At 41.5% G+C, this 141,099-nt stretch overlaps 5 protein-coding genes across 13 annotated transcripts; 4 read left to right on the top strand and 1 right to left on the bottom strand.

Moving 5' to 3' along the window:
- Positions 1–729: 729 nt before the first annotated feature.
- QARS1 (glutaminyl-tRNA synthetase 1) lies at positions 730–15,729 on the top strand. 2 transcript variants are annotated; one of them, XM_031959477.1, is made up of 24 exons: positions 730–886; positions 1,910–2,057; positions 3,280–3,389; positions 3,909–3,984; positions 4,837–4,901; positions 6,186–6,242; positions 6,392–6,452; positions 7,714–7,785; positions 8,139–8,224; positions 8,503–8,589; positions 9,803–9,902; positions 10,044–10,122; positions 10,318–10,426; positions 10,502–10,632; positions 10,730–10,822; positions 11,045–11,182; positions 12,263–12,350; positions 12,473–12,616; positions 13,037–13,141; positions 13,538–13,630; positions 13,980–14,107; positions 14,263–14,329; positions 14,605–14,730; positions 15,536–15,729. In XM_031959477.1, exons 1-24 carry the CDS (start codon positions 773–775, stop codon positions 15,584–15,586), a joined length of 2,328 nt encoding a protein of 775 aa, XP_031815337.1. In that variant the 5' UTR covers positions 730–772; the 3' UTR covers positions 15,587–15,729. The 2 variants fall into 2 exon arrangements, with proteins under 2 accessions (XP_031815337.1, XP_031815342.1); XM_031959482.1 differs by having other exon boundaries at positions 6,186–6,239.
- Positions 15,730–17,196: 1,467 nt separating this feature from the next.
- QRICH1 (glutamine rich 1) lies at positions 17,197–89,366 on the top strand. Of its 2 annotated transcripts, none has more exons than XM_031959459.1 (10): positions 17,197–17,372; positions 57,665–57,994; positions 64,390–65,418; positions 81,253–81,430; positions 82,756–82,910; positions 84,898–85,012; positions 86,646–86,754; positions 87,163–87,314; positions 87,761–87,851; positions 88,406–89,366. In XM_031959459.1, exons 2-10 carry the CDS (start codon positions 57,686–57,688, stop codon positions 88,596–88,598), a joined length of 2,331 nt encoding a protein of 776 aa, XP_031815319.1. In that variant the 5' UTR covers positions 17,197–17,372; positions 57,665–57,685; the 3' UTR covers positions 88,599–89,366. The 2 variants fall into 2 exon arrangements, with proteins under 2 accessions (XP_031815319.1, XP_031815325.1); XM_031959465.1 differs by lacking the exon at positions 17,197–17,372 and adding an exon at positions 17,805–18,347.
- Positions 89,367–91,399: 2,033 nt separating this feature from the next.
- IMPDH2 (inosine monophosphate dehydrogenase 2) lies at positions 91,400–96,920 on the top strand. Of its 2 annotated transcripts, XM_031959486.1 has the most exons (15): positions 91,512–91,609; positions 91,991–92,039; positions 92,182–92,283; positions 92,367–92,441; positions 92,686–92,892; positions 93,300–93,387; positions 93,471–93,670; positions 93,773–93,863; positions 94,104–94,199; positions 94,567–94,638; positions 95,509–95,652; positions 95,947–96,091; positions 96,390–96,533; positions 96,647–96,730; positions 96,818–96,920. In XM_031959486.1, exons 1-15 carry the CDS (start codon positions 91,512–91,514, stop codon positions 96,837–96,839), a joined length of 1,617 nt encoding a protein of 538 aa, XP_031815346.1. In that variant the 3' UTR covers positions 96,840–96,920. The 2 variants fall into 2 exon arrangements, with proteins under 2 accessions (XP_003762327.2, XP_031815346.1); XM_003762279.4 differs by lacking the exon at positions 94,567–94,638 and having other exon boundaries at positions 91,400–91,609; positions 96,818–96,866.
- Positions 96,921–100,113: 3,193 nt separating this feature from the next.
- NDUFAF3 (NADH:ubiquinone oxidoreductase complex assembly factor 3) lies at positions 100,114–114,778 on the bottom strand. The gene is made up of 5 exons (XM_003762244.4): positions 114,588–114,778; positions 102,872–103,064; positions 101,070–101,136; positions 100,430–100,530; positions 100,114–100,316 (listed from the first exon to the last, which is right to left on the bottom strand). Exons 1-5 carry the CDS (start codon positions 114,659–114,661, stop codon positions 100,200–100,202), a joined length of 552 nt encoding a protein of 183 aa, XP_003762292.1. The 5' UTR covers positions 114,662–114,778; the 3' UTR covers positions 100,114–100,199.
- Positions 114,779–119,855: 5,077 nt separating this feature from the next.
- DALRD3 (DALR anticodon binding domain containing 3) lies at positions 119,856–137,976 on the top strand. Of its 6 annotated transcripts, none has more exons than XM_031959532.1 (16): positions 119,856–123,281; positions 123,590–123,760; positions 127,808–127,991; positions 128,404–128,834; positions 129,120–129,424; positions 130,550–130,812; positions 130,961–131,046; positions 132,745–132,870; positions 133,987–134,057; positions 134,227–134,288; positions 134,664–134,746; positions 135,243–135,366; positions 135,534–135,592; positions 135,965–136,078; positions 136,669–136,737; positions 136,854–137,976. In XM_031959532.1, exons 4-16 carry the CDS (start codon positions 128,412–128,414, stop codon positions 136,971–136,973), a joined length of 1,905 nt encoding a protein of 634 aa, XP_031815392.1. In that variant the 5' UTR covers positions 119,856–123,281; positions 123,590–123,760; positions 127,808–127,991; positions 128,404–128,411; the 3' UTR covers positions 136,974–137,976. The 6 variants fall into 6 exon arrangements, with proteins under 6 accessions (XP_031815392.1, XP_031815403.1, XP_031815415.1 ...); XM_031959543.1 differs by having other exon boundaries at positions 119,856–122,544; positions 122,981–123,760; XM_031959555.1 differs by having other exon boundaries at positions 119,856–122,544.
- Positions 137,977–141,099: the final 3,123 nt, after the last annotated feature.

The raw sequence follows: 141,099 nt of genomic DNA on the forward strand, positions 1-141,099 counted from the left end.
CTGACACAACAGTGTCGCCGCGTGCGACCGCTGGCTCTGCTTATCTCACTCACTGTGCGTGCTACCAAAGCTTCAGCCTCCTCCCACCGCCTCGCCGGGAGCCGAGCTCCAGGACTAGCGGCCGGCCGGCCTCCCGGGCAGCCGCTCCCCGAGCTCCAGGACTAGCGGCCGGCCGGCCTCCCGGGCAGCCGCTCCCCGAGCTCCAGGACTAGCGGCCGGCCGGCCTCCCGGGCAGCCGCTCCCCGAGCTCCAGGACTAGCGGCCGGCTTCCCGGGCAGCCGCTCCCCGAGCTCCAGGACTAGCGGCCGGCCTCCCGGGCAGCCGCTCCCCGGCCAGGATCGCGGCCGGCCCGCACATTTCCGCCCGTCAGAGGAATGGGCGCGCATGCCCGAGGGTTGTACCATCCCCCGCGTTCTTGGCAACTACGCAGGCGCCCGGCCTCACAGCCGAGGGGCCGTTCCGGAAAGAAAGAGCCATTTGGCTTCTTCCTTAGGGGAATCTGGGGGAGCCCGGCGGCCCCCGCCCCGCCACGCCCCTCGGCTACGCCAACACTTAACATGGCCGCTTCCGGAAGCGAAGGAAGCGGGTCGGACCAGTTCTTCCGCCTGAGGGGCTTTAATTGCGTCCAAAAGCCGCCCAGCCCCGCCCCCGCGCGCTAGCCCATTGGTCCTTCTCCCGACACGCTCAGCTTCTCGCCTTTCCATTGGTTGGGAGCGGCCGAAGCGGCTTCAATTAGAGGGGAGCGTTTCTTCCGGACGCGAGCGGCTCCAGCATGGCGACCGATTCGCTGTCTCTGTTCACTGGCCTCGGCTTGAGCGAACACAAGGCGCGCGAGACGCTGAAGAACGAGGCGCTGAGCGCGCAGCTCCAGGCGGCGGCGGCGCAGGTAGCGAGCAGAAGCTGGCCCGGGCCCGCCCCCTCCCGCGTGCCCCAGCTGGGCTCGGCGTCCTGAGCCAACCCTCGCCCCTTCCCTGCTCCGCCTCCCTGCCGGAACCCCGCTGCTCCCTCGCCCGTGACCCCGGGGTGCCTCTCCCCACCCCCCCCTCCGCCTCCACAGCCCCTCCTTGAAGTCGGGCGTCCTCCCGCAGTGGCGCCCCCCACAACACCCTGTCTAGCCCCCGGGACTTGCCCCTCCCCCCCTCCACAGCCCCTCCTTGAAGTCGGGCGTCCTCCCGCAGTGGCGCCCCCCACAACACCCTGTCTAGCCCCCGGGACTTGCCCCTCCCCCCCTCCACAGCCCCTCCTTGAAGTCGGGCGTCCTCCCGCAGTGGCGCCCCCCACAACACCCTGTCTAGCCCCCGGGACTTGCCCCTCCCCCCCTCCACAGCCCCTCCTTGAAGTCGGGCGTCCTCCCGCAGTGGCGCCCCCCACAACACCCTGTCTAGCCCCCGGGACTTGCCCCTCCCCCCCTCCACAGCCCCTCCTTGAAGTCGGGCGTCCTCCCGCAGTGGCGCCCCCCACAACACCCTGTCTAGCCCCCGGGACTTGCCCCTCCCCCCCTCCACAGCCCCTCCTTGAAGTCGGGCGTCCTCCCGCAGTGGCGCCCCCCACAACACCCTGTCTAGCCCCCGGGACTTGCCCCTCCCCCCCTCCACAGCCCCTCCTTGAAGTCGGGCGTCCTCCCGCAGTGGCGCCCCCCATAACACCCTGTCTGGCCCCCGGGACTTGCCCCCCCCCCCCTCCAGGCTCTTCACCCAGTTTGTGCCCCAAGATGCGGATCCCTTGGGTCACGCCGCCTCCAACGTAGCCCTGGGCAGATGGGCTGCTCGCAGTAATGCCGCAGGTTAAGAGCGCCCGTCCCTTTGGAGAATCCCCTTCAGTGACCTGCCCCAAGCGCTGGCCTTTGCAGCGGGGGCCGGATGAGTAACAGACCTGTGAGTGGTGGGGCGCTGTCCGCTTCCTTCGGCAGGCTCAGCAGGCCCTGGGTCCCAGCATTGACAAGTCTACAGGAACGCTTCTGTACAACGTGGCCTCGCGCCTTAAGGACCCCCGAAGGCTGCCCTTCCTGGTGGGCTACGTCACCAGCAAGAAGATCCTCACGGACCTGCAGCTCAGCGGTGGGTAGGCCGGCCACTTCCCCCGATTCCGGAACAGCCCTACCACTTTATCCCATGCACCTGTAGCTCCTTGATGGCTGTTCTGCCTTGGCTTGCCCGCACCACTCAGGCTCTCCACGGAGCTCGTTAGCCCGCAGTGACTCATTCCTCAGCTCTTCCCCCAACCGTTCACCGCCCTGTATCCCTAAGCATAGGCGAGCTCCTCCTGCCCTAATCTGCTTAATTCGAGGCTGTCCTCCCTTCCTCTGCTGCTCCCCAGTCTCCTGGGTCTGTGATATCTGCAGACACCCGATCTGCTTGGCCCTGTGCTAGAACGGAAGGATGGCGCTTGTTCCCAGCATTACCGTCTTGTAGCTCAGTGGTGGTCCTAGAGCTTCCATCCCTGTAACTCTCACTGTGTCTGTATCTCCTCACCTCCATCATGCTCTTGTTTTCTCGACTTTGGGCCCATCCTGTCCTCCCATGGTTTTAGACCTCCTGCAGCTCAGTAGTGATGATGGGGCTCTTCCCCTTAGTTCTCAATGAATATTAGTGCCAATGGGAGCAAGGCATTGGGTATGCCAGCATGTCTCTATCTTCAAGGTGCGTATGCTCTAATGGAGAGGATAAGGGAGATACACAAGCATAAAATGAGGTGAAATACAAAGAGGCAATGGCTTCTATGAGTGTGTAGAGGCAGGACAGTGAGGGTTGCTATGGAAGACAGCAAGTAATTTGATTTTCATATAGGATATATTATAGAAATGAATATTGTAAAATATACCGTCCCATCCTTCACCTTACGTGTGTGTAGCTCATTGCTAAGTATTGGGCCTCTCGTTCTCATTCCTTTTAATTCCCAGACTCTGGTCTTTTATCTTCCTCTAAAAATACATTTTGGCTTAGATATAATATAATAGGCTTTACATTGAGTGAATATCCCAGCAAGACTAGTCCTGTCCTTCCCTAGGTTTTCTGGTGTAGAATTCAATCTCTTGTAACCAAAGTCTTGGCCATTTGAAATACTATTGGCAGCTCCAAGGCTGAAGATGTCTGGCTAATATTTGAAACTGCCCCTTTCCTGGTGTTGCTTTGTGTCTCAGCCTAAATTTTGGGTTAAATGTTAGGTGAATTTACCTCTGTATCCAGGCTTGCTTGTACTTTAGCATTAGCATGGCCCAGACTATCTCAGATTTAAGTGCATGAGAGTGTTTGATTGCATCCTGGCTGGTTCTTTTCTCAGCTGCCCTGGAATACCTTCGGAGCCACCCCTTGGACCCTATCAACACTACAGAATTTGAGCAGGAATGTGGTGTGGGGGTCACAGTGACCCCGGAGCAGATTGAAGAGGCTGTGAGTCCAAAGGAGAGGGATGATTTTGGGACTAGCCCCAGCTGGGGACTGGGGAATGCATGTTGGGGTCAAAGATTAGGGAGAGCAGTTTTGTTTGAGCCTGGTAGCATAGTGGAGTGCACCAGGTATAGTCCCTGGCACAGAAGCAATCTGGATGTTGGAAATGGCTGTGATTGTTGATTTCACCATTTTTGAGCCAGCTTGGGGTATTTTTCCATCCTTTATCCACCACCCTATCACTCTTTGAGAAAGCAATATATTATAATATTTTGGTATTAGGAGATGTGGATTTAACTCTTGAATCTTCTCTGACTCATATGTTGACTGTGTGACTTTGGATATGTCTGTTAACTCCTTTCACTCCCTGTCTTCTTTAAGATCAGATGGTTGGAGTAATTTAAGGTTCTTTTCTTATTTAAAATCCTGTGACCCTATTTTGTGTTGGTGTCCTTCTCTTTTGATGAGAAACTATCCTTGAGAGGCCGATGTAAATCTTTGTGTTTTCTCATCTCCCTGTAGGTTGAAACTGTAATTGGTCGGCACCGTGAACAACTTCTAAAAGAACGATATCATTTCAGCATGGGGGTGCTAATGGGTAAGTGTAGGATCCTCCTGGCCTGACTATCAGGCCACCTGATTAATAGGAAAAATGAGGATGCTGCTGACAATCTGCACTGAGCATTGGTTTTAGCCTCCCTCTTTTGAGATAGGTGGATCCTGATGGGGAAGTTGAGTTGAAGCTACAATGACATGCTGAAGGTCACAGAATCATAAAGTGGATCACAGAATGCGTTTCCAGACTTAAGTCTTCTGAGTCACAGTTTTCCTTACGCATCTGGCTGCTAGTAAAGGCTTCTAAACATAGTAGGCCTTTAGTAAAAGGTTTTAGAATTGAATTTACCGTTTTTGTTTTTGTTACTGTTGCCCTAGACCTTTTGGAAGGGATGGAAGAACTGAATATGTGGCCTTGGTTCTTGTAACTTAATGGGCTCTGAGACCAAGCACAGGCATCTTGTCTGCTTTTGGTTTGGCTCTAAAGCTAGATGAAAGGCCAGCTTTATCCATGAATTATTATTTTTTAAAATAATAGCTTTTTACTTTTCCAAATATACGCAGAGATAGTTTTCAAAATTCACCCTTGCAAAACCTTGTTCTAATTTTTTCCCCTCCCTCTCTCCTTCCCCCTAGACAGCAAGCAATCCAATATAAGTTTAAGATGTGTAATTCTTCTAAGTGTATTTCCACATTTATCATGCTGCATAAAAAAATTTAGATCAATAGAGGGGAAAAAAAAGCAAGTAAGCAATCATTCCTGAATTTTTTGGTTTTGACGCTAATACAATGCTGTAAAACAAATTATAAATTTCATGAATTAGGGCTGGATTTCCATGTTACTTTCTTACCAGGTTCTTCCAGGTTCTCAGCTTCCTAGTGTCTCCTCTTTCAGGTGAGGCGAGGACAGCGCTTAAGTGGGCAGATGGCAAGACCATTAAGAATGAGGTTGATATGCAGGTGGGTTTGTGTTTGTTAACATTTTAATTATGGTGGCCACTTTGGAACTTATCAGTCAGTCAGTTGATAAGCCATAGCACTAAGACTTAGCTTGGGCTGTGTGCCTATAGGCCAGTAAGTGTAGAGATGGAAGGAACTTAATTTTTTTCCTCTGAGGCAGTTGGGGTAATTGACTTGCCCAAGGTCACACAGCTAGGCAGTGCTAAGTGTCTGAAGTCAAATTTGAACTTGGGTCCTCCTGACTTCAGGGCTGGTGCTCTATCCACTGCGCCACCTAGCTGCCCCTGAAGGAACTTTAGATGTCTCCAAGACCAACCTTATTTTTGTTGAAGTATATAATGACCTCCTGGTCCTACTCATTTCACTCAGGATCAGTTCATGTAAGTCTCTCCAGGCCTTCTGAAATCCTCCTGCTGATCATTTCTTACCGAACAATAACATTCCATAATATTCATATACCACAATTTATTCAGCCATTCTCCAATTGATGGGCAGCCACTCAGTTTCCAGTTTCTGGCCACTACAAACAGGGCCGCCACAAATATTTTTGCACATACAGGCCCCTTTCCCTCCTTTAAGATCTCTTTGGGATATAAGCCCAGTAGAAACACTGCTAGATTAAAGGGTATGCACAGTTTGATAACTTTTTGAGCATAATTCCAGATTGCTCTCCAGAACTGGATGTGTTCACAATTCCACCAACAATCAATGTCCTAGTTTCCCACACCCCCTCCAACATTCTGCATTATCTTTCCCTGTCATTCTAGCCAATCTGACAGGTGTGTAGGGGTACCTCAGAGTTGTTTTAATTTGCATTTCTCTGATTAATAATGACTTCCAACCTTATTTTTTACAGAAAAGGAAACTGAGACCCTGAATGGTCAAGTGCCTTGTTCAAAATTATACAAGCAGTAACTGATGGTAGAAATGGGCTTAAAGCCAGGTCCTTTCCCCCTAAATCCTTTGTGTCCTTTCCCCTGATACATTACCTCCATTGATATACTGCCTCTTCAGCTGTCTGTAGGGTTCAGATCTGGCCTCAAATATTCAATAGCCGGGTGAACCTGTGCAAGTAATTTCACCCTGATTGCCTCCTTCTCTGTCCCTCCAAAAAGAAAAAAGATGACATTAAAGACTTGATAGAGGCCTTCTATCCCAGGAGCCCAGCAACCAAGAGGAAGGGATTGAGGGGGCAGTGGGTGCAAGGAAGGTTAGCACATAGCGTTGTGCTCATCACCCCTGAATCAGACCCGGCCTCAGCTTTGTTGTCCTGTCTTTGTTCAGGTTCTCCATCTTCTGGGCCCAAAGACAGAAGCCGATTTGGAGAAGAAGCCCAAGGTAGTGAGTAGCTACAGCTGCTGCACGTGTCTGGGACAAGCTGAGGGCATACAGGCTGGGTCAGGACCAGGACCTTTCTTCCTGGTTGCTCTGGGTTTGGGTTGTGCCCCAAAGGAAGCCAAGTCAGGCTGTTTGCTGCTTTCATTCTCTAGGCTGCCAAGATCCGACAGGAAGAGAAGGACTTGAAGGCATCGAGGACCACAGTGTCGAATGGTATGAATTAAGCTAGTTCCTAGTTTAATATCTGCCCCATGACCCCTCCAGTGACAATCCTCTTTTCTCTGTTCTTATTCCCTCTCTTTGTGGTGTGGTTGGTGCTGGGCCAGAGACTTCAGAACAAAACTACTTTTCTTGCCATATACAGTCCCAGCAAACCTTCCCACCCGACCCCCCCCAATGCATGGCCACCACAAGCCATCCCTTCCCCCTGAGTCCCATTATGCTTTCCAGGTATGTGAGAGTTTGATTTTAGCCTCCTTAGGGGTTAGCGGATCCTCTGATAGCATCCTGGGTCCAGGTAGCTCAGCACCTGTCCTGCTCTAGTACCTGTGAGATCACCAAGGGCCTTTATTGATCTCAGGATTGGGAGTGGTTCTGGAGGCTAGTTTCTATGGGACTGTCCTTTAGAATGCCAGGTCTCGTGTTTGTGACTACTTCTGCATCCCTCCTGGGTCTGGCCCCTGCCATAGCTCCTGCCCTTGGGAGGTTCATCTGAGGGAGTTTCTATCTTGGCCTGCTTCTCTCAGGCTCATCCTGGATGCCATGACTGGCTCTGAGGAAGGTTCCCTTCACCTGTCCCTCAGCAGTCAGGTGTATCGGGGTGCAGAGAACACTAGCACCTTTGCGGTGAGAGCTTGCTGGGCCCTTCTCAGGACTGCTCTTCTGCCATTGGTGTCCACTTGTAGCCACACTCAGGAAGGTGTTTTGGCAGACCGACTAAATCAGGTGGAGAGTAACTGACCAGCCTCAAACTCGCATGAGAACAGCTTGTTCCAGTGGCTGTGAAGGTGATGGAAGCAGGCTCTCTGGAGTGCCACCTGCATCCCAGGCCATCACCAGTCACTTTGACTTTTATCTTGCCAGTGGGCTTCACTTACTCGAAGAGAAAGTTGGGCTGATAGCTGTGCCAGTCTGCCTCGCTTCAGTCTGTTTCACTCAGAAGTCTAGATCTCACCCAGTGACAAGGAAATGAAAATGCAGGACTAACAAAAGGACCACACCTGCTCTGTGCACTGAAACTTCCCCTGCAGATGACAGCCCTTTCCCCCTCAGTTCTAGGACTTTTTAATGATCTTTTCATTTGAGTTCAGTTTTCTTCAGATCTAGGGAAAGCGTGGGTTTAACTTGCTGGGAGGAGGAGGTTACTTTCATTTCTGGCTGGAGTTGTCAGCCACCAGGTTCTTGGTGCTGCTTCTGAGCCTAATGGGCAGGTGTGTGCTCTGGAGGTTCCTGCAATGTATTCTGGCTTCTGTAGGTGAGGAATCTGTGTCATCTCTGTCTCTGATGGAACAGCTCAGGGGAGAAGCACTGAGATTCCACAAACCAGGTGAGCTTTGTGTGATCCAGTTGGGGGCTGGAGCAGAGAGCCAGGCCATCCTGGGTCTGGGAGATGAGATTAGTAGGCGTGGTGAAGCATCATGTGATCCTGAACTATTAAAGTATCTGACCACAGCGCCCATCACTCCCTAGCTCCCTGGGGAGGCTTCTTTGTGAAGTAGGGCTTCCTGTTGTGTCACTCTCTTGTGTGTTTGTCAAAAGCAGCTTTGGTAGGAGCCTCCTCCATGCTCCCCTTTCTCCTGCCTTTCTGACAATGTGGTATAGGCTCCAGCCCTAAGAAATTTGCTACTTTTTCCTGCCACCCTCTTCTAAGGAAACTCCTCCTCTATTTGATTTTTGCAGGGGAAAACTACAAAACCCCTGGCTATGTGGTCACACCCAATACCATGCCTCTGTTGCAGCAGCACTTGGAAATCACAGGGGGCCAGGTGCCTGGCCCTCCTTCATTTGGTGATGGGGGGTGGTAGGAGGGTTGCCCTGAGAACCACAGCCCAAGAGACCAGGGTTCTGGTGGGTAGGAGTGGCCACTGTCACCCTTGAAGCTGGGAAAGGAAGCACTTTGTGGGCATATAAGAGAAGCCTCCCTGGTGTTTCTGCTGGGGCCCAGATTCCCAATGTGGCCATGGAGAAAAGATTTAGGGGACTGCCTTTGATCTTGAGCGTCACACAGCCAAGTGACTCTAGGTCTTCTGAACCTTTTTCTCAGGTGCGAACACGATTCCCACCTGAGCCCAATGGAATTTTGCATATTGGACACGCCAAGGCCATCAACTTCAACTTTGGCTATGCCAAGGTAGGAGGCTGACCTGCTCTAGCCCTGTATTCTCACCGGTCTCAAGCTGGAAGGGGCTTGGGAGGCCATGGAATACAGCTCCCTCATTTTATAGAAGATGTAACAGGGCCCCCACAGAGTTTACATCTCGAGCTTAGGTCACCCAAGTACTGAATAGAGGAGAGAGTATTTGAACCCAAGTCCTTTGACTCCAAAGCTGGAATCTTTTCATTATACATGCTTCTTCCCCGTGGGATAGAGGGGGAGTCTTTCCTACTGTTATTGTGGAGAGCATTATGAACCACTGTGACCCAAAGACACAGTGGACATTTTCTGATTGTGATAGCTTTGGGGAGTAACCTAGTGAATGTGGCTGGTGACCTGGAACAGGATGATTTGCTCTCTGGTGATATGTTTGGGCCCAGTTTTCTCATCTGAAAAATGTGGGTCTGAGCCTAGATGACCTTTAAGGATCTTAAAATTTTAGTTTTATGCTTCAGTGAAGCTAGGGAGCAAGGTGACTCTGGTAACTCTGGCATAGGCACTTTTCCTTTGACTCTGGGAAAAGGCAGGACCTCACAGTGAGGGCAGTCGCTCTATGAGTGAGGGTGTACTCTGATCCAGCTGTTCCCTGTCTGCTGATTGGGAGATAGGCAAGTCACTCCTCAGGACCCTTTCAAACTATTGGTAGTTTGAGGGCAGAGAGATTGCTTGATGTTAATTCTTGTATGTCCAGAGGAGCATAAAGGTCACTCAGTGCCCAAAGTGAGTAGTTTCCCTCCAACCCCAGTTCCCCCTGCAAATAGGCTACACTTCTTGGGGCACAGCTGGCTCGAGCTTTGCCCAGGCAATTGAAAACTTTTCTCAGAATAGTGAACTGTTCTATTCCACTGACATCTGTGGAAGGGACTTGATGATAGTTGGTCTCTAACATGTTTTGGTTTTTAAAGCCCCTGTTATACATGTGAAATCGAACTATTAATTTATGACATATATGTATGTAACCTGGATAACTTAGAGTTTTGCTGGTAAGATTATTGTGGTTAGTGCTTTTAGAAACAAAGCTTTTTGCTGAAAAGTATTTTCCGATTTGAGAGAGAATTCAAATTCCTTTCTTGAATCTTAAAATACTTTTTTTCTATATGAGGCTTTAAATCTGCAAGTAAATAAAAGATAATTTTAACGGGGATACTCATCAAGTACTGGGGTCTATGAAAATGCCTGGTTTCTCTAGGCCAACAATGGAATCTGTTTTCTGCGTTATGATGACACAAATCCTGAGAAGGAAGAGGAAAAATACTTTACTGGAATCAGGGACATGGTAGAATGGCTGGGTATGGAGTCTGGGCCAAGATGGGCTAACAGGAGGTGGGGAGGAATGGGGTGGGGAGGAATGGGAGGATGAGTTTGGGTAAATGGGCTTGGGGGAATTTTTCTCACTCAGGGACTGACTGTCTGGGTCTCTGGTGTGGCAGGTTACAAGCCCTACAAAGTGACTCATGCCTCAGACTACTTTGACCAGCTGTATGCCTGGGCCGTAGAGCTCATCCATAGGTAATACAGGGGTCTCCTTGGAGGAGGGTGGGGGCTACAAGGAGAAGGGAAGTCTTCAGTTCTTTGGGAGACAACTGGGCTCCGTGGAGAGCGGAAGGAGCTGGCAGGGCTCCTGGCGTTTCTGTGGGCAGAGCAGATGGCTCCTGGGTGCTGCTTACCACCAGCAAGGAGCTGATGTTCCTTCTGCTCCCGCAGGGGTCTTGCCTATGTCTGCCACCAGCAGGGAGAAGAGATTAAAGGCCACAATCCTCCACCCTCCCCATGGCGAGATCGGCCGGTGGAAGAATCTTTATTGCTTTTTGAGGTGAGTTGACCTTTGACCCTAACTTGGAGGGGTTTCCTGGGGCCAGATTGTGAGTGGTTGTCTGCTTTTGCTCAGGGAATGAAGAAGGGTAAGTTTGCTGAAGGAGAGGCCACGCTGAGGATGAAACTTGTGATGGAAGATGGGAAGATGGACCCGGTGGCCTATCGAATCAAGTACACGCCTCATCATCGAACTGGCGACAAGTGGTGGGTGGCTCCCCCGGGCTCTCGGAGGGGCCAGGTTCGGGGCCAGTCAGGTGCCGTCCTCTGCTCATGGGCCTCTGTCCTTGGTCTCTCGCTGCAGGTGCATCTACCCTACCTATGACTACACACACTGTCTGTGCGACTCCATTGAGCACATCACTCACTCCCTTTGCACCAAAGAGTTCCAGGCCAGGTAAGTACCTAGCCAGGGTCTTTAAGCTTTTTTAGGTAGGCTCATTTTTCTCCTTCATGGTAGGGCTAGAGAGTGACTGGGGTACAGATGTGGGGAAGAACCTGATTGGGTGGAGGTGGGGCATGGGGTGGGGGAAAGGGTTCTTGAAAGCCTGGGCTGGGCTTAGCCATGTTACCCAGCCGGACTCTTGAGAGACCATCCTGGAGTACCTGTCGTCCTCAGGCGCTCCTCCTATTTCTGGCTTTGCAATGCGCTCGACGTCTACTGCCCAGTTCAGTGGGAGTATGGACGCCTCAATCTGCATTACACGGTTGTCTCCAAGCGGAAGATCATTCAGTTGGTGGAGGCTGGTGTGGTCAGGTGAGAGGCCTGTGAGAGTGAGTAGCAGTGACACAGTACAACTGTGGTCCTGAAAAGGCTTGGATGGTGGTGAGGTGGGGCATTTTCCAAGATGGCAGAGGGAAGAATACCAGATTTTGAATCTGAAAATCAGGGTTCACATCCTGACTGTGATCCTAGACAAAATCCTTCTTTGTGGGACTATTTCCTCATTTACAAAATTATAAGTGAAGGTTGGGTTCAAGATGGTTTGGTCTCAAGAAGGGTAGAGTACTGGTAAAGCCACAATGAGGAAAAAAAAAGAGAGCCAGGGCCTGGGCCTTCACCCACACCTAGAATACTGATTGTGTGATGAATTCTACTTTCCTCTGCTTGGAGGGTTGGATCTCCTCTCTCAGATCACATAGGTGGTCTGTGTGCATCGAGCCCTACCGTCAGGGTGTCAATGGCAAGGATCCTGCATTGAAATCCTGGCTCTCCACTTACTGAGTGAATGAGGAAAAGACTTCAGTTTTTCATGGCCACAGTTTCTTCCACTGTAAACTGAGACATTTGGACTAGAGATCTTTCAGGAAAATCTATTTTTACTATATAGTAGAAAAAACTCTGGATTCATGGTCAGAAAACCTTGGGCAAGTTACTTCACCTATCTTTTAAGTTCTCAGCATCTGAGGCTACTCCTCTTTGCCTCATTGGTATTTGTGTGGAAAGCACTTTGAAAAAATTAATTTTTTTTTACTCAGTAATTAATATCCTCACAGTTAAGGGAAGCTCCCTTATAAATCTGCATCGTATAAGCCAGAGACAGCTTGATTTGGAGTCATTTATTCTTTGTGTGATAGGAAAAGCCACAAGAGTAGAAATGGAGCTTTTGCTCCCTCATTTGTAAAATGGGGACGGCATGCCTGGGATTTTTACCTCACAGTGGGGAGATGAAGTACCTAAAACTCAGCATGCCTTAGAATGTTCCATGAAAGTCAGTTCCACACCTCAAACTCTTGATTCCCATGATTTTTAAGGCTCTTTGGTGATGATTGCACACAGTTCAGGGTTGTGCGTACAGGAGCCCCATCTCAGGCAGGTATTCGTTCTGTGTTGCAGGGACTGGGATGATCCTCGGCTCTTCACACTCACAGCACTCCGACGTCGAGGCTTCCCTCCTGAGGCGATCAATAACTTTTGTGCCCGGGTAGGTATGGGAATGCCCAGGGACCTACTAATCCTGTGCCTAGGAGCCTTTGTGTGGCTTGAGACCCAGTCTGGGGCTGGTTGGCCACTGACTGACTTTTTTCTGGCTTTTTTTCCTGGCAGGTGGGTGTGACTGTTGCACAGACAATAATGGAGCCTCATCTGCTAGAAGCCTGTGTTCGAGAAGTGCTGAATGATGGGGCCCCTAGGGCCATGGCTGTACTCAAGCCACTTCGGGTCACCATTACCAATTTTCCAGGCAGCAAGGTTAAGGGCAGGCAGAGGGAATCAATCTGGGGAATGAAGCTAGAGACAAGTACTACTGGGGTTTCCTGGAATTCAACTGTATCTACTCTGTTTCCTTGTCCCATAATCCCTTGCTCTTCTCTGTCTGGTGGTGATTTTCATCCACGTACAACTTTGTATTTTGCTATTCCTACTATGGAGGAAGGTTTTGGACGAGAAGCAGCATGAAAGGCCTTTGGATTTAGAAGTTCTAAACTTAAATTCCAGTTCTACTACTGGTATCCTATATGATCTTAGGCATATTATTTAATGTCTGGAAATGAATGCTATGCTTCCTTACCTATAAAACCAATTGGTACAACCAGATAAGTTGTTAATCTCCCTTCCAGCCTTAAATCATGTGTGATCCTCTATCTCCCTGTGCTTTCTTCTCTGCTACAGGCAATTGATGTCATTGTACCCAACTTTCCTGCTGATGAGACCAAAGGTTTTCACCAGGTCCCCTTTTCACCCACAATCTACATCGAGCACACAGACTTTAAAGAGGTTAGGGGTGGGGTAGGGTTTGGTTTCTTGTCCTGGATTTCTGCTTCTTCATGGTTCTCTTGGACCTAAGGGGAGAAGGGTGGGATGGGAAAGAAGGCTTGATCACTTTCTCCAAGCCTTTTAACAGGTTTGAACTCTATGGCTGGTACCCATGAGTACAGGCCCAATAAAATAGAACTTTAGTACCATGTCAGAATTTTGGTAACTTCTAGGCTGTCTCCAAACCTTCTAATAGGCCAGTTACCTTGAATGTGCCTTTCCCAGAGTCATCTTGTGTCTCAGTTGCTTGATTCTTAACTACTCTCTTGGGACGAGGTATCTCATGAGGCAAGAATTGGGCATCTAAGAAAGCTACTAGTATTTTTTTCCTTGGTGTTGACGCAACTTTCTTTGCAGGAGCCAGAAAAGGGTTACAAACGTCTTGCACCAGGCCAGCCAGTAGGTCTGAGACACGCGGGTTACATTATTGATGTACAGAATATCATTAAGGTGAGAGGTGTCCACCTCCCAAGACACATAGTTCTGGAATTGGGCTTACCTATTCTGTTGGCAATAATCTGATTTTCCTCAATTACTCCAAGTGATTCGGGAGAAATCAAGGATAGAGCCCTTCCAGAGTGAATTGCCATTCATTCTTTCATCTCTTGCTCCCCCCAACACAATATTTTATAGCAGGCAGAATAGGGGAAATCTTGTCAACAGGATGACCAAAGAAGGACTTCTGGTACCCCAAAGGTTCTAGGAGGTCTGGAAATCAGACAGTAAAGAACAGCCATTCTAGAGAACTTAGTGACTTGATTTCTCCTTTTTTTTTTTTTTTTTTTCTTTTAAAATAAAGAATGCTAGTGGGCAAGTTACTGAGCTGGAAGTGACATGCAGCAAGTCAGATGCTTCTGAGAAGCCCAAAGCTTTTATACACTGGGTTTCTGAGCCCCTGAAGTGTGAGGTCCGAATCTACGAGAGGCTGTGAGTCTGGGGATCAGAAACTGGGAAAAGAGTAATTTATTTTGGGCTTAGGGTTAGCCTTAGAGAATTCAATTATCAATTATTGGGAAGATATAAGAGAGAACTGGGTTTCTGACCAGCAATCATGGAGCCTCATAAAATGAATATGATTGCAGATTCCAACATAAAAACCCTGAGGATCCTTCTGAAGTGCCTGGTGGATTCTTAAGTGACTTGAACCCGGTGAGTATACACTGGGGAGTAAGGAAGTAGCCATTGGATTTTGGGTGATTTTTCCTCCCATGAAAGGGCTATGAGTGGAAGCATTGTAGGATCCTTCTATATATATCCAGAAAATAGTGTCTGGGGGAATGAGCCCCCCTCCCCCCCCCAACTTCTCTAAATCTTGCACAAAATAATCTAATACATGTGTGTCCTACAGGATTCTCTGTGTGTGATTGAAGATGCCTTGGTGGATTGCTCTGCACAAAATAATCTAATACATGTGTGTCCTACAGGATTCTCTGTGTGTGATTGAAGATGCCTTGGTGGATTGCTCAGTCAGTGGTGCAAAACCTTTCGATAAATTCCAGTTTGAACGCCTGGGCTACTTCTCTGTGGATCCAGACAGTTCAGAAGGAAAGGTCAGCCAATACTTTCCCTTCCTTTCCTCCCTGCCCAATCTAGCCCAGGGCACCTGCTTTCATCCAAATTCTTACTTAAAGAGTAGGCACTGAGGGCTTAGCCACTCAGCTATTTATCCCTTTCTCTCAGCCAAAGTTCAGGAAATATCAGCACATCATTACAGTGCCAGGGATCAAGCAGAAATTCACTGTGTTTTCAGAGGAAACAATACCATGTGAAAAATCTTCTCTTTACTGTCAGCAAGGGGCAGGAACTTGGGTGTCAATAGACATGGATTCTAGGTCCTGCTCTAACACTTACCTTGGGCAGCCCCCTTTCCCTTTCTTGATTTATCTAAATTAATGATTTATCTAAATCAGTGTTTTAATCACTTAGGGTGCCTTTCTCTGACATACATTTCAGCCCTTCCATGCTCTTACTAGACATTTTCTGGAATAACTGACTCAAATTCATCACTGTGCTCAGTACCCTGTTGCTGAGCTCCCCCAGACTGAACTAGGCTAGGCTTCAGAGACTATCGATACATCTCTGAAGCCTTCCCAGTTTGTTAGGAGCTTTCAGAATTTGTTGTTGAGATTGGCTAGGTCTCAAGAATAGAGTATTATCTTCACACCATGAAGAGCTCTGCCTATGACAAGAGTATATCTCACTGGATAGTGAAGTGATTTATAATGAGATCAGACTTTTGAAGGCTAGAGGGAATGTTCATTTCTTGGGACTTCATGTTTGGCCAATCTAAATTTTGCCTAAAGGCTCTGTGCCCCTGTGTATGTGGCCTAATTCCTCTTTTCTCTCACTCTCTAGCTTGTTTTTAACAGAACAGTCACTCTGAAGGAGGACCCTGGAAAAATGTGAATGCCTTGAGTCCAGGATGATGTTATCAATCTGGAGGAAAGGAGAAGACACATCTACCTTTGCCTTATCAGGGCCAGACTTGGCCATGCTAATCTGCAGTGCCATCTCAGGATGACCAATAAAGAATAGCAGTTTTTCTTGGAGTCTGTCCTAAGTGAATTGGGGCAGGGGATGGTGGTGAACACTATTCATACATAGGCTTTTTGGTCTGAGAAGATGGATCAGAGAAATCTTTTCGACTTGGAGCTAGTGGCCGCTGTATTTATAAACTAGGCTTTGCTTTGGTTTCCTTCTATCTAGCAATCCTTTTCCCTTTCTCTCTGTGGATTTTGAATTAATGAGCCAGAAATGTGGCTTAAACCCACTTTGGCTCCTTTGGGCAGAGCCAAGCACTTACTTTTGGTCATCTTCTCTTTAATCTTCCTATCTGCTTCTACAGCACTGATGAGCAGCCGGGGAGAAAGAGAGCAGATTAATTTTCCCACTTTTTCCACCTTGGCTCAGGATTGTTTTTCTCTTCCTCTTTGCTCCCAGTGGGAGAGGAGGGACAGGTAGTGGAGGAGGCTATTAGGGCACTGTGGCCCAAAGCCAAGAAAATGCCTTTTGATGACCCAGTCAGGGACAGTAAATGGTCTTGGATGAGATCATAGTTACGGGATTGAATTACTCATTTAGCATTTATTAGAAATATACTGTATTGCTATACAGTGGTAGGTGCTAGAAATACAAATACAACGGAAATGATTCCCCCTCAAAGAATTTTAATGGGAGTAGTCCAGAAACACCTTTTTGGTCCCTTAAATAATTTCATCGCCATAAAATAGTTTCCTTGAGATCAGAGGTGCTTGTTTTGGGTTGTGCCATGTATCCTCTGAATAAATGTTCAGGTGGAACTTGAGAGGCTAATTCAACCCCTGTTTTATAAAAGAAGGAACGAGCCCAGACAAAAAAGTGTAATAGCAGCAGTCAATGGCAGCACCAGCATGCGAGTCCAGCTCCTTTTCCAGGGCATCCCTGTCCAGTGCTCCAAGACCAGATCATTAAGGAATGCCATGTTCAGGACTCAGTCGAGACTAAGGGACAAAAGAGTTTGGACACAGGCTCTGCTAGTTTGTCCTAAGGGATCAGCTGTCTGCACCATTCAGAGGAAAGAAGTTCTCTAGGATCTGCTCCATCAGCAGGCAGAAGCAGAAGTGCATGCCCTGGCTGACATTCTGGCCTCACCCTCTCTGCCCTTCTTGGGAGCAGGCTCATGCTCTGCCTTCCTTGGGGTCCTTTCCCCGAGTCCTGCAGTCCCTATTCTAAAGGCCGGGAGTGTGTCTGCAGCTTTAACATCCTCCACATTTCCCACTGTATACAAACACCAAAGTCACCCAGGGTCTGGTTTAAGGTGGACTGCGTGGAGCTGTGGGCTTGCTGCCCCCTGCTCCGAAGGGGCCTGCACCGCTCCCCCGGGACTCTTTCCCAAGAGGATCGGGCCCTCCCTCTCCCGGGAAAGCTAATCATTTAACCAGTGCCGAGGTGGCGGCTCTGGAGCCGCCGGGCCCTGGAGTCACCGAGGACCCCGGAGCCTGCAGGGCATCAGTTCCGGGCCACCTTAAGCAGGGATGCTGGTGCAGCCGAGTAGGAGGTTGTTTCGCTGAGTATGGGAAGAGAGGGGGTAGAAAGGGCTCGAGTCTCCCGCCACGATGGCCTGTAGTGAAACCTCCCAGGACTGGGGCCAGGGCAGTGTGGGGTCTGGGCTGGACAGCCCTGGCAGCTGGTGCTGGGAACCAGGGCCCGCCAGGTGAGGGGCAAGGGTATAGTAGACCCAGGGAATGGTGGAGGATGGGCTTCAGCCCCAGGCACGGTCGTCTTGCTTTTCTTTCACAGCATGGGAGGAGAAAGTCGGCCCCTCCTCCTCGGGGTCCATGCCTGCGATCCCGTTTGGCCTGCTGTGCCTTCCCGGTGACCTGCACTGCAGGCTCAGGCCCGCTCGCCGATCTCTTCCAAGGGTGGTGCAAAACAATCCTTTGGATGCCTTCCCTGGGGAGCCTTCCTCCTTCCGAGGCCTCCAATTTGGGACTGATCCAGGCGCCTATCCCAATCCAAGCTTTCCTTGGGGTCGCTGGCCCCTCCCCTCCTTCAGGCTCCCCATTCCGCGGCGGCTCCCTCCCCTCCCTGCTCGGCGGGTGGCTCCTAGAATTGCCCACTCCCCCACTCCGCCTCCCGCCCCCGCCGTCCCAGAGGAGGAACGGCCTCGGTTGTCTCGAGGGGGTCCATTCTGAACGCCTGCTCTAGTGAATTGGCCATAGGGACACCCGGGCCGAGCTCTTGCAGCCTCAAGGCCTGTCAGACGAGGACCGGGGAGGGAAACTGAGGCCGAGAGCTGTTCGCAGTTCTGACCTGCTGGGAGCAGCATTGGGGAATAGCGGAGATGTTCTATAGATGATCTATAGATTAAAGGAAGAAAAAAGGGTGGGAAAAAGAAATCCACTGATTCGTTTCTGCTGTCTTGAATGTCTAAGGACGCTCGGGGGCTGCAGCAGAACGCTTTCCCTTTAAGGCGGGCCGGGAGGCCCCTGTTAGTTCTCGCGGGATTTGCCTTTTCTGATCTCGCGAGAGAGGAGCTCGGCGCCCATTGGCTATCGGGGTTGAATGTAAGATGGCGCCCAGGGAGCTGTGAGGGGAAAATCCTGTCGGTCTCGAAGCGGCGACGGTAGAGCAGGGGCCCGAGGCGGCACGGAGGGGCCCGTGGGCGGAGCGGCGGCGGCGGCACTCGGTAAGAGCTGTGGCGCGGGTGAGGAGGGTGCCGGGGGCGCCACGGCGCGAGTGAGTGAGCGAGAGGGTGCCGCCGCCGCTACCACTACACAACGGCGGAGGGAGCTGAGGGGAGCGGGCCGAGTCTACTGGGCCCTGGAGGGTGCGGGGCGGCTCCGGTCAGTCGAGTATAGCACTGTTCTCTCGCGCGACCCCGCTGCCCAACCCTCTTCCTCTGGGTTAGCTGGAGAGGTGCTGGTGGTGAGGGCTGCGTTTGTGAGCTCGGGCCTGGCCTCGGAGGTGGGGTGGGGGGGAGGGAGGAGGAGGGCAGGCGGGTGCGCGCGCGCAAAGCGGGTTCTCTCCCGCTGGCGCGCGCCGCCGTTCTAAGTGAGCGCGGGCCTGGGCCTGGGGAAATTGGTGGGGGGTGATAGGTGGGTGGGAAATCTGGTCTATTTCTTTGCCAGGCGTGGGGGCGCGCCCGGATGGAGGGGGCGGGGCGCCCCGCGGGCACTGGGCTGTGGCTCTCGGGCCGACGGGGAGGGGCGCGCCCGGGGCCTGCCTTCACTGCACCTCTGAAGAGCCTGCCACCGTCTTCCCAACCTCCCTCCCTCCCCGCCCCCGATGGTTCAGTTGTTGTAGGGGCGAACCTCGCTTGCTGTTTGGCCGAGGCAGGCGCGAGCTCCGGCTTGGGAGGGAGCCTCGCCCCGGTTGCGCAGGGAAAGGGGGGGGGGGGAGCGGGCACGCGCTGCTTGCTCAGGCGCGGCGCCGTCCTCACCCCCGCCCCCTCCCGCTTACCGACGTTCCCCTGGGCCCGGCCCGGCTGTGGTCACCGTGACGTTTGGATGGGGCTCAGCTCTTTTTCAGCAGGGGACAGGGTGGGGGATGGGGGGCCCTTGGGCAGGGTTGGCCCTTTATCCTCGACTGGGATCCAGTGACCGGAGGGCTGAGGAACCGGGGCGTGAGCTTACTGGAGAACCGGGAGCTACGGCTCTCTGGCCCTTCGGAGGAGGGAGACCAAAGCACTGCCTGGAGCCTTTCTCCATATCTGCTGCTTGTTCTGTCGCTTTTTATGTCGATGGGGTAATTTCCTTATAAAAGAATTCCTTCGATTCATACTTGTCTCCTAAAAATTGATTCTTCTGTAAGCACACCACGCAGTGCATTTCCACTGTACTCTTATTGCCCAGAACTGGGAAGAATCACTGGGGGAACTACCTCTGTAATTTTCGACCTGTCATCTTACCTCCTGGGTTTTATTTGTTGGTCTAAGGGCCAGAGGTTGCTCCTAGAAAGTTAAGAATGACAAAACAAAAAAGATCCTTTCTTTTGTCTTCTCACAGAATCTGTAGAAATCTAGAGGAAAAAATGATAAAGGAATTTTTAAAAACTCATTTTCAGAAGAACTTGCCGCTTTAAGGGTTGCAGAATTATACAGGCCACATTTGGATTTATTTCCACATTTTCACAGATTTGAGTCCTATCTTCCTTTGTATATTGTGTTATACATGACCTGCAATGATCTACCTGAATTTTAGATAAAATGACTCCAAATCTGTTTGGACTTAAGCTTTGTGGAGGAAATAAGGGGATGTTAGCAAAAATTGGGGAAAAACTTAGGAGTTTGGTAATAATGGAAAACTTGAATTTCCATATTATCCATTAAAAGTCAGAATATAAAGAGGATGGAAAGAACTTATTTGCTGTTCAGAATGTTACATTAAGAGCTCAGGGCAACCATCAGAATACATAAAACATATTGAGTGAAGGTTCACATCCTAGAAGTATTTGTGCCTATTAAATTTAACATTGCTTTTTTTTTTTTTTTTTTTTTTTTTTTTTAAAGTTCTGCATACTATCCTGAATATTTTCTGGAGTCAAGTTCTGCATACTATCCTGAATATTTTCTGGAGCCATTAACGAGAACTTTGCATTAGCCTTAAGGTTGAAATGTCTTTATATTCAGCAACAGGTTATGTTTCTTTCTAAATGTAAGAATATTGGTGAATGTGCCAAATTTCAGGATTAGGATTCAGGATTTCTACAAACTATAACTAATTAATTAGATTGAATTTAAACTATTGAATTGGCCAAAAGAGAACTGTCATAATTATGTTAAATTTTACTCTATGATTATGTTACTTGATATAAAAAATATCAACCTTAGCTTTAATCACATAAGGGCTACTTTGTTCCCCTTCCTAAATATGGAATAGGATTAGTTCAGTACAACAACCTCTTATTTCCTGTATGATTTCAAATAACAGATTAGAGAGACATTATGGTGTAGTGGAGTGTTGGGCTTTGAATTAGGAGACTTGAGTTCAAATTCCAGCTCTACATCTCGACAAATGGACAAATCTTTTAATTTGTTCCCTCAGCATAATAGATGCACTTCTGCCTCATAGGAGTTTGATAAAAGAGAAAGCTGAAGCTTAGAAAAAGTTTATTTTCCCTGCTTTCAGCTTCAACACTAGGGGTACAAACTTTTAAATCAAAAGATTTCCTTAAGTCTGCGAATTGCATTTGCAATATGTTGGAAATTTACCTGTTGTCTTCCTATGCCCAAATGATGCTTTTTCTATTACTTTGGCTCTTCACCCAGCAAAGTATATTTAGAGCATAATATTCATAGTATTTTTATATGACTAGGCTTCTTGTTATTAACTTTTCCTTTCTCTTTTTCTAATATGTTTACACTGGAGCCTGCTTCCTTTTTTTTTTTTTTTTTTTTTTTTGCTTTATGAATCAAGTTGGAAGAGAAAATAAGTGCAAAAGGGAAAAACTATGGGAGTGATTAAAAAAAAAAACAGAAAAGAAGTGAACATAACATGTGTTGATTTACATTCAGTCTCCTTAGTTCATTTTCTGGATGCAAATGGCATTAAGCCCAAAGTCTATTGGGATTGCTTTGAATCACTGAACCACTGAGAAGAACAAAGTCTTTCATAATTGCTCATTGCACATTCATGCTATTATTTTGTATAATGTATTGCGGTTCTGCTTGTTTTGTTCAGCATCAGTTTATGTAAATCTTTCCAAGCCTTTCTAAAATCAGCTTGTTCATCATTTTTTATAGAAGAATAATATTCCATTACCTTCATATACCACAACTTAGTCAGCTATTCCCCAATTGATGGGCATCTACTCATTTTCCAATTCTTTGCTATCACAAAAAGTATTGCTACAAACATTTTTGCACATGTGGGTCATTTTCCCTCTTCATGATCTCTTTGGCTTACAGACCCAATTATGGCACTGCACAGTTTGATAGCCCTTTGGGCATAGTTCCAGATTACTCTTCAGAGTAGTTGGATCATTTTCACAATTCCACCAACAGTGCATTAGTGTTTGAGTTTTCATACATTCTCTCCAACATTTATCATTATCTTTTCCTGTCATCTTAGCCATTCTGAGAGGTGTGAAGTGGTGTTTAAGTTGTTTTAATTTGCATTCTCTAATCAGCAGTGATTTAGAGAATTTTTTCATGTGATATAGTTGACTTTTAATTTCATCTTCATCATCTGAAAATTGTTCGTATCCTTTGACCATTTATCAATTGGGGAATTTTATTTCCTTTTTCTAAAATGGAAAGATTGTATTGTGATTTGTAAGCATGAGATTAAATGACTGTTTGCATTGTTTAAACTGGAATTACATAATTGTAAGTAGAGCTAATGGATTCTGTTAGGAAACCAAATTTTAAAATCCTAACTTGAAAATTTTTTTTTTCCCAAAATAAATTTAGAATGTAAATGTTCCCGAATCAGTGACTCACTCTGCTAATGTTTGAGAATAAATGACTTAGTGGATTATTTTCATCACAGATACAAGTATATATGTCCTAACAGTTATTTTGCTGTACAAAAAGAATCAGATTTTGAAATAGTGTACTGTTAGCCTGCATCACAGACTCTTAATAGTGTTCATGTCTTAAAGAGTAGGGCTATGCCCCTTTTGAGAAAGTTATCACTTAGAAAAGGTAGAACAAATGTATTACTTGCTAAAATGAAACTGAATTTTGATGCATTTCTCTAAAGAAAAGTTAATTTTGAAATTTCTCAAGTTACGTTATAGGTCCTAAGTTGAACTGCTACAGTGAACCCCAAAGTATGTTTGCTGTACTTGTGAAAAGCCTTTCTAAATAACAAATTGAGGAGGTATATGTGGGTCTCATCAGAAAATAGACTATACACGAAACCTTTTGTTCAGTCATTATGAAGTGCCCATTGTGGTAAGTCCTGTATTTGCAGCTCAGAAGGGAATATTTAGAGATATAAAAGATCTTGTGAAGGACTAGAGTAGTATAATTAGAAAGGACAGATACATACATACTTTGTAAGAAGTCTTAGAAAGAACCTGAAATAAAAGATAAAAGTATTTGTTAACCTAAAAAAAAAAATTAGCTCATTTTTTAGTTTGAGATCAGTAAGTGGCCATTGGCAGATTTTTAAATTCTAATTGGTCACAGTAGCAGATGGATAAAAGAGAAAGAAGGTAAGTATGAGCAGCACCGCTAAGAAGATTGTAGACTCAGTCATATTTCTCTTTTTACAAAACTGACCATTAGGTAAATTTGCTGTTTCAAATCACTTGGAAGCAGAGAAATAATAGGAGAAATTTCTTGGCACAGCAGTGATGGACAAGAAGTGCTGAGTGTGACATACATTTTCAGACATGGAAAAAAATGTTTATTTCGCTTGGTTGTGGTTATTTGTTATAATGAAGGTTTCTGTTGCTGTTGAAGTAATTAGTGAATTGTAATAGAGATACATTTTAAAATAGAAGGGGCAAGCAAATGGCAATTTTGTTAGTATCTTCTGAAATTTAATGTGTACTTTTTGATACAAAGTAAGCTCCTTAAGAGAAGGGATTATTATTTTTTTCTCTTTGTATCTCTAGTGCCTAGCAAAATGCCTGATGTTATTAAATAGTACTTAATAAAATATCATGTTGTTGCTTTTAAAACTATGTAACAAAGGTTCACAATTTTGTAATTTTTTTTTTTGTTCTTTGTCAAAGTTTATTTTCATGAATAATTGCTTTCATAAAAAAAAAATAATAGGGGTCAGTTAGGTGGCTCAGTGGATAGAGCAGCAGTCCTGAAGTCAGAAGGACCTGAGTTCAAATCTGGCTTCAGACACTTTTAACACTTCTTGGCTGTATGATCCTGGGCTAGTCACTTAACCCCAGTTGCCTCAGAGAGGTAAAAGAAATAATAGGAAGAAATCTTCATTTCTTGTATATTAGGAATAATAATCTACATTTAGAAAATGAACTGATTATTTATCTTTGGTGCAGTTAACTTTGGCAGTAGTTAAATATTACAGGGAATGAGATTAACATATAATCTTAGGATCAAAAATTGACAACCTTTGTGGAAAGAAGTCAGGATAATAGAGCTTGTGGATCCTATTGTAGAATTTGTGAGTCATAGTAAATGTACCATAAATGTAAGTTTTATAATAAAATTATAGAATTTCAGAGTTTGAAGAGCCTTCATCAGAGATTTAGGCTAACTCACACCTCTCAAAAGAATACCTACTACAGCATAGCTGACAAAGCAATGCATTCTCTGAATACCTCCATTGAGAAATAATACACCAATCTGGGGCAGCCCATTGGGGTTAGCTTTAATTGTTAAGACCATTTATTCTTCCCCCAAATCCAGCTTTTGCTCTAGGTTCTTATGCTACTAAGCATAGGTAATTTTAATCCCTCTTCCCACAGGGTTGTTCTTCAAATATTTGAAGACAATATGGTGTCCCCCATGAGTTTTTCCCCTTGTCTTTCACTATTCTAAATCTATTTCACTCAGCTCTCATATAATGGGATTTCAAGACCTTTTTACATTCTAGTTTTCCTCCTTTGAATATTTCCTAAATGGTAGTGCTAAATACTAAAACCAATATCAGGACAAAGTTCAGTATCACTAGCACTTGATTTTTTTCTGGAAGCCATTCCTTTCTATAGTCCAATTTCATATGGGTTCTTTAGCTGCCAAGTCACACTGTTGACCTATTATCAGCTTTCCATCCCCTAAAATCCCAGATCTTTTTCATATAAATTGCTATCTAGCCATATATTCTTTCTTTTATACCTGTAAAGTTGATTTTTTGAGCCTTTACATTTGTCCTTATTGTAGTTTATTTCATTAGATTCAGTCCAATTGTTCTAACCAATGAAGGTTTTTTGGGAGGTGGAGGGAGGGAGAGGGTATCCTGATTCATGTGTTAGATAGCCAACTCGTATTTGAGTCATCTGGAGGTTTGATAATTATGCCATTTATATCAAGGGTTGGCAAACTATGGTTTGTGGGTCAAGTCCAATCTGCTGCCAGTTTTTATATGGTCTACCATCTAAAAATGGTTTTTACATTTTTAAAGTGGTATTGGAACACAGCCATATACATTCATTTATATATTGTCTGTGACTGTTTTCCTGGTGCCATGGCAAAATTGAGTAGTGACAGAGACTACATATGGTATTCCCATCCCTTCAAACTGCTGCTTGGTGCACTAAGTCTGTTGCAAAGCATATACCTGTACTGTATCATTTTATTAATTACTACTAGTTACATATCCATCATAACAAAGAAGAAAAAATATTTATGTGCGTAATGTGTATACACTGTTTTTTTAAAGTTCAGGGCAAAATGTTAAAATTTTTCTGAGGCTAACTGTTCTCATCCACTATTAATTGAACCCTGAAAGGCTTTTAGCTTTTGCTGCAACTTATAAGCAAAACTTACATTGTGGTAAAATAAATTTGAGGACAAGGTTGCTTAAATCTTCTTTAACACTTCCTAGCTTATGAGAAATTAAAACAGGAAATGAGGTTTCCATTCCAAATGGATTTGAAGTAGTTAAAAAAAAACCAACTACAGTTCTTGCAGTATTTTTTGGATTTAAATACAAAATGCCAAAGAAAAGGCAGTGTTTCAAAACTGATTTAACTATGCAGTTGAGGAATTTTTTTATATAATTTCATTTGGAAATAATCTGTGATATAATGACATGCTAATACTAAAACATTAAGAAAAGAATCTAATAGAATTCTGTAAATTTTTCCTAAGTGATAAATATTCTCAATTAAAACCATTTTTTCATGAATTGATATCACTATTGTACAGTACCTATGTGAAAAAGCATTTTCAAAGTTGAAATAAGTAACATCTCCCTAAAAATCAACATTAACAGATTGCAATTAATTTAGGTAATAGAGAATACTAACTTTATTTTTCCCTCACTTAGTATTTTGTTTTTCCAATTACATGTAAAGATAGTTTTCAACATTCATTTTTGAAAGATTTTGGATCCAAATTTTTCTCTTGTCACCCGTCCCTAAGCAAGTCATCTGATACAGGTATACATGTGCAGTCATGTTACACATATTTCTAGTCATGTTGTGAAAGAATCAGAATAAAAGGGAAAAATCATGCAAAAGGGGGAGGAAATTAAATTAGTATGCATTGAGCTGCATTCAGACTCTATAGTTCTATCTCCGAATGCATTTAGAATTTTCTATCATCATTCTTTTAGAATTATCTTAGTTCTCTGTATTGTTCTTCTAGTTGATCACGCTATAGTATTGCTATTAATTTGAAAAATATTCTCCTGATTCTGTCTACTTCACTCAAGCATCAGTTTATATATCTTTTCCACATTTTTCTGAAATCTGCCTGCTCATCAATTTTTTTACAGTACATATACTTTGTTTTTTAATAGAATATTATTATTATGCACCAGTTACATTGCCAAGAAAAATTTTATCATTCATTTTTACAAGATTTTTCCAAATTTTTTCTCCCTCTCCTCTTCCAAAGATACAGGTTGCTGTACTATTATGTACAACATTTCTGTATTAGTCACAATTTTGAAAGAAGAATCAGATCAAGAAAGATTAAAGCAAATTTTAAAAATATGTTTTGATCTGTATTCAGTCCATTGGTTTTTTATCTGGTCACAGATAGCATTTTATTTCTTGAATCCTTTGTATTTCTCTTCTATCATTGTATTGCTGAAAAGAGCTGAGTCTATCATAGTTGATTATCACATAATGTTGCTGAGACTGGGTATAGCACTTTCTTGCTTCTGCTCATTTCATTTTTGCATCAGTCTTTATAATTTATAAGTTTTTCCAGTTTTTTAAAAAATCTCCCTGTTCCTCATTTCTTATTGTACAATAGTATTCTTTTACATTCCTATAATACAACTCGTTTGGTCATTCTCCAATTTTTCTTTTTCTTTTTTTTTTTTTTTTTTTCCTGAGGCAATTGGGGGTAAGTGATTTGCCCAGGATCACACAGCTAGGAAATGTTAAGTGTCTGAGGTCAAATTTGAACTCGGGTCCTCCTGACTTCAGGGCTGTTGCTCTATCCATTGCACCACCTAACTGCCCCCATTAGGCATCTGCAATTTTCAATTCTTTGCCACCACAAAAAGAGCTGCTATAAATATTTTTGTACATGTGTGTCCTTTCTCCACTTTTGTGCTTTCTTTGGGAGACAGACCTAGTAGTGGCATTGTTGAATCAAAGGGTAAACACAGTTTTAAACCCTTTGGACATACTTCCAAGTTCTCCAGAATGGTTAATTCAGTTCAAAATTCCACTAATAACGCATTAGTGTTCCATTTGGAAGTACTAACTTTAAACCTGTTAAGCAAACAATAATCATGCCCCACTGCAAAAAAAAAAAAAAAAGTTCCATTCTCATTTTTAGACCTGTCTTGCAAAAAAAAAAAAAAAAGGTACTCAAATAATTATTTTAAATAGTATCAAATCAATAAAGAAATTTGTGGAAATTTTTTTTTCCTGTATGGTTTATTTGCATAAAAATAGCTTTGATTTTTCCTCTTGATCTATAAAGTCTAAAATACTTACTGTCTGAGTTTTGACAGGAAAAGTTTGCTAACCTCTGATCTATGCCTTTTAAATCACTGTCCAAAAAAAATGTTAAGGAGAAGGGGAACAGCCAAGATAGTGGAGTAGAAAAAAGTAATATAGTTGAACTCTCCCACAGTTATTTCCCCCAAACCTAGAAAATTACTCAGACCAAATCCTGAACAGGAAATTTAGGGGGAAAAATCATAAGGAATCATTTAAAAAAAAAATTTGAAGTTTATTTGGTGTGTATATATGTAATCTATGTATACATATTTTAAAAAATATTTCCCCAGTTACATGTTAAAACCTTTTTTTTTTTTTTTTTGTTATATGTGTATAGTTGTTGTGTGTGTATGCATTTCTTTATGAGTCATGTTGAGAGAGAAAAATCAGTACAAAAGCGAAAAATCATTAGAGGAAAAAAAGTGAACATTGCATGTGTTAATTTACATTCAGTCTCCATAGTTCTCCCTCTGTGATGTTTTCCATCCAAAGTTTATGGGAATTGTCTGCAATCACTGAGTTTGTCATAGTTGGATCACCAAGTCTGTTAATCATCCCACAATCTTACTGTTACTATGTATAATGTATTTGCTTCTGCTTCTTTCTCAGCATGAGTTCATGTAAATCTTTCCAGGCCTTTCTAAAATGATCCTGTTCATCATTTTTTATAGAATAATAATATTCCATCACCTTCATATATAATAATTTATTCAGCTATTTCCCAATTGATGGGCATCTACTCATTTTGCATTTCTTTGCCACTACAAAAAGAGCTGTTATAAACATTTTTACACATGTGAGACCTTTTCTCTCTTAAGATTTTTTGAGATACAGATTCATTCAGAAGTGGCACTGCTATATCAAAGGATATGTACAATTTTAGAGCCCTTTGGGCATAGTTCTAAGTTGCTCTCCAGAATGGTTGCAAGGAATCAATTTTCCATCTCAAGTCAGCATAGAAAGAAGGATAAATCCCTGGAGATTTGGGACACAGACTTAATGAGGACCTACTTGTATGTTTTATATCGCAGAAAGTTTTTTGATTTGACACAGAGGGGCTTGACTTTATGCCTAGTAGCAGCCCTGTCACTCATTACCCAATTTGGACTAAGTGGGGGAGGGAGGGTTGACATTCATATGAGGATGGCAGTCCAGGGCAAGGATCATCTCAGGCCACAAGCTGTGTTCTGAAAGAAGAGCAAGTATGGAAGCAAGCTATAATGAGGTGATCCTGATCACAGGAGTAAAGTCTCCATTTCAATTTCTAGCCCAGACTGAGGTCTAAAGCTGAATAATTAGGGCCTGAAACCAAAAGAAAGCCTGTAGTTGAGTTACTCTGAACCAGCAGAACTTTTGTAGCTGGGTGATGATGGCCGAGTTCAGAACTGTTTTTAAAACTCTAAAAAGGTCAGACGCATGTGTTGATGTTCAGAACTCCCTTAGGAATTTTCATTGCCTGGACTGGGGTTAGGGAAAGCAAATGCCATGTGTCAGACTCCTCTGGGTGCACTGAAAACTTGAAGATCTCCAGCTTAACCTGCATCTAAGATCCTGGATTAACGTAACACTCAATACCCTGTGAAAGCTGCAGCAGGAGTCTAGAGGGCACAGAAGAAAATAAAAAAACAGACCTAAACATTTCTTTCTAGAAGTGCCTTGACTTAACAGAAGTCCAAAGTAGGGCTAGAAGAATGAGTAAACAAACAGAACCCCAGTATAAAGGACAGTTAAAGTGACAGAGATGCTCAAGACACACAAACTAGAAAAGAATGATTAAAGCATTTATAAGCAAAGCTTTAAATCAAAACATGGCTCTGGCACAGATTCAAATAGAATTCCTAGATGGGATAAGTCAGAAGTTTGTTGTATTTGTTTAAGAGGAAGAAAGAATTCATAAGTGAAATGAATTGAAAAGAAATGAGAATTGTGGAAAAAAAAATTGGGAGAACTGAAATGAACAGTTTTGTACAAAATTAACTGAAGCCACAGGCTCCTTGAAAATTAGAATCGACTAAAAAGATATTGACTCCATGAGACAACAAGAAATATTAAAGTCCAAAAGAATACAGAACCAAAAAAAAAAAAAAAAACTTTGAAAGATATATTTCTATTATTTTATTTTTTAAAAAGAAAAAAAAAACTTTCCTGGGACACTGATTACAGAGAGAGAATTTAAGAATCATTAGACTACATGAGTGTTATCAGTTATTTTAATTGCGTCTTTGTGAAATCCTTGTGAAGTTTTCTTGACAAAGATACTGGAGTGGTTTGCTATTTCTATATGAAAACTCTGACCAAAAAAGAGCTTCAAGAAAACATAGGAGAACACATCTCTTCTTAGAAGTGTAAATAGAGAGAACCCACTTGTCATTTTCTGGAAGAAAAAAAAAAAGTCTTATGCTAACAATTTTTAGGAACACCACAAATAAAATTAAGAACTTTCAGGCCTACAAGCAAACAAAGAAAGAATTCAGGTACTGAGGAGCTACATATAAGATTTCACAGCCACCACCTTTAAAGATCAGAGATCTTGGAATGTAATATTTTGGAAGGCTAAAGGTTGGTGTATAACCAAAAATATCTTAGCCAGCAAAACTGAATATGATTCTGAAAAGGATAATTTTTTTTTTTTTGGTATCTTTAATTAAAACTACAGTTTCCAAGCATGAAACCAGCTTGCTGCATAGAAACTTTGAAATATAAACACAGTTTAAATGAGTGAGCAACCATAAGGGACTAAACAAAGATGAATTCTTTACATTCTAATAAGAGGAGATGATATACTAGTCAGGAACCATATAAGGAATATAATAAAAAGACTTGGGTAAGGGACAGGAAGAGGGGGAGAGAGAGAGGGAGAAAATGAGAATTTTGATCGTCTTAGAAAGTAAGGTAGAAAAGAAAATACAGACACAAGAGAAATGGGAAAAATTATCTCAACTAATTTGAGTGTGCAAATGGAAGATTATACGAACAAGGAAATGAGAGTAGACAACACTTAACAGTACTGTCATTCATTTAAATTGGTGCAAGGAAGGAATCTTTGGATACAGACCCAGTAGAAACACTGCTGCATCAAAGGATATGCACAGTTTGATAACCTTTTGGGCATAGTTTCAAATTGTTCTCTAGAATGGTTAGATCAATTTGTAACTCAACAATGTATTAGTGTCCTAGTTTTCCCACATCCCCCCAACATCATTTTCTTTTCCTGTCATTTTAGCAAAAGGTGTGAAATGGTAACTCAGAATTGTCTTAATTTGCATTTCTCTACTAATGATTTAGAGAGCACTTTTTTCATTAAATAGTTTTAATTTCTTCATGTGAAAATTGCCTGTTTATATTTGACCATTTATCAGTTGGGGAATGCCTTGTATTTTTTTTTTTCTCTGAGACAATTGGGATTAAGTGACTTACCCAGGGTCACACAGCTGGGAAGTGTTAAGTGTCTGAGCCAAATTTGAATTCAAGTCCTTCTGACTTCAAAGCTGGTGCTCTTATCTAATGCGCCACCTAATTGCCCCTACTTTTTAAATTTTATATAATCAAAATTATCCATTTTGCATTTTATAATGTTCTCTAGTTCCTTCTCCACAGATCCTTGTTCTCCTAATTTGCTTATATTATCACCCTTTATGTCTAAATCATGAACCCATTACTTTATCTTGGTATAGGATGTTAGATGTCAGTCAGTACCTAGTTTTAGCCTTCCTATTTTCCAGTTTTCCCAGTGATTTTTGTGAAATAGTGAGTTCTTATCTGAGAAACTGGAATCTTTGAGTTTATCAAACACTAGATTGCTATAGTCATTGACTATTGTCTTGTGAACCTAACTTATTCCACTGATCCATTTGAGTAGGCATTTTTCGAAGGAAAAGATATCCAAACTGTAACTAGCTGAATGAAAAACATAACTCCAAATCACAAGTAGAGAAATGCAAATGAAAATAATTCTGAAATTCTGCCTCCCACCTCTCAGATTGAATATATTAATGCACTGTTATGAGAAATGTGAATTGGTCCAGCCATTCTGAAAAGCAGAACTGTTCATATCCTTTGACATTGTTATCATACCTTCACAAATCAAAGAGGGGGGAAAGACCTCTATATGCAAAAATGTTTATACCAATTGTTTTTGTAGTAGCAAACAACTGCAAACTAAAGGGAGGATATTTATCAACTGGGAAATGGCTGAACAAATTATTTGAATGTAATGAAACTTCAGTAGGAGTAAGAAATGACAAAAGGTATGAGTTCAGAAAAACCTGGCTGATATGAAATAAAGTGAACAGAATTACAAAAGCCCTGTATAATAATAAAAATTCTAACATAATAGAGACTAATAACTTTGGTGTTCAGTGACTGACTACTGATGAAGTATGCTACCTATCTCCTGCTAGAGGTGAAGGATTCATATCAAATAAGATATATCTTTTTTACAGTCAGTGATATTTGTTTTGTATGGTTATGATTATTTCCTTCACTGTTGTTTTTTCCCCAGTGAGGAACTGGTAAAAAAAAAAAAAAAAAAAAAGGAAAGCAAATAATTTTTAAAAATTATTATTAAATTGGAAAAATCTTAAAACAGTCCAGGACCAAGCATAAGCCTATGGAATACTTTTCTAGACACTTTCTTCCAAGTTAAGATAAAATCTTTAATGACCACTTTTTGGAATACAATCATTCAACTGATTCAAAATCCATCTAATTGTATTAGTATCTAGCCTATTTCTCTAAATCTAACCAGCAACACTGGTTAATATAAACCACTACAAGCTTAGTAGTAACCCTGTGGATAAAGATTAACCAATCTGTCATGATATGTTCTTGATACAGCTATACTGTTTTTTTTTTTTTTTTTTTTTTGCAGTCTCCACTTCCTTTTGTTGTTTAGAGACAATCTTTTTAGTATCCTCTAGAATTTTGCCAGGAATCACAACTTCCTTGATTTATACTTTTCAGATTGTTCCTTAACTTTTTAATTGAGGAGGCATATGCCTTTTTCTAGGTTTGTGGTAACACTTCTGTTTTCCACAGTCTTTACAATATCATGTACAGTGATGCTATAATTATATCTGCCAGTCATTCTGATATTTAAGGGTGTAATTCATCTGGATAGGGGAAAGACCCTATTTATCATATAATACATTGAAATTCCTTGAGTATAGTTCTGGGTACCTAGTTAAAATTTTCAGTAACCTGGTTGCTTTTCCCTTTTTTGCAAAGAAAATAAGTAGAGCTTTTATAAGCAGTATTCTTGGAAATGATTATCATTTGTTCTTAGTTTATTCTTTTGGACAAATCAGTTTTAATATGAGGCATCTATGTCTTCCACCAATGGAGTACAAAAAAAGTGCCCTTGGAATTAAGTTGTTTGTATTGTTTATTGGTGTTTAGGACCTTTAGGAATACCTTCCATACCTGAACCCTGTATGGTTACTGTGGATAAGCTTAGCCTGAAGAAAAGATATGAAAATACCTGCTCTCTTTGCACTGGTGAGGAGCTTTGAGTGTGATCACTGCTTATGTTGTTGAACTTAATTGATATGTTGGTTACTTTTGCTGAATTTTTAAAAGAGCTTTTTATTTTTCCAAATACATGCAAAGATAGTTTTCAACACTAAACTTTGCAAAACCTTGTTTTTCAAATTTTTCTCCCTTCCTAACCCTACTCCCTCATATAGACAGCAAGCAATCCAACATAGGTTAAACATGGACAATTCTTCTAAAAATATTTCCATATTCATCATGCTGCACAAGAAAAGTCACATCAAAAGATGAAAGAAAAAAAAAAGAAAACAACAAAATGAAAATATTATGCTTTGATTCACATTCAGTCTCCATAGTTCTTTCTCTGGATGCAGGTGGTTCTTTCCATCCCACGTCTTTTTTTTTTTTTTTTTTTTTTTTTTAATAGTTTTTTATTTACAAGTTATATGCATGGATAGTTTTACAGCATTGACAATGGCCAAACCTTTTGTCCCAATTTTTTCCCTCCTTCCCCCCACCCCGTCCCCTAGATGGCAGGATGACCAATACATGTTAAATATATTAGAGTATAAATTAAATACAAAATAAGTATACATGTCCAAACCATTATTTTCTGTACAAAAAGAATCGGACTCCAAAATATTGTACAAATAGCCTGTGAAGGAAATAAAAAATGCAGGCGGGTAAAAATAAAGGGATTGGGAATTCTATGTAATGGTTCTTAGTCATTTCCCAGGGTTCTTTTGCTGGATGTAGCTGGAGCTGGTTCAGTTCGTTACTACTACATTAAAACTGATTTGGTTCATCTCATTGCTGAAGATGGCCAAGTCCATCAGAATTGATCATCATATAGTATTGTTGTTGAAGAATATAATGATCTCCTGGTCCTGCATCCCAAGTCTTAATTGACTTCAATCACCTTATTGCATGAGTGCATGCAGAAGAGTCAAGTCCATCAGAGTTGATCACCACATAATCTTGTTATTGCTGTGTGCAGTGTTCCCTTGGTTCTGTTCATTTCACTTAGCATCAGTTCACGTAAATTTTTCAGGCTTTTCTGAAATTTGCCTGCTCATTATTTCTTATAGAACAATAATATTTCATTATCTTCATATACCATAACTTATTCAACCATTCCTCAATTAATAGGTATCTACTCATTTTCCAAATCTTTGCCACCAAAAAAGAGGTACTACAAATATTTTTGCACATGTGGGTCCTTTATGATATCTTTGGGGTACAGACTCAGTAGTGGCACTGCTAGATCAGAGGGTATACACAGTTTGAAGCCCTTTGGGCTTAGTTTAAAATTGTTGGATCAGTTCACAACTCTACCAACAATGCATTAGTGTCCCAATTTCCCCACATTCCTTCCAGCATTTATCATTATCTTTTCCTGTCATCTTAGCCAATCTGAGAGGTATGTAGTTGTATCTCAGAGTTGTTTTAATGAGCATTTCTCCATCAATAGTGATTTAGAGTATTTTTTTCTTATGACTGGATGGTTTTAATTTATCTGAAAATTATCTGTTCTTATTTTTGACTATCTTTGGGGAATAATTTGTATTCTTACACATTTGACTCGGCTTTTTGTTTTTTAGAAATAAGTTCTACTATGCTCAAAAAGTTATCAAACTGTGCATACCCTTTGATCCAGCAGTGTTACTACTGGGATTATATCCCAAAGAGATTATAAAGAAGGGAAAGGGACCTGTATGTGCGAATGTTTGTGGCAGCCCTTTTTGTAGTGGCTAGAAACTGGAAACTGAATGGATGTCCATCAGTTGGAGAATGGCTGAATAAATTGTGGTATATGAAAATTATGGAATATTACTGTTCTGTAAGAAATGACCAACAGGATGATTTCAGAAAGGCCTGGAGAGACTTACACGAACTGATGCTGAGTGAAATGAGCAGGACCAGGAGATAATTATATACGTCAACAACAATACTATATGATGACCAGTTCTGATGGACCTGGCCATCCTCAGCAACGAGATCAACCAAATCATTTCCAATGGAGCAGTAATGAACTGAACCAGCTATGCCCAGAGAAAGAACTCTGGGAGATGACTAAAAATCATTACATTGAATTCCCAATCCCTATATTTATGCACACCTGCATTTTTGATTTCCTTCACAAGCTAATTGTACAATATTTCAGAGTCTGATTCTTTTTGTACAGCAAAATAACGTTTTGGTCATGTATACTTATTGTGTATCTAATTTATATTTTAATGTACTTAACATCTACTGGTCATCCTGCCATCTGGGGGAGGGGGTGGGGAGTAAAAGGTGAAAAATTGGAACAAGAGGTTTGGCAGTTGTTAATGATGTAAAGTTACCCATGCATATATCCTGTAAATAAAAGGCTATTAAATAAATTAAAAAAAAAAAAAAAAAGGAAAAGGAAGTTCTATTAGAAACACTGGTTGTAAAAAGAATTTTGCCAGCTTTCAGCTTTCCTTCTAATCTTGATTATGTTCCAGGGTCATAAATACTGGTGTAAAAAGAGAGAAGCAGCAGCAATTAAATAAATCCAAGCAATACATTAAAAAAAAATCTGAGGTTATATGCTATGTTCTATATTTAGGAAACATTAGTTATTGGAAGAGATGTTTTCTCATATCTTCAAATTTTATATTTGTCCTTTTTGGGATTAGATTAGTTACTATAGTTTATTACAGCATTCAGTATTCAACATGCTCTAACATAAATCAGTTTATAAGTATGTTTTCCCATACTTCTTTGAATTCTTCACATATATTATTTCTTATAATTCCTTTGCACTTATGTACTATGATTTGTTTAGTTATCCCTCAGTTTGATAGGCATCTCTGGTTGCTATTACAAGAAAGTATTGCCTATTAATATTTTGGCATATATGGGGCCTTTTTTTTTTTTTTTTTTCATTCATCTCTTTGGGGTTTATACTTAATGGAATCTCTGGGCTAAATTATATGAACATTCCCTGGTTAAAATTTCAAGTTTGTCTTGTTTTCAGATCTGATTGAATTTATAAATTTTCTAGAGGTAGAAAAGAAAGGATTTTTCTATATATTCTGAGAAATATCTTCTCATAATGTGTCTTCTAGTCCTCTTATTAGTTCTTCTCACAGGCCACAATTTTAGAAGTGATTATACTCTTTATTTTCCAATTTAAAAAACTAAGTCGGCTTAAATGTCTGTGTTCCAGGCACTGTGCTGTGCTGAAAGACAGCCCCAGTTCTCCAGAAGCTCACAATCTAATGGATAACTGTTTACAAATAGGCTATTTAGAGGATAAACTGGAAATAAATTACAGGGAGAAGGTACCAGAATTAAGAAGAATCAGGAAAGATTTCCTGTAGAAGGTGATTTGGGAAGAAGGGAAGCTATGAAGTAAAATGATGAGATGAGAGAATATTCCAGATATGGGGGACAGCCAGTGAAAAGATATGGAATTGGAAGATGAATGTTTTGTTTAAGGTATATCAAGCAGATACTGTGTCAACTGGATTGACTTGAGTGGGCTGAGAAAGAAGAAATGAATAGTTTTGTTGTTTGCTGTGTTGGGGATAAGTGACTTGCCCAGGATCACACAGCTAAGACATGTTAAGTATCTGAGGTCAAATTTGAACTTGGGTCCCCTTGACTTCAGGGCTGGTGCTCTATCTATCTACTGTGCTACCTAGCTGCCCCAAGAATTGAATAGTTGTAGCTGGGTATCTAGCAGGTGATAGGTAACTAGGCAGTATTTTTGGCCACCTGGTACTAAAAATAAAAATGAATATTATATATGGTTGATTAGGGCATTTTGCTTTTTTCTTTTTATTACTGGAGTCTGGCACATGAAAGGAATTTAGGAAATTTATTGATCAATTGATTGACCTGGTAATCTGGATATAGCTAGCTGTAATCTTCCTTGCTATTAAATTATATTGGCAGAAAAGATAGTTGTGTTCTTCCATTCCCTTTCCTTATCAGCAGAGGGGATTCACTTTCATTCTAACTCCATGTATATATCTTGTAAATAAAAAGTTATAATAAAAAAAAATAAAAAAGAATGAGTTGAGAAGTCTTCAAATAAGAGGAGGGATTGAATGGGATAAACTCAGTGAAGCCCTCTCATAAGAATATGGCTTTGACCTATACCAATCTATGCTGAATACTGCTTCTCTATCCTTGAGTGGGCTAGTCTGCTAACAAATCCAGTGCCTTTATCATCTGGTTAGTAATTATTACTGGTGTTTAATAAGCCTATTCAGCATACAAATTGAGGTTCTGTATCCCCACCTCCCATCTGGAGCCATCTATCATCACCATCCATTTTTGTCCCCAGTAATTAGAGGCGATAAGCCTTCCTATCACAAAAGTCAGGATCAACAGAATTGTTAAAAGAAACAGACATAGGCATCTAGCAACAGATAGAAGACTAGACCAAATACTCACCTACTTATTTAGGATATAATGAGCACATATTTTCATATAGGAAATGGCAAAATCTTATAAACTTGAATTGTGTTCGTAGCTTCTGCTGATTAGAAGCCATGATTATAGAAATTTGCTGTAAGGGGAAAAAACAGGGACATGATTATAATAAAAAATTTGTCCTTCAGGCCTCAGCCTGAGAGCACATGACAGGATAAAGTATTCTTGGCTTAGTTTGACTTTTAGGTAATTGTTTACAATAACAATTCCGCCTTATAACCAGTCTCGGGAATAATGAAGTAGATTTTTACCCAAGGGAATACCATTGGTAAAGTGAGTTAGAACGATTCCACTTTCAGAGGAGGCCAAGGTTGTCCTCCCAACTCTTGCCCATATACTAACTCCCATCTATAACAATTCAGGATCATATTTCTCCCAATAGTTTAGGGCAGGGGTCCTCAAACTACGCCTCTGGGCCAGATGCGGCAGCTGAGGACATTTATCCCCCTCACCCAGGGCTATGAAGTTTCTTTATTTTTAAAGGCCCACAAAACAAACTTTTTGTTTTAACTATTGTCTGGCCCTCCAACAGTCTGAGGGACAGTGAACTGACCCCCTATTTAAAAAGTTTGAGGACCCCTCAATATGCCCTAAACTTTAGTGCATATTCCTTTCAGATGGTAGATTACTGGCTTGACCTGAATTCATAATTCCAAATAATATCAGCTACAGTCCCAAGAGATTTTATCTCATATAGCAAGACTTATTACTCAAAGCTTCAGGTGAAAATTAGCTTTCAAGGATCACATGAATATAATCTTGATAACAGTAAGAGATTCATCCTAGAAAGTTCACATCATATCTTCATATCTAAGTAGATGGGTTTTAAATTCATCATTAGAAATCATTTTATTTCAAGATATTCAATAACTAGTCTGTAACAAAACATGTTCAGCTATTAACCATGTTCAGAGGGACAAAGACATAGACCATTGTTCTCAGAATCTCCTTCAACAATGGGAACAGCTTTAATAAAAATGACTGAAAACAACCAATTAAAACTTACATAGAATATAGCACATACTGTCCAAATTTTTCCTTAGAGAACCCTATCAGAATTAACATTAATAATTTCTTCATCCTAAAAAATGTTAATTCAACTTCTTCCAAACAAGAAGTACTTCTAAACATTTCTGGAAATATAAATAACAGATAGGACACCAATACTGTTAAAATTCCTCTAAGCACAATTAATCTTCCCTCCCACCAAAGCATTCCTAATTGCTCTAATGCAAAGTCAATTTTAGAAGTTATAAATTGTCCTTAATAGTCCATTCTTGAGTCTCCTCCCAGGTCCTTTAACTCTGGTATTTTCAGCCTCCCTACTGAAGTGTCAGTCATCTGTAATTTCTAATAAGTCCTTCTCACTCTGCTCCTTGTGGGACTTAGTAAGCACTCACTCTCCTGGAACCATAAACTCTAAAAGTGTTTTCTAGGCCATTAATCCTTGCATCCTAAGGGCTGAAAAAGAATGAGAACACAGCCGGTATATAATTCCTCAGAAAGTTATCCTTTGTTTCAGAAAGTTGGCATTTCCCTTTCTCCTCCCAAATAAAAGTAAATCAAACAGCATCTCATATGGGGAAAGTTCTAAATCACTTCTGGGGAGAGATCTAATTCTTTAACAAAACAAGACAAACATTTGATCCTAGGCAATTTAGTCTCTACCATCAATTTAGTGATTAATTTCTTAAGAATCTGATTCATTGTTTCTACTTTCCCTGATGGGGGCAGATACCCAGATGCATGGAATTGTCACTCAATTTGCAATCCCTCCCCATTACTTCCTAGAAAATCTTAGAAGTAATTTCTATTAACAGAATCATTGGTCTCTACCAATTCATACTTAGTTACAATTTGTTCCAATGTTATTCCACTAAGCCCTCTTAAGACAGCAGAGCTCAGAGGAAAGTTTCTACCTATCCTATCAAATTTCAATAAACCTAACTTGAATCTTATTTATCTTTACATATATTATACACCTTTCAGATACAATTTATTTTGCTAGTATACATACTCCTCTACATCAAATTTTCTTATTTCCTTGCTAAAGAGAGAAAGTAAAATCAACTTTAAAATACAGAATATAGGTAATGTCTAAATAATTTTGGACCAGATTTCACAAAATTTATACCACTTATCTAGCTGGATTGAGAAAATTTTAAAGCTCGGCTCATATAATTTTTACAAATTATCCAGTGTGCAATTTAGCTAGCAACATGGTGGCTTAAATATATTTCATCTAATTAGGAGAAACATGTAACCTTTTTAGGTAAATTACCAGAGAATAAAAATTTTTTAAAACTTAAAAGCAAATCAAATACAGATTTAAATGTCTAGTAACAATACTTCAGTATCAATGCATACATATTTCTAAAATCTTAGAATAAACGAGTTCACAATTTTAGCACTCACTAGTTTATAGTAATTATCTAATACAATTTCAGAATCAGAATTCCAATTTAAACACACACAGTCCCAACATTTAAGGTGACAAAAAACTGCTCTTTCAGGTGCTTTTAAAAAATTAGAGGACCTTAGGACCCTGGGGAGAGGGTTGGAGAAATTTGGATCCAGATGTCCAGCTGCAGGTCTGTGGCTCCGTGACAAGCCCCTCCTCCATGCCAGAAATGGGAGGGATATGTTGAAGATGTTGGGGCACCAGTCTCAGAAGAATCCAGACCATCAAGTATCGCCAGCCTAGCCAGGACTGATTCTACAAGCCTTTCCAAGGGAGAGAAGCATGGAAAATCCCAGAGAGAGAAGTATTTTATTCATTTTGTAGTTTTTCTATAAGCCCCAGGTTTAGGCCCTCAGAAGGCTTTTGGCTGGGTAAATTAGACCTACTTAAAAATAGAGTAGACTAAACTCAATAGATCAACTATTTCTGCAGACCCAAATTGGCCAGTTGTAGGTCCACAGAAACAAGTCAGTTTTTTTTTTCTTTTTTGATGTAGCAGTTAAAAACTATCCCTATCTCAGAACTAGTCCTTTCTTTCTCTAGCTAAAGCTATTTACGCAAGTCTAATTATGTACAAAAGAAGCACGTTCTAAATTTACTAGCAATTCTATGATCCCACACATTAGTGAATGATTATTTTACATTTGTATACTATATGTTCTAAGAAAAAATATATTGTGTAGAATTTTATATGTGGATGCTTGTTCCAAAGAAATTAAACAGCAGAAAAATAAGACTTGGCAGAATAAAGTTTGGGTACATATACAGTATTTGCATAATTAATATTATTAATCTTCTCGAATAGATATGTCCTTTTCATTCAGCCAGTTATTTCATCTTTAAGTACAATTTTTGATTTTTCTTCAACCCTATAATTAGTATCATTTTTTAGGTTTCATCAACAGCATCTCCCTTGAGTCTTTCTGCCACCTCCTTTGAAATCAGCATTAGAGTTTTCTTGTGTCTGGTCAGCAACAATCAGACTGCTTTTGATTATGCAGTTCTGTGGTTCATTGGTTTATCCTTTAGAGTAGTTTTTTTTTTTTAAAGCCATTTAAAACATATAACTGGCTTGTAGATTATTTAGATGCTTTGCTTCTTCATCCTTGTCTCATGTCATTGTCATTAACATATTTACATTATCAGCTGCCTATCACTGATGTCCCATAAACATCTCATTCATTTTGCCCAAAAGAAACTCAATAATTTTTCCCAAAAATCTTTCTTCCTTTCCATCTTCTTTGTTACCATCCTGTCATACCTTGTGTTCCAAATCCTCTTCCTTTCCCTCCCTTCCCCTAAAATGGCAAGTTTTCCAATATATCAGCATTCATTTTTATAAGATTTTGAGTTACAAATTTTTCTCCCTCCCCACACAAGCAATATGCTATAGATTATACATATACAATCATGTTAAACATTTTCAAATTACTCATGTGAAAGAAGAATCAGAAGGGAAAAGCTATGAGAAAGAAAGAAAAAAACCAAACAAAATAGTGTGCTTTGATCTGTATTCATAGACTTCATAGTTCTTTCTCTGGATGTGGATAGCATTTTCCATGAGTTTTTTGGAATTGCCCGAGATCATTGCTGAGAAGAGCAAAATCTGTAATACTGGATCATTGCACATGGATGCCGTTACTGTGTACAATGTTCTCCTGGTTCTGTTCATTTCATTCAACATCAGTTCGTATAAGTCTTGCCAGTTCTTTTAAAATAGCTTGCTCATCATATCTTATAGAACAATAATATTCCATTACTTTCATATACTATAACTTATTCAGCCAATCCCCAATTGCTGATGGGCATCCACTCAATTTCCAGTGTTTTACCATTACAAAAAGAGCTGCTACAACCCTTTTTCCACATGTGGATCTGAAAGGGGAACCCTGAAACTGTCCTCCCTGACTTTGGGGGGGAACCCATGGGGGTGAATTCTTAAGAAACTCTTCTCTGGGAGAGGCTGTCTCAGGGAATCAAGATAAAGTGACTTAATTCTGTTATCTTTGTGGTGACTAGCTGCACCCTCTATTGAGTTGAGAATTAGTACAGAACCACTCCTACTTAGCTTGCTGGAGATCTGGACCCTGCTATAACTTAAGTGGTCTCATTCAACTGGAAATCTAGGTCTGGGGGCAGTATTGGCATTGAAGGAATCTTATTCAATTGGTCTCTTATAAAAAAGGCAATTTTAAACTCATCTCTTTGCAGAATGTCCAAAGTAGGATTGTGCCTTGTCAAGGAACCTCTCCTGGGCATAGCCAGGTCTCCTACCTGCGGTGAAGAGATCCTCTTCTCGGTGAAAACTTTTTGTTATTTTTCTGCCAGGACCTTGTCACTAAGAAGTCAATCTTCCTAGCAAAGCTGGTTTCTCAGTGCCAATAAAACTTCCCTTTTGCCAGTCAAACTTTTTGGGTTTGGGAATTCTTTCACATTGAACCTGCACCGACCAGAAGGGGATTCTTCCCCTTCTCTCTGCACTGCTACTAACTGTTAGTATCAGATCCTTTTCTTTTATGTTGTCTTTGGAATACAGACCCAGTAGTAAGACTGCTGGATCAAAGAGTATTCAGTTTGGTAGCCCTTTCTGTATAATTCCAAATTGTCCAGAATGATTGTATTATTTTACAACTCCACCAACAATGTGTAAGTGTTCCAGTTTTCCCATATTCCCTCCAACATTTATTACTATATTTTCCTGGCATCTTAGCCAATTTGAGAAGTGGAAAATGCTATCTTGTCTTCATTTGCATTTCTTTACTCAATAGCGAATTCGAGCATTTTTTCATATGACTAGAAATAGTTTTAATTTCTTTGAAAACTACCTGTTCATATCCTTTGACCATGCATCAATTGAGAATGACTTGTTTTCTTGTAAATTTGACTCACTTTCCTAAATATTTGAGAAATGCGGCCTTTATCAGAAATACTGACTGTAAAAAAACTGTTTCCCAACTTTCTGCTCTCTTTGTAATCTTAGTTGCATTGGTTTTATGTGGGAAGGCTACTAGACCTCCTTATCCAAATTAACTATTCAGAAATATCTTCAGGTACAAAGAGAAAACATTAATTTAGTCCCTGCAGGAAGAGGCCCAAGGACATCTGGGAAGGCATCTCAGCTGCCAACATGTGCTTGACCTGGCAAGCCGGAAATAGTAAAACTGGTTAAATAGTAAAAGACCCAAGTATTTTTCATTGTGTAGACTATAAAGGAAGTAACCATTATTGAGCAATGGTAACCCATGTTGTCTGCTTCCTGTGGGTCACAGCTCTTCCTAAAGCTTTGACTTAGGTTTTGACCTTTCTTACCCTAGAGACCTCTAGACCTTGAGATCATGTGACTTCCTGCAACTTGGGCCTAAGGCCGGCCTTTCAGATTCTGGGATTAGGCATTTGTATGGAATATGTGCTAGACCCTCTTTCCCAAATTACCTAATCAGAGACATCTTCAGGTACAAAGAAAAAACATTTATTTAGTCCCTGCAGGGAGAAGCCCAGACACATACATACCTTGGAGCCATCCCAACCCACAATGTACTCATGGAACCTGACCAGCCAGAAATAGAACACCTGGTTGGTTAAATAGGAAAAGACCCAGGCCTTTTCTTTCTTTTTTTTTAATTATAGTAACTTTTTATTGACAGAATCCATGCCAGGGTAATTTTTTACAACATTATCCCTTGCACTCACTTCTTTCTGATTTTCCCTCCCACCCTCCACCTCCTCCCCTAGATGGAAGCAGTCCATATATGTTGAATGTGTCCTAGTATATCCTAGATACAATGTATGTGTGCAGATCCAAACAGTTTTCTTGTTGCACAGGGAGAATTGGATTCAGAAGGTAGAAATAACCCGGGAAGAAAAACAAAAATGCAAACAGTTTACATTCTTTTCCCAGTGTTTTTTTCATTGGGTGTATAGCTGCTTCTGTCCATCATTGATCAACTGAAACTGAATTAGGTCTCTGTCAAAGAAATCCACTTCCATCAGATTACATCATCATACAGTATCATTGTTGACGTATATAATGATCTCTTGGTTCTGCTCATTTCACTTAGCATCAGTTCATGTAATTCTCTCCAAGCTTCTCTGTATTCATCTTGCTGGTTTTTACGAACAATAATTTCCTAATATTCATATACCACAATTTCCCAACCATTCTCCAATTGTGGGCATCCATTCAGTTTCCAGCTTCTAGCCACAAAACAGGGCTCCACAAACATTTTGGCAAATACTGGTCCTTTCCTTCTTTAGTCTCCCTTGGGGTATAAGCCCAGTAGCACTGTTGGATCAAAGGTATGCACAGTTTATAACTTTTTTGGGCATAATTCCAGATTGCTCTCCAGAATGGTTGGATTGTACGCCCACCAACAATGTATCAGTGTCCCAGTTTTCCCACATCCCCTCCAACACTCATTATTTTTTCCTGTCATCTTAGCCAATCTGACAGGTGTGTAGTGGTGTCTCAGAGTTGTCTTAATTTGCAGACCCAGGCCTTTTCATTGGATAGACTAAAAGGACAACCATTCTTTACCAAGTCACCAAAGTTGTCTGCTTCTGTCACTTCCTAAGGGTCTGACCTTTAGAGACCATGGGATTTCCTGCAACTCAGAGTTCAGCACCTGATCTTCCAGCTCTGGGAATAGGGATCATATGACTTAGTCTCAAGCTGAGAAAACTTCATCGAATCAGTCCCAATCAGGATCATATGATTTAGTCCTACGGGCTGACCTACTCCCATCTCATGGAGTTTTTGAGAAAATGTCATCTGTTCTCATTCAGTTTTGTTATGCAAAACCTTTTTAATTTAATGTGATCAAAATTTTCCATTTTATAATGTTCTTTATCTCTTGTTTGGTTGTAAATTCTTCCCTTCTCCATAGATTTGACAGGTAAACTTTATTTCTTGTTTTCCTAATTTGCTTATGGTATCAGTCTTTTTTTTTTTTTTTTTTTTTTTAAATAGCCTTTTATTTACAGGATATATACATGGGTAACTTTACAGCATTAACAATTGCCAAACCTCTTGTTACAATTTTTCACCTCTTCCCCCCAGTCCCTCCCTAAATGGCGGATGACCAGTAGATTTAAATATATTAAAATATCTTAGATAAAATTTAAGTATACATGACCAAAACATTATTTTTTACAAAAGAATCAGACTCTGAATTATTGTACAATTAGCTTGTGGGAAAAAAAAATCGGTGTGCATAAATATAGGGATTGGGAATTCAATGTAATGGTTTTAGTCATCTCCCAAGGTTTTTTCTGGGTTATAGTTCAGTTCATTACTGCTCCATTAGAAATGATTTGGTTGATCTGTTTTGAGGATGGCCTGGTCCATCAGAACGTCATCATCTAGTATTGTTGTTGAAGTATTAAATGATCTCCTGGTCCTGCTCATTTCCTCCCAAATCATTTTGTAAAGTCTCTCCAGGCCTTTCTGAAATCATCCTGTTGGTCATTTCTTACAGAACAGTAATATTCCATAATTTTCATATACCACAATTTATTCAGCCATTCTCCAACTATGGACATCCATTCAGTTTCCAGTTTCTAGCCACTACAAAAGGGCCCCAAACTTGGCACATACAGGTCCCTTTCCCTTCTTTTTATAATCTCTTTTGGGATATAATCCCAGTAGTAACACTGCTGGATCAAAGGGTATGCCAGTTTTCTTTTTAATAGTTCCAAACTACTTCCAAAATGGTTGGATTTTCACAACTCCACCAACAATGAATCAAGTCCCAGTTTTCCCACATCCTCCAACAATCATCATTATTTTTCCTGTCATCTTAGCCAATCTGACGGTGTGTAAAATCTTAGAGTTGTCTTAATTTGCATTTCTCTGATTAATAATGACTTGGGGCATCTTTTCATATGACTGAAATGTTTCAATTTTTCATCTGAGAATTGTCTGTTCATATCCTGACCATTTTTCAATTGGAGAATGGCTTGATTTTTTATAAATTAGGAATTTCTTATTTTTGGAAATGAGGCCTTTATAGAACCTTTTGACTGTAAAAAATATTTTTCCCAGTTTTTCTTCCTTCTAATCTTGTCTGCATTAGTTTTGTTTGTACAAAAACTTTTCAGTTTGGTATAATCGAAATTTTCTATTTTGTGATCAGTAATGATCTCTAGTTCTGCTTTGGTCATAAAGATATGGTATCAGTCTTAATGTCTAAAACATATACCTATTTTGACCTTATCTTGGGCTTGGGTTGAGATGTTGATCTATGTCTAGGTTCTGCCATACTATAGTCATTTACTATTTGTCTTTTGTACCTAACCTATTCAACTGATCCACCAATCTGTTTCTTAACAGCACAAAATAGTTTTGATGATTGCTGCTTTATAATATAGTTTTAGATCTGGTATAGCTAGACCAGCTTCCATTGCATTTTTTTTCATTAGTTGATATTCTTGACCCTTTGTTCATCAAGATGAATTCATTATTTTTTCTAGCTTTATAAAATAATTTTTTACAGTTAGATCATATTCAACTCTTCCCCACTCTTTAACTAATTAACTAATGTTAATCTTATACATGGTTTATATTTCCACATATAAAACATAAACAGTTTGTCCTTATTGAGTCTATTGAAATGTCAGATTTTATATTGAATTCAGGCTTATTTCAGACAAAATCCTGAAAAGCTGAGTGTCTTTTTTTTGGAGTTTAATATTATACTTAATTTTGCGGAACATAATCTTTCCCCCTGCAGTCCTGGTTCTTTTGATTGATGATACATGATATTCCTGAACCTGTGGTCTTTTTATTGTAGCTGCTGATTAAGTCCTGTATAATTCTAATTGTAGCTCCAATATATTTAAATTTTTTGTTCCTCAGTCACTCATTTGATTTTTAAAGTCTCTTTTGAGTTCTATAAATTCTTTCTGGGCAGGTAGCCATTTAACATTACTCTTTGGCTTTTATTAAATATATTAAAATATATAGAAATGCTGATGGATTTATATGAGATTATTTTCAGAAGTCCAAGTGTGAGTGTAGCAAAAAGTTTCTTTCTCATGAGAAAGGGTGTGTAATCTCTGACACATGAAGGTTTGGTGTATCCAAGGCAAAGAGCATTCCCTTTTTTTATTCCCCAACTGGAGCTCCCCTCCCCAGTCTCCCTGGCTAATTTCCCCTTTGGCTGGAATTTCAGAAGTGCAGTTTCTAAAGATGAAGTAAAAAAGCCTAAGACTATCAAAGGTTTAACTGAGTAGGGTGTTTCCCACTAAATCTAGTCCCTGCCCCAGGATGCCCCAGGGAGCATCCAGTCTAGAAGATTACTGTGGAAAACTAGGAGCAAAGAATAAAAGAATTCTTTTTCAAATCTCAATTCTCATATAACAAAACCCAGTCCCTGCCCCTAAGGAGCTTATTACTCTTACTTATATTATTTTGGGAGAGGTAACCTCTAAACCTTCCCACCTTCCCTCCTTCCCCCATTTCTGTGTGTTTCAGTTTTCGGACTTAGCTTTAGAAATAAGTGAATAAACTTTACATTTCTAGTATTAGTTTTAGCACCGTGATTGTGTTATAAAAGGAATTTGGTAAGATGCCTTCTTTGCTTATTTTTCCATGTAGTTTATGGAAATTATTTGTTCATTGAGTGTTTGGTAGAATTCACTTGTAAATTCATCTGGCCCTGGAGATTTTTTCTAAGGGACGTCATTGATGACTTGTTCAATTTATTTTTTCAAATGGAGTTAAATACTTTACTTTTAATCTGATCAATTTATATTGATTACATCAATATTATATATTAATATTCATTTCACTGAGATTGTCAGATTTATTGACATATAGTTGGGTAAAATAACTCCTAATTATTGCTTTAATTTCCTTGTCATTGGTGATGAATCCCACCCTTTTTATTTTTGATACTGGTTGTTTGAGTCTCTTTCCTTTTTAAACTTATATTGACCAAAGGTTTATCTATTTTATTGGATTTTTTTTTCATAAAACCAGATCTTAATTTTATTAGTAGTTCATTAGTTTTCTTACTTTCCATTTTATTCGTTTCTCCTTTGATTTTCAGAATTTCTAATTTGGTATTATAAGAACAAAATATCTTAACCAAGAACTCTCCTGACTCACTGAATTCAGGAAAGAATTACTTTACATTCCTGCAAGAATGGGTACCTAGGTTAGTAGACACATTTTTGAAACTGCAAAGGCAGGGTTTTATTTCCTGTCCTGAAGAGCAAGTCCCTTTCTAATATCCCTTCTTTCCCCTTTTTAACAGCCCCTCTTGTCTTTCTTTATACAGTAAGGTAAATTTCAACACCCAACTGAGTTATTCACTTTTTGAACCAAATTTGAGGAGTAAGGGTCAGAGAATGCTCAACCCCTCCTTTCTTCCCCTCTTCTGTAATAGTTTTTAATGCCTCTTCATGAGATATAATTTACCCTATTCTGCCTCCTCCCTTTACTCGTCTCCCATTAGAATCCTTTTTTTAATTGCTTAATTTTTTTTATTATCACATCGAAGTCATCATTCTATGCATATGTATATTCTATGTATATTCTAACTTCCTTAACAGATACAGTTCTCAAGAGTATCAACTTCCTATCTAAGGACAGAAGAAGTATAGCTTTATTGAATAATGTGTTTACTGTTTATCTCTCTGTGCTTCTTTTGATGCTTGTATTTGAAGGTAAAATTTTCAGTTCATTTCTGGTCTTTTCATCAGGAAAGTTTGAAAGTTACTCGATTTCATTTCAACTCTCATTCCTGAATCTTCCCTGAAAGATTATGTATGCCCAGTTTTGCTGCATAGTTGTTTCTTGGTTTTAATCCAAGTTCCTTTGCTGTCTAAAATAACATATCCCAAGATGTAGAAACTGCAAAATCTTGTGTAATCCTGGATGTAGCTCATTGATATTTGAATTTTCTTTCTGGTTCCTTCAAGTTCTTGACTTGATAATTCTGGAATGAAGCTGCAATACTTCTTGGAGTTTTCATTTTGAGATCTCTTTCATTAAGTGATTGGTGAATTTTTGCAATAAATATTTACCATCTGATTCTAGGATACCAGGGCAATTTTCCTTCACAATTTCTTGAAAGATGCTGTAAGAAACAAAATAGCTTACGAAGAACTTCACCTTTCTCACTGATGATTGCAGGAAATATTTATTTTATATTCTTGTAAGAATGAGTGCATAGTTTTGAAACTTCAAACTCCAAAGGCAGCATTTTATTTTCTATCCTGAAGCACAAGTCCCTCCCCTGATTTACTGAATTACAAGACATTAATCTCCACCCTTCTTTTGGGTGGAGATTTTTGGGCAGTCCCTGCCCCAAAAGATCTTTCTTCTGCTCTTCCTCCTCCTTCTTCCCAGTTCAAGAAAGTTTATGTATTTATATATAATAGAAGAAATTATATTTATGAGTGTTCATATTTTCTTGTAAATTGTTCTTTTATTCTCTGCTGTGTACCTTTTTTTACTTCATTCTTTTTTTCATCTTTTCATCCCCCTTCCCCCAGTCTATAGTTAAGAAAGGATATATTTATGTATACATATGTAGATATATATATATATATATATATATATATATATACACACACACATATACACACACACATAACCCCCTTCCCCTATTCACACACATATCTTTCCTATTCCTGCTGATTCTGCTTTAATTCTACTCCTTAATTTGCTTCCCTATTACTTCCCTTCCCTGTCTTCTTTCCCCATCTACCCATCCATACCTCCTTATTTATAAATTTTGAAGGGTACTGTGGTATTTTTGTAGAGTTGCCTATTTAACCCATTCCAGATCTGAGTAGATTTTCAGAACCATGAGCCCTTCTTTCCCCCAATGCCACTGTCTATTTTTCCTCTGCACTTCATTTGTATAATTACCATTTTTACTTTAATCCTGCCCCAATCTTTCTTTTGAGCTACTAGTTGCTGTCAGTCTTAAAACATACAATATATATTTCCCATGTAAAAAACATAAACAATTTTGTCTATATTATGTTCCTTGAGGTTGATCTTTGATATTGATTCTTAAATGTTTTCTATTGAGTTTGGGGTTGGTTGAGTTCTGCAGTTCGTTGAATGTTCCTTTTTTCTCATTCAATATTATGGATAATTTTCCTGGATATGTTATTTTTGGCCACAGGCCTAGGTTTTTCTTTTTTTTTTTTTTTTTTTTAGATAATAGCTTTTTATTTTTCAAAATTCATGTAAAGATAGTTTTCAACATCCACCCTTGCAAAACCTTGTGTTCCAATTTTTCTCCCTCCTCTACATCTCCCCCCACCCCCAGACTGCAAGTATTCTGATATAGGTTAAAACATGTTCATTTCTATTTATTTCCACATTTATCATGCTGCACAAGAAAAACTAGATCAAAAAGGAGAAAAAAATGAGAGAAAAACAACAAAATTTTTCTTAAAAAGATGAAAATTCTAGATTGTGATCCACATTTAGGCCCCATGGTCCTGTGTCTGGATGCAGATTGCTCTCTCCATCACAAGTCTATTAGAATTGGCTCAAATACCCTCATTGTTGAAAAATGCCAAGTCATTCGCAATTGATCAGCACTTAATCTTGTTGTTGCTCTATACTTCTGCTCACTTCACTTAGCATTAGTTCATGTAAGTCTCTCCAGGCTTTTCTGAAATCATCCTGCTGATCATTTCTTATAGAACAATAATATTCCTTAATATGCCATGACTTCATTCAGTCATTCCCCAACTAATGGGCATCCCAATCAGTTTTCAGTTCTTTGTGCAGGCCTAATTCTTTTGATTGCCAGTATAGATGATTCCAGCACCTGCGGTCTTTTACTATGACTGCTGAGAAGTCCTGTACAATTCTAATTATAGTCCTAGGTCATTTGAATGGTATTTTTTCTTGTTTCTTACAAAATTTTCTCTTTGATTTGTGGATTTTGAAATTTGGTCGTAATATTCCTATGTGTTTTCCACAAAAGATCTCTGAGGTGTTGATCAGTGAGTTTTTCCTTTTTCTACTTTTCTCTCGTGATTTATCACTCCAGGATAAATTTCTTGGATTATTTTCTTCCATTATTGTGTCAAGGTCGTCTTCTGGTCACCACTTGCAGGTAATCCAATTTTTATATTTTCTCTTCTTGATCTATTCTCTAAATTTGTTGTTTTTCTTATTCTGTTTCATCTTTTCATTCTTTATAATCTCTTTTGCTATCTTTTGGTCTCTTAATAGTTTTACTGGCTACCCCTTGCCCATACCCCTTTCTAATTTTCTTTCTTGATTCTGTATCTCCTTTTCTATTTATTTTATGTTTTTCCTCAGTGTCTCTAGTTGATTTAAATTCTTTTTTGACTTCTAAAAAATTCTCTGAACAGATAGCCATTTCACGTTTTTCTTTAGGGTAAAAGGCTTTTTTACTTCAGTATCTTTCTCTGAAGATGAACCCTGGTCTTTCCTATTACCATAATAAGTTTCTATGGCCGGTTCATTTTTTTTAAATGAGAAGTATTCGTATAAGCACCTCTAATTCTGGGATGGAGGAATGGCTTCACTTTCAATCCTTTGACCAGGAACCAAAAGCTCTACCCTTCTGCAAGTGTCCAAAGTCAATAGTGTCTCTGCCCCACTGCCTCTTTGCTCACAAGTTATACTGAGTCCTTTTCACCCAGGGACTGGTCTTTGTAGCATAGTTGGGGTTCACTCAGTGTTCCTGAACTCTTAACAGGATTTCTTACTCTGTCAGGGAGGTGAAAGTTTCTGTAATTCCTTTTGAGGCTCCAGCCAAACTACCCCCAGGGATTCCTATTTGGTATTTCCATGTTACCCTGGAGCTGTTTGCCTTTACAATGGTGAGTCCCCAACCTATAGTTTTTCTTCTGGTGTTCTCATATTGAGGAGGAGTCCTCTTCTGCCCCAAGTTGTCTTGATTTTTCATCAGTCTATGTTGCTTCTGAGGCTCAAATTTGTTCTAGTTGGGGAGAGGGAGGATCTTGAGAGCTTGAAATTTGCTAACCTGCTCCACCATCTACAGAATCCTCTTTCCTTCCCCCCCTCCTTTAATTTTTTAAGGAATTATTTTCTTCAGTTAACTTTTGTACTTCCTTTTCTATTTGGCCAATTCTATTTTTAAGGAGTTGTTCAGTGGATTCCTTCTCCCCGTCCCCCCCTCCACCCCCCCCAATTTGGCCAATTGTATTTTTAAAGAAATTCTTTCTCAAACTATAGATTCTCTATTGCAAAACTCTCATTTCTTTTCCTGGTTTTTCTTGCTTGATTTTTAAAATCCTGATTTGTCTTCCTCTTTGAGGCTTTCACTGTAGTCATTTTGACATTTTTGTGCTTCTGATCTTATGTTTTAATCTAACCTGTTGCAGTAATAGCTTTCTGTGGTTCCTACTCTTTTTTTTTTTTTTTTTTTAAATCATTTTTTAGCTTATTTTGTAAACTTTAAAATGACTTCTGCTCCTACAGTACAAGGGACTCCATCTCAAGCTTCTTGTACTTGGCACCAGGGAGCCTGCCTGGTCACTGGCTTTCCTGTGCGAAGGCTGTGGGTTCTTGCCCCCCTGCATCAATGTAACCTACATGGCCTAATTCTGCCTATTGTGCTAGGGATTCCTGGTTGGGATTTTTCCTTCTGTGCTAATGCTGAGCCTTGCTTGTTGATTTATGCTCCGGCTAAGAACCTCCTGTCTTAGTTGGACAGCTCTCCTTGGTTGAGTCCCCTTTTATGAATTAAATGAGACAGACCTTTCCTGAAGGCCTTTTAAGTTAGGTTGTTGTTGTTTTGGGGTTTTTTTTTTGTTGTTGAGGCAATTGGGATTAAGTGATTTGCTCAGGGTCACACAGCTAGGAAGTGTTAAGTGTCTAAGGTCAAATTTGAACTCTGGTTCTCCTGATTTCGGAGCGGGTGCTCTATCCACTGCGCCACCTGGCTGATGGAAAATTATTTCACTCCATCTTTTTGTAGGTTCTGTCACTCCAAAAGCTGTTTAGAGGTTTGATTTACCATTGTTTCTGAGGGAAATTGGGGCAAACTCGGGCAACTTTCTGGTTTTTCTCTGCCATCTTGGCTCCCTTTAGTGCCATTCTTGACTTTTAACTCATTTTCTATATCCATTCAGTTACCAAGTATTTTAATTTCTACCTTTATGTGTTTCTCTACTCATATAGTCACCACTCTGGTGCAGGCCCTCATTTTATCCCAGAGAGATGCATTTTATTATTGCAGTAATGATGTAATAGCTGTTATTGCAGTAGTCTTCTGATTAATTTTTATGCCTTAAATTCCTCTTCCCCAATCCCAATAATTCTTCACGCAGCTGCAAAATTCATATTCCTAAAGTGCATGTGTAACTAACTATGTTACTTCCCTACTCAAACTTTGTGGCTTCTCATCACCTCCAGGATTAAATATAAAGTCTCCTGTTTGATTTTTAAAGCCCTTGCTTCCCGTTTTCTATTTTTCCAGTCTTTTATACATTATTTTCCTCCATATATTCTATCATCTATTAATACTGTTCTTTTTACTAGTCCTTACTTGTTTTTTTTAATTTATTTTTTTTAAATTTTTAATAGCTTTTTTATTTATAAGTTTATATGCATGGATAATTTTACAGCATTGACAATTGCCAAACCTCTTTTTTTTTTTTATTTTTGTTTGTTTTTATTTTAATTTTTATTATTATTATTATAGCTTTTTTTATTTACAAAATATATGCATGGATAATTTTTCAACATTGACCCTTGCAAAAACCTTCTGTTCCAACTTTTCTCCTTTTTCCCCCCACCCTCTCCCCCTAAATGGCAGGTAATCCAATACATGTTAAATATGTTAAGGTATATGTTTTTTTTTTTTTTTAAATTTAATAGCCTTTTATTTACAGGATATATACATGGGTAACTTTACAGCATTAACAATTGCCAAACCTCTTGTTCCAATTTTTCCCCTCCTTCCCACCATCCCCTCCCCTAGATGGCAGGATGACCAATACATGTTAAATATATTAAACTATAAATTAAATACAAAATAAGTATACATGTCCAAACCATTATTTTGCTGTACAAAAAGAATTAGACTCTGAAATATTGTACAATTAGCCTGTGCAGGAAATCAAATATTCTGGCGGGCAAAAATATAGGGATTGGGAATTCTATGTAATGGTTCTTAGTCTTCTCCCAGAGTTCTTTCCCTGGATGTAGCTGATTCAGTTCATTACTGCTCCATTGGAACTGATTTGGTTCATCTCATTGCTAAAGATGGCCAGGTCCATCACAATTTGTCATCATATAGTATTGTTGTTGAAGTATATATTGATCTCCTGCTCCTGCTTGTTTCACTCAGCATCAGTTCATGTAAGTCTCTCTAGGCCTCTCTGAAATCATCCTGTTGGTCATTTCTTACCAAACAATAATATTGTGTAATATTCATATATCACAATTTATTCAGCCATTCTCCAATTAATGGGCATCTACTCAGTTTCCAATTTCTGGCCACTACAAAGAGGGATGCCACAAACATTCTTGCACATACAGGTCCCTTTCCCTTCTTTAAGATCTCTTTGGGATATAAGTCCAGTAGTAACACAGCTGGATCAAAGGGTATGCACAGTTTGATAACTTTTTGAGCATAGTTCCAAATTGCTCTCCAGAATGGCTAGATGTGTTCACAGTTCCATCAGCAATGTATTAGTGTCCCTGTTTTCCCACATCCCCTCCAACATTCCGCATTATCTTTTCCTGTCATTCTAGCTAGTCTGACAGGTGTGTAGTGGTATCTTAGTGGTATCTTGGGAGTTTGGAAATCTTAAGTCACAGTCTCATCTTTGTGACTATAGATAAATCATTTGCTTCTGCCTCTACGGGTTTTGGTCTCCTTTGTCACAAATGGAGACTGGATAGGATAGGGGAAAGGTTTAGACAAAGTGCTTTATTTATATAGGAAAATTTGGACAGATCAAATTTCCATTTGGGGGAATTTGAGGAAAAGAAAGAATCTGAGCTGAGCCTTAAAGGAAGAAAGTAGATGAGGGCATTCCAGTCGTGGCAGATTGGCCTGTGAATTCAAAAGAGGGGGAAAATGGCAAAATGAGATTTCTGGCCTTTTAAGAAAATATTTCCTTCCTGTCTCACACTAGTTCTTAGGATTGAATGGTTGGGATAGTACAAATGAAATAATATTAATAGCTATAGTGATGCTATTATTTGTTAGGATAAACAGAATTATGTGAAGTCAGGTTTTGAAAGTAAGTGAAAAGCTTGCTTTTAACAGATTGGATGTTTTTAAAAGATGGAATGTAAAAGCTATTACATTGCTTTCTCTGTGTTCTTGACTTACAGATGAGACAAGTTTCCACTATATTCAAAGGGACACTGGATTTTTGTGAATGTAAATGAAATGACTGGGAGTATTCTAAGGAATGGTGCTTAAGCACAAATGTACATAGGAATTATAAGAAGATTGTTTTTGACCAAGGAAACGATTTCCTAGTCCTCAAGCTTAAATACTTTGAAATTTTTATAACCATATTTACACATTTATCCCTTCATATGTTTTAACTCGTTCATGGTTTTGAGAAGACCCAGAAAATATTTTACCATTTAATTTCCTCTTGAACTCCTTTTTTGGAAACAACAGTCACTAAAAAGATTTGGTACAGTTTGTGAATTGTATATAGAAAAATTACCTTAGAAGGAGACTTTATTATTATTATTATTTTTTATTTAATAGCCTTTTATTTACAGGTTATATGTATGGGTAACTTTACAGCATTAACAATTGCCAAACCTCTTGTTCCAATTTTTCACCTCTTACCCCTTACCTCCTCCCCCAGATGGCAGGATGACCAGTAGATGTTAAATGTATTAAAATATAAATTAAATACACAATAAGTATACATGACCAAACCGTTATTTTGCTGTACAAAAAGAATCAGACTCTGAAATATTGTACAACTAGCTTTGAAGGAAATCAAAAATGCAGGTGGATAGGTGATGATTCCAAAGTCAGAGTATATCAGGTCTCAGGATTCTTATCCTTTATTCTTTTTTAAGAGTGAATCTCCCAGAAGAAAAGAAGGGATAAATATGTATAAAAGTAATATTGGGCTTTTAAAGTATATAATAGATTAAGTGTGCTTGATGAATCAAGTTTTAAGGAAAGAAAAACTGTAGGAGAAGCTGTTTTTAAGATCAAGGGGGCGAAGTTTTTTGTATAAGAAATCTGTAAGAACAGATTTGTCAGGGACAGTTAGATGGTGCAATGGGTAGAGCACCAGCCTGGGGGTCAGGAGGACCTGAATTCAAATCTGTCCTCAGACACTTTACTATCTGAGCAACTTTGGGTAAGTCATTTTACCCCATTGTCTCTCCCTCCCCCCCCCCCCCCCCCCCCCCCCCAAAAAAAAAAAAATTGGACCAGAAACATTTATTTCTGCAGTAGATGTGCACTTTGGTCACATATTATACAGCACCAAGTCAAACATGTTAGATTTGTAATAGAAAAGTCTAGATTATTGCTTTAATGTTACTATGAAGTGTACGTAACCTAAATAAACTTCATTTTTTTTTTAAGTTCAAGATTAGATAGATCTCTAGCTGGAAAACGTGTGTGTGTGTGTGTGTGTGTGTGTGTGTGTGTGTGTGTAAAATGAGGTGGTTGGACCAAGATCCCTTATAATTCTCCATCTTCTATAAGTTCAAGATGATGACTTCTGAGGTCCCTTTTAGCAGTAGACCAATGATCTCATTAATCCTATGAGATAACAAGAAGACTCATAGAGTCACACAACTAGCTAATAGTACCTAGTGTGTGTTCATTAACTTAAGGGAATTTTTATCCCTTTGTGGCCTGGGAAATCTGTACTTGGGGTAAAATAAAGACTTAAATTAATTCTTTGTCTCATAGAAATTCTTTTTTTTTTTTTTTTTTAATGGAAACTTTAGTGCTTAGTCTGCTATGTTGAAGAGCTCCTGGACAAAGGTTTGCATTTAGTAACCTTCTTACTAGTATTTAAAAAACACACACACACACAATTCTTTCTCACTTGTACATGCCAGTGGAGATTTTACTGTTTAAAATAAACGTGTTTGTACTAGTCCTGCATTATGCAGGGTTGAGGCTACAAGGTATAAGGTTGATTTTTAACCATTTAGAAATGTCTTCAGATAATTCTGTTGGTACTAAGTTTTAGCCTGGGCAAGTGTGTTAAATTTTGTTTCCCACTATACTGTTTTCTTGTCATACTCAAGATAAAATGAAGATTATTTTGATGAAAAAGTTTAGTTTAGGTTTTTGCTCTCTTCCTTGCCCCTTTCCTTGTTTTCTCTAATATTGATTCACTGATTAGCAATATCTACATGTACAGAAGTCCCGGTGAAGTAGCAAGAAATGGGATCAGTGGGGATCAATTATCTCCATAATTTTTTTCTTCATATACCCATTCAATAAAAAAAATTAAGACACATGCCACCAATACCATATATTGCTGAACTAATTATGTATATTATAATTCTTACTTCAAAATAGAAATTAGTAAAGAATGAAATAATTGATCCTAGGATCAATAGGAAGCCATCATAACTTCTTTTTAGTAAAATTGCTTTGACACCTATGTGAGGGAGAGATTAAGAGGAGAAAGTAAGAATTAAGTTGTCATTGTAGCAGTATAGGCAAAAAATAGTGAAGAAATAAACTAGAGTAATGGGTGTGTGAGGAGAGATGATATGCAAAACAAAAATAAGATTTGGCAAGTAGTTGGATTGTGTGAGATGGAGAATCAAATGTGACAAAGATGGTGCCAAGATTGTGAACCTTAGTGACTAAAAATGTGGTGGTGCCTTCAATAATAATGGGAAATTTTGGAAATGGGGTGTGTTTAGAGAAAATGATTATTTTTTTTTTAAATAAGAATTTTTGTCTTAATTTTTTACAACAAAAGGAGAAGAAAAAAGTTCAATGAAATATGTCAAACAAAGATTGTTAATGGTTCTGCTCTTATCAGGAGCTTAAAAAAAAAGAAAAAGAAATGATCCTTGCCTTCTCTTTTATTATTTTTAGGGATTCTAAAGATTTTGCAATATGAATAATTCTTTGGAAAACACCATTTCCTTTGAAGAATACATCCGAGTAAAAGCACGATCAATCCCACAACACAGGATGAAGGAGTTCCTGGACTCCTTAGCATCCAAGGGACCTGAAGCACTTCAGGAGTTCCAACAGACAGCTACTACTACTATGGTGTATCAACAGGGTGGAAACTGCATTTACACAGATAGCACTGAAGTGGCAGGATCCTTACTTGAACTTGCCTGTCCTGTAACCACCAGTGTTCAGCAGCAGACCCAGCAAGAACAACAGATTCAGGTCCAGCAGCCACAGCAGGTTCAGGTAACAAGGATATGCTAGATTATTTCTTGTGATAAATTAATGTTTTATGTTATATGAAATGTATTTTGCTCATCTGTTACAATTTGGTCATCTGCTTATGATTTTGACCTTGTGACTTATTTTATTTTTATTTTATAGAGTATTAACACTGTACTCAGAATTTGGTTTATTAAGCTTCCATTGCATAGAATTAGTACCATGGCGGAGAGCCATTATGTGGTTTGAGAAATACAGCTACAGTGGCTATTAACTAAAAAAATCCCATAAATCACACTGGCTCTTTCAGAGCTTGAAGGAATCTCTGTGACATTATCTAGTTGAACTTATTATACCTTATTAGGAAGTCATTAAACAATATTCTGGACATCGGTTCAAATGATATGTGATGGAGAAGCCTGCATTCTTTCCCCCATCCTCTTTTTATCTCCATCCTCCCTTCCCCCTACTCCCTTTCCCCCTTCACTACCTAGGATAGGATCACCAGCACTTTCAATATTAGAACTAACTGTTTTACCTGAGTTTTGAGACTGCTTTTGATAAAGATTACATTGAAGGAAGACTGGTCGATTTTGAAGGTCTTGATTGTATAATTCTAAAAATTGTTATCTTTCCCATCCTTTTACATTTGTTCCTTTGAGGCCTTCTGTGTATGAGCTTCCTAGTCATCTTTTGGAAAATTGTGACATGACAATAGAATTATATATAAATAAAGAAGATAGAATCTCATTATCTCTTCTAACTTTAGATCAAGATCCATCTTAGGATCCTTGAGGTTCTTTGGCTTTGAATCAAGGTTTTGAACAGTATTTTATCAAAAGGTTCAAAGAGGAAGGATAATAATAAATCTGACTAAACTACTTCCTGGGTTATATATTAACTTCAGAGCCTGTAATACCTTCTTTGAAAATCACTTAGAATGTAACTGTCATTTGAAAATCATTTTGGATTTTTGGAAATAACTAGAAGTAAGTTGGAGCCAAGTCTAATAAATTAAATGCATAGTTGACCTGGGAAATAGTTTTTATTTTTATTTTTTTATTTTTTGCAGAGGCATTTGGGTTAAGTGAATTGGCCAAGGTCACATAGCTAGGAAGTATTGTCTTGAGGCCAGATTTGAAATCAGGTCCTTTTGACTTCAGAGTGCTCTATCTACAGTGCCACCTAGCTGCCCCATAGTTTTTAGTTTTAAAAAAAATGAGGTTGCAGCATTGATAGTGCAAATATCCTCATTTTATAGTTCTGAAAAATGAGTTGCAGAGAGGGGAAATAACTTGCTCATGTTTCAAGGATTTCAGGCAAAATTTAAATAAATGACTTTCAACTCCATCCAAGTTTAGTCTTCTTTCTTTTATTGCCATTGTTTTTCCTTGACTTTTGGAGGAGAATCTGGAAACTTAACCACATCATATAACATTTTAACAAGTAAACTGTTTTAGTTTTCAAATAGCTAACTTAAAATGTACTTTGAAACACAGCCTATTTACAAGTTAGGTACTCTACATGTTAAGTACTTGTAGCTATTGGAGGAATTACCAGGCTAGAATTTTTTCTCTTCCTTAACCCTTCCATTATTGCTAAGAGAACAACTCCCTAGGCTTATTCTTTGCACTTTCTGTATTTAGCCCAAATTTTGAAATTTGCATAATGTCATTTCCCTGATAGAGATTTGGTAATTGTTAAGAGTAGCAGTTTGATAAGTACATTTTAGAATGTCTGGTATACTACAATTTCTATAATTTTATGAGCCATTATAAATAGTGCCTTGAATTCAATTCCTGTTCTAAATTCCTAGTGTTCTCTAGTGACCCCTTCTGGCAAAGAGAGCAACCTTCATCTTCTTTCTCATAAGAGGCAAAGCCTTTGGACAAATTCCAGCTCCAAGAATCTTGTCTGATTCCTTTGCCTATACAAATAAGAAGATAACCCAGAGGAAGTATTGCTGTACAAGGAGTAATTTGGGAATCTTGAGAAAGCAAGTCCATGTACCTACACAAAAGTCTCCTTTATTTAAGGTTTGGATATTTATCCTTAAAGTGGCAGAAAGTAAGCAGGAATCTTTTGTTTGGTAGTTGTTTTTATACAGTTTCCATTATTCTTTGCCATATTGGATCCTAATAGAAATCCCTCATATTATGGACTGCTTGAAATTCATTTTCCTGAGTGGGTGGACTTAGTAAATGGTAGGAAATGTAGATTATGTATCACCTCATCTTTCTATCAGAAGTTTTTATTTGTACTTAGAATTTTGTATTTTAGCAGCTATGTGTTTCATTAATTTTCCTATGAAAAAATAGCTACTATGATCCAGAAAAAAATTAAGACTAAAAGAAATATAATGTAATCTTATTCTTAAAATCTGTTCTGTTTCACACTCATAGAATACTTTAATATTTACAAAGTGAGATGACTAGCACATGTAGTAATATCTGACTTCAAAGTTGAGGACAGTGAGCCATGGCGAAATTAGAAAGCTTGTTCAGAGTTATTCAGACTTAGACATTATAATGTGGTAAAACAGCAAAATAAAGGCAGGGTAAAAGTTTTCTAGGGAACAGAATGCAGAGTTGAAAGAGTTTATCTAATTCAGTCTCTAATTTTACAGAGGAGACTGAAGATACTCAAAAGAGAAAAGGAGACTTGCCCAATGAAAAGACAAGAATCTTGATTCACATCCTTTGTCTTCTGATGTTAAATTTCATGTTCTTTCTACTATCTCGGGCTGTGTTCTACAAAAGGATGAGTTCATAGATATAGTATGTGAAATCCTGATTTTGCTGCTGCATTCCTTATTGCTTGCTGTTTGTTTTTACTCTGCTAGACCTAGAATAGGAAAAGTTGATTTTTAAAAAAATTTTTTTTTTAGCTCTCTTCAGGGAATGAGAACTTAGTTCCATCTTTGTTAGACTCTTTCCCTTTCAGAAAATTTTGAGAATATTGACATAGCCTGCTTAATGTCGGTAATTGGTTTCTTGAATAAATGAATTTTTGTTTAAGCCAAATAATTTTATAGAAAGCAGTTAGCTTCAAAGGTTTCACAATGGCTGTGTGATATTATGATGGTGAGTTTTTATTATAATTTTTGTTATTTAGTTGTTTTTGGTAGCGTCTGACTATTTGTGATCCCATTTGGGCTCCTTTTGGCAGAGATATTGGAGTGGCTTCCCTTTCCTCCAGTTCATTTTACAAATGAGGAAACTGAGGCAAACAAGTTTAAGTGTCTTGCCCAGGGTCATACAAATACTAAGTGTAAGACTGAATTTGAACTCAGGTATTCCTGGCTCAAGACCTGACACTTTATCTGCCACACCAACTAGTTGCCCGTAGTTATGATGCTTTGATGCTATTGCAGCAAATTTAGGCTTTGCGTCAGAAATAACTTCCAAAAAATCACAACGTAATTTCACATTAGTGGAATAGATTGTCCTAGGAGTTAACAATGGGTTTCTTCTTACTGAGATATTAAAAACAGACTACATGACTACTTCTGTTGGGGCAATCTTTTCAAGTAAAGAGAGAACTTGGTACCTTGAATTCTATACTATTTTGTAATTCTTTGTGAAATTTTCTAGTCCTCATCATAGAACTAAGTGTCTAGGTGACATTTAGTAGCAGCAGCAGCAGCATTCTGCAGTTAAAACAAATTGTATAAATGTCTATAGAGACAGTAGAATAGTACTGTCAGATAGATGCTTTGTCAAAATGGTCAACCATATAGCATCATGGATACTTTCAGCTTTAATGCTTTGTTAAAAGTTACTTTTATATGATTGTTAATGATGTGCAAATCTTTTGAATATTATTAATATTCTTTTGAATGGCTTTTGAACTTAATATTGGGAACTTAAAATTCTCTATATGAATATGAAAAATTTGATAGAATTTTTTTTTTTTTTTAATTAAGGGACATCAGAGAGGGATAATCATTGTTTGTGGATTTACTTTTTCTATATTGTAAGCTTCAGATTTTTCGCAATTGAGAATTTATCTTAGTAATTTTACTGATCAGTTTTTACTTTTCTCAACATGATGTTCATATTTTATTGTTGACTCTGAAGGTCTTCATAAATCACTCCTCAGAATGAGTCAATGAAGCCATGTAGCCTTTGATGTAGGATTTAAAAAACATAGCTGGCTGGTAAGAAAGTAGCAAAAGGAATTGATTAATTATTGTTTTTAACTCTTAATTTTTGCTGATTATTGTCTTTGGCAATCTCTGCATGCTTTTATTTCCATGGCATAAAAAATGAAGCAATATATTTTACATTTCAATGTCTCCCATTACCAAATACATGTACATTTCCCAAATCCCACCTATCCCTTTGGCTAATTGTTTTTTTTTGCAGTGTCACCTTTAAAGATCTTCATTCAGGTTATTTCAGTATGCACCATCTATTTTCCAGACAAAGTTTATTACATGAAATATAGACTTATAGAATTTTCAGGAGCTGATGCCCAGAATTCAGTGACCTAAAGTAAAATGTTAGATTTTTTTTCTTCATTATATAATTTAGAGATTTATTTTTTTTTATTCTCCTTTTAATTAGTAATTACTAATAAATTGTTACTCTAAGCAAATTCTGTAGTCCTAAGCCAGGTATTGTAGCAATTAAGCAAAATTCTTGTCCGAGGAAAAATTTCAGTATAATTTCAGCAGTTTTCTGGTACAATATTTGCTTTGGTTCCCCATTTGATAATTGGAAGTTTGTGAAGTTTCTTGCTTTCATTATGTATAAGAGACATTTTTTCCTCTTTACTTTGATAATGATGATGATGATGATGATGATGAATACGACGACAATGATGATAATAGCTTAATATTTATATAGCACCTTCTGTGTATGAGCATTTAATCCTTGAAATATTCCTGGAAGTAGTGCTATTTTCCTTTCTTCCTTCCTCCCTCCCTTCCTCCTTCCCTTCCTTCTTCCCTTCCTTCTTCCCCTCTTTCCTCATTCCTTCCTTACTTCCTAACTTCCTTTCCTTCCTTCCCTTCCTTCTTCCATTTCTTTGTTTCTCTTCCTTGCTTTTTATTTTTCAAAATACATGCAAAACTTGTTTTCATCATTTGTCCCTACAAAACCTTGTGTTCCAAATTTTTCTCACTCGCTCTTTACCTGTCCCTTCTCTAAACAGCAAGCAATCCAATATAGTTTAAATATGTGCAATTCAGAACCTATTTTCACATTTATTATGCTGTGAAAGAAAAAGATAACCAAGCAAGCAACAATAAAAAAAGAAAATGAAAATGCTATGTTGTGATCCATATTCAGTTCCCAAAATCTTCCCTCTGGGTGGAAATGGCTCTCTTCATTACAAGTGTATTGTAATTGACCTGAATCACCTTGTTGAAAAAAACCACGTCCATCACAGTTGATCACCACATAATTTTGTTACTGTGTACAATGATCTTCTGGTTCTACTCACTTCACTTAGCATCTATTCATGTACGTCTCACCGGGCCTTTCTGAAATCATCCTGTTGGTCATTTCTTATAGGACAATAATATTCCATAATATTCATATACCATAACTTAGTCGACCATTCTCCAACTGATGGGCATCCACTGCAAAAAGAGCTGCTACAAACATTTTTGCACATGTGGGTCCCTTTCCCTCCTTTATGATGTCTTTGGAATACTGGGCCAATAGAGACACTGTTGAGTCAAAGGTTATACCCAGTAGGATATCCCTTTGGGAATAGTAACAAATTGCTCTCCAAAATGGTTGGATTAGTTCACAGCTTAACCAATAATCTACTAATGCTCCAGTTTTCCCACATTACTTCCAACATTTATCATGATCTTTTCCTATCCTCTTAGCCAATCTGAGGGATGCTATTTTCATCAATTTCATCAATTCCTCCTGATTCTAACCTGTATAACTATTGTTATACTTGGAATGTATTGCTCCTTATCCTACCCTAAATTCTTCTTTTTGAAGTTTTCCTCTTTTCCAGACCCAATTCAGGTACTGCTTTCTTGTTATTTGGTTTATGCGCTCTCCTTCTAATCCCAAAAAAAGGGATATTTTCCTCACATTTCTAATTTAGATTTTCTGGAACTCTTAATTTGCACTTAACGCATTTTACCTTGTTTCTTGTGGTACTTTTGCTGCATGTCTAAACAAAGAACATGAGTTTCCTAACTAGAAAGCATTTGAGAAATTTATCTATTCAGAGCCTCTCATTTTACAAATGAAGAAATTGAAGCCAGGAGTGGTATGACACTGGTATTAGGAAAACCTGGATGTTATATCCTTTCCATTACTTTACAAGCTTCTTCAGGACTGGGGCAGTTCTGTGTCTTTGTATATTTCTTGGCACCCATTACAATACCTTAAAGGTACTACCTGTAAATACTGAACTGAATTAACTGACATGAATTTTTATTACTTCAGGTCCAGGTCCAAGTGCAGCAGTCTCCTCAGCAGGTCTCAGCCCAGCAGCTTTCTCCTCAGCTCACTGTCCATCAAGCCACAGAGCAGCCCATTCAGGTCCAGGTGCAGATCCAAGGGCAAGCCCAGCAACAAGCATCACAGGCAATACAAAGTCAGACTCTGCAAAGCCCGAGTCCCTCTCAGCTTCAGGCTGCCCAGATCCAGGTGCAGCATATGCAGACTGCCCAGCAAATCCAGGCCACAGAGATCCAGGAAGAGCACATACAACACCAGCAGATTCAAGCCCAGTTAGTTGCAGGACAAGCTATTGCTGGTGGCCAGCAGATTCAGATCCAGACGGTTGGTGCACTTTCCCCACCACCTTCCCAACAGGGTTCACCTCGGGAAGGAGAACGGCGGATCAGCACTGCTAGTGTCCTTCAGCCTGTGAAGAAACGTAAAGTAGATATGCCTATAACTGTGTCGTATGCTATTTCTGGGCAACCAGTTGCTACTGTGCTGGCCATTCCACAGGGCCAGCAACAAAGTTATGTGTCCTTGCGGCCAGACTTGTTGACAGTGGACAGTGCTCACCTGTATAGTGCCACTGGGACCATTACCAGCCCAACTGGAGAGACTTGGACCATCCCTGTTTACTCAGCTCAACCTCGGGGTGACCTTCAGCAACAGAACATTACCCATATTGCTATTCCTCAGGAGGCCTATAATGCTGTCCATGTCAGTGGCTCTCCAACAGCCCTGACAACTGTAAAACTGGAGGATGATAAAGATAAAATGGTGGGCACTACATCAGTAGTGAAAAACTCCCATGAGGAAGTTGTGCAGACCCTTGCAAACTCTCTCTTTCCAGCACAGTTCATGAATGGCAACATCCACATTCCGGTGGCCGTGCAGGCTGTAGCAGGAGCTTATCAGAATGCAGCGCAGACTGTTCACATTTGGGACCCTCAGCAACAGCAGCAGACAACACCAGAGCAGACACAGCAGCAGCAACAGCAGCAGCAGCAGCAATTGCAAGTCACCTGTTCAGTAAGTCCCACTTGTCAGATTTACCCTACACTTAGTATCATAGTTGTATTCATTATTCTTTTTGAATCCATATAGTAATAACAAAGTTCCTTGAGAATAGGGATTGTTTAATTCTTTGAATTAGTATCTCATTAACCCAAAGTGAAGGTTTAACTGGGACAGAACTTAAAACTTGAAAGGATCATAGAAAGTCAACTTTTAGGTATGAGGAAACATACTCAAAGAGTAAGAAGATTTTCTTCAAGTTATCTCTCCCTAACATGCAAATAGATGGCCTCTAGGGTGTCTTTGAAGTAATTAGAAACTCTTTTAATGAAGAAGATTTTTAGTGTTTCTGCAGTGGGGAAGGGCGGGTAATTAGGTTGCACACATTTTCTAAATGCTTATTAAGTGCTAGGTACTGTGCTAATTGTTTGTGTATACAATATAATCAAAAAGAAACTCCCTGAATCAAGGATCTTAAGATCTATTGGGTCATGGCAACACATAAAAGGAGTCTGAAAAGAAGTAGTGAAAGGGGTACAAGAAGGTTCACCTTCTAAGCCTTGGGGGTAAAATCCAGAGAGTTGGAAACATTACCAGGAGAGGAATGAAGCTTGGCTGGCCATCTCCACTATAAAGTGGAGAACCCAAAAAGAATTTGCCAGTGGGAGAAGGGTGCCAGCTTAGGTAAGGGATATTGCAGGGTAAGAAAGCTCCAGACACTTATGGTGTCCAGACATTTAGGACCTTGTGGGTACTGATTTGGAAATCTCTTTGGTGATGCTGTTATCTCACACCTGAAATAGACCATAGAATTCTTAAAGGTCATCTATTATATAGGTTTTCACCAAAAAGTCTTGGTGAAAATTTTAGCTTTAATAGGGACACATTATATACAACAAATAAAACAAATAAAAGAAGTAAAGTGACAGGCTCTGGATTATACAAGGTAGTAATAGAATAGAGATTTCAGCCTCAGGTAGGAAAGTTTGCAGAGATGCAGGGAAAGGCAAGGAATTCACTGTATAGAGGAGAGGAATGGAAATCTCAGTGTAAAAGGTTTGAGCAGCCACATTTTCCGCTTTGAGACATCAGATCTTCATTTGCTATATATTATATGCTAGTTCTTACTATATACAAAGGTGAGACTTCTGAGTTGATTCCAAATAGTTCCAGCATTCAAAAACAGTGACACAACAGAGAACCCAATTTCTCCATTTGTTTGGAAAAATGAGATTATTTTTCTCCTCCATCTTATATTCTTTCTAGACAATTTTTTGACATTCACATGTGGAAGGTGTTTTAAATGTTTCTGAGTAGGAGCTATTGACTTGCCCTAGCATATCTTTGTGGTTTGAGGCCTTCATGATCTATGTAATCTTTTAGTGGGATACACTGTCCAAAAATTACAATTATATTTTTATTATTTACAAATAATAATTTGTGTTGGCTTACATAAAATTGCAGTCATCTATCAAGATAATGATAAAATTGCTTGAATAAAGACATTTTTCTCTCTTCCTTTTATATTATCTACATAAGATTTATGATCAGTATATTTCATAGAACTCACATTTGAGAATTCTCAGATGGTGGTTATTAACTTTTTATCTTTGTATTTGCATATTTATACTGGGAAGAAATTTATTTTTTAGTCACTTTTTCAGTTGTATCAGATTCTTCATGACCCCTTGTGGGGTTTTCTTAACAAAGATAGTAGAGTGTTTTGACATTTGCTTCTCTGGTTCATTTTACAAAAGAGGGAACTGAGGCAAATAGGGTTGATTTGCTCAGGGTTATATAGCTACTAAATCCAGATTTTCAACTTAGGAAAATGATCCTGACTCCAGGATCAGGACTTTATCCATTGTATCACCTTGCTGCCTTTAGAAGGAAAAGAATCTTAGAATCTATTTATGAGACAAATTATACATATTAACTTAGTAACTTAAGATTCTCAAGTAGTATATTATATAGTGCAAAATTCAAAGGGATTGTAGATTGGGAGTAGTTAAATGTTTTGTGGAAGAAGGGGGGAGATATGTATATATAAATTTTTAAAATGTATAGACATACATGCACACACACATTCATTTTTTACTTATTTTTATATGAGTCATGTTGGGAGAGAAAAATCAAACCAAAAGGGGGGGAAAAACATGAGATAGGAAAAGCAAGCAAACAAAAAAATAGCATGCTTCGATCCATATTCAGTCTGTATAGTTCCCTCTCTGGATATAGATGGCATTTTCCATCCCAAGTCTATCAGAATTGTCTTGCATCACTATATTGCTGAGAAGAGCTAAGTCCATCAGAGTTGATCATTGTATGTAATCTTGCTGTTAATATTTACAATGTTCCCTTGGTTCTGTTTGTTTCACTCAGCATCAGTTCCTGTAAGTCTCCCTAGGCCTTTCTGAAGTCAGCCTGTTCATCGTTTCTTACAGAACAATAATATCCCATAACATTATATGCCATAATTTATTCAGCCATTTCCTAACTGATGAACATCCACTCAATTTTTAGTTCCTTGACACCACCACCACCAACAACAAAAATGGTGCTGCACATGCATTTTTGATTTCCTTCACAAGCTAATTGTACAATAATTCAGAGTCTGATTCTTTTTGTACAGCAAAATAATTTTTGGTCATGTATACTTATTGTGTATCTAAGTTATATTTTAATATATTTAACATCTACTGGTCATCCTGCCATCTAGGGGAGGGGGTGGGGGGGGTAAGAGGTGAAAAATTGGAACAAGAGGTTTGGCAATTGTTAATGCTGTAAAGTTACCCATGTATAAATCCTGTAAATAAAAGGCTATTAAATTAAAAAAAAAAAAAAAAAAAAAATGGTGCTGCAAACATTTTTGCACATGGGAGTTCTTTTGCCTCATTTATGATCTCTTTGTATCTTTAGGATATATATCCAATAGAGACACTGCTGGATCAAAGATATGCACAGTTAAGTAGCCCTTTGGGCATAGTTCTAAATTGTTCTCCATAATGCTTAAATTAGTTCAAACTCGTGAACGAATCCAACCATTTTGGAGAGTAGTTTGGAACTATGCTCAAAAAGTTATCAAACTGTGCATACCCTTTGATCCAGCAGTGTTACTACTGGGCTTATATCCCAAAGAGATTATAAAGAAGGGAAAGGGACCTGTATGTGCACGAATGTTTGTGGCAGCCCTTTTTGTGGTGGCTAGAAACTGGAAACTGAATGGATGTCCATCAATTGGAGAATGGCTGAATAAATTGTATATGAATATTATGGAATATTACTGTTGTGTAAGAAATGACCAACAGGATGATTTCAGAAAGGCCTGGAGAGACTTACATGAACTGATGCTGAGTGAAACGAGCAGGACCAGGAGATCATTATATACTTCCAACAACAATACTATATATATGATGACCAGTTCTGATGGACCTGGCCATCCTCAGCAACGAGATCAACCAAATCATTTCCAATGGAGCAGTCATGAACTGAACCAACTATGCCCAGAGAAAGAACTTTGGGAGATAACTAAAAACCATTACATTGAATTCCCAATCCCTATATTTATGGCCACCTGCATTTTTGATTTCCTTCACAAGCTAATTGTACAATATTTCAGAGTCTGATTCTTTTTATACAGCAAAATAATGTTTTGGTCATGTATACTTATTGTGTATCTAATTTATATTTTAATGTATTTATCATCTACTGGTCATCCTGCCATTTAGGGAAGGGGGGTGGGGGGTAAGAGGTGAAAAATTGGAACAAGAGGTGTGGCAATTGTTAACGCTGTAAAGTTATCCATGCATATAACCTGTAAATAAAAGGCTATTAAATTAAAAAAAAAAAAAGATTAGTTCACAACTCCATCAATACCTACTCAATCTCTTCTGTTTCATCCATCTTCCATCCTCCAGGTTACTCTCCCTCTTTTTTCAAGTTTAATATCTTGCTCACAGTATTCCTTGATATCACAAACCCTGTCCTCACATTTAAAAAAAAATCAACGTAATTTTATTCATACTTTGGGAAGAGAAATCGATTATTCAGTAAAAATATGTCTCCTTTGCCCTCATCAATGTATTCACATTGATGTACCTCAAACATCCTAAAAATTAATTTTATTAATTTCTGCAACACTCATAATGGACTATATCTTTATTGCAGCCACCTGCAAGGATGGTTACATCTTGGACTTCATTGCCACTCAAAGTTTTATAATTATGATTTTAAAACTTTGAAATTTTGTCACTAATCAAAATTATCTGTATTTCCATCTCAGTCTCACTTCTTTTAAATCTGTTTGTTCTGACATAAATCTCCAGTCCTTTTATCTCTTCTTCTCCCACTCTATCATCTTTCCTCAGTCTCAATTTTTTTTTTTCTTTCATAATCATGACTTTTACGTTTAACAGGTTCACCAATTTAGTTTGCTCTATCCTAGTCTGGTAAACCCTGGGTCATCCCACTGCCTTCTCCACTGTTACTCCAGAATAGATAATCTTAGACATTGCTAAACGAAGTCATGGGCCTAGAAATATTTTGTAATAATCACCTGGGTCCTAACAACTGAAGGGCAATCCTTATAGTAAACCTTTACCAAACTACTACTTCCCTCCCTCCCGTTCCCCAGTTTATTGAAAAAATCAGTCATCTGTTATATTCCTTAATCCACACCTCATAACCCTTCTATGTTTTCTTTTTTTTCTCTTCTTTTTTATTATTATAGTTTTTTATTTACAATATATATGCGTGGGTAATTTTTCAGCATTGACAGTTGCAAATCCTTTTGTTCCAACTTTTTCCCTCCTTCCCCCAGATGGCAAGTTGACCAATACATGTCAAATATATTAAAGTAGAAGTTAAATACAACATATGTATACTTGTCCAAACAGTTATTTTGCTGTATAAAAAGAGTTGGACTTTGAAATAGTGTACAATTAGCTTGTGAAGGAAATCAAAAATGCAGGCAGACAAAAAGAGAGGGATCATCTTCCAGAGTTCTTTCACTGGGTGTAGCTGGTTCAGTTCATTACTGCTCCATTGGAACTAATTTCGTTCATCTCATTGCTGAAGATGGCAAGGTCCATCAGAATTGATCATCAATGTAGTATTGTTGTTGAAGTATATAATGATCTTCTGGTTTTGCTCATTTCACTCAGCATCAGTTCCTGTAAGCCTCTCCAGAACTTTCTGAAATCATCCTGCTGGTCATTTCTTACCAAACAATAATATTCCATTATATTCATATACCACAATTTATTCAGCCATTCTCCATTTGATGGGCATTCACTCAGTTTCTAGTTTTGGGCCACTACAAAGAGGGCTGCACAAACATTCTTGCACAAACAGGTCCCTTTCCCTTCTTTAAAATTCTTAGGGATATAAGCCCAGTAGTAACACTGTTGGGTCAAAGGGTACGCACAGTTTTATAGCTTTTTGAGCATAGTTCCAAATTGCTCTCCAGAATGGCTAACCCTTCTATATTTTCAACACTTTCTTTTGCTTTGATATATGAAGATGAGATGGCCCTTCTCATAGCTACTCTTTTATTTCTGCCACTCTGCTAAAACTGTTTTCATAGTTTACAATTAATCTTACCTGCTAAATTTTCTATCAGGTCTGAATGTTCAAGAAAGCTCTGTTTTGAGTTCTCACCTCTGACTTATAGTCTCCCTTGGTGATCTTAGCTTTCTCAGGTTCATATATCTTTTGTCTACAGATAATTGGAATCCACATATGCCATTTTCTCTTAAATTTTGGACCTACACCATCAAATTATCTCTAAACTTCTCCAACTGAATATCCTGTCAGCATTTAATATTCACTTTTAAATTCTTTGTCATCTTCTCTTCCCCTCTCCTCTTGAGAAATCAGTAAAAACAAAATCTCTTACAAATATAGATAATCAAGCAAAATAAATTTCATCAGCTTTATCAGTCAAAAATATGCTTTAATCTGCCATCTTAGCCCATTACCTCTTTGGAGGTGAAAAGCATGTTTCATCATAACATTCTAATTTCATTATGTCTAGAACATAATCTCTCCTGCCCCTAATTAGGTCTCTCTTTCCAACACACATTAATATAATATAAAGATAACTTCCTCCCAAGTAACCAAGTTAACAAACTTAAAAATCAGCTTCAATTTTTTTTTATTCCTCCCTAAGACTCCAAATTCAGTCAGTTGCTAAACTTTCTTTATGCTGGGCCCAAAACATCTTTAGCACCTGTTGTTGTTTGTTCTTAAAAATCAGCTTCAATTTTTTTTTATTCCTCCCTAAGACTCCAAATTCAGTCAGTTGCTAAACTTTCTTTATGCTGGGCCCAAAACATCTTTAGCACCTGTTGTTGTTTGTTCTTTGTTCTTAAAGAGGACCATGACATCAGGGAGGTGATACTATGGTGTGTAAGTGAATTATATTTAAGTTTGTGAGGCCTAATGGAAGGCTGGCTGCCTCACTTTTTCCTTCAGAGCCATCTGGGTCCAGTGACCAGATATAGATCAGGACTGGAGATAGCTCAGAATGCAGTAGGAGACCTGGCTTAGTTAAGCCAAGGTCTTTAAAAGGTCTCAGTTTGATTGAGGTCACACCCATTTAGTGATTAACTTTGGTCTCTTAAGTGAAACTTAATACAGGCCCTCATCAAAACTCACCTGAACTGTGATATTTTGGTCTGTCTGCTTTTTGCATTTTCTTTTTCTAAGTAATCCTTGTAAAACTGCCAAAATAATCTTTCTAATGTGCAGACCCCATTCTCCTATTCAAAAGCCTTCAGTGGCTTCTGATTATTTATAGGACAAAATACATACTTGTTAGCCTGGAACTTTAGGCTTTCCATACTCTTATTCCAGCTTTCCTTTTTAGCATTATTGCATAATATCCCCATCTCTGTATTATTTTTATTCAGGCCAAACTAGATCACTATTGGTTTCCCAGGTACATGCCTATGTTTATCTACTACTTCATTCTCTTTCCACAAACTGTCTACCATTTGGAAGTGCCTTCTCTTCCAACCACCTTTATCTTCCACAAGGTTCAGCTTAGTCAAGCAAAACAAATTTCTTTAATTTTATCAGTCAGATACATGTGATAATCTGCAATCTGAGTCATTTTTGTGCCAACTCCTCCATAAAACATTCTCTGATCTTTTCAACTAATACTTTTGTCCCTCTTAAGATTTCTTTAGATTTTTATTTCTTTAGTCACTTATATTACCATAATAATGAGGGATTATTTTAATCATTTCTTTCCAGCTTCTGCCCTGGTGCCTGAAGTCCTAATACAGTATCTCAGTACAAAAAAAGACTAAATTAAGTTAAACTACTTGGTCTGTTTCTACAAGTGGACAAAATGACTGTATTCTCTTTGATTCTTATTTTGGCAATGGGAAGGAGATACATTGCTTTACTGACTAATCATGATGTAGGGCTTGGCTTCAGCCCTCTGTTATCATTGGTATAATGGATCCCAAATGAGGATATTTCTTCTACCAGTATAGACAGGTATCTTAGTTGCCTGAAACATTGAATGGGGGAAATGGCTCATTCGATATAGCTCCCACTCTTTCATGCTGTTTCTGTAGTCACTTCATATTTAATTTGATCTAAGCAGTCAGGAAAGCATTGGTAATGGAAGAAGGGGAAAGGGGTGAAGAGATCAAGTATAAGTTTGGAGTGCCACCTTCTTCCCCCTCCTTGAGACAGAAAGCAAACAGATATAAGTTATGTATAGTCAATTATGTGAAACATTTCCATATTAGTCATTTTGTATAAGAACTCAAAAGAAAAAAACATGAAGGTGAAAAATAACATGCCTCATTCATTTTTTGTTCAAACAAAATCTGCTTCTGGAGGCAGATAGTATGCTTCATCATTAGTCCTTTGGGATTGTCTTGGATCATTGTATTACTGAAAACAGCTAAGTCATTTACAATTATTCATTGAACAATATTATTGTTACAATGTGCAATATTTTCTTAGTTCTGTTTACTTCATTATGCATTAATTCATCAGTGTGTCTTTTTCCATGTTTTTAAAAAATCATTATGCTTGTCATTGTTCATAGCCCAAATCACAGTTATATACCACAGCATTTAAGTGCCTATTACATGCCAGGCCCTGTATTAAATGGTTTACAAATGTGATCTCATTTAATCTTCACAACAACTATGTGAGGAAGATGCTATTATTTATCCCCATTTTATTGTTTGGAAAATTGAGGCATAGAGAGATTAAGTGATTTTCTCAGGGTCATATAGCAAGTAAGTACCTGAGAATCAAATTTGAATTCAGATCTTTCTGTGATACCTTGTTCTATTCCTTTTAACACCTAGATGCCTAAGATCAAATGAGATCTATTAAGTTTCTCATTGACCAGGCATAATGGAATTAGCTGGTTCTGGAAATTTCATCATATGAGCAAAGTATCATCTAGAATTTTCTTAGACTGATAAAATATTTTTAAATATTCCCTCCTATTTATTTTGTTATCTTCACCCAGAATTTGCCAAACTTGTTGGGAAGCAGGATATAAAAGCAGTGATGTAAATACTAAAGTAAAAGGAATTTTTCCTGTATGGACAGTACTGTGGCAGTTAATGTTTGTTAGTCTAAGAATTAAGTTTGTTTCTGACAGTGGCAAAAAAATTTACACAGTAATTTGAGTTGTTTACTAATCCCAAATGTTTCTGTGTTACTTTCTCTTTAAAAAACAAAACAACAACAACAACAAAAACCCCATTAACTTTGTTTATTAGACTTCCTAGATATATTAAAGGAACTTTTTTCCTTGTTACAAAGAAAATCATTTAAAACTTATTGAGGTATTGATTGCCTGATGCCCGGCAATATACAGAAAAACATTTTAAGGCCATGGTCTCACCTTTCTATTGAAAAAAAGGGAAGCACGTTTCTTCTCTTCCCCTGACCACAAATTGGGTGTTTAAAAACTCATAATTTTACAGTAGGTTTAACTTAAATTCAACTTTATGTACTTTGCTAAAAGAACAATTCTGTCACCATTCTACGACACAATGAACATGTGAGTTGTTTACTCAAATGATCTTAGTTCCCAGGTTTCTTCAAGTATGAGCATTTCCAGGCAGAGAATGATTTTTCAGAGAGAATTTCATACCCACTGACTTTTATTCTACTCATAATGAGGGCCTTAATGAGTGGGGCAGTCTTTGTTAACCTTTCTAGCATCCTAAAGCAGTAAAAGCAAAGTAGATGGTTGGTGGTACAATTATCACATTTATCTATGAAGACTTTAGAGGTTATTGAGTCCAATCCCCTTAGTTTACAGAGGCACAGATTAATTAAGTGACTGATTCAGGTGACTTATATAATTAGTAAATATAAGAGGTAGCATTTTTGAATCTAGATCTTCTTGACTTCAAGTCTGTTACTGCCATCTATTAACACTAGAAGAATCAAACTCAGCCAGGAACATGTAAAACTCCTGAGTGCTGTCAGAACCAGTGCTTAAGAGATCCAAATTCCAAACAAAAGAAATTCGCTCAGACTGCAATAGTAGGGTGGCAAAGTGATGCTGGGCAGAGAACTAAGCAACAGAGTGAATGGAACAGGACACTTGTTGGAGGATGGGACTGTGATATGTCATTAAATTTGAGGGGGGAAAACCTACAATCCAGCTGGGGCCAGTCCTACCACTAGGAGTCACTGGAGTCAGAGATTTAAGACTGGTGAACTGGGAAAAAGAGGACCCACATGAGAATGGGTGAGAAAGTAAAGAAACAGATTAAAGAAGAGGGAATTTATGTTTCATTTTGGGGAGGAAATACCACTGATTGCTGCTTCTTTTGGAGTTAGGGTCTTTATAATTAGTATAGTTTATAGGAACTTTTTGCTTACAGAAACTCATCTTGCTACAGAAGAAGGGAAACTAAGCAGCTAGGGAAATAATTGATATTTAGGAGAATTAAGATTTTTATGCATATAAGAAAAAAATGACCAAAGAAAAGGCATTAGTTAGTGATGAATTAGTTACACAGTCGAAGTCATAAGAAGATTTCCAAGTTATGGGGCAGTATTCTAATCACCTGTAAGAAACAATATTTCAAAGAGTGAGGTAAAAGATCTATAACGTAAATAATATAAACTTCTTAGAAAAGAGAACTCAGAACTGATAGTTATTAAATTCTATGAGTAATACAGTGGGGGTGGGGGGGGTGGGGAAGGACCAAATAAGCATAATAGTCATGAATCCAAGAATATAAGCCAAGAAAAAACAGAAAGAAGATAAATAATGAAGAGATGGGGGGGGGCATTTAAAAAGTTACAGATAAAACAAATTTAATGGGTGGGGGAAAAAAGTTGCTGTATTTGACTACGTAATTGTAAGAAACAAAATAAGGGAAGAATTAAATAGATGAAAGAAAAGGGAATAAGCAAAACTCCAAAACCAAAGGAAGGAGATGGGTTTGAGAGTGAAGGTAAAAATAGTAAATGAAATTAGGACTGGACTAAAAGATTTAGCTAAAATAGCTGAAGAAATATCTTACTATGTTTCCAAAAGACAAAATAAATAAAATCGAAATTTGAAAAGAAAACCCAATATTAGGGACAATTGGAGTAATATTTAAACTTAACTCTCCTAACTTTAAATGTGAATGGATTAAACAATCTGATAAAACAAAAAAAATGACAAAATTGGATAAGAAAACAAAACTTTATAGTCTTTTTCCTTCCAAGAAACACATTTTAAAAATCAAAGATATACGTAGAATAAAATAGAGACACTGAAAAAAAAAAAGTTAGCATGCCTCAAATCCAAAAACATGGGTTGAAAGCTATTAAACAAAGCAAAAACAAATATTTAAAATATAAAAAGGGATTTTAAAAAGGGAAAGCACTATGGTGTATAGAGTCATAGACAACAAATCTAACTCACTTTTAAACTTATATGCTCCGGATACTATTGCATCTAAATTCATAAAGGAATCACTAACTGAACCACAAAGGAGGTGGGGAGGAGAGAAAGAAGGAGGAAGGGAGGGAGAGGGATTTTTTGTTTTTCAATTTGGAATTATGCCTTAAAGACTATCAAACTGTACATTCCCTTTGGCCCAGCAGGGCCACTACTAGGTCTTTATCCTAAGGAAATTATCAAGGAGACTTTATCTAAGGGAAATCATCAAGGAGAATACTCATATAAAACAAACAGAAAGACTATAGGTCAATATCATTGATGATTATCAGTTCAAAAGTTTAATAAAATCTTGTCTGAAGTATAGTGTTTATTCACAAAATCATCTATTATTATCTAGTTGAATCTCTTGGAAGGTGGTCACAAGGATCTTTGGTTCTAATATAGAAAACAACATAATTAATCATATTTTTTAAAAACTCTGAGTGTGGTTCACAACATAGCATTTTCACTCTTTTTGTTGTTATTTGCTTGCATTTTTTTTCTTATTTTTTTCCTGATTGATTTGATTTTTCTTGGGCAGGAAGATAATTGTATAAAATGTATGTGCATATATTGGATTTAACACGTTTCTCACTCAGAGAAAGAACACAACATAGCATTCTCACTCTCTGTTATTTGCTTGCATTTTGTTGTCTTTCTCAGTTTTTCTTTTCCTTCCTTTTTGATCTTGTGCAGCAAGATAACTGTATCAGCAAGATAACTGCATAAATATGTAAACATATATTAGATTTAACATGTATTTCAACATAAGTAACATGTTGGACTGCCTGCCGGCTAGAAGAGTGGGTCAGTGGGTAGGTGAATTTGGAACAAAAGGTTTTGCAAGAGTCAATGTTGGGAAAATGAGTCATGTATATTCTTTGTAAATAAATAAATAAATTTTAAAAAAAAACCTATTTCTCCCATGTTTAACATATGTTGGACTACTTACCATCTAGGGGATAAAATGGGAAATTGGAATACAACGTTTTGCAAGGGTTAATGTTGAAAAATTATCCATGCATATGTTTTGAAAATAAAAAGCTTTAATAACAACCAAAAAAAAAATGCCAAAACATACAACAGTCTTAGTAGGTGTAGGACAAACCTTTAGGAAAAAAAAATAGCATTAATTGGGCAGAAAACTACAAAATGTAGGCATTGAGGGAATTTTAATATCTTAAAAGGCATTAGTCTAAGCCCCAAAACAAGCATCATATGCAGTTACAGTAAAATCTTTTCCATCGAATATAAAGGTAAAGAAAGAATGATTTGAGATAGTTAAAGAAATGCTAACAACAAGAAGCAATAAAACAAGAGAAAAATTAAAGGTTTATATGATGATAGATGATAGGATGGTATATTTGGAAAATTCTACAGAATTGACAGCGATATTAATCTAGACAAGTAAATAGCTTCAGCAAAGAGAAGGGTACAAAATAATCCTTCAAAACACAACTGCATTTCTATATAACAATAACAAAATTCGGGAGACAGTAATAGAAAGAGAAATCCTATTTCATATAAGTATAAAGTGCTTAAAATACCTGGGTTTCATCCTATTAGAACACACAGGTTTGTTGTATAGATTCATTTGCAAGATTCCACAGTACACTCTAAGGGGATACATGACGTTAATATTAAATATCATAATATCTAAAAAAATTAGAAGAAAAGCAGATCATATGCCTCTTAACAGGTGTGGCTAGGAGTTGTATTCTCAGATAAGTAAGAAATAGACCACTACAAAAGAGAAAATAGATAATTGCCTGAAACTGAAATGTTTCTGTATAGTTAAGTTTAATATGTCTCTCCAAAAAATGAGGTTAAGTAGTCTACTAGGAAAAAAAAATCTTTATTCAATTTCTTCAATGGCGTAGCTGGATAGTACACTATAGAGAGCAGGAGTACCTGAAGTCAAAACCAGCTTCAGACACTTAACACTACACACACCACACACACACACACACACACACACACACACACACACACACACACACGCTCACTCACTCACTCACTCACTTCACTCACTATATAACCTTGGGCAAATCACTTAATCCCATTTACCTTGCCAAAAAAAATTTCTTTAATGACAACTTAGTAGTCAAGATATACAAACAATTTACACACACAGACACTCTATATGTACATAAAACCAATTGTCATTCCCCAGAGAATAAGTCCTAAGCCCCAGTGTTGCAATAGTTAAATAAGAATTTTGTCAGAGGAAAAATTTCCGTGTATTCTTTACAGTGTTTTCTGGTACAATATTTGCTTTGGTCCCCATTTGATAAGTGGAAGTTTGTTCACTTCCTTAAGTATAAGAAACTTTTTTTTCCTCTTTACTTTGATGATGATGTTATCTAATCATAGGTGATAATAGCACCTGCTTTGTATGAAGCAATATGCTGAGCACTTTTTTATTTGGTCCTTGAAACAATCCTGGAAGTAATGCTATTTTTTTTTTCTTCTTTTTCTAATAATAGCTTTTTATTTTTCAAAATACTATGCAAAGATAGTTTTCAGCATTTGCAAAATTTTGTGTTCCTCTCTCCCTTCATCCCCCTTCACCTAGACAGCAAGTAATCCAATATAGGTTGAATATGTGCAATTCTTTTAAACATATTTCTACATTTATCATACCGCACAAGAAAATCAGATGAAAAAGAAAAAATTAAAAAGAAAAAAGCAAACGACAACAAAAAAATGAAAATAATATGTTGTGATCCATATTCAGTTCCTAGAGTCTGGATTACTCTGGATGCAGATAATTCTCTCCACCTGAGAATTGATCTGAATCACCTCATTGTTGAAAAGAACCAAGTTCATCACATAATCTTGTTGCTACCATCCTGCTAATTGTTTCTTACAGAACAACAATATTCCATTATCTTCATATATCATAACTTATTCAGCCATTCCTCAGTTGATGGGTATTCACTCAAATTCTAATTTCTATTTACCACAAAAAGTTGCTACAAACATTCTTGCATATATGGTCCCTTTCCCTTCTTTAAGATCTCTTTGGGATACACACCCAATAGAAACACTGTTGGGTCAAAGTGTATACACCATTTTACAGCCCTTTAGTTATAGTTCAAAATTGTTCTCCAGTATAGTTGGATCGTTTCACAACACCATCAGTTAATGTTTCTTGCTGTATTTATGCAGTCATTGATTTCCTTTTAATCGATTCTAATTTTCAGGGAACTCTTAAGGAAGGTTTATTACTTTTTAATGCTGAGCTTTCCTTTCAGTTCTTTTTTTTCTAGTGCATGTGTTTCATATTTTAAACTTTTGCTTTATTTCTTCTAGGTATTCCTGTATATTATAAGAAATCCATTTTTTCCCCATGGTTCCACTTATAATTCCACTTATTTTAGGTTGGATTTATAAATCTGTGTATCTGCCTGTCTGTATATCTCTTATGTCTTTAGATTTAAAGTGATTTTTTAAAAATAGTGGTTAGTATCTTCTTTGCTTTACTCTTTGGTGAAAAGAGTAAATCTTTTATTTTCTTAACTGAGACTTTGTGCCAGGGCCAGGCTGTATCATTCCCTGCTTTGCTTTTGGGACTGGTTATTGGCGCCATATCTGATCCTCATATCCCTGAGTTAGGCTTCCTAACTCTTTAAGGGTTTAAGGGTTAGGGTTCATAGATCTTTACAGCCCTCTAATGGTATCTCATGACTGGGTGCTGTGATACTCAATATAGGCATATCACTCTGCTTTCTAGTTCTCCTAGTGGTTTTGATGATTTTCAACCACCCTGAAGCTTTTTCAGGGGAAGCTTCCATTCTTATTATTTCTAGATTCAAAACTTTTTTTTTTTTTTTTTAATTTAATAGCCTTTTATTTACAGGTTATATGCGTGGGTAACTTTACAGTATTAACAATTGCCAAACCTCTTGTTCCAATTTTTCACCTCTTACCCCCCATCCCCTCCCCTAGATGGCAGGATGACCAGTAGATGATAAATACATTAAAATATAAATTAGATACACAATAAGTATACATGACCAAAACATTATTTTGCTGTATAAAAAGAATCAGACTCTGAAATATTGTACAGTTAGCTTGTGAAGGAAATCAAAAATGCAGGTGGCCATAAATATAGGGATTGGGAATTCAATGTAATGGTTTTTAGTTATCTCCCAAAGTTTTTTTTCTGGGCATAGTTGGTTCAGTTCATTACTGCTCCATTGGAAATGATTTGGTTGTAGATTCAAAACTTTGCAGTTTATATGTCTTACCCACCACTGAGCCTTCAGAAAGACTTAGCTTATTTGCTGGAGCAAGAATCCTGGTTTTTCTGGTACTGGACCTTTTCTGTTTCCCATGGGTTTTTGGTTAACTTGTTTAATTCTGCAGTAGAAGAAGTTACTTGCTATAACTCCTTATTGGGTTTCTTAATCTTTCTCTTCTCCCCCTTCCCTCTCCCCCCGTGCTATTTTTAGGTTTTTGCTAGAGTAAGGTAAGGATATTGGAACCTCTATTCTGGCAACTATCTTTTCCAGAAAACCTTTTTGATTCTATTGTTGTGCATTGTAGCTAAAATAAAGAAGGAAATTTTAGTTTGGGAAATTTTGTGTGTCATATATCTCTGATACTCTGAACCCCTTTGGCAGTCTGTAATAACCTATGGACTGCTCAGAACAATGTTTTTAAGTTCACAAAATAAAATATATAAGATTACAAAGGAAACCAATTATTGAAATATTTTTTCAACCCTCTCCCACAAGTTTTCAGAGGTCAGTTTAAAAACCTCTGATTTATCTAGTCAAACCCCTTCTTTATATAAGATGAGGAAACCATTACTTGAATGGAAAAAGAACTTAGCCAAGTAGCTCATTGGCAGAACTCATTTGATTTGAGAGAACCCAGGACTGTGATATTTTGTGAATTTTCTGTCATAGGCTCAAACCGTCCAAGTTGCTGAAGTTGAGCCACAAGCCCAACCACAGCCTTCACCAGAACTCCTACTCCCCAATTCTTTGAAGCCAGAAGAAGGCCTTGAAGTTTGGAAAAGTTGGGCTCAGACTAAGAATGCCGAATTGGAGAAAGATGCCCAAAACCGCCTTGCACCCATTGGCCGTAAGTGTCTGAGGCTTAATAGTTTCAGTATTGATTCACCTTTCACTCCTAGCATTTAAGACAGTAGAGAATGGGGGAAGAAGGACAACAAAAGCAAATCTTACAAGATATTTCCATTATTTTATATTTTATTGGTTTTTAGTTTCATATTTAAAAGTAAGTTCTATTAAATAAGTAGTATAGACTTGGACTACCTCCATTATGCTTTTATTTTTCTCCTTTTTTCCCCTTAGTATTCTATTTTTTCCAATTACATGTAAAGATAGCTTTATAAGATTTTGAATTCCAATCCCCTCCTCTCCCACCAAAAGAGCAGGCAGTGTGATATAGGTTATACACATACAGTCATATTAAGCATATTTCCACATTATTCATGTTTTGAAAGAAGAATGAAAACAAAAGGGAAATTGTATAAGAAAGAAAGAAGTGAAAATAGTATGTGCTTTGATCTGCATTCAGACTCTGTAGTTCTTTTTATGGATGTAAATAAAGTTTTCCATCCTGAGTCTTTTGGAATTATCTTTGACCATTGTATTTCTGAGAAGAGTGAGGACTTAGAATGTTAAAGCTCTTTGATCACTAGGCAAGATACATAACTACCTTGAACCAAAGTTGCCACCTCTTCAAGGTGAAGATGATCATATATATAGTATTTTTCCTACAGGGTAGCTGTAAAGTGCTTTGTGCATTTTAAAGCACTATGTTGTTGTAATTTATTATTCTTCTCCAAGCTTATTATAATGCACATGTATGTTCCTTTGAACTTTATTAAGTTGTCTTGTATATCTTCTACATATATCTTTTAGTTTTAAATGGAAAATCCATTAGTAAAATTGAACAATTGGGGCTTACTTACTTTGATAGAGGGAATAAAAAGAAGATACAAGGATTTGTTAAGAACCTATTTATGAGTCAGGCTCTATGCTTAGCATTTTATAAATATTGTTTAATCTTCATGAGAATGCAGTGCTATTATTAATCCCCATTTTATAGTTCAAGAAACAGACATTAAATGACTATCTGGGTCACACAACTAGTTGAGTATTTAAGGCTGGCTTAGGTCTTCCTGATTTCAGACCCATCAATATATCCACTGCTACCTACCTGCCTCTGATAGCAATAGTAATTTCTCTTCTGCAGCTGTAATAAGCAACTAGTAATGAAGTGGAATTGAACGGGAAGAGGAAACACCATGGTCAAAGTTAATTACAATTAATCTGCTGGAAACTCTAAATTTGCATGTCTTGTCTGTGACTTATTGATAGGAATTTTTAATGGCACAGTCACAGCTGATCCACTTGCTAATCTTTGTATCTTTCTTTTAGGTCGACAGCTACTTCGATTTCAGGAAGATCTTATCTCCTCAGCTGTGGCAGAGTTGAATTATGGTTTATGCTTAATGACACGGGAGGCTCGAAATGGAGAAGGTGAACCATATGACCCAGATGTGCTGTACTATATCTTCCTGTGTATTCAGAAGGTAGGAGCAAGAAATCACAGAGGTGTATTTTATCTCTTAGTTCCAGCTAGGACTTGAGGGTACAATAATTTTTTTTTTTTCAATGAAAGTAAAAATAATGTGATGCTAATCAATCAGATATTTATTTTTCAATCAAGATTCTTTTGATTTTTATTTAATACCATTTATTTAATAGTAATTGATGAAATACTTTACAGATATTCTTTGTTTTATTCTAATCCAAGGTACTTATACTACTTACCTGCCTTTTTCTTAACTGCCCAATGAAAAGGCTTAACATTTTGCTTGATGGACTTATTATGATATACACTATAAAAACGTGTTTTAACTTGGATGTATCTTTGACATTTTGTCATAAAACATAGTGGGTGAACTAAATTTTAACCCTGAGTTTCAGAAAACAGATATGGATTTTAAGTATACTACCCCTTAGCACCTTAATACAGTAAAAATATTCGTGATTGAGGCAGGAAATCTGGGGTCTACTTCTGTATAGTCAATGAAATAATTCATATAAATCATAGAATGAGAGCCAAAAGGGATCTCAGGTGTCATCTAGTTGAAATTCCCTCATCTTGTTATTTGTTTTAACAGGACTTTTGATTTCATTGGTCTAGGGCACTTAAAGATTTGATTTGTCTGAGGTTCTGAGGATAAATGACGTGCTCAGCCTCCCACTGCCACACTGTGTTTTAGAGGCAAGATTTGAATGTAGGTCTTTATCATTCTGAGATAGGTACAGAGAAGGAAGCTGCTAAAATAACATAGGTAGCACTTGCCAGATAGGATTTGAACCTAGGCTTTCTACAAACCTAGCCAATACGACTTAATTATTCATGTTGCCTCTGGTAAATCACTTAAATCTTTTTGATCCTTTACAGAGATGCCCTTTCTGTGAAATGGTCATGATAATAATTACCATATGCACTTCATTGTGATTGTGAAAAGTCAGTGGAAATAATAAAGAAGATATAATGATCCTGGAAGAGTACAATGGTAGAGACATAGGATTTAGAATTGTGAAAGGCTATTGAAAAATTGAGTAGTACAAGAAAATTTGAGAGGAGAAGGAGTTTGCTAAGCATAGACAAGGGAATAAGCAGTCTGGCTGGAATATAGAAATTGAATTCCCACAAGCCCTCTGTTTAGTCTGCTGTACAGTTTAGCTTAAGTGTTTTATGGGCAAGGACTGTTTTGTCTTCCTGAGAAATTTTATTAAACCTCTTAGTTTTTTTTTTGTTTTTTTTTTAATAAGGAAAAATAAATGTTTATGAATATGTTTATTTAATGAGAAAATCCAGAGAAAGTACAGAAAAGATAGGAGAGAATTGTATGGTGGAGGTAACATCAGGAGGACGCAGGGTTGGACTGCCAAACCCTTAGCTTCCTGCAGACAGTGAACAAGAAGATGACAAAAGGAAGAAGCCCTCTTCTCCTTAGAACATACCTTACTTCAAGAATTATGTGAGGGGCAGCTAGGTGGTGCAGTGGATAGAGCACCAACCCTGAAGTCAGAAGGACCTGAATTCAAATCTGGTCTCGGACACTTAACACTTCCTAGCTGTGTGATCCTGGGCAAGTCACTTAATCCCAATTGCCTCAGAAAAAAAAAAAAAAAGAAGAAGAAGAAGAAGAAAAAGAAGAAAAGAAAAAAGAATCATGTGGATACTTGAAATTCATGGGTAGGAAGGGCATGGAAGTTGTCCAGACAATATTGCTAAGACACAAAGATGCTGCTTTCCATCAGCAGTGATTCCCACAGTAAGGAGATCTCTTCCCCCTTGCCCTTTCTCTCACCCTCCTCTCTCCCCCCAATTCTCTGCCTTATCAGCCTCCAATGGCATCCAAGAATGTCTGTGGGTGAGGAGGACGCCTAAAGTCTGGCATGTTTCCCTTACTGTATTTTTTGGGAGATAAACACACCTTCTTTGGAAAGAACCAACTTAGAAAATTGCTCGTTTCTACTGTGACTTTGTTTCTTTTGTAGTATCTTTTTGAAAATGGCCGAGTAGATGACATATTTTCAGATCTCTATTATGTTCGGTTCACGGAATGGCTTCATGAAGTTCTGAAGGATGTTCAGCCTCGGGTCACATCTCTTGGTAAGTCACCCTCCTTGCCCAAAGTGACGTGTTTTCTGCCACTATCTTGAGTTTCTGAATGTGAATTATTGACAGTCTTTTCCTTTCCCTATTGGGTTATTTTGTGTTGACACCTCTACCACCCTTTTGGGAAGAGAACTTGGAAGTTAGCAAAATGTTCCTCAGCTTTGTCCTACTGAAAATGAGTAAACAACACAAAATGTTTGGGGATGTCAGATAAAACAAACTTCAAAACATTTTAACTTCAACATTTTTATGTGGTCTACATGTTTCACTGAATGATAGAATATTTTAAGACAAGAATCATGGTGTTGGAATTTCATGTAAGATGAACATATGTGCTTTGCTTTTTTTTTTTTTTTTTTTTTTTTTTTTTTTTTTTTTTTTTTTTTTTTTTTTTTTTTTTTTTGGAATATCACTTGTTTTTTATTAATTTTTGGCATCACTGGTTTTGGGGTTCAAAACCTTGCTTTCCTACTGACTTAAGCAGTAGGTAAGTAGTAAGACTGATTTTAGGCAAGTCAAGTTCCCCTGTGTGACTTACAATTTTCTTCATTTTGTAAATGAAAGCATTGAGAATATTGGCTCTCTAAGGTCCCCTCAGATGTGTCCTGTCAAACTGATAAATTCTGGTTTAGTTTATGTTAAGGAATCAGCAAGCATGGTGATAAAATATACTGACAAAATTACTTAAGGAATGAATTTGGTCAAGGGAAGTTACTGGCACCAGAAAGCTCATGGTAAGAAATGTGCTCAGAAATGCCTTCAGGCACATCCTGCTTCTGTTTGCCAGCTCAATATGTGTTTTTTAGTCCTCTCTGGAAATTATGAAGATAATTCCATTCTGTGGGCCATTTTCTACTCCTCCTTCTTCCCCTCACCCCCCACCCCACGCCCCTCACCCCCACCCTCCGAAGCAGATTCAAAGAAAAGCCAAAGTATGTAGCTAAAACCTGTATCTTCACCTACATTGTGAGTGTGCCCCATCTGTGTACTAGTTAAGTGAGAGTGTATCTCCAATTCCCAGCTAGGACACAAGCCTAAGTAATGTCTTGGCCCTGAGCTAAATTTTTAATTGATTGCTATCCACTGGGCATGCCAGAAATAGTCAACTGGTCAATAGTCTTGGCCTCTACAAGACTTTCTAGAGACCAGCACATTGAAAAAATGAGAGTACTTGGAAGTCTGTATTAGGTGAAGCAGGCACTTAAACCAGACTAGAACTACTGCAATAGGAATATAGTTTCAAGTACCTCTGACAGCTTAAGGAACTGTACCTCTTTGGGCTCAGCACTGTTACACAGGTTAGTTCAGCTGAGTAGGTTATTGCTTTGGCCTAGAAAGAGAGTTAGTAGTCCAAACTACTGTGAATCCACCCCCCTTTTATCACCTAATCTGTTTGCTGCCTGATTGCACAGAGGAGATTTTTTTTAGGGCTGTAGATGTAAGACTTGAAGACCGGTTAAAGGAAATTGAAAATCTTGAGCTGAAGTTGGGAGTGCTATCATCACTCCCTGATATTTAATACTACGCATTCCATTTTCCACTTTGTTCTCTGTCAACATATATTGTTCCATGTGTCTCCTTGACACACTTCCCATATCCATATTATGAAAGTACTCTCTTATTGTAGGTTATGTCCTGCCCAGCCGTGTGACAGAGGAGATGCTGTGGGAGTGTAAGCAACTGGGGGCTCACTCCCCCTCCACGCTCCTCACTACGCTTATGTTTTTTAACACAAAGTAAGTGTTTCTGGAGAATGGGAATTTAAAACTTTGGGTGGTAGTTGTATTTAGGGAGACACAGAAGAATGGGCTGTTATGCTTATGAGGCAAGGTTTCTTTCCTGCCTGTCCTTCAACATGTAAGAAAAAGGCCCAAGAAACTGATCAGCCTAGAATCTGAGAGGAACTCAATTTGTTTCTGAAATTGTTTACTTTTTTAGAACCCAAGTTTCTCTGTGTCCCAGGGTGGTAAGCCAGAATCTATCTGTGTAGTTATTTAGGTTCCCCAATACCCTTTTAAATTATTTTGTCTGACCTCAGATATTTCTCTGAGCCACTTGTGGTCAGTGGGTGAGTAAAGTTCTCTTTCCTGCATCCTTCTCAAGGGTGTCACATCATTTTAATATTTCCTTATTTTATGATTTAGGTACTTTCTATTGAAAACAGTAGACCAGCACATGAAACTGGCCTTTTCCAAAGTTTTACGGCAGACAAAGAAGAACCCTTCAAATCCCAAGGATAAGAGCACAAGTATCCGATATCTGAAGGCACTTGGCATACACCAGACTGGCCAAAAAGGTAGGGAGTTTGAGCCTTTTGGGTAGTAGCAGACCCTATCTCCTGTTGTGACGTGACAGGAATTACTTTGGGATAACTGTAGCCAGAAAGTAACCAACCTGTTCTGGTTGTCCACTACCCTCAACCCCATATCTCCCATTTTGCTGATCTACTGCAGGTAGCAACTGAAAATGGTCCTTGTCAAATCCTATAATCCTTAAACCCACTTCTGCCCAGCTAGGTGACATCTAACTTTATCCTTGCAAAAAGCAAGAGTTCCAGAGAAGGCAGTGTGAGCTCCATGTTCCTTCCTAAAATGGTGAAAGGAGATGCCTTCTGGCTTACTAATCCAAGGTGTGGGTGTGCATGGGCTCTGGAGTTGTCTGTGTTCCTCTTGAGCTGTGTTCTAGCCAGACCTGTGGAGGAACAATCTGACACAATATATATGGTGGGGATGGGTTCTGTAGTTACAGATGATATGTATGCCGAGCAGACTGAGAATCCAGAGAATCCACTGAGGTGCCCCATAAAACTCTATGATTTCTACCTCTTCAAATGGTGAGGCTTCTTTCTCTGTATTTGCTGGGAGGGGAGAATTTGATACCTAGGGAAAAGAATTCTCATGGCTGAGGTATTAAGGGAAGTTTCAGATCCTCTCCAACATTGTAAAGTTAAAACATTAAATAATACAATGGTAGCACGATTTCATTTTTAAAGTAGATTTTTATTATTTTATATTACCTACATTTTTTTTCCTTTTATAGCCCCCTCCCTCCTGGAAAGCCATTCTTTATGAGAAAATATCTTCAAAAGAGGAAAAAGTTAAAACCTGAGGGATATATAATAAAAACAACTTGCTCCAATATCATTTTTTTCTCATGCACTTTAGTAGTGTGTGTACATATGGTATTCCTGCCATTTTGCCATTGTTTTTGCTCTCCTTTTTACCAGCCAGTGAGGAATCCCATGGAATTTAGAGCTTGAAGCTTCTTGAAGGGAATTCAAGGAAAAAAAAAAAACAGTGCAGGGAAAGTCACTTGTCAGATTTTGGAGTAAAAGCACAATTTATCCTAAATATTTCCCCCCTTCCCCCCCCCCCTTTTTTTTTTCAGTCCCCAGAGTGTGAAAGGCCGAAATGACACATTTTACCTGACACCTGAGCCAGTAGTGGCACCCAACAGCCCAATCTGGTATTCAGTACAACCGATCAACAGAGAGCAAATGGAACAGATGCTTACCCGAATCCTGGTGATACGAGAAATTCAGGAAGCTATTGCTGTGGCAAATGCCAGTAACATGCACTGAGCATCTCCTTTCAACCAAGATGGGGAAAAAACGAGGAAAAACTGTACAGACTTTCACACTAAAGAAGAGGCCTCAGTTTTTTTCTTTTTCCTTTTTTTTTTTTTTTTTTTTTTTTTTTTAATTGGTGTAGTTATGAAGCCCTTTTAGGCTGCTTCTGTTGAAAAGAAAATATAAAAGTAAAATCTACCCACCATGCATCATCATAAACCCGTGACAGACTCTTGTGCCTGCCGGAGCAATATATTTCTAAAAGAATTGGACACCCTGGAAAGTTGCTGGCTAACTTTATTTTTTTTTTTTTAACTGGGGCCTGGGGAAGGGGCCTGGACCGCAGAGGAGAAAATGTGACCCCTTCCTCACCTCCAGAGAGAAGAGAAATTATGATGGATCTCCCTTCCTGCCCCTGGGTGCCTGCTATGCCTGCCTTCCCCGGGGCCTGGCCGGCCTTGCCTGTCGCTGGTGTAGTTCTTTTTCTTTCTTTGTGCTCAGACATTAACTTGGCATCTTAATGGAAGAAAAATAAGGGGAGAGAACTTCAATTATGATTTATTAAAGACAATTTCTATTCAGCCCCGTTAAGACAAATGACATTTTAGATGTTAAAGTAAAAACTTTACCATGCCTTTTTTTTTTTTTTTTTTTTTTTTTTTTTTTTTTTTTTTTTTTGGGCCGAACATTGAGGCCTTAAAAATTGAGGCACATGTGCCTGATGGAATTCTTGTAACATACACTTGTGTATCATATAAAGATACAACACTGTTTCTCTTATGTATTCTTACTCTAGTTGTTTATTAAGAATGACAAGCACGTCTTTTCAACATGCTCTTGAACAATGCGTCTTTATTTGGGAAGGGAGAGCAAAACATGGGAGACAGGGTTAGGATTGTTTTAACTTCTCCGGATTTGCCACTTAATAGAGAGAATGCCACTCCTCTCCAGTGGTTATTTCTGGAGGAAAGGACACAGAATTTTGGAGCTGAGCGATCATCTATTCCTACCTCATTATTTTATTGAGTCTTTAAGAGTTGAAGTTAATTTAATCAGGATTACCCAGGGCAGAGCTGGAGTTCAAATCCAAGCCTCTTGACACTAGTCAAGTCCAAAGTTCTTTTCAAGTTAGAGAATGTCAGGGTTGGAGGGTTACCTATGTTCAGGATTAAATACTGTTGGAGGGAAAGTGCCTCTTTTGGTGCTACTAAGCACTGTGGGACTGTCTAAAAAGTTATCAGATTGTTTTAGGATTATTTCTGACTCTTCTAAGGTATACAAATTTGTTTCCTTATTAGTACTCTTCTAAAGAAAAAGCCCGTTCTCCTATATCCAATTCAACAGCTTGCTTCCCTTCTCCCATTGTTGTAAACGAGCCCTAAAGTACTATAAGAAATCTGGCAGAAAGAAGAGCTTTCTCTTGTTTAACATCCATGATAGAATTGACAAGAAAGGAACCTTGTTGGGTCACTGGAGGCTGCAACCTCAGCTGCCTGCTCCCAGCTGATCCACAGGAATAGGACGTCTCCCTGGCATCACAGGAGACACCAGGAGAGGAACACTAGCACCTTTCGTTTTTGACGATGACTTTTTTTTTTTTTTTGACTCCTATAAACATCTTTCTGACACGAATGTTCTAAAATGACTACAATTTCATTTGGCCTTTAACAAAGCCCAATTTTTGCCTCATTTTTGACAATAAACAGTATTGCTTCAGGAATATAACTCTCTATAAGGATACAGTCACATCCTGACTGTAGGTTGAATTTGTAAATATTAGACACCCTGGAAGTTGGCTAGTTGGGAAGTTGGCAAAATTGGGTTTTTTATGTCGGTTTTTGATGTAGGTGATGGGAAACCTTTCCGTCCACTAATGATGACAGCATCTATATAGCACTTTTGAAGTTTGCATTTTATCCTCACTACAACTCCAAGAAGTCGGTGCTATTATCTTCATTGTAAAGAGGAGGTAGCCAGCTTACCTTGTCCTGGTCACAGCTGGGGGGCAGGGGTTAGGTGTGAACTCTGGTTTAGGCCCAACCCTTTATTCCCTCCCGACTCTGGGACAAACTTCTTTACACACGCCCCAATGGTGGCCCTCCCTCAAACCCACATGAGGATAGGCATTCTAACACAGCTGGCCCAATGCCACGTTCTCCCTCCTAGGGCCGGCCACGTTAGGGAACGCGGGGGGTGGAGGGAAACGGAGAGCTGTGAGGCCGGAAGCGGAGCTGAGCGGCGCAGCCCTCTTGGGCTTCGGTTTTCACCGGGAACGGGACAGAAATGGCTTAAGATCCTAAGGCAGTGAGCGCGACTCCCGCTGAGCCTCCCGCTGCCCCCGACGCGCTTTAGCGGGCTTTTAGTGCAGCCTCTTCAAACAGCCGAGGGCGCTGAGGCGGAGAAAGCCGGAGGCAGATCGGGGCTGAAACTAGCGCCCTCGGCGCATCCCGGTCTGAGCCTTGGCCACGCGGCCTCCTGCGGATGGAACAACTGAAGCAAAGGGTTAGGGCGAGACTTGACCTTCCTAACTTCCAGCCCTCGCGAGTGCGGCCTGGGAAACCTGACCCTGACCTCCAAACTGGACCACCCCACTTTTCCTCCCCAAAGCTGGGAGCGAGTGTCTTTTGCGCACGCGCTCACTCGACCCTTGCGGGCCTTTCGCAAGTCCCGCCCCCCGCAGCGTAGGAGGACGCCGCCGTTCTCGCTCTTGGCCCGCTCCTAAGTGTGCGTGCGCGCGCGTGCGCCGTGCCTGACGCGGCGGGCACGCCTCCCGCGCTCCTGCGCCGTGACGCAGCGGGCGGGTTTATATTGGCGCCGCCGAGCTTCCCTCGGCCTCTGCGGGAGAAGCATCGGCCCCACGCGGCTCCAGTCGGCTCTCCCGCCAGCCCGGCCCACCTCCTCTCCCCGTCCCCGTCCCGTCCCGCCATGGCAGACTATCTTATCAGTGGCGGCACTTGTTACGTCCCGGACGATGGACTCACGGCGCAGCAGCTCTTCAACTGCGGAGATGGGCTCACTTACAAGTGAGGGAGGGCTTGGGGCACGCCGCTCCTGGGGTGGGGGCGAGCAGAGGCCGAGAGCAGGGCCAGGAGAGGAGGAGGGGCGCCCGCGGGCCGGCAGCAGCGGGGTGGCCAGTCTCTGGCTCGATGCCCCCGGTGGGTGTCAGCAGGGTGATGTCAGAGTCCGGAAAGTGGACGCCTGCGAGGGGCGGGGGGGAGGTTCCCTCCGGTGCTGGGCTGCGAGGGAAGGCCCAAAATATCTCTTCCCGGGCCACATGGAGCTGTCAGTCGCCAGCCCTGGGCCAGGTCTGATGACCTCAGAGGAAAGAGACAGCCCGGCCCTGTGGGGGCAGGGGGGGGGCGCGGCGGCCAGGCTGAAGTCCTTCCCCTGCCGTCTCCTTACAGTGACTTCCTCATCCTCCCGGGCTACATAGACTTCACGGCAGACCAAGTAGTAAGTGGGACCCCAAACCCCGGCGCTGAAGGGGGCGGGATAGAGCCACTCCCAGGTGGGACTCCCGCTGGGAGGGCACTGGTCTCTTCCCCCAGCCTGGCCGGGCTCGCTCCGTTCTGACCAGAGCCTCCTCTGCCCCCAGGACCTCACTTCCGCACTTACCAAGAGAATCACCCTGAAGACCCCCCTTGTTTCATCTCCAATGGACACAGTCACCGAGGCTGGAATGGCTATTGCCATGGCGGTAAGTCCGTCTCATCCAGGCAGAGTAGCAAAGGCCGAGGCTCTGCAGGATCCGGGCTGACTGCTCTTTGTGTGTGTCCACAGCTCACAGGGGGTATTGGCTTCATCCATCACAACTGCACCCCAGAATTCCAGGCCAATGAAGTCCGCAAAGTGAAGGTCAGTTGGGCAGGACTCTTTTCACAGGTGGACCTGGAAGTCTTTGTTTTGCTTTGCTTTGTTTGAATGCACTGATACTGCACTGCACGTGTGCTCAAGAGAATTAATAAAGCTCGATGGCAGAGGCTCAGGGGAGTTTGTAACTTTGGTCATTCCAACCGTGGGTGACGGCAGGGGGTGGTATAGTCTGAGACTGGTTATTTGGGCATTTCTCATTTTCAGCATCTGGTGTTCTGCCTTCCAGAAATACGAGCAGGGTTTCATCACTGACCCTGTGGTCCTGAGCCCCAAAGATCGAGTCCGAGATGTGTTTGAAGCCAAGGCAAGGCATGGCTTCTGTGGAATTCCCATCACAGACAATGGCAAGATGGGCAGTCGCCTGGTGGGCATCATCTCCTCTAGAGACATCGACTTTCTCAAGGAGGAGGAACATGACCGTCTCCTGGGCGAGGTTGGTTGCTGCCCCTTGGGCTTCAAAATCTTGTAGGTTTTTTGGCCTGTGCAGCCAGGGGCAGACCAGGTATAGTCACACCCTTTGTAAGGCCCCAGTGTGGAGTCTGGAATGACTTGGGTTGAAATCCTAATATTTGTTACTTTTTAGTTACACAACTCGGAACAAGTCATCTTATTTCTGAACCTCAGCTTCTGTGTAAAATGGAGATAACATTTTCTACTAGACAGAATTGTAAATTTCAAAGGCCTGTAGAAATGGGCTCTCTTTGTTATTCTGAGGATTTGGGTATGTGATGAGCATTATTGACTAGAGGATCTGAACTGGGGGGAACTGAAGGAGAAGAGTGGTCAGGAGCCTCTTTCCTGTCTGCTGGGCAGCTGAGAGCAATGTCTCTGTTTCATCAGATCATGACTAGGCGGGAGGATCTCGTGGTAGCTCCTGCAGGAGTCACACTAAAGGAAGCCAATGAAATCTTGCAACGCAGCAAGAAAGGTGAGGATGGGGTAAACTGGTGTCAGGGATTGCCAGTGAGACCCCATTTGTTCCTTACCAGTGTGGCTTCCACTGTTCCCCAGGTAAGCTACCCATTGTGAATGAGGATGATGAGCTAGTAGCCATCATTGCCCGCACGGACCTGAAGAAGAATCGGGACTACCCACTGGCATCCAAGGACACCAAGAAGCAGCTTTTGTGCGGGGCAGCCATCGGCACTCACGAGGACGACAAGTATCGGCTTGACTTGCTGGCTCAGGCTGGTGTTGATGTGGTTGTGCTGGTGAGCAAGGAAGAGGGAGGGAAGAGTTGGGACCAGCCACATAGTGCCTTGATAGCTGCAGTTGCCAGGAGTAACTGTGCCAATTCTCCTTCCACATCTTAGGACTCTTCCCAAGGAAATTCCATTTTCCAAATTAACATGATCAAGTACATCAAGGAGAAATACAACAACCTCCAGGTTATCGGTGGCAATGGTGAGGCTGGGTGGGGCAGCAGTCAAACCTTCTAGGGAAGGGAGTCCTTTCTCTCCGGAGCCAGTGCTGGGAGCCCCGTGATTTGAACTTGGTCGGGGGGCTCAGATTCTTTCCATTCCTGGGTCTCTGGGTGAATCCGGAACTTGGTGGCGTACTCCTAATCTGAAGGATCCTGAGCTGCTTGCCTCCGTGGGGCCTTAGGGAAGCCCCACTCTGAGGCACTTTATCTCTCCTCTGCAGTGGTGACAGCTGCACAGGCCAAAAACCTTATTGATGCGGGAGTGGACGCCCTGAGGGTTGGCATGGGCAGCGGCTCCATCTGCATTACACAGGAAGGTGAGTGGAGCTCTTCTTGTGGTGCCCCTGATATTCCCAGGGTAGCAGAGGGATTTCTCCAGGAGTGTTTCCTCAAGGAGTGGTGCCCACACCGGTCAGTTAATCAGGTGGCTAAGGTCTCCCATGTCCGGGTTCTGCGTGGCCACGGCCCAGATGTCAGGGGCCTGAAGTCCCACTTAAAGCAAGGGGATTCTAGAGAGGGATGGGCACCAGGCCGTATCCCTGGGTGTATGTAGTGTATACTTCCTCTGCTCAGTAACAGTCGCCCTAATGACCCTGCTCCCTGCCAGGCCTGGCCTTGCTCCTGCTCGCCTTTGCTCAGCTCTGCTCTTCTCTTTCTAAACTATGGTCTGTTTGTTTTGTTTAGCGGCTCCCAAGATCCCTCCAGACATAAAGTCCCACAGCCCTAAATGCCCTTCTACTGTCACGGGCACCTATAGTAAGTCCGGCCTGGCCGGCCCAGGCCCCCTGGCTGATCACTGCCCGGCTGCTTGGTTGACTTTGTAGCTGTAGCTCCCTGGGTTTGTGGCGCTGACAATGTGTGTTGGGGGGAGGGGTACTCATTGATAAGCAGGAAATCTCCCTAGGGCTCCCCTTAGATGGAGGCCCTAGGCCCCTTCCCCCTCCCCTGTGCGCCCCTATGTCAAAGGAAGGAACTCCCTGGAAACTTCTCCACAACCACCATTATCTGAAGTGACCTAGAGCCCCATTCTGCTTATTTCCATTGATTAGGTAGGAACAGAATCCTTCTCTCTTCTCCCTTCTTCCCTCCCTCCCTCCCTCCCTCCCTCCCTCCCTCCCTTCCTTCCTTCCTTCCTTCCTTCTTTCCAACAAACCCTGGCTAAGCTGCCATCTTGCCTAAGCTCCTACAGAGGGAAAGCCCCAGGTGTGGGTAGAGCTGGCTTCAAGGGGAGGGTTCTGTAGCTGAGGCTTTTACCTGCTGTGTGACCACTAACCTGCACAGTCTCCGTTCCGTCCCATGGTCACTGACAGAGCTTGCCTCCTGGTGGAAGGACTGCATGTGCCTATGGCCACCCTGTAACCAGAGCCTGGTGGGAGCCGAGATTGGGGATCTGATAGGAGAGGCAATAGTGGGACTTCACTTGTTGCTTGTTTGATTATTCTGTTTCTGCATAAGAGGGTACAGTAAGTACCTACTCATTAGTGAGGAGGTCCACCCCATTTCCTAGCCCCAGTCTTAATGAAGGCAGAGCCATGGGCACTTGGAACTTAAGTCTGGCTGTGGGGTTGCTGTTCCCACACATCTTCCCGACTGAACTGACCCTGTTTTCTCTGTCTCCCCATTTAGTGCTGGCATGTGGGCGGCCTCAGGCGACAGCTGTATACAAGGTCTCTGAATATGCCCGGCGCTTCGGTGTCCCCGTCATTGCTGATGGTGGCATCCAGAACGTGGGTCACATTGCCAAAGCTCTGGCTCTTGGAGCTTCCACAGGTAAGCACCTTGGGTCTGAAGTGAAAAGGGCATTGAGCTTAAAAGCCAAACTCTGATTTCTTTTCTACAAATTTTGATTTCTCTGTTTCTCTCATAAATTCAAAGCTTTTGAGTGCGTCATCTCTAAGGTCTTTAATGCTTTAAATGGTCTGCAGATCAGACAGGCAGGGGGGTGCCCAAAAAAGGCTTGGATCAGGCCTGAAGACACACGGCCCTTAGAACACTCACTCCTCTGTCCCTGGGTGTGCCCTGGGGACAGGAAGTCCATGCTAAGCCGAGGCTCTCTCCCCACAGTGATGATGGGCTCTCTATTGGCGGCCACCACGGAGGCCCCAGGCGAGTACTTCTTCTCTGATGGAATCAGGCTAAAAAAATATCGGGGGATGGGCTCCCTTGACGCCATGGACAAGAACCTGGGCAGCCAGAACCGTTACTTCAGGTGAGGGAGGCAAAGAGCCAGCTCCACCCCCAGGACTGAGGGCTTTCCAGGACACAAGTGTCCTGGCAGGCCTCGGCTTTACACTGTCCTTGTGGTTGGGGCCTAGGGTCTGCCCTTTAGGGTTTCAGTGGAGAGAAGTTGGTGTGAAAGGAATGAGCAGTTTCTGAGTTTCCTTCTCCGATTGGCTTTTGGCCAACCTCAGTTTGTGTGTTTACAAGATGGGAAGACTAGGAAGAATCCTGGGTCTGTTGTGGGGTGGATGGCTGAACCCTCCCAGCTCTGCCTCTTTCACCCACAGTGAAGCAGACAAGATCAAGGTGGCTCAAGGGGTGTCCGGGGCCGTGCAGGACAAAGGGTCCATCCACAAGTTTGTCCCCTACTTGATTGCTGGCATCCAGCACTCCTGCCAAGATATTGGTGCCAAGAGTCTAACTCAAGTCAGGTAAGAAGGGTGGAGCTTGGGCCCTCCCTGGAACATCCACCCCTCCCCTCCAGGCTTGGGGGGGGGGGGGGGAAGTGTGGAGGCTGTTCTGACCCAACCCCCTCATTCCTCAGAGCCATGATGTATTCAGGGGAACTGAAATTTGAGAAGAGGACGTCATCTGCTCAGGTGGAAGGTGGTGTCCATGGCCTCCATTCGTAAGTGTCCCAGATCCCATCCACCCCCATTGGGCTGCTACAGTTAATCCTCCTGTCTCCTCACTGTCTGTTTCTTATTGCCCACAGGTATGAAAAGCGGCTCTTCTGAGAAGTGGCCTTGTTTGCTTTTACTGCCTCTCGCCTCTCTCCCTCTCTAGGTTTTTCAATAAAAAAGCTGGATATAGTGGTCTGTGGCCTTTGTTGTGTGGAGTGAAGGGAAAGGAAGGGAGCAGGAGCCAGGCTAGCAAACACTGGGCAGTTGCCGCCGTCTCATCTCTGGGATTTCACTGTGTGTTGGCCATCCCCCAGCAGTCCAGAAAGAAGAAGGCCGCTGTGTGTAAACCCAATGTCCATTAAACATCTATTAGGCCCATAAAAAGACAGGCCCTGCCTTCCAGGAGCCTCAGTCTGAAAGGGGAACCACACAGCAGGGTGGGGGGTGGGGCACAAGGGGGGCTACCTTGTTCCATGCCTCTGAAACCAGGCTGGGAAGCAGATGCAAAATGTCTCCATTTTGCACAAGAGACAAGAATTGGCTGTGTTTAGCCTGAAGGTGATTGTTTTCCTGTAGGGTGGTAGGGATGACGCTTGTGCTGTCTGGTTGAGGGCGGGACAAGGAACAGTGGGGAATGTTACAGATTTCAGCTGCATATAAAGAAGGGCCAAATCATGAGGAATCAAAGTGAGGTGCACCGAGAGGCAGCGGGTCCCTCCATCCTGCACAGCTTCACACAGGCTGAGCAGCCTCCTGCTGCTGACAAGGAACTGACAAGCAGGCTCACCAAGAAGTGTCTGCTTTAAATGCCCATCATGAGGCGCTGACAGCAAATCGGGGGCAGGAGGAGGATGGTGGGATAGAACCAACCTTCCTGCTGCTGGAGGGGTGTGCCACATGACATGACCACATGAGAGAAGCAGCAGGGAGGAGGAGGACACGGAGCCAGGCTATGGGGAGGTTCAATGGGATTTAAAGAATCCCAAGAATTGAGTGGTGGGTGTGCTGGATTTGAGGAACAGCAGAGGCTACAAAGGGTGGGGTGAGGACACTGAGCTTGGTATGTAGGAACTAAAGTAGTAGGGCTGTCTAGGAAGGACACCAGCTGTGCCGCTGAGACTGGGGCCTTTGGGAAGAAGAAAGGCCAGACGGAACTTGAACACCCTCATCAGTCTTGTGCTTTCATCTGTGCCTTGGGCAGGGCAGTTGTCCCCTTTGGCAGCACCTTCCTGTGTCCCCACAAACTACTTCATGTTCATTTGACCCTGTTCCACCTCTAGGAAGGCAGTCTGACCCTGAGCCTGTGGTTTCATAAGCTAGCCTAGCTCATAGAGGGTCTCCCACTTGCCTCCTATTGCTTTTCCATATGTGAAATCTGACTTGAGAAACAGTTTTGCTTCGGGGATAAACGAAAACCTAATTTCAAATCTTGGCCATAGCATACATACTGCCTGTTGGACCCTAGAAAGTGTTGGAGGCAAAGTTGGCACAAAAGCAGTCATCTCCTTCTCTATTCCAAGCCAAGGCCTTCTAGCTTGATCTCTCCTGTGCCGATTCCTTCTCTGCCCCCGCCCGCTTCCCAGGCCTATTAGACTGGGGAGTTCTTGGCCTTTTGATATGTGGGATCCCCTTCATAGCCTCACGAAGCGTGTGGACCCCTACTCAGACACATTTTTTGTTGCCTGGAAAATGCTTGATTTCAATTAGATACTTTATTTGCCTATCCAAATTTACATCATCTCCCTGAAAATTATAAATCCCATTAACCTAGATTAAGAACTGGTAATATGGATCCTGCCCCCTACCCCTCCTCCATTACCTAGAAAAAGCTGCTGGACACATGCCCTCTGGCTTCTGAGCTTTCGGTGAAAACTCTCCCCTACTTTAAAAATGAGTGATTCCTTATCTAGACTCAGACTCTTGTTTAGCATTCAGACCCTTACCACAGTGCCCCCATCTTAGCTTTCTAGACAAATTGGCCTCAGTGTTTCCATCACCTGGCTCTCCTCCCAACTCTGTCTTTGGTTTGATTGAACACGTGTGCTTTATTTCCATCTCTTACTATCTGTGCACATAAAGCCTTCTTAAGCCTTTTCCCTAAACCCCAATCAACTACCTGTCTATCCCCAAAACCTATTTAAATCTCCGCAACGTCCACTTTTATCCCGTGTCTCCTCCCTCTTGGGGATGACCTTGACAGTGAGTACCTCCACTTCTTTGTATCACTGACGACTTAGTACCCAGCATATTTGGAGGTGTTTAATGAATTCCTGTTGACCGAGTACTTGTAATTGGCTTCCTGGTGCTCTGGCACCACTCCAGTTGGAGGACATCCTGGTAGATGAAGTTACTTGGAGCCAGTATGAGAACATGATGCTGAATTGGGTTCCCAAACTAGACTTTCAGCAGGTGCCTCCAGAACAGTAATTCTCAAAATCCTGGAGGTGTCTGTAGTCAAAACTGGAAGGGCCTGCTTTGATGGGAGGCCTGGAGGAGATGTGGGGAGGGGTCAAATAAGTTTTTTCTTGGGCACCAAGCAATGGTTAGATGAGGACAGTTAAAAGGATTTATTCATTAGAACTAATTTCTCTAAAAACTTTCTTGATGGTGACCTGAGGCGTTCAAGGCAGATTTCTTCTATGGAGTACCCTAGCTCTCCAGATTGTATCAAGGAGGTTCTTTGAGGGTTGGGGAAGTGACTAAACACTCAGAGATGGCTGCCAACTCTCAGCTTTCAAACACAGGTCAGATGGGCAAATAGATTTCTGTTTGCCTTGCCTCTGTTTACCAGTTATATAAAATCGATGTTATTTTTACAACAGCAAACAGGTTAAGTGACTTGACCAGGATCATCTTGGTGTACCACTCTATTCCTCTCTGTTTACACTTAATCTCTCTGTAGTTTTCTCCAAAGCAGAATTCTCCACCCTGGCCACCATTTTGCAGTACATTTTTGTTCTCTATTAAAATATAAGTTCCTTGAGGGCTCTTTTTAAACAGATGCATGGACAATTTTTCCAACATTGACCCTTGCAAAACCTTCAGTTCCAAATTTTCACCTCCTCCTTACTCCCTCTCCTAGATGGCAGGTAGTCCAATACATGTTAAATCCAATAGATGTATATATATTTCTACAGCTATTTTATTATGCAAGAAAAATCAGATCAAGAAGGAAGAAAAAGAAAAGCTGAGAAAGGGAAAAAATGCAAGCAAACAACAACAGAAAGTGAGAAGGCTATGTTGTGATCCACACTCTGTTCCCATAGTCCTCTCTCTGGATATAGAAGGCTCTCTCCCTCACTGCACAAGTGGAACTGGTTTGAATCATTTTAGGATTGAAGAGGAGGGTTCCGTTTTTCAAATCGGTGTCCCCAAAGCTTCTCAGGTAATCTAGGGCTATTTGTTATAAGAGAAGGAAAAGAACAGCCTCCTCCTGGAGACACCGAACAACCAACAAGTGAGATTAGGAGCAGTTTATTCTACGTGTGAGGATGGGGCTGCAGCAGGTGAGCCTCCAGGCGGGGGGATGAGGGCAGCACCAGCTATCCGACCCTCGTTGCACAGGAAGTTGAAGGTGGCGCAGGCATTGGGCTGCAAGAGAGAAGCCAAGAGTGAATTCCAAGGAACCCAGGTTTTAGCTTCCAGGGGAAGCTGGTGGTCTGGTCTGGGTGAAGAGGCTGGCAGAGACTGCCCAGATTGCTCACCGTGTCCTGGACCTCAACAGCAATTCCACGCTTCCTCATAGCCTTCAAAATCTCGGGCTGCAGCTTTTCCATGTGATCGCCAGTGCCCACCACCACAATTTCTGCCAGGAAGGACAAGTCATTAGGAGTGGGGAGGGAACTAATGTTCCATTTCTGATGTGACTTCCCTGTCCTCACAACATAAACTTCAGCTTCTCAATTTCCTAAAGGAAGATGATGGTCACAGATGACAAAAGAGCTAGATCTGGGGTCAGGAAGACTCAAGTTCAAATATAACCTCAGCCTTGGCAGCTGTGTGACCTTGGGGTAGTCACTGAACCCTGTCTCCCACAGTTTCTTTTGTAAATGGGGTTGCTAATGGCACCTACCTCTCAGGGAGGTTGTGAGGATACAATGAGAACAATTATCTTTTAAGCATTTTTCAAATCTCAAAGCACTATATTACTGTTTACTATAGTTGTTCAATTGTAATCCTAAACCTTTAAAATGGACATGTTTAGGGGAAAGGTTATCTATCTTTAAAATGAGGTAGCTGACAGATTGCCACCCAAAAGCGTCATCCTCAGAGGGGGGCTCAGCCCCCCCCCTTTGTGGGGTAGGATGGGGTTGGCTCGCCAGTGAAGGCTCTGCTTGCCCTTACCAATTCGAGGTTCCAACATCCAGAAAAGGGAGAAGCTCTCTTCTGTGATGTCCCGATGGCTCCCCACCTACCCGAGAAGGGAAAGAGGTTGGATTAATAATGCCCCTGGGTAGTCAACTCCCTCCTCATCCTCGGCCTCCTTCAGTGTTGCCTCTATCTGTGCCCAGGGCGTTCCCACCCTACAAAACCCAATACGGACCCTGCCGTGTCCCTAAACTCCATCTCTTCCCTCAATCTAGAAAGGGCCTTCTGGCTTACACTTGCTGCCTTCGCTTCTTCGCCGTTTCAGCCGGCACCCAGACTCCTGCCTCCGACACTTGGCTGACGCTAGCTACCCAAGATGTGGGCTATGTAAATACTGCAAAGTCCAATGACTTTTTCTCAGTTGTCATTCTGTTAAACTCCAATACTCTCTTCCCCTTCCATTAGAGTGACTTGGTATCATTCCTTAGTCTCCTTAATGTGATTACCCATCCCCTGACCATTACATCAGTCTCCTAAGACTCTGTTGTAGGCTCTCCTCTCTTTCTATGGTCTCTTGGTAATCTCATCAGCTCCCAGGGGTTCAATTATTATTTCTATATAAATGGATCCTCTCTCCTGTCCTAAAAACAACTATCTGCTGAACATTTTTTGGGAAAGCCCTTAAGTATTTCAAATGAAGCATATTCAGAATTCACTAAAAAATTTTTAAGGCAGTTCTTTTGTGACATCAAAAAACTAAGTGAGGGAGTGCTCATCAACTGAGAAATGGATTAACAAATGATGGCATATGAATGTAATGTAATATTAGTGTGCTCAAAGAAATTATGAAGGAGATAGGTTCAGAGAAATCCGGAAGACTTAAGTGCAGTAAGGAGAACCTGAATAACTATTTAGATAGTAACCACATTTTGAAAGATCTGCTCCATACAATAACCAATTATGATTACAGAGGACTCATGATAAAACATCTTGTCCACCTTCTGACATAGAGATGGACTCAGGGTGCAGAATGAGACACTTATCTTTTTGGACTTGACCGATGCAAGGATTTGTTTTCCTTGCCTATATTTGTTACAAAGCATGTTTTCTTTTTTCTTCTTTCTTTCTTTTTTTTTTTGCTGAGGCAGTTGGGGTTAAGTGATTTGCCCAGAGTCACACAGCTAGGAAGTGTTAAGTATTTGAGACCGGATTTGAACTTGGGTCCTCCTGACTTCAGGGCATCACCCAGCTACTGCATGTTTTCTTTTTCAATGGAAGAGAAGAGGATCCCTGTAGGAAGAATCTACATATAGATTCTTCAGCTTAGCATTTAAGGCCAGGCCACTTTCTGGCTTACCTAATAGTACTCCCCTTCACACACAAACTGATTTTCTTGTTACCTCTTGAACTTCACATGACATCTTCCACCTAGTTGCCATCATCCAGGCTGTTCTCATTCTTGAATTATTCTCCCTTCTTGCCTCCATTTCTTAGCATCCATAGCTTTCTTTTAAGGCTTAGTTCAGGTACTTCTGCCTATCTTATCCCTCTTCTAATCACCCTAATTGTTAATGTTTTTTCCTTCATGTAATTTGGAATTATCTCTGTGTATCTTACATCTTCCTCTTCCTCAACAGAAAGGAAAAGCATTAATTGCAGGAACTGTTTTATTTTTAGTTCTGTATTGACAGTGGCTTGCACACTGTAGGCCCCGATGTAATACTTCAGGAGCCTCACAGGAAGAGAGAACTATGACTTGGGTTTTGGGTGATGGGAACAGGCGAACAGACCCCCATTTTGTGTGTCGTTTTAGGCATGGAGAAAGATAAAGGACTCACATTCCACTGCATGACAGAGTTGGGGACCAAGGCACAGGGCCCCACAACGCGGTTGCCATTGACAGTAAAGCCCCGGGGGCTATAGGTGTCTATGTACATAATGTGGGGTGAATCTTTCTCCAGCAAAGTGATAGTGGTCTTCTGGAACAGCTCATCATCCACAGGGGTCAAGTGCTGGCTCCTTTGTGACAGCCTGCATGGAGAGATAACACAGAAGTAGCCCAGAGAGGAAAAACAAGGAGGCACACGGTGGGAAAGGACAATCGGAAATGTCAGCGTAAGGTGTAAGTGTTCGGATGGGAAGGGCACAATGTGGAGGAGGGGACTCTGAAAGCAGCAAAGTTTGAGGCTCATAGAGGCAGACTCGGAGGATAAAGGGATTGTGAAAGTCAGTCAATAAAAACATTACTGTGGCAGAGAGAGAATGGAGTTATGAAGATTGTCACATGTGGAAAACAAGTACTTACAGCTTTTATGAGAAAAAGAGCCAATCTTATAAAAAAGGAATGTGAAGGAATTTGGGAGTTTCAAAAATTGGAAGGGGTGAGACTGAATTTAAAAGAGTAAAAATTGGGGAAAACTTGGGAGTTAAGGGAAGCTAAAAGAAAAGAAGAGTTAGAACTGAAAGATATGGAACCAAAGTTAAGTAAGAAAAGGATTTTCCTAATAAAAGAAAAAACTGTTTGAAGAGAACGAGGTTGCAGGGTCAGGAGACCCCGAGAATGAAACTGGCAAGGCTGTCAGTTTAGTAAAACAAACAGGACAAAGGTGGCAGGGTTATTATAGTAGAGATTCTCTCTAACAAAGTAGAGCTACAAGGAATGACAGTCTGAAAAATCTCACTCTCAAAGTATGACAGATTCATCAGAAGTAGCTTCAAAACTGCCATTGCCCTAAATTGTGAAATCTTAGACAAGAAACTGAAGACATAAAAGCAGAGGCTGAATTCTCCTCACTACTACCTACTGAAGGCAAGGGATGTGAAACAAAAACAATTATTGTACATGGTGTCTAAGAATGGATTTGGAATTCTAAATGGCGGCTTAAAATACAGACATGACAAGAAAACTTGAGTTAGATGGCAGAATAGGAACACAGCCTTGCCCTCCTGTACAATTACTCCACAAAGATAGAGGAAACAGACTAAACAAAGTCTGAATCAGGAAATCCAATAAAAAGATGATTTTCTCAGCCTGTACACTGAGAAGTCTCTGCACACTGAGGATGGGGTCTGGCAAGGAGAGGTCCTAGATCTGGCGCAGAGGGCCTTGGTCTTGTGTTGGCGGCAAGAATAGAAACTGAATAGCAGCTCACTGCTTACTGCTCATTCCCAAATCACAGATTCAGGGAGGATGATGAGGGGACATGTGTGAAGTGGTAGCCTGTTCAGGGCAAGAACTGTCACAGGTTCTGGATGTATAATGATTACGGAGCAATTACAGCAGCAAGCAACAGCTGTATGGTCTGCCCTGGACCCTGGTTCTTGGCCTATCATAAAATCCAAAGTTAGGAATTAAGTCTGAAAGAATGAGCAAACAAAAGGAATCCTATTATAAAGAATTATTGTGGTGACAGGGACGCAGAAGACAAACTCAGGAGAATGGAATAACTCCAAAATATCTCTAAGCAAAGCTTCAAAGACAAACAGTTCAGGGATAAATTCAGTTAGAATTCCTGGAAGAGATGAAGCAGAAATTAAAAAAAAAAAAAAAAGCTAAAAGATTTTTATCAATGAAATAAGAAAAATTAGGAGAAAACTAGGGGAAAAAATGAGAGGATTAGTGAGGAAATAGAAAAGAAATGAGGGAAGGAAAAACTGAAAAGAAAATTAACAACCTGGCACAAAAAAAATATATATCTTTTGAAAATAAGGATGGTCCAAATAGAATTTAATTTTTATACTAGATTACAAAAAATATTAAAGTTAAAAAACTGGAAAAATAGAAATGTAAAGTATCTCATACCTAAAAACATTAACCTGGAAAACAGATTAGAGAGAAATAATTTAAGAATCATTGAAAACCAAAACAAAATCCCTTAAACTTCATACTTAGAGAAAGAAAATAGGATTTTTTTAAGGAGCCTAGACTTCAGGAAATCATAAAAGAAAAATGCCCAGTTAACTTAGAACCAAAGAGAAATATGAAAATAGAAAAGATTACACTAATCAATTCCAGAAGAAAATATCAAAAGAAAAATTTCCAGAATCCAGAGCTTGCAGGTTAAAGAAAAATACTGCAAAGGAAAAAGGAAAAAATTCAGTTACCAAGGAGTCACAGAGAGGATTTTAAAAGATTTTGCAGTCCCATGGTAAAAGAGCATAGAGCTTGGCAAATGATATTCTGGAAGACAAAAGATGTAAGTTTACAACCAAAAATAACTTGGCCAGCAAAACTGGGTATAATTCTACCAGGAGCAAAATGGATCTTTAAAGAAGTAGAGGACTTTCAAGCATTCTTGATAAGAAGACCAGAACTGAATATAAATTTTGAAATACAAACACAGGAAGCAACATAACTAAGTGAGCAAGCATAAGGGACTAAACAAAGATGAACTAGTTACATTTCATATACAGAGTGATGAAATTCTCTTAGAATTATAGTATTATCAGGGTTGTACTAGTCAATGATCATGGGGACCTGAGAGTTGCCCAGTTCTGTCTGGATCATATTAAGAAAAGACTTAAAAAAAAAAAAAAAGACTTTTAAGGGAGGGAGAGAGGAATTTACTAGTTTGGAGAGGAGGGACAGAGAAGAGAAAGGAAATTTTCCTACATAATTGAGGTATATAAGCAAAAGTCTATTTAAAGAAGAAGGAAGGCAGTCCACAGATCAAATAAAACTGGAATCTCATCTAAAAATAATCAAAGATGAGAACAAACACACAGTTGGATGCAGAAATATCACCCAACAGGTTGCTAACCTTGAGTCATTTCAGGTGTGTCCAACTCTTTGTGAACTTATTTGGATTTTCTTGGCAAAGATATTGGAGTGGTTCACTATTTCCCGTTCCAGCTCGTTTTATAAATGATGAACTGAGGCAAACAAGGTTTAAGGGACTTGCTCAGAGTCCTATTAACTGGTAAGTGTCTGTATGAGGCCAGATTTGAACTCAGGAAGATAAAAATTCCTATCTTTAGACCAGGTTCTCTAACCACTGAGTTGCCCTACTGAAAAGATTAACAGACAGAAAAGAGAGAAATAAAGGGGCAATAAGAGAGAGAACTGATTAAAGGTGGGATTGATCTTAAAATAAAATTTCAAAACAGGAAAGTCACAGAAAAAGATAAGTATAAAACAATGAGGAGTAAAATGCAAAATAAGCATAATGGACAATGAATGGGATGAACTGATCAATGAAAGGAAGAAGTTTTTTTGTTTTTGTTTTTGTTTTTTTAAAGCTGAATAAAATTTTATTTTATTTTATTTTGGAAGAAGTTAATAGAATAGAAAGACGGCAGGGGAAGATCCTGTGAAGATAATGGAACAGGGTGGTAAATTTCAAGCACTGCAGATTTCCACCACAAATAGAACAAATTTGCATCTCAGGATGAACATAATGAAAAATCAAGAAGACTTGGGGCAGAACAGGATTCTCCTGATAAAAACAGAGGTCTGAAGAAATCTCTCTGGAGTATGGGACACCTCCAGAGTAGCTCTGCAGAAACATTTAGTGGGGCCCCTTGGTGAGGGTAGAGGCAGCGGGCAGGGGCACGACTGGCTGTGGGCACTTGCAGAAAGCTGGAGCTCTTGATTTGGGGTTCCTCTAAGAGTGGAGAGCTGAAGGGAAGCTTAAAATACCATCCCCCCACTCCACGATTAGAGATGCTTACAATAATATCTGTTATTTAAAAAAAAAAAAAATGTGTCGGCAAAGAACAAAGAATGCCACCATTGAAACATATTATGGGACCAGGGAAGACCAGAGTTCATCTTCAGAGAACATTTTATTTAAAAACAAAACAAAATGAAACGAAAAAACTCCTACCCCAAAAAGTAATGTGAAATTTTCCCTGGCCAGGCAGAATTTATAATACGCAAAAAAAGAATTCAAAATCAAATGAGAGACACTGAGGAAAAGCAAAAACAAAAACAAACCCATCCAAGAAAAACAAGCTTATGAAAAAACAGTTAACCAATTAGAAAAAGACATATAGAGCCTCAAAAGATGAAAATAATTCTTTGAACATTAGAGTTGGGCAAGACAAAGCCAGTGAAGCTATGAGAGACCAAGAAATTACAAAACAAATTATAAAATATGGAAAACAGAACAGAATGTAGAAAATGACAGATCTGGAGAACAGATTAATAAGAGAAAACATAAGAATAATTGGACTGCCAGAAAGTTGTGACCAATAAGAGAACCTTGATACAATAATGCAGGAAATAGTCCAAGAAAATTGTCCTGGAGTTATAGAATATGAAGGGAAAGTAGAAATAGAAAAAATCCACAAGTTACTACCTCAAAGAGATCCTTTGTGGAAAACACACAGGAATATTATTGCCAAATTTCGAAACCCCCAGATCAAAGAAAATTTGGTAAGAAACAAGAAAATAACAATTCATATACGCTGGAGCTACAAGTACAAGGATCAGCAGCTACAATAAAAGACTGCAGGTCCTGAAATCATATGTACCAACAATCAAAAAAACTAGGCCTGTGGCTAAAAATATCATCTCTTACAAAATTATAGGGCTCACAGTTCTGAAAACCTATTCACATTGGGAATGGGTTAAATAGGCAACACTACATATGAAGAATATATAGTACCTTCCAAAATCTATAAGGGTATAAGGAGAGAGGGATGGGCGGATGGGGAGCAAAGGGAAGGAAGAAAAGGGAGGGAACCTTGGATGGGGGATGGTTAAGTAATACCAAGGTAAGTTATGGAGCAGAATTTAGAGTCAGTAAGGATAGGAAAGATATGTGTTGTGCAAAAATGTTTGTGGCAGCCCTTTTTGTAGTTGCAAGGAACTGGAAACTAAGTGGATGCCATCAGATGGAGAATGGCTGAATAAGTTATGGCATATGAATGTTATGAAATGTTATTGTTCTGTAAGAAATGACCAACAGGATCATTTCAGAGAGGATTGGAGAGACTTACATGAACTGATGCTAAATTAATTGTGTACAGCAACTAGATTATATTACGATTAATTCTGATGGAAGTGGTTTTTTTCAACAAGGAGGTGATTCAGGCCAGTTTTAATGGTTTTGAGATGGAGAAAGCCATCTGCACTCAGACTATGGGAACTGAGTGTGGATCACAATATATTTTCACCTTTTTTTATTATTTGCTTGCATTTTGTTTTCTTTCTCATTTATTTTTTTTGTGTTCTGATTTTTCTTATGCAGTATGCTAATTGTGGAAATATGTTTAGAAGAATTGCATATGTTTAACAAACATTGGATTACTTACAATCTAGGGGAGAGGATAGAGGGAAGAGATAGAGAGAAAAAAAACTGGAACACAAGTTTTTCCAAGTATGAATACTGAAACGTATGCATGTGTTTTGAAATAAAAAGCTTCATTAAAAAAAAAGTAAAGATGTGTATGTATGTTTATATCTACATATTTATACATAAATGTATCTTTTCTTAACTGTAGCTCACTTGGGGATGGTGGTTGGGAATGAAAGGGTAGAAAAAGAAAAAAGTAAATAAGGTGCACAGAATTTACAAGTAAGAAAAGTGGACATTCATGAAAATAATTTCCTCTACTAATATATATACTTTCTTGATCTGGTAATTTGTTATTATATATTTTGAATCCTCCTTAATGTTCTTCTGGGAACATAACAATGTTATCTTTTGTATTTTCTGTTTTTCTTATTGTTTTTTCAAATAAAATAAATCTTTTAAGAAGCAGAAGGTAACAATGTGTTGCTTATAAGATAAACAATGAAACAGAAAAATGCACACAAAGATTTTAAAAAGGCTCAAGCAAAATCTATTCTACTTCAAATGAAGTAAAAAAGGCACCAGAAACAATCATGTTGTGAGATAAATCAACAGCAAAAACAAACTCATTTAAATAAACAGAGAAACTACATTTTTCTGAATGGTAACAAAAAATAAGTCAATATGAAAATTAGTCACACATGCAGAAAATGGCACTGCATCTAAATACTTAAAGAAGTTTATCATCTTTATAGTTAAAGGTTCTGATAAAGGCCTCATTTCCAAAATATAGAGAGAACTGACTCAAATTTATAAGAAATCAAGCCATTCTCCAAATGATAAATGGTCAAAGGATACGAACAGACAATTTTCAGATGATGAAATTGAAACTATTTCTACTCATATGAAAGGGTGTCCCAAATCATTATTGATCAGAGAAATGCAAATTATAACAACTGTGAGATACCACTAGAGATGCCTATAATAGTAGGGCAGATGAAAGGGGCAAACAGATTTTCGTTCATTTTTTTTCTCTCAAGGGAATGGAATTTCTGGAAGTTTGAGGATTTCTTCTGGTGGGTAAATATAAATTATTTCAATACCGATAAGTTGGAGTTGGAATAAGCAGAAGACACCTGTCAGATTGGCTAAGATGACAGGAAAAGATAATGATTAATGTTGGAGGGGATGTGGGGAAACTGGGACGCTGATGCATTGTTGGTAGAATTGTGAATACATCCAACCATTCTGGGAAGCAATTTGGAACTATGCTCAAAAAGTTATCAAACTGTGCATATCCTTTGATCCAGCAGTGTTACTAGTGGGCTTATATCCCAAAGAGATCTTAAAGGAAGGAAAGGGACCTACATGTGCTAAAATGTTTGTGGCAACCCTGTTTGTAGTGGCTAGAAACTGGAAATTGAATGGATGCCCATCAATTGGAGAACGGTTGGGTAAACTGTGATATATGAATGTTATGGAATACTATTGTTTTATAAGAAATGACCAGCAGGATGACTGCAGAGAGGCTTGGAGAAACTTAACATGAACTGATGTTAAGTGAAATGAGCAGAACCAGGAGATCATTATATACTTCAACAACAATACTATATGAGGATCAATTCTGATGAAAGCGGCCATCTTCAGCAATGAGAGGATCCAAATCAGTTTCGGCTGATCAATGATGAACAGAACCAGCTACACCCAGCTAAAGAACACTGGGAAATGAGTATAGACCAAAACATAGCATTTGTACTCCTCTGTTGTTTGCTTGCATTTTTGTTTTTCTTCCCAGGTTATTTTTACTTTCTTTCTAAATCCAATTTTTCTTATGTAGCAAGACAATTGTATAAATATGTATACATATATTGCATTTTGTACTTTAACATATTTAATATGTATGAGACTACCTGCCATTTGGGGGAGGAGGTAGAGGGAAGGAGGGAAAAAGTTGGAACAGAAGTTTTTGCAAAGGTCAGTGTTGAAAAATTACCCATGCATATGTTTTGTCAATAAAAAGCTATAACCAAAGAGAGAGAGAGAGAGAGAGAGAGAGAGAGAGAGAGAGAACTAGAAGTTTATGTGGTAAATAGTTTTGTTCAATAAATCATTGGGAAAATACCTCAATTGATCATTGTCAGGTCTAAATAATTTTAGATAAATCAGATAGATTTACAAATGTATTCTATCAAATACTTAAAGAACAACTGATTCCAATACTATATGAACTGTTAGAAAAAAGAAAAAAGGATCCAACCAAATTTCTGCTTTGATGTAAATCATTTTAATAGTTAAACCAGGGAGAAAAAATAAAAGAAAACTATAGCTCAATAATATCCTTAATAATGTAGATGCAAATAAATATAATATTAGTAAACAGACTAAAGTAACATATCACAAATACTATATGACTAAGTTGTATTTATACCAGGCATGCAGGACTGATTCAATAATGGGAATACTGAATATAATAACTACTAGAAAAAAACTATGATTTTATCTAAAGATGTAGACAAAGTTTTTGATAAGATACCATACCTATTTCATTTTTTTTAACCTATTTCTAATAACCTTTTTTTATTATATTATAGCTTTTTATTTACAAGATATATGCACGGGTATTTTTTCATCATTGACAATTGCAAAACCTTTTGTTCCAACTTTTCCCCTTCTTCCCCCTACCCCTTCCCCCAGATGGCAGGTTGACCAATACGTGTTAAATATGTTGAAGTATATGTTAAATATGTATACATGTCCAAACAGTTATTTTGCTGCACAAAAAGAATCCGACTTTGAAATAGTGTACAATTAGCCTGTAAAGGAAATCAAAAATGCAAGTGGACAAAAGTAGACGGATTGGAAATTCTATGTAGTGGTTCATAGTCATCTCCCAGAGTTCTTTCGCTGGGTGTAGCTGGTTCAGTTCATTACTGTTCTATTAGAACTAATTTGGTTCATCTCATTGTTGAAGAGGGCCACGTCCATCAGAATTGATCATCATACAGTACTGTTGTTGAAGTATATAAGGATCTCCTGGTTCTGCTCATTTCACTCAGCATTAGTTCATCATACCTATTTCTTTTTTAAAAAGCACTAGAAGGCATAGGAATAAAGGGAACTTTTTTAATGTAACAAATAATATTTATCTAAGATCAAGAACTAACATTATCTTTAATGGGGATTTAAACTAGAGTTCTTTCCATTAAGATCAGAGGTGAAAAAAAAATTTAAAAAAAAAAATTAAAAAAAAAAAAAAGATCAGAGGTGAAGCAAGGATGTTTCTTCTTACCATTGCTATTCAATAAAATGCTTAGGAATGTTAGCTTTATCAACAAGGAAAGAAAAAGATATTGAAGAATAAATATATGCAAAGAGAAAACAAAATTATCACTTTTTAATTGATTTAGAGAATGTTAGAGAATCAACTAAAAAACTAATTTAAACAACAACTTCAGCAAATTTTCAGGATATAAACTCACTATTAGCATTAAAATGTAGTAAGAAGAGTTAGAAATTTCATTTGAAATAGCTGCAGAAAGTATAAAATAATTGGGAATCTATTTGCAAAGACCCACACAACAACCGCATGAACACGGCTACAAAAAACTTTCACAAAGACATCTAAATAATTTGAGCAATATTAACAGCTCATGTTGTTAGGCTGTGCTGAAATAATGAAAACAACAATATTACCCAATGTATTTGATGAGGACAATACAGCCTCGTCCAGAAGAGCATCTGCATCCCCTGGGAAAGACTCTCTCTTCCCATACATTCCCTGGGAAAGACTCTCTTCCCACATATTATGCACCTTTTGGATACAAAATCTACATTCCCAGGGAAAGACTCTTTTCCCACACCCTATCTCAAGTATGTTCCTTTCGGATGCAAAGCCCAAATTGTTTTGTTTCTGTATATAAGCCCTGAGAAAATGTCTCTTTGCAATTCTTTGACATAGCCCACTAAGAGAACATCTTAGTGTCTTTCTCTCTTTAATAAAGTGCCTTTTCTTATCACAGCCTTTTGTGCAGCGTTTCTCGCTGTGAACCGGCCCTAACTTGGTGTTTTGGAGAACTAGGAGATCAACCCATATTCCTGCCACGATCCATATCTCATCATATTTACTTATTCAGTGCTATACCAGTCAAACTACTAAAGGATTACTTTGTACAGCAAAGGAAAATAATAACATGTTAGTTGGAGGAATAAAACTTGGTCAAGAAATCTCAATGGAATCAATAAGAAAAAGCAGGAAGAAATGAGGCTTAAGAGTACCAGATCTCAAACTATACTTCAAAGCAGTAACCATTTGATATTTGTTGTGTAAGAAACACACAAATTTCTGTGTTGGAAATGCAACAGATTACACATACCTTATACCTAAGCAAAAGAATATAATAGCCTAGTGTTTTATAAACCCAAAGTTTCCAGCTATTGAGCTAAAAACTTTTCAATAAAAACTGTTGAGAAAACAGGGAAACAGTTTGACCAGAAGTAGGTGGAGATCAACACCTCAAGGGCATACAAAGGTAAGTTCCAAATTGATACATGGTTTAGTCATAAAGGGCAACATCAGAAATTAGAGAAGGAAGAAAGGAATTATTTGTTAAGACTCATGGAGAAAAGACTGTGATCAAATAAGTTACTTTGGAGGGGAGGGAATTAAAGCTTCTTACAAGCAACTGCTTGTCCTCCAAGGCAGAATTATCTGGATCTACAGATGAAGAAACTGTTAGTATAAAAGCTGCTAAAAAACAATGGATGATTCCCTGATAAAGGAAAAGAAGCAACATGTCATCTTGAAAACAGTGCTGTGTGTTAAGGGCCTGACAAAGCAAGCTCAAAACTTATCAGATAGGAGAACTTCTAATGGTCAACGGAGGTGCTAAGTGCTAAAAGGAGAAATTGGAAATTATTGCTGAAGACAAAGTTTTAGTCAACAAAACCTTAGGGCACAGGTGGCGCTTTCATAACAGCTACTCAGCGGCCATAAGGCAAATTTGGAAACTGAACAGCTGGGTAAGAAGCTGCTTGTGAGATGAGAATCTGACTTTTTAAGACCCCGTCTCAAACGGCAGGTCTCGGCCAGGAATAGAACGTGTGGCCCGCAGTGCCTCCTGGGAATATATTTGTCCTGTAGCCCTAGCAAAGCAAGCTTTATGAAACATGATACCTACCTCCTGCTAGACAGGTGGCGGACTCAGAATACAGAGGGGGACGTTATTTTTGGATAAGACCAATGGAGGAATTTGTTCTTCTTGACCTACATATTTTAACAAAGACTTTATTTTTCTTGCTTTCTCAACGGAGGGAGGAATAAGCGTTGAGATGGAGAAAATGTTCATCTGATTGAACAAGATAAGTCGAGATCTTTCAAGACAGTTGTGAAAATCGAGTAAGGCTTCATCTACTTCAGAGTTGGAGTAGGCCTGAAGGACTTTAAGCATCAAGTCAAGGGCATACTTAAGTCCCCTTGTTATCCTCCTATGACATCAGTGTCTTTCTGTTTAGGTCAAATATGGGCAGTAACTATGTACTTATTGGTCAAGTTCCGTTTCTTGGGTAGGTCCCGCTTAGAATTGCGTTATATTCTCGAGAACGTATAATAAACTTTGCTTTGCTTCTAGGTAGTTCTCCAGCTTTTTTATTAAATGCTGCCGGGACCACACGTGATTATAAAATCTAACTTTGAAAAAAAGGGCTTTGGGCGAGAAGGAAGGTGGGGGAGAAAACTGCTGAGGCACAGAGTACCACAGGCGCTGGGAACAAGGTAGAAGGAACAGTATTAGATGTGCTCACAAATTCCCAGACCCAGGAAAGGACAAGCAACGAAGGGCGCGAGCGCGCCTGACACACCAGCCCGGGGGGGCTCGGTGAGCGTCGGGGTCCGAAGGGTCGCAAGGCTGCACGGGCCTTCGGGGGTGAGTACACGCGGTCCGGCCGCCACGGCCGAGGGCATCCGCGACTAGGGAAGATTCGGGGTCCCTTGGGGGCACACGTGGCTTCAGGGTCGGGGATCCGTGACGCCAGGGCCAGCACAAGGTGTGTTGGAAACGTGCAGGATTCTGAGGTAAAAATAGTGCGAGCCACGGTTCCCACAGTGCCGGGGTCATGGGCCGCACGTGGGGTTAGGCTAGGGAGCATACCCAGTGTCGGGGTCAAAGGGGCACGTAAAGTCGGGATCACCGCGGGGCCACGCCCAACGTCCGGGTCACGTGGCTCGCGGGAGGCTCGGGGTGGGGCTCCCCCAGGGTTCTCGGAGTGTGGGATCAGCTAGAAGGTCACTACGTGAGGGACAAAGGGAGGGTCTCCTCACCACCAAGAAGTCGGTCTCAGCACGGGCACGGAGCGCGTCAGTCCCCGGAGCGCAGCGCTTGCGAAGACAGCCATTGACGCGAGGACAAGGCCCCAGATCGGGACTCGGCGGCACCGGCGCTAGGAGCGGCCGCAGGTCTTGGGCCGAGGCGGAGCAGACGGACCTGCGCCCCCTGTCTGTTGGGCGGGTTGCCGCGGCTCGCGGAGGGAGGGCCGGGCCTCGCGGCCTCGGGTCCGCCCTCTCCCTAGGCCCCGCCCAATTCGGCCCTCCCCTCTGCCTGGGTCTCTAACCCTCGGATCCCGCCCCATCTGTTCTCCCCGCCCCTTACTCCGGGCTCGGTTGTGCTGCTCGAGGTTTCTGGCGTCTCTGGAAAGCCCCCAAACTCCCCAGGGGTTGGTACCGTTCCCACTCCGGCTGTCAGGGGCCCCCGGCGCCTCAGGGACGTGGGCGATGGGAGACCCTGTGGTCTGTGCTCCTGCTCGGGTTTCTCGCTGGGGAAGGTGGGCACCTGCCTGCTCGGCCCCGCCGGGCCCCAGGGCATTGTGCAGCCAGCCGGGCGCCACCCGAACCCCTCCCCTGCTCAGGTGTCCCTGCACCACCGCCTCCCCGGGAGCTCCCCCAGGCCTTCGGCCGGACATCTGGATCCCTTCTCCGGCGCTGGGGGGAGGCAGCCCGCAGGCTGCAGCGTCTGCCAGCCTCGAGAGAAGCTCCAGCAAGGCCCCGTGCCTCGGTTTCCAAAGCTATAAAAATGCTTGTCAGCTCCGAATCGAAAGGAGGGAGGGGAGAGAAACGTATACGCACCCCTCCGAAATTTACGAAATCCATCACTTGGAAGAAAGATTAGGTTAGCTCTGCTTGGCACCAGAGGGGAAAAAAGGAATATGAGTGGAAGTTGCTGAAAGGCTATTTTAGGCTTGATTTAAGGAAAACTCTAGAAAAACAATTACAATTATCCCAAAGTAGAATGGGTTGCCTTGGAAGGAAGGCCAAGGATCCTCTTCTCTCACTGAGGACCTTTAGGTTAAGGCTGAATAGCCATTTGTCAGATCTGTTATAAAGGCACTTTTTTTCTGGTTTGGATTAATCTTCCAGGTTACTAAGGCCAATACGAAACCTTCCAACTTGAAATTTGGTGATTCAAAGAAACCCAGGTAGAGTTGATACTGAGGGAGAGGTGACTTTCACCTTAGTTAGCAGTCTGGAAAAAATTAGGGCTTCTTGAAGGAGCTGGATCCTGTTGGGCCTTGAAGGATTTAAGCAGATGGAGACAGGATAAAGGAGTATGTTCTGGATGTGGGAACATCTATGAAAAAAGGCACAAAGACTGAAGAGAGGAGGAAGCAGTATAGCATAGTAGAACTAGAAAGCTGGCTTTGGAGTCAGAAGATCTGAGTTGAAATCTTGTTTCCTCAAATGAAGTGAGAATTGCCCTACACTGCTCTAATGTCAAGTTCCATTATGGACAGCTTAGGTTTGGTTTTTTAAGTATTTAATAAATTCAGCGCATGTGGTCATAGAAAAATGAAATAACTGAGGAAACATGGGTCTGTGCTTCCAAACATTGATTTATTAAGCAATGCATGCCAATTGTATAACATATAGGGACCAGGCCTCTTCAGTTTGGCATTGGACTCTGAATACAGGGGAGATGGATTTTTATGCATTAAAAGCAACAGGATGTAAACTAGTTATAAGATTAGGTGATCTGATTTCTAATTGGGAGAAAGATTAGGGGTTTCTACACAAATGGGTGCAATTCTCTGAAATTAGAAAAAGGTGCCCTACTCCACCCTCTCTACCTTCCTCCTGCTCCCCCCATGTCTATATTCAACCAAAGAAACAGGAAAGAGAAACTGATTAACAAGTACTGGGCATGTTTTCAAAGATGTGTGAGTTACTTGAGATGTGTAATTGTGAAAAAACATATCAATCTTGGGATCTCATGGGTTTCTGGTCAGTATAACCTATATCCTTAGTTAAAGATCTCCAAGCAACAGTCTAGGTGGCCTACCTTTCTAGACACAAGGGCTAGGTTCAAACAATGCAATAAACTTTTCTGACACATTGTACATGACAAGATTATGGACAAGTGTGATAGACTTGACTCTTCAACAATGAGGTGATTTGAAGCAGTTCCACTAGATATGAAAGTGCCATCTACATCCAGAGAAAAGCATAGTATTTTCACCTTTTGTTTGCTTGGGTTTTTTCCTTTTTTTTTTTTTCTTTTCCTTTTTGATCTAAATTTTTTTGGCAGCATTTTGAATATGGAAATATTTTTAGAATTGTACATGTTTAACCTATATCAGATTGCTGTCTTGGGTAGGGAAGAGAGGGGAGTAGAGGGAGAAAAATTTGGAACACAAGGTTTTGCAAAGGTGAATGGTGAAAACTACTTTTGCATGTATTTGGAAAAATAAAATAACTATTATTAAAATAAAGTATACCCAACAAGACAGAAATTGGACTAGACCTATAATTAAAAAGGGAACTGAACTAGCTCTAGAATTGAGTCACAAGACTGAATCAGTGTGGATCACTCAATTCCCACAGTTCCTCTTCATATTAGTTGTAAAACTATCCACTACTTCCCTGTGAATCAGCTTAACTAATGAAGAAGTATACTTAGATAAATACAAAATGTGTATGTACAGAGTAGATGGAAAGGCTGAAGAGAATAGCATGAAGCTAGGATGATGAATCAATGCATGATTATAGAGGCCTTTGAATGCCAGAATCAGAAGTTCAGACAATCATAGTGTTAAAGAGGGATCTTGATAGGCCATCCTTTCATTTATAAAGGAGGAAACTCAGATGTTTTTCCCGTTCTAGAAAAGGACCAGGACATCAGGGTCATGCCCAACATGAGTTATACTGAAGAGAGACAGGGCTGTGCAAAGTCACCTGCCACACTTTCTCCTCTGGAGTCGTCTGGGTCCAGTGGCCAGATGTATATAAGGACAACTGGAGATGGCCCTGGATGCAGTGAGAGACCTTGGCCTTTTTAAAAACAAAAAATTATAAGCCCAACATTTTAGAGTAAATCCATATAGAGTGAAGGAGATAAGTACAGCCAAAACACAAACTCAAGTTTTCTGATTTCAAACCCAGTGGTATTCCTAGTGTATTAACACTAGCAGAGCTACCAAAGGTGAAATTTTCTGAATGAAGGAGTGGTAGGTACATTGTCTCCTCACTGTACCTCACCAGCACTTACTATAACTCCATTCAGGAGTAAAGACTTAAGGTCATGACAAGGGGTTTAGCTTAGGCCTCTTGGAAGATGAACTTTGGTCCAGTCAGGAAGTAGCAGTTACAAGGACAGCTGAGAGCCTCAAAGGCACCAGTCGATGCTGATGCTCAACAGTGGTTCTGAGGCCATAAGAGTGCCTGCCCATCAAGGCAGATCCCATCAAAATGCTGTTGGCCCGGCTATTTCAACAGTAAGCACAGAAATTGAAGGACTCAGGAGAAGTTGAGTGGTTTGGGACTGTGGGAAAGAAGCAGGGGACGAGTCCAGAAGAGGGAAGAGGGGACCTGAACACCTGTAACCTGGCTCTGTGCCATGGCAGAAAGAGGACCTGGATAATCCGATCAGTTTTCAGGTATCAAGTTCCCCAAGAAGCACCAGCTGTGGGAGGAGGGAAGGGGAGGGACTCTGGGGAGGGGCCCTGGCCCAGGGCCAAAGTCCTTTTTTGTTTCTAGCACCTGAATGTTTCTCTGGGGGCAAAATTCTTATTTTTGCCTCCAAACTCCATCTAAGGACCCCTTGTTCTGTGCCTTTCTCTTGAGGTATGATATGCTCTCACCACTGGAGTCGTTACTGTACTAGTAATTGTTAATAGGAGTTATACTGTAACAGCAGTGTTCATATCCACTTGCATTTCTAGAGTGATTCTTAAAGTATTTCCTACAACAGTTCAGAAAGATAAGTGGTGCAAATTTTATCTCTTTTGAAAAGGAGAAAACTTAGGGCTGGAAAGGTAAAGTTAGAAGAGCCACAGAGCTAAGTGGATTCAAGAGTAGACTCAAGTTCTAAGCTTTTCCCACTCTTGCCATTGCTTCTCACCCTAAGGTGTCCTTTCCCAGTTCCCTGATCCTTAGTTTTATATGTGCACTCCCACTCTCACCTCCCACAATTTTCCACTCCCTTTTAAATACTTTTGAATCTTCCCCTGTCACACTTTGCCTTCCTTTGATCTAATTTCTGTTTTTTCACCCCTATAGCCTCCCAATTGGGAAAGAGTTAAATCCGAAGCAGTGACCCATCCTCCCCTCCATTTGGGCTGAAAGCTCAGGGGAAAAATACAATTACTTGGGGGCAACTTCTCTAACAATTTTTTGTTAGATTTTCCACCTGCTAACTCTTCCCTGAATTTGAAATCGGCACAATGGATGAAAGGCTGCAGAATGGCAAGGTGGCCCCGCGATTTAAGGGAGCAGAACTTTGCACGGGAACTTGTGAACCGAGGGCTGAGGCCATAAAAGCAGAATGGGGGTCTGTGGCAAGGAGATTTGAGGATAAAGGGCTGGGGTGAGTGAGTACTGAGGAAGTAATGGGGACGTGAGGGAAAGAGGAGTTGGGCAAATGACTAGGGGGCAGGATTGGGGCTGCAGGAACAGGACTTCAGGAACAGAACTAAAGATCTGGGGGCAGGCTTGGGAGTACAGGGACAACAGTGGAGATCGGGGGGCAGGACTGCAGGGACAAGATGAGGGATCTTGGAGCAGGATTAGAGCTACTGGGGCAGGATTGGAGCTACAGGGCCAAGACTGCAGACAGAGCTAGGGGTCTTGTACGGTTCTACAGGACAGAACGAAGGCTTCGGGGACAGGACTAGGGGACTGGGGACTTCCTTCCCTGGGACCGTGGAAGGGGCCCCGGGGCTGCTCCGCTCCCAGCCCTTGGGTCCTCAGGACTGGGGACAACGGCGGTACTCCCCGGCGGGGCGCCCCACCCAGTCCAGTCCGCCGTCTGGAACTTTCCCAACCGTCGGGTACTCGGCCGTTAGGGGGCGGCCCCGCACCCGGAGAAGGAGGGGGTAAGAGGGGGGAGGGACGGGGTGGAACGGGAGGGAGCTCTCCCTCCGTTTCTTGCCCCCGCCCAGCCCCGCGGCCCAGCAGCCCCAGCTCGGCCACCCCGGCCGTGGGAGGCGGGGCGGAGTCCAGAGGGAGGGAGGGCGGGCGCGCGGGGATTGGTTGCGGAGGCAACTCGCGGCGGAGGGGCGGGGGCGGCGCCGCTATAAAGGGCCCCGAGACTCGGGGCGGTCAAGACGGAGGAGTTCTCAGAGTGGCCCGCGCACGGAGGGGTCCGGATCGCGGCGCATCCGGGGCGGGGCGCGGCGCGGCGCATCTTCGTAGCCTCCCCCCTCCCGCCTCCTCCACCCCCCACCCCGGCCCCAGCTGGCTGCCCAGACTCACGGAAGGGGAAAGTTGCCCTGCGGCTCCGCTCGGAGCCTCAGCAGGTAAGAGGGGCCCGACCTACCCCGCCCTCGGACCCTAGCCTGTCCCAGGGCTTGAATGGCCTGTATAGTCCGCCTATTCGAGAAGTCGATCGCCGCGAACCGGAGACACCGCCCCGCACCGAAGCGCGCCCTGCTCCGGAGCCCCTTCCGTGTCAGCCCATTTCTGGGACAGGTCCCAAGCCCAGTCCCCTGCGTACCCTCCCCAGAACGCGAGCTCGTGATTGCGCAGCCCCCCCTCCCCTCTTCGGGACAAGCTGACCCTTGTCCCCCCAACCTGCCCCACCCCTTGGAGGAAAGTCTCCGCGGACAGCCCGCAGCTGGCCCCCACGGACTGGGCGGAGGGTTTCCCGGCCAAGCCCAGGGGGCGGGAGGAGGGCCGCGGAGCCCAGGTCCGAGCCTCCGGGCACTGCCATGTGGTCCTGGCTAAGAGGAACCTGGCGGCTCTGAGCCGCAGGCTACAGATGCCAGAGCAGATGGAGAGGAGCTCCCGGTGCCTCGGCTGTTCCGGCGAAAGGCGGCCCCGCCACCCGCAGCGGTAGGAAGTGAGGGGAGAAGGAGGCTGAAGCCCTAACGGGAGGGAATCTGCGGTGTTGGAAGGGCCGAGGCTGGAGATGGACGGTGGAGAGGACTGCGGTACACAAATCACCTCAGTGGGGGCTTCTAGCGTCTTTGTGGACCCTTCCCAGCGCCAACATCCTGTAATTCTGGATAGCCTCATTTTCCGCTGAAATGCAAAAGTCTTGTGAAAGTTTCCTTTCCTTCTAAGTAGCCCTACCAGAGTACTGTGCTCCCAGCCCGAGCTAATAGTTTAGCTTAGAGACCGGGGCCAACTCAGGACAAGGATCTCCCCCAGGCAGGTCTTGCCAGTGTCCTGAGAGAAGAAGCAGAGTGTGCTCTGGGGAACGGAGGCTAGTGCTTGTTGGGAGCCGGTAGTAAGTTCAGATTTCCTCTAGGCCTTGAATTCCACACTCTGATTTCTGTTTCTTGGCTCCTGCTTTCCCCACAAGCATTTCCTCTTCTTCTGTTCTTGATCTCACATCCTGCTGGGAGCCTGCAGCCCCAAGAGAATGAGGACCTGAATCTAGGCAATCTTGGATAGACCTCTAGGGTTAGGTTCGCCAGGACACAAGCTGGCCAAGGCCATCCCCTGATCCTATTAGCCCTTGGGCTTGCCTATATGTCTGGATCTTTTTAAGCCTGGGCAGGGAAGAGTTACCAGAAACACTGTCTGGGAAGCTAGAGGTGACAGTCACATAACAATTGGGAATCTGTAATTAGACCCTCTTTAAAACATCTGATCTAGTCATCCAGCTTCTCTCCTGCTCTTCAGACTGTTTCTCTCCCCCCACCCCACCCCCACTCCAGTCTTGATTCTGAGTTTCCTCCAGGCCCAATAAAATAGGACCCAGTTGAGTCAGAAGAATGTTCCCTTTTCTAGGCTACCCTGGTATCCAGAAGCATGATAGAGATTAAAGAATTAGAACTGGAAGAAATCTTGATGCTTACTTTCAACTCATTCACTATACAAATGAGGAAAGTGAAGGCTCAAAGAAATAGATGTGCTTTTAGAAGTCAAATCTCCCGATTCCAAATGTAGCTATAGAATGCTGCCATCCAATGGACGCTCTGGCTTGTATAGAGATTTGAGGTCTCCTTTATAGCCGGTTCTGAAGAGGGGAGGAGAGAATGACCATCTAACCCCAGCATATCTGACATTTTGTGAAATGCTTTTCTCACAACAGCCCCCAAAATATAAATTGTAGTAAGCATTATGATCTCTTTTTACAGATTAAATATTTTGGCTGGAATTTACCTAGTCATTCAGCTGCCATATAAGTCTAGCATTGTTTTCTACTACATAACTGCTATATGTCTTGATAGGAAAGGAAGCACAAATAAGACTTTTTCAATGGAATTTGGGACAAGTTAAAGAAAACTTGAATGTACTATGTGTTTTCTGCCTTGCCCCAGGTCTGCCCTAGGCTAAAAAGGAGACGCCTCACTAGGTTCTCAGCTCTGGTGCTGCCAGTGCTACCCCGGGGAGTCTTTAGCTTCATGGTTGGACACAGAGTCCAAAAACTAGTCTTCCAAACTTCTGTCACCCTTTCCCCTAGAATCCTGGGCTGCTGGCTCTGACCTCAAGCTCTAGAATGCCCAAAGGAGCTAAAGGAGGCCTCGCTTTCTTCTCCTCCTCCTACTTCTGACCTCAATGGATTCACTTCCTCTCTCTTTGCAGCCCCAGCGTCTAGTTCCTTTCAGATTGCCAAGTTTCCAATGTGCTGGTGGGTTCATTTCCTTCTTGATTGCCTCTCTTAGGTTCTCCTTCAAGACGAGCAGTGACCAGAACCTGGGATTCAGTGGTTGGTGTCTCAGTATGGAAATAAGCCACTGGTGTCTGGTACTGAGTCTGATCCTGGCTCCTTACCTAGTGCCCTATCCTGAGCCTGTCTGCAAATGAAGATCTTTGCTTATCAGTTCCTCACAAGATCGGGGTGAGGAAAGCCTATTTGTGAAGACCACAAGTGTTGGGCTGGATTCATCGAAGCAACCTTCTTTTGGGCCAAGAGAGTGCCCCAGTCCAGCCTCAAGACCTGTTTGAAATCCTCCTCAGAGGAGGTTCCCTGGCCTTGTTTGGGATACTGGGTTAAGGGGGCTTTGTGGGAAGGGCGTCTGGAGCAGCAGCAGCAGCTTCCTTGTGCTGGTAATAATCCCCAGGGAGAGAGCTTCTCCCGGCCTAATCCGGATTAAGGTTTGAGGCAGCTCGGATTTCCTGGCTCCCCAGAAGCTGTTCTCACTCTTGGAGGCCCCAGGCCCCAGGGGCAGCCTCCATCTTCCTTCCCTCTCCTCTCCCTCCCATCTGTCTCCCCCTCCCCCCATTGTTTCTGTAGCCACAGGTGACTGCTTTGTTTTCCCCTTGCTTTGGCTCAGTTTCACCAGGTGCCTCTTTATCTTCCCGGAGTTGGCTCAGCTGGAGTGGGAGCCTGGGGTGTGTGTGACAGCTGAGAACGACTGAAGCCAGTTCCCTCCCAGGCAGAATTGGCGCCATTGCTGCAGGGGCAGCACCTAGAGGGAGACTTGTTCCATCCAGGGGCTGAAAGAGGACAGGGGCCTTTGGCATTTGGGGCTAGTCTCCTCATACAGCCAGGGGAGCTTTCTTCTTTCTGCTCAGAGTTAGTCCTCATTGCCAGGCAGGAAGAGGGAGGCAGGGGCCAGGCCCATCTGTGCTATGGTAAGTGCCAGATCATAATGCCTCCCTTTGGGGTCCTGCCTTCCCTGTCCTGGGAGGCCCCCCAGGGGCTGAAATGTCTCCAACAGCTTGACAGCGGGCAACGGAATCCCAAAAGCAGCTGTTGTCTTCAGAGCATTCCAGCTGCAATTGGATTTCGTTCCCTGCTCTCCTGCCTGGGCACCTGTGGGATCTCCAACCCTCTTGCTCCCCATGCCCTTTGTCCTCCCACTCCAGGGGACCAAAGGCAGCCAGTGCTGGCAGAGACTTGACCTTTTGGCTGCTGTACCCAACTCATTTTGATTCTCTAGGATGGGAGATCCTTGTTTTTGCCGGCTGTGATAGGGCCTGACGCACTTCTGCTGGAAGCCAAAGTTGTGGGCCATGCTTGCTGTCTTGTTGGATTCCTAACAATATAGACTCTGTTACAACTTGGAGTTGTCTGCCACAGGTGCACCTGGCCACCTGCATTGGACTACCAAGTAAGGATTAATTATTTGGACAGAGGAAGATAGTGGGCCAGACAGAGAAAAGAGTATTTACAAAGTACAAAGAAATTCATGAACCCTCAATCCTGTATTTTTCCATCTCCTTACCTGCTAGGGATTGTTTGTGCCCCCAGCCCTACCCCCTTTCCATTTAGATCAGAACAGATGAGTGGCTCCCTTTGCAATGGTAAGGACAAGCTAGTCTTCTCTCCTTCCCTGAAGGAGTTTTCCAAGGCAAGAAATGGGAAGAAGACCCAGAACTGTCCCAACGGAGGGAAGGGAAAAAGTTGCCACATTGAAGAGTAGGGGACCACTGTTTCGGTGTGGGGCTAACTTCCTTTTTCTTTAGCTATCTCCAGTCTGGGGCCCCCAGCAGTTTCAGTTGCAAACCTCCTCCCTCCAACTGGGCCCCTGGACCAGCCCTAGCACTTGGCTGGAGTGGAAGAAGGTAGTTGCTGTTATGCCTTCTGTGGGCTATCTTAGGCTTTGGAGTGGAGTCTGGGGTGGAGGAGACCCAATTACTGAGCCTGGCCTACTGTCCTGTTGTGCGCTTGCCTTGGCAAGGAGATACCCAGCTCCTTCATTCCCCTGAAGATGGGCCATTTGCTTCTTCTTCCCCCCACCCCCCCAATTTGGGCCCCAAGGCTTCTCTGCTCATTACAGATAGTGTCTCATTTCCTGGGGAAAAACCACTCCAACTGTCTCAGGGTTCAGCAGAAGCAGTCCCCAGCTGCTGGCCTTGAAGTGGCTGTGTCTGGCTGCCCAGCAGGCTGTGGGGCTGATGTGGGTGAACTTCCTGCATGGCCCTTCCCCCATGAGGGCTGGGGTGGGAGGGAGGAAGAAAGAACCCTTACAGCTGGAAGGGGTCTCGCTAATAATAACTCAGTGGGATTGCCCTTTATGGTTGACAAAGTGCTTTCCTCACCACAAACAACCTGAAAGAAAGTATTAGTATCTCTGTCTTAGACTTCTGCTTAACTTGACGTTTTCACATCATACCAGTTGAGATTCAAATTCAACCTTCCTGCCTAATAATCTATATGACCTTCCTGTCCATGTGGAGGCCAATTCTCAGATCTAAAGTCTATGAGGCTGCTCTCCTCCCACCTTCCCCCATTTGCTAAATGAATGCAATTTCTTAGCATAATCTGTGGAGCTCAGAACAGTAAGTAGTTTAGGGAAAGAGACCAGGATGTATGACATAACCTTCCTAGAGTCACTGTTCTTTGTGTTAAAACACATAGGCTGAGAGTATGAGTGAGCAGGGAAGGAGAGAGCCACCCCAATAGAAATACTTAAGCAGCATCCCTGGGCTTGAGAATGCAGGCAGCCAACCCTAGGCTTAACCCCAGGTGGGGTATTACAGATAGGAATATACTGAACTCTTAAGAATCTTGTCTTGGAAGAAAAGTTGCTGGTTCTCTATTTGTGACAATTTTGGGGGAAGCGAACTTCCTTCCAAATAAAGGTCTTTTGAAGTCTTTGGAAGCCAGGAACTCCTGGGCAGGATGAAACAAAAGGAGAGGGAAACTTGTGGCAAAAAAGCTGGAAGCAGCAAATGGAAGTGAGGGCATATGTGGGACTGCCATGGCCTATGCCCCTGGTTCTTCTGAAGGTTGGAAGCACAGGACTCTGGAACAGAAAGTGCTTTGGAATGACACGATCACTCCCGTTGAGCGGACAGCCAAGAAGCCATCGGGCATATCGTGTCTGTCCAATGCTCTTTCGGAGCCTCCTGCAGGGATCTCCAAAGTAGGTACTGAGTGAGGGCCTGTTGTAATGCAGGTCTTACCCCCCTGGACTTCCCTCCAGGAGGTGCATTGAGTACTCATCTGTCTGCAGTAGGTTTATCTCTCAGTGTACCTCAGGTCTTTGGGCAGTCCTTCCTGCCTTTCCTTCTTTCCCAGCTTTCTTCCTCTTCCCTCAGAAATGAATAATTCCAGAGCTAGATGCTGTCTTTACTGCTCCCTCTAAATTTAGCAAACTCCTGTCCTCTTTCTTTGGAGTCCTATAGAGGCCTCTCACAGAGAGCAGGGAATGGCTGGCAGGGAGGAAGGCAAGGTGGCCTAGGTCACTGGGCAGGATCTGAGCTAGCAGGTCTCTTCCTGTCACTACAGACAGTCAGTAGTTGGTCTAGCGTGACGAGGAATTCTCAGATCACCTCTTGGCTGTGAGTGGTGGAGAGAGCACTGGCCCGGTACAATGGGCTCAGGAAATGAAAAGAGAAGTGAGCTTGGAGGCAGGTCTCTGGAAAACTGAACCTTCAGAAAGAAAACCACCAGCACCCAAATGAGGCCCTTGCTCGTTAGAGAGGCCTCAGCTCATATAATCACTTGAACACCCCCACCCCCAACCCCCCAAGGGAGGACTCCAGTGAAGGAGGATGTAGTCCTACCTTAGCACATCTCATTGTTAGTTGTCAGGAAGCCTACTTATACCAAGCCATGTGCAAGTTTTACAAATACTTACCCTGAGTGCTCCCCACCAAAGTCTCATCTTCAGGCTAAAGTAATCCCCAGTTCTTCCCCCTCCCAGTCATTGTTCTTGTTAACCCACCTACCTCAGCCCTGAAGACAATACAAGGATATACATCCTTGTATGTACAGTTCTGACGAACAGGGCACAGCAGGCTTAAAATGGTGAACCCCTATTCTAGAGGTTGGTTTGTAGTGTAACTTAAAAAGTGCATTGGGTGTTGGAAAGGCTCATGGACTAAAACTTGAGTCTTGAGCAGGCAAAAAGTGTCCCTGAGAAGGATCTCCTACAGAAGTGCCAAGGGGCCAACTCCTGTCCTCAGGGCTTAAGATCACCTGCCACTCGGATGTTTGAATTCCTCAAAGCTAGAGGGATTTTCTCTGATTCATATTTACTTGAAGAAGGGAGAAAATGGTGAGGAGCAAGCACCGAGTTCATATCCTGTGTTGCTTAAAACCTGTGATGCTCCTTAGTAATATCCCTTTTCCCTTCTAAGCTTCGCTTTCTCTATGGGGAACTTGGAGTGTTAAGTATCATTTATACCAACATCAAGATCATGTTTTCTTGCCTTTTTTTTTTTTTTTCCTGTTTAAAAATCTAACGAAGGTGGCTTGGCTTATTGGATAAAAGGTTGTTTAGGTTAGTGTCCAAGTTCTTCAAATCTGGCCTCTGACATTAGCTCTGTGACCCTGAACAAGTTACTTAATCCTATTTGCCTCAGTTTCTTCATCTGCAAAATGAACTGGAGAAGAAATACCCCTCCAGTATCTGTCAAGAACATCCTACATGGAGTCATGAAGAATTGGACAACTGGAACAATAAGAAAAACCTGCAGAGTTCAGGCCTAGTTCTCTATTTATCCACTATGCCATCTTCTGCTCCAATGTTAAAATAAAAGACACCAATAAAAGTGATTTCTTTTTAAAGTGAAGACATCAGACGAAATTCTTTAAGAGACCCCTTCTAGCTTCAAATTGAAGGATCACAGATACAGCTAGTAAAGCCCTTTCATTGTCTTCTGTCCAAGGTTTGCAAAATCACGTAGAGACTGGATTCAAATTCAGATTCTCTAAATTCAAATTTAATAACCCAATATTAGGGACCTAAACTGGGGATTCCCCAGGCCGTGGGGAATCTGAAGAGTTATAAAGCTAAGAACCAACACCAGGGGCCAGTGAAGAGGCAAAAAACTGGGAAGTTGGGCTTAGGTTAGGAGGAACCAAGAGGGAAGCTGAGAGGCAGAAAGTAACCTGGGCCCATCTAATTTATTTCAAATTTCAAAATGTTTCTTTCCCCTATACTATATGATGCTTGAAAATAAAGTATTGTCACTATTATTTTCTCAAGGATGTATGCCTTTAAGGTGGTGCATATTTACAAGACTTGAAATTTTTTTCTTTTTTGGCCTATAGGCTAGCCCGAATTCTTCAATTATAAGTTAGGTTGAAGAAGAAAAATACTGATTTTAGAAAAATATATAAAAGTTAGATAGAATAGTATTTAGAATTCATAATAAAGAGGCTTCTCTACGAAAATTAAAACCACTGATTACTTACACACCTTCAGGTCAGCTTGTCTGGACCTGAGACGGAGACAGCATCTCTCTTTCCATCGCCTTTACCGAGCTCATGGGTTCTACGAGCCCCCCTAGAAGTCTAGTTGGGCCCTTGGAGGACTCGTAAATCGCTGCGGTCCTGGCTAGTCCTAATGACGCCTCTGAGGGGCTGGATGGACTGGTTTCTAGAAGCGGGTAAGAGGCGTACCCCCAGGAATCACCAGAAGCGTTTGGAGGTCACCTCGGCCAGTGCCCCTTCTGCAGAGGAAAGGGCAGGGAACTTGGCCGACAGCCTCGTGTTCTTTCCTACTCCACTTCCCCTTCACTGTTAAACAAGAAAAAAAAAAAGCCCCTATTGTTGGGTCAAAAGCGAATCTCTGGAAAGCCAGAGCCGGATTTGAGCAGCCTTTCCCAAGCCCCGAGACCCCCACCTGCAGGGATTTCCGCCCACACTCTCGTAGGGGGACTTGCTTTGATGCTCCCCGTTCTTGGCAAAGGGGGCAGGGTCTTTGAACGAGCGCAGGTTTTCCCCGCCTCAGTCCGACTGGGATTTTTCCGGGACTCTTGACGCCCCCGGAGGACCAACGGCTTGATCCTTATTTTACAGATTAATAAATGGATGAGGAGAGGATGAAGCGGGGTCTGCGCCCAGGCCCTGGGGCTGCAGTTCTCGGATGGGTGGACCCACTCTCCGCGCAGGGCCCCGAGCTTTCGGCACCCTCTGGGCACGCGCTCGGCAGCCAGGCCCGGCTGCGGGAACCTGGCGGCCACGTGGCCGTCCCCGCGCTCGCTCCGTTTCCGGCCACGCCCGAGACTCCGGCTTCCGCTTCCGCCCTTTACTTTCCGGTCTCCATGGCGACCGGGCGCTTCGGGGTCGGAGAAACTTTGGGGGCCCTTAACGCGGCCCTGAAGCCCCAGCCGCTCTCTGCCAGCTCCGGCGGTTCCGTGTGGTTCAAGGAGAACAGCGCCCGGAACCTGCGCAGCCGCGACTTCCTGGCGCCCCGCGGCGCTCTGCGGGCCCTGTTCGGGGACGGGCAGGTAGGGCCCAGCGGGCGGAGAACGGTCCCGCCCCGGCCCAGGGCCTTCCTCCGTCCCCAGGGTTCTAATTCCTAGCTTGGGGCATGTGCACGTGGTGTTGTCCCTTGGCCTGGGCTGAGCCTGCGCCGGGAGGGAGGAGGGGGATTGGGAAGAAGGAGGAGAGTGGCTCCCCGAGCCGGAGGGCGGCGGGGGAGGGGCGGGGGAAATGCCCCGGCGCGGGAGCGGGTCACGTGATCCTCCCGGGCAGCCTGCTCAGCTCCTCACCCCTCCCCTTGATCTTCTCAGGTGCCAAAAGACATCCTTGAAGGGGTGGCAGCTGTGGAGGGCCCCGGCGTCCCTCCCATTCAGAAATGCACGCAGACCCAGGCCGGCTTGGCCCTCCAGCTGGAGAGGCCCACCGTCTTTGAGCAGGTGCTGAGCTCCCTGGAGGGCTACGTGGCGCCCCAGCCCGCCGCCTCCGCCTCGGAGCGAAGCCTGGTCCTGGACTGTGTGTCCCTGCACGGCGCTAAGGGGCCCGACGCCCTGAGCCTGAGCCAGCTGAGAGCCGTCCTGGTGGCCGATCACCTGGCCCAGGCTCTGCGGACACAAGGGTGAGTCAGGTCCGGCGCAGGCTGGCAGGGTTCGCTTGCGAACGAAATGAAATTTCATTAAAGCAGAAAGGATGACGTTCGCAGGCGTTTCACACCTGGAAGCCTTGCTCCCTGTCCATCTCCTCCCTTAATTCGCATTAGGACGCTGAAGGGAAGGAAGACCTGGACATGCATCATTGTTGTGTGTGGCTTTGCACTGTTACCATCCCTTCCTGTGAGTGCTCCAAAGCCTCACGGGGTGGAGAGGAGACCCTCTGTTTTCAAGGACTGAATTAGAGAGAGCCGGAAGAACGATTGCCTCTGCTAGCTCAGAACTGTTCTAGCAAAAGTAGGGAGAGGCTCATCGCCAGGAGATTGGCCACTTGCTACCGAATCGTTCTTTATTTTGCTAAAGCAACTCAAGACACTTTTACTGGGGTACAAAGAGGATGTGATTTATGATGGTGGAGTGAGAACTTCTGCAAATGAAGTTATGAAAACCCTTGTGGATGCATATGATTGTCAATGCATAAGCTGTTATACAATTTATGAATGAGATGATTATTCTTTAGCTAATGGAGAAAAAAGAAAAGACAAATAAAAGACTAGAAAATAGCCTTACTCTTCAAGACTGAGAGAAGATTCAACTCTTGTTCACTGTGTGTCAGTTTGGGTACATCATTTGATCCCACTGAGCTCCATTTTCCTTATTTTCCTAACTGGCATGCTGTCTATCCCCTAAAGTTGTGGTGCTGTGTAAACTGCAAAACCGCAAGGAACTATGAACCATAGTTAATATAGACTTTTTTAAAAAAGGCACATCTTTATATGCATGTAATTCACTTAAACTGTGGACTTATCCTATTTTTGTAATTTGGAAAAAGCTTTTTGGATGTAGGAATGAAAGAAAAGCAGGAGGCCATTCTGAGGGTTCAAACTCCAGTGACTGGGTGATTAGTGGAGTCAATAGAGAAGTCTGCAGGAAGGACAGGTTTCAGTATTTGTAGTGCAAGATACTTCATGTTGAATGACATGTTGAATGTTAAGGCCCCAAGAACATGGGTTCTTGAAGTTTAAGAGGGTCAGACCATTGGCGGTTTTTGGTGTTGATGCAGTAGTAGTTTAGGGTTCCTGTTTGCTCTGCAGGGTGACTGTTTACCAGGTTCCAGCTGTACAGGACCCTGGGCTTAGGGATTTCCTGAAGCAGCTAAAAGTCAACTGGCCATCAGCTTCCAAGACATCCTCAGCCCCAGAATCCACTGTAGCATTGAAGGAAGTTCTTAGAGATCATGCTGCTGCCCCAAATGAAGACTTACCTCCCGGAGTGGTGTGCAAAGTATCCTTGAAAGAGTTTTTGGAGCAGCAGCCAGACCTGGAAGGCTTTGACCCCAACTTGGACATCTGTTTAGGTAAAAGCTAAGAAGTCATCTTTGTGGGAGGGATGGCCCTCAGCTCTCCTTCTTTGGTTCAGACTCTGCCAAGGGAGAATGCCAAGGACATAGCTAAAGAGAAATGCCAGTCTTGGGCTATTCTCAACTCTCCTTCTTTCTCCTGTAGTAACTGAGGATCAACTGGGAGCCTTGATGGAGCTCCAAGAGGCTGCCCAGCAGTGCCGTAGTAATCTCCCTTTGAGTCACAGCAAGGTATGTAAAGTCTTTCTTTCCCCATCATCTCTCTTTTTGTCATCCCCTGAATTAATCTGAGTTAAACCAGCCAGTCAAGAGACACTTATTTTTCTTTCATTTTATTAAATAGAAGCTTTCTTGATGTCTTTTGTTTTTACAACAATATTTTTTTTCCTTCAATAGTATTTTTCAAAAACATGTAAAAACAGTTTTCAGCATTCATTTTTGTAAGATTTTGTGTTCTAAATTTTTCTCTCTCCTCTTGTCTTCCTCCTTCCCAAGACAATAAATTCTCTGATATGGGTTAAATATGTGCAATCCCTTTAAACATATTTCCATAAACATCAGACATATTTCCATATTTGTTATAATGCACCCAAAAAAATAGATGAAAATGGAAATAAACCATGAGAAAGAAAAAGGTGAAAATACTATGCTTCAATCCACATTCGGTCTCCATAGTTCTTTCTCTGGACGCAGATGGCACTTTCCATCCCAAGTCTATTGGAATTGCCTTGAATTACTGATTTGTGAGAAGAGCCAAGTCCATCACAGCTGATCATCACCTAATCTTGTTGTTACTATGTACAATGTTTTCTTGGTTCTGTTCACTTTCCTCAACATCAGTTCATATGGGTCTTTCCAGGCCTTTCTGAAATCAGTTTGCTTGTCATTTTTTTTATGTAATGGGCTGAGGCTTGAGTTGATGCACTGAGGTCCCAAGCACGTGAGGCTAATTAGTAATTGAACTATACTCTATTAATATGCCTCTCATGCTTGGAGAAAGAATGGCCCCCGCCCACTCTCTGTGCAAGTCCTGATGTGTTGTATAGGAAATGACGATTTTGGTGGGCGGAGGCAGAGGGGAAGAAGAGAGGCTTGGGGAGACGGCTGGCTGGGCTCTGTTCTGGTGGCTGCTGATCTCGTGGCTTCTAGTCTAGCTAGCTTCTTGACTCAACTGCACACATTGCTATTGCCGATTCCCTTCCACCTCCAATCTTTCTTCATCTCTACTGAGAATAAAGATTGAATATTTTCCCCTAACCTGAATTCCTGACTCTGGCTGATTTTAAAATCGTGGTCATCACACTTTTAGAGTACTAATGTTCCATTACATTAATCTACCATAACTTATTTAGCTGTTTCCCAGTTGATGAGTATCCACTCATTTTCCAATTCTTTGTAATTACAAAAAGAGCTGTGAATATTTTTGCACATGTGGGTTCCTTTCCCTCCTTTAAGATCTCTTTGGAATGCAGGCCCAATAGAAACGTTGCTGGATCTAAGGATATGCAGTTTAATAGCCCTTTGGGCATAGTAACAAACTGCTCTCCAGAATGGTTGGATCCATTTACAATTCCACCAACAATGCATCAGTGTCCCCATTTTTCCACAATCCCCTCCAACATTGGTCATTACCTTTTCTTGTCATCTTAGTCATTCTGAGAGGTGTGAAGTGGTACTTCAGAGTTGTCTTAATTTGCATTTCTACAGGAGACATTTATTAAGCACCTACTGTATGGCAAGAATTATGCTAAGCAGACAAGGCCAGCAGTGATGCTACTGCTCTGAAATGGGGACTGGCAAACTAGAAAGAAACTTGGACTCTGTCAAGCTCTATCACTTTTTAGCTGTGTGACCATGAATAAACCATTGAATCTGGTGTTTTCTCCTTCTACAAAATGGGGGTTCCAATACTTGCGCTGCCTCCTGCAGGCTGAGTCTTCGGTGGGAGGCCCGGCCTGTTCCGTGGTGCATGTGGTGAGCTGTGAGGAAGCATTCCAGCAGCAGAAGGTGGACCTGCTCTGGAGACTGGTGGATGTCAGTGCCCCTTCCAGGCAGGTTAGTACAGACCAGTGCAAGCTCGTCATTTCCTTGACCACCTGGAGAACTCATAGGCTTCCCTTTCCACCCTTTGCCAGCTAGCACACACTAATCTTTGCGTGGAGGGATGTTTTGCTGCCTCCTCTTTCCTGCACCTGTGTCATGGCCGTGTGTCCCTTCTGTACATTTAGCTCTTAAACACCAAGGGGGCCGGGCCTGGGGAAGAGTAATTGCCTTTTTGTATGGAACTTTGAGTGGGCCACAAGTGGCCCATATCTCACCAGTGATGCACACAGTTATTAGCCATTGCTGTTTTACTGAGATCTCTTGTGTCATGGAGGACTCAGAAATGTCCCAGTTCCTGTTTCTTTGATATTCCATTACAATCCACCAAAATTAGACAAAGAGAATTATAAAGGTCAGTGTTAGGTACTGATGTAACCAAGTCTTAAATTTGATGAGGCAGAGAACAGGGTGTGATGAGATGTTAAGTATTTTGGTTTGTGAGCTGGGGTCATCACTGTCTCAACTGAAGGTCCAGGTCTAGGAGGTGGAGCAGGGGCGAAGGCATTTAGGGGAAGGGGGTATCCAGGGTGCTGGACAGAACTGGAGAAACTAATCTGGTTGACAAGTGGCAAGTGTGTTTGGAGAGGGAACATGCAAGCAGGTTGGTGAGGGTTTGGAAGGCCAAGTCTTGTGTCTGTGTGAAAAAGGGGGAGTTCCAGAGGCTGTGCGAAGCTGTGCCCTTGGAGCCCACCTGGTGCCTGCCCGGGCCTTGTCTGCAGCGTCTCCCTGCTTGAGGCTCGAGCCCCAGGAAGCGGGGGCTGTCTGGCTTTGTTGGCTTCCATGCCTTTCCCTTAGCACAGTGCATGGCACCTAGGGGGCTCTTCCTAAGTGTTGTCATTTGTTACTCACAGATAAATTGTGGGTAGGATGATCATCAGACCCATGGGAGGGGGAGAGCCGCAGCTGGGTTGGGGCTGTGATGGAGGAAGCGGGTGGCCCCTGGGACTGTAGGGCCTGTGACCTCCTGGAGGCTTGTGGCCTTGGCCTGCAAGCCCAGCAGTCAGGGTGGGGTAAGAGCTCTCTCCAGGCCAGTCTGGGGACTCTGCCATTCGTCTCCCCCTCTTTCAGAAGCACCTTGTCTGTGGACCAGTGAAAGTCGTGGGCTCCTCTACCCCACTGAATGCTCCCCAATACTACAGGTGAGGAGGCTGCTCTGGATCCGTTCTGGAGGTGACAGCTTGGGATGGGACGGATGGAGTGGGGCTGGAAAGCCAGCCGGCTCATCCCCTAGGAGAAGTAGGCCTTTCCTGGGGGACTGTGGCCAGAGGGGCTGCTGCATCTCATTTTCTCCTGGGCTGTTTTTGGCAGGCTCCGGCAAGCCCAGATGCGGGAGGCCTCCGTGCTGAAGTATGGAGTTGACTTTGTTCAGGGTAATGCTTTGTGGGTTTGAGAGCCAGAGGCCCCAGGGGATCACCCTCCTCCCTGAGGCTCCTGGCTCTGCCCCTGCCAGAGGATGGGGGGTGGGGACTAGCTGGGCCTCTCCTGTTTCTTAGCAGTGTCTCAACTAGTGATCTGGGAATTACGGGAGGGCCGCCCAGTACAAAATATCTTCTCTGTTGGGCTGTGGAATGCATCGTCCTTTCCCCCCAAAATTTGTTTTGTTATGTTTTGTTTGCTGTGCCCCTTGCTGAGCCAGGAAAGGGAAAAGGGATTAGAGATAACAGAGAGCACTGTTAGGAGGAAGGAGGGAGTTGATTATTTTTCTTAGACTGATGTGCCTGTCTTGGATTCTGCCCCATAAATAGATGAGACCTGGAATGAAATAATTGGGGCTCTCACTTCTGCTGCAGTCAAGTTTGAAATGTTAAGTACAGCCCATCGAAGTCAGGTGAGACCTGGCTGGCCCGCAGCTGTGGACAAGCGATGAGATCCTGGGAGAAGATAGGGGACCTGGGATGCTCTGGGTCGGGCTTTCCCCCTTACAGACTGAAATGGAGAGCAGGACCTAATAGTGGATCAGCATAATGCCGTTCCTTCATGATAGGGAAATAATGCCTTTGAAAGGTTCTTGAGGGGTGGGGAGGAAGGAAGAACTGCCTGTATGCTTAGTGTTCTTGGCCAAATGGGGAAGAAGCTGTGATGTAGGAGAAATAAGGATCTGAAATAAGTCTGAGAATCAAAGGGGAGACTCGAGCTATGGTCCATCCAGTTCTGTTCTCTAGGTCTGAATTTTCTCTTTGGTAAAATAAGGGCATTGGACTAGGTAATCTCTTTTTCAGCTTGAAACAACTGATTCTAAACATGGCTTCTGCCACAGAGGGGAGGTGGGGCTGACTCCAGATACAAGAGCTCTTGGGGTTCAGGGACTGTCATGTTGCTGACAGATGGCTTTGGACCTGGAGGACACCAGCATCTCTACCAAAGGCACCAAGAGTGGAGCTTTTGTCATGTACAATTGTGCCCGCCTTGCCACGCTCTTTGATGGCTACCAGCGGGGTGTGGAGCAAGGTAAGCTACAGGGACAGGGACGTCAGTCAGATGCCTGCAAGGACAGGAGCAATCAGGAGTCTTGTTCTTCTGTATGTACTTGATCTTGATGGTTTTGGAGCTGCTCCAAGCATCTTTGGATGGCCAAGGGCATTTGGGCCACTTTCTGAGAGCTTTCTCATTTTTAGGTTTGTATCCTGCTTTTCCTGATGTGTCTGAGCTGGACTTCTCCTTGCTACGTGAAGAGGTGAGTGACCAGGACAAGGAGGGGATTGGGATAGTTGGGAAAGTCCCTGTTTGCAGAGCCTGGTTCTGGGCCCTGTTTCCTGTTCTCCAGGTCAGCTTGTGGCTGGAACATAAGACCTAAGTATATGCTTATGAAAAACAAAGACATGGAACTCTTGAGTAAACCTGCCTGAAGCCTCCTTTATTCACTCTTAAAAGGCTCTTCACGCTGTCCCCCACACTAGTGATCTAGTTACCCCGACTAAACTTTCGTCTATTAAATCAAACTAAGCTTTCTGCCACTTCTGGAACCCAAGGGTGAGCAAGGCCGATCAGAGGAACAAGGCCAGACCAGTTGAAGGTGTCTCTCCAATAAGTGAATTTCTCTGTACAGGGGGAATGGCTTCTGCTTTTCAATGGCATCATCCCCTTTCCTGAGGTGCTCAGCCAGTCAGCCCAGCTCCAAGTCAAGAGCCCCGGAATCCGGATAACGGCCAACACCGAGGCGGTATGGATCCATGCCCGTCGTGGGGCAGGGGGGAGTGTGTGTGTGTCAGGGTAGGGCAAGTCCTCTCTGAGTCAGCTTGGTCAGGAGGCACAGATGCACAGACTGCCCCCCTCTCTGCCAGAGAACAGGCCTTCCGGAAGATTAATAAAAACATTCCTCCACCTCTCCACCCAGACTGGCACGAGGTGGTTTGGCTCTCAGGAGCAGTTTCTGTAAGTTTTGCTTGTACCTAAAGAGGCCATGAATGGAGGATCAAAGGGCAACTTTCTGATATGGAAGTGATACCTGCTAACCCATTTGGTGTGGATCTGAATAATCAAGTCTGTTTTTGCCAGAAAGAAAGGGCAGCTGAGGATGGGGCGCTCAGAAAGGGCATTGGGGCTCGAGAGTGAAGGTGGAATGTGATTTAGGTTACCTTAGAAGCATAAAGGTCTTGACAAAGAAGTTGACAAAAATTGATTTTCTCTCTTACTCCGGGTTCCCCTTGGGAAAATTTCCTTTGCAGGGGAGGTACAAGGTGAGTCTCCTGCTTTCAGGCCTTACTCTTACCCTCTGTGTCCTGGTGAACCTGAGGGATATTCTCTTCCTAGGTGTGCAAGTTCCTGGTGCATCTGAGCATGGACTTTAGCTCCTACTATAACCGAGTACACATCCTTGGGGTGAGTTCTCTTCTGACCTCCTCTGGGGCCAGGACAGCTGGAGAGGTTCATTAGGGGGAGTGCGGTCTGAGAGGGAGAGAGCCTGATGAATGTGGAATGGCTTCCTTTCCCTGCAGGAACCACAACCTCACCTGTTTGGCCAGATGTTTGCTCGACTACAATTGATGCATGCCGTTCGGGAGGTTTTTCACAGCGCCCTGGCCACCCTGCATCTTCCCCCACTGAGCCAGATCTGAGGGAACCGTTCTGTCCTCTTCCAAGGGCCTTCCCAATGTGCCATTCACTGCTCACCCCTGGGCACTGGACTCTCCACACCCTGTTTCCATGGTCTCAGGGCATTTTTGTAAAGGGGGGCAAGGAGGGTGCTTGGTTGTGGTGACTTGCTGCCTACCTTTCCATGGTTAAAATGGTGTATTTTAGCCAAAATTATATCCCACCAATATAGCCTCCAGCAATCTCTGGGTGGTCCACTCCATCTGCTGGGCCATACTCGGGCAGTCACTACTGTTCCCTAAGATAATTTATCATTTCTCTGACTTACTAACAAGCAAGGAGAAACTCTTCTAGTACTATCAGGGCCCAGAAAGCCCCAGAAAGCCTTTGGCACAAGTTGGCAGCAAACATCTCTATCTAAAATAAAGTGCTTTTGTTGGTTATCAGGTGGCGGGCACCTTGGGTTTCTGCTCAGGAAACAATAGCCAAGTTGGAACTTTTAAATAACTTCTGAATCCATTCTTTCGCCTCCTGCCCCAATTTCATCAAGCAAAGGCATGAGCATTGCGGGGAGTGGCGAACCCTCCACTTGTGCTGTCGCACAGCACCCACATTGTTGCCCTTCTGCTACTCGCTGGCAAAGCACATGCAGTCAGTCAGGCAGTAGCTCAGACCACAAAAATGCAGTGAGACACAAGTAGTAATCCAGTTTAATAAGCATTTATTAAAACATGTGCTCAAGCCAACCTACTGAGTCCTGGGAGTACAAAGTATGTAGAGACTGGCCAAAGCCAAGCCTGCCTTTGGGATTTGCCGATCTAACAATTCAGATGCAATTTTCACTGAAGAGCCCAGAGCCCATCAGTCACTGCTGCCAATGGCCGCCCCTAGCGACCTTTGTCATTTCCCAACTCAACTGTGCCATCGATCAATGCCAACTAAATGGACACTGCTTGGGGGAGGTGGGAAGGTAGACGCTTACATCTCCTCCACATTGGCTCTTCTGGAACAGCAGCAAGCTGAGGCTCCTCAAAAACATCCAGGAGCAGTTTTCCAAGCAGGAGCCAATGAACTGACATCACTTCTTGCTGCAGGTGTGACCTTCGGCTCCTGACCCCAGGGCTCCCTAGTCTGAGTGTCTTGAGAGTAGAGTGATCTCATGGGGTTCATCCACAGCATCACATGTGACAGCAGGCCGTTACAGACACCCCCTCAGAAGAGAAAGTGAGCAATGAATGGAAGATCAAAGGACTACTTTCTGATGTGGAAGTGACACCATAACCTATGTGGCATGGTTCTGAGTAATCAAGTCAGCTTGTGCTAGAAGGGGCAATTGGGGGGGGGGGGGGGGGGGGGGGGGGGGGGGGGGCTCAGGCTGGGCACCAAGATGAAGGTGGGATATGATTTATTTTGTAAGCCTTCTTCCCAGAGAGGTGAGTTCTGTGGAAGAAACAATACAAAGAAACATTTCAGAAGAAAAGTCATTTAGCCTCAGCAGGCCCCCCTGCTCCGAGAACACTTCTGTACCAGACACCAGCACATACCTGAGGCAACTAAATTCATTTGCCATGTGCCCTTGGAATTCTGCAGCCATTGGGCCAAAATGGAACGGCGCATTTAGGTTTCCTGCTTTCCAGTCTCTACGGGACCTGCCTTGCTTCCAATGCCCCCCCCCCCCCCCCCAATATTAGAGCCAGAGTAATCTTTTTTAAATGTACTATGAATTACATTACTTCTCTGCTCAGGAACTTCTGTGGCTCTCCAATGCTTCTCAAATCAATTACCCACTGATTCTGCTATTCAAGGCTATTCACAACCCTGTTCCAATATACCTGTCCAGACTAAACTCCTACTAGCCTCTTTCAGAATTCCACTTAAAATGGACTACAGCCTTACCAGTACCTTCAAATGATCTGCCATCACCACCATCACTTTCAAGTAAAATTTCTCAGACACAAGGACACTGTACATCGACACACAAGCCCTGCTCCCACGCCCACACTTCTTAAAGCATTTTGCCCACATTTCTGTCCTTCATTTTCTCCTGTGTATCTGAATAGATTTTCCCCTGAAGAGATCAGAAGCTCTCAGAGCACTGCCTGTATATACAAGTGTACCAACTCCAAGGCACAGGGTATAAATGAATAAATGAAACTGGGTTGACACTGTTAAGTTGCATGAATATGAGAAATTCCCTATTAACCTTTACCCCTAAAGAGGATACCAGTTCTTTCCCACCACCAACCCCCCCTCCCAAAAAAAAAAAAAAAAAAAAAAAAAAAACGGGTAGAGAATGGAGCTGAGATTAGTGAAGAAGCATGCTGCTGCTGGGTTTTTTTGGACACACTCAGGTTGGTTTGCTGCTTCCACATGTGGGGATGTCATTCGGACCATCAATTAACAAATAAGCCTTTACTACATGTAGGGTGCTGGAGATGTAAGTACAAAGAGAGAATGAAGCAATAATTGCTTTAAATAGGATTTGTTAAATATGGGGAAGACGAGTATATATAAAAACATACCGTATAACAATACAAACATATGAACATGCGGAGCAATTAAGTACACAATAATTGCGTGGTGTTGGGGAATGGATATGAAATCAAAGGCTTCAAAGAAAAAGGGTTCCTAAAAGGCAATGTAAGGAGGTGGGGTACATTCAAGGCAGAGGGTATAGCCACTGCAAAGGCTGATGGGAAGTGGAGTATTGTGAATGAGTAAAAGAAAACCAGTTTGTTAGGATCACAGGTACGAGAGAGGAGTAATATTCAATGAGGGTGGAAAGACAGGTTGGGTCAGGCTACTGTGAGGGTTTAAAAGCTAAAAAGAATTTTATTCTCGAGAATAGAGCTGTGAACATGTTTAATATTTTGACAACTATTTCAGTATGACTAGTTTCTTTTGTAATCCTATGAATTATATTTTATGACTTTAGCAACATTCCAAGAAGGGGCCCATGACGTAACAAGAGGTTTAAAACTATTGATTTTGGAGAAAACGGGAAGGTATCAGTGTTGGCAGAATGGAGAAATCACCTAGTCAGTTCTGTACTTAAGGAAAATGACTTTGCCTTTGGTGCATGTACCAGGGTGGCGAAAGCCCTGAAGCAGGGAGACCAATGAGAAGTCACTTGCAGTGATCATCTGGGCATCAGTGAAGGGGACAGCTACGTGAACAGAGGGAAGGGATCAATGGTAGAGATGTGGCGACTGATTGGATATGAGGAGGGACAAGATACCAACTGTGGACCTGGGAGATTAGAAAGAAGGCAGTTCCTTGGACTGAAATCTAGAAACTTGGACAAGGGGAATGCTGGGAGTTGAATGTGAAGTGTCTCTGGGACATGCAGTTTGCAATATTCAACAGGCTATTAGTGATGGTGGACTGGGAAGAGATGGAGCTGCAGATAAGAGATTGGGAGGTCATGGGCACTGAGATGAGAGTTAAACTCATGGGAGCTTTTGAGGGTCCCCAGAGACAGAGACAGAACAGAGCGAGAGTAGGGCCCCAGACAGATCCCCACAGTTAATTAGGGATGTGATGTGGACCACGAGTCGGCAAAGAAGCCTGGGGAGGGGCGGGACAGTCACTCAGGAGGTGACTCACAAGAGGCCAGGCAACGGTCAAATTACATAGCCAAGTCAAGGAGGATAAAGACTGAGAAAATGGTAGTGATACAGGTCCAGTGGTAGAGAATTGATGTGAGAATTCCCTCTGGTCAGACACAGGTCCAGCGCGAAAGCATTCACGTACCTAAAAAGTCTGAATGGCAAAAGGAATTTTTTATTGGCACTGAGAAGCCAGCTTTGCTAGGAAGACAAACAATCTCTCTTCAGAGAGAACAGTGTGAGATGTTGAAAGTCAGAACACAAAGGGCTAAAGACAGAACCAAGAGACTCAAAAGCACAGAAAGCTCAGAGGCTACAAGAACTGACCTATAGAAGAAGGAACCCCATGGTTTAAGTCACCCACACAAAGGGCAAAGAAAAGGCTGCATTAAAGCAAGAAAAGTGGGAAAGCAATGGGGGAGAGGGATCCTGCCTGCAAGGCAAATTGAAGATAACAGGAATGGCAAGTAATCTTGTGCCCAAGGGGATGGAAGGGGACAGGACAGTTGCCAAATAAATGCCAACTTTGCTCCCTCTGCTA

Source organism: Sarcophilus harrisii, chromosome 1 (genome assembly GCF_902635505.1).
Source record: "Sarcophilus harrisii chromosome 1, mSarHar1.11, whole genome shotgun sequence".
Taxonomy (NCBI): Eukaryota; Metazoa; Chordata; class Mammalia; order Dasyuromorphia; family Dasyuridae; genus Sarcophilus; species Sarcophilus harrisii.

Bases quoted from the DNA above. Each gene is read 5' to 3' on its own strand.
- IMPDH2 (XM_031959486.1), top strand. From the start codon at position 91,512: ATGGCAGACTATCTTATCAGTGGCGGCACTTGTTACGTCCCGGACGAT. The intron at 92,284-92,366 runs GTAAGTCCGTCT...GTGTGTCCACAG, and splicing joins GAATGGCTATTGCCATGGCG to CTCACAGGGGGTATTGGCTT. The intron at 93,388-93,470 runs GTGAGGATGGGG...ACTGTTCCCCAG, and splicing joins CTTGCAACGCAGCAAGAAAG to GTAAGCTACCCATTGTGAAT.
- DALRD3 (XM_031959532.1), top strand. From the start codon at position 128,412: ATGGATGAGGAGAGGATGAAGCGGGGTCTGCGCCCAGGCCCTGGGGCT. The intron at 132,871-133,986 runs GTTAGTACAGAC...CCCCTCTTTCAG, and splicing joins TCAGTGCCCCTTCCAGGCAG to AAGCACCTTGTCTGTGGACC. The intron at 134,747-135,242 runs GTGAGACCTGGC...TGTTGCTGACAG, and splicing joins GTACAGCCCATCGAAGTCAG to ATGGCTTTGGACCTGGAGGA.
- NDUFAF3 (XM_003762244.4), bottom strand. From the start codon at position 114,661: ATGGCTGTCTTCGCAAGCGCTGCGCTCCGGGGACTGACGCGCTCCGTG. The intron at 100,531-101,069 runs GTAAGGGCAAGC...CCTTCCTGGCAG, and splicing joins GATGTTGGAACCTCGAATTG to AAATTGTGGTGGTGGGCACT. The intron at 100,317-100,429 runs GTGAGCAATCTG...TCTCTCTTGCAG, and splicing joins CTGTTGAGGTCCAGGACACG to CCCAATGCCTGCGCCACCTT.
- QRICH1 (XM_031959459.1), top strand. From the start codon at position 57,686: ATGAATAATTCTTTGGAAAACACCATTTCCTTTGAAGAATACATCCGA. The intron at 82,911-84,897 runs GTAGGAGCAAGA...TTTCTTTTGTAG, and splicing joins TCTTCCTGTGTATTCAGAAG to TATCTTTTTGAAAATGGCCG. The intron at 87,852-88,405 runs GTGAGGCTTCTT...TTTTTTTTTCAG, and splicing joins GATTTCTACCTCTTCAAATG to TCCCCAGAGTGTGAAAGGCC.
- QARS1 (XM_031959477.1), top strand. From the start codon at position 773: ATGGCGACCGATTCGCTGTCTCTGTTCACTGGCCTCGGCTTGAGCGAA. The intron at 3,390-3,908 runs GTGAGTCCAAAG...ATCTCCCTGTAG, and splicing joins CGGAGCAGATTGAAGAGGCT to GTTGAAACTGTAATTGGTCG. The intron at 10,823-11,044 runs GTAAGTACCTAG...TGTCGTCCTCAG, and splicing joins ACCAAAGAGTTCCAGGCCAG to GCGCTCCTCCTATTTCTGGC.